The 144,179-nt window shown below is 38.0% G+C and overlaps 1 protein-coding gene across 8 annotated transcripts; it reads right to left on the bottom strand.

The window, feature by feature from the left end:
• Positions 1-35,757: 35,757 nt before the first annotated feature.
• MME (membrane metalloendopeptidase) lies at positions 35,758-141,992 on the bottom strand. Of its 8 annotated transcripts, none has more exons than XM_063661310.1 (24): positions 137,468-137,940; positions 135,864-135,910; positions 133,596-133,765; positions 132,828-132,863; positions 102,435-102,596; positions 101,038-101,118; positions 100,844-100,939; positions 100,613-100,731; positions 98,791-98,856; positions 84,972-85,106; positions 82,898-82,999; positions 80,984-81,120; positions 80,781-80,874; positions 79,542-79,670; positions 78,641-78,739; positions 75,868-75,948; positions 74,437-74,540; positions 62,657-62,715; positions 56,072-56,191; positions 54,444-54,577; positions 54,274-54,339; positions 45,075-45,170; positions 44,675-44,751; positions 35,758-36,985 (listed from the first exon to the last, which is right to left on the bottom strand). In XM_063661310.1, the coding sequence occupies exons 3-24, from the start codon at positions 133,753-133,755 to the stop codon at positions 36,886-36,888; spliced, it is 2,253 nt and encodes a 750-aa protein (XP_063517380.1). In that variant the 5' UTR covers positions 133,756-133,765; positions 135,864-135,910; positions 137,468-137,940; the 3' UTR covers positions 35,758-36,885. The 8 variants fall into 8 exon arrangements, with proteins under 8 accessions (XP_063517380.1, XP_063517381.1, XP_054336027.1 ...); XM_063661311.1 differs by having other exon boundaries at positions 137,901-137,939; XM_054480052.2 differs by having other exon boundaries at positions 137,640-137,931.
• Between the last annotated feature and the right edge of the window lie 2,187 nt (positions 141,993-144,179).

The following is a 144,179-nucleotide window of genomic DNA, read 5'->3' as shown; positions in this document are numbered from 1 at the left end:
TCTGACAATATTTTTTAACACTTGGACCTAACAATAAGAAGAAGACTTTTTACTGTATTAATTTCTGTACTGTTTCATTATGAACCAGATGACTACATTTCCTATCTAAGATATAAAAAAAATATGATAAAGCCTCTGTGAAAAAGCAAGAATGGGCAGATCTCAGATGAATAGTGTCATAAATCAAAATAACATTTTGTTCAGATGAAAGTGAAGGGAACTATAGAAAATCGCACACCAACCACAAGAGGAAAACTCCTGAAGAAGATTGTATAATGAACGAACTGCAGGGACCTTCAGATGCATTTTTCCAGGGTGAGAGCGGGACCAGCCATGCTACCTCAAGCAGTGTGTTGAAAGATTATTTTTTTTTCCCTGGTACAGAGAAATCCATCTACTGAAATGTTATTTCAAATAGGCTAAAAACCACAAAGAAAAGGTGTTACTATTCTTCAACCACGTATTTTGGCTGCAAATAAACATTTTCACAGTGCTGTAACCACGAGGAAGGAGCCTCTGGCATTGCTTAGGAGACTCAATGTCACAAAATTGCTTCCAAAGCCCCAGACAAGGGAAATGAAAAGGAGAAAATGGTCGCAACCATTGCTTTTATAAGAAAAAGATTTAAAAAAATAACTATGCCCAAATCCTAGACAACATTTTCTGTTGCCTCATTGGTCTAAACTGTGTCACTTGGCTATTCCTAAATGCAAGGTGGATGGGTCCTGAAAGTGAGTATTTAGCTTTGCTAGCCTTTGTAGTCAAAGCAGGAAGTAAGAAGAGTGTTGGAAAGGCTGGTTGGGTTAGCTAATGTCTGCCCTGACTGTAAGTAGGGGGCTACCTGGTGATGGGAACACTCTACCCATGCTCTCTTCAAGTGCCAGCGCTCAGTATAGTCCCAGGTGACTAATTAGATCCCTAGCTGAATGCTTATTTGAGGCTGATTTCCCCTCTATTAAAGGAAGATGGAATAACAAATTTCTTTGAATTTCCTAGGCCTTTAACTTTTAGGAACTGCCCAGCTGTTTTTCTTTAGCTGTCCAAGTCTAGTGCACTTTAAAATAATGCTATTCAAACCCCGTGTTTGTGTTAATTACTATTATGATATTTTCAACTTTAAGAAAAATTTTTTTAAAAAAATTTAAAGATGGGGTTTCACTGTTGCCCAGGTGAGTGCAATTGCCCAGTCATAGTTCACTGCAGCCTCAGTGTCCCAGGCTCAGGCAATCCTCCTGCCTCAACCTCCTAAGTAGCTGGAACTACAGGTGCACACCACTATGCTTGCCTAATTTTTAAATTTCTTTTTGTGGAGAGGAGGTCTCAAACTCCTGGGCTCAAGCAATCCTCCCATCTCAGCCTCCTGAGCATCTGGGACTACAGGTGAGTGCCACCAAGTCTGGCTAAGTTTTAAATTTTTTTTAGAGACTGGGTCTCACCGTATTTCCCAGGCTGGTCTTCAACTCGTGGGCTCAAGCTATTCTCCTGCCTCAGCCTCCCAAAGTGCGGGATTACAGGTGTGAGCCATTGCACCCAGCCTATTTCCAACTTTAAAATGGCTATCAGTAAGCACTTAAGTAACATTTGTGAAAGTTACTCACTGAATATTTGAATGTCCTGAATGGGACGTTCTTTAAGAAATCCCAAGATAAAAAATCTCTCTGGTTTGGGTTAGATTATTTCAGCACCTTTGGCAGCTTGAGAGGCATTTCTGATCACATGACTATTAAAGATTTGCATATAACCTTTCAGCCCAATCAAATAATTAATGTAAGCCAATTCCGGTAAAATGAGAGTGAACATTCTTAATCAGAAATTACAAATTTAAAAAGGTGTTACTTTGCCATCATGGAATACTATGCAGCCATAAAAAGATGAGTTCATGTCCTTTGCAGGGACATGGATGAAGCAGGAAACCATCATTCTCAGCAAACTAACACAGGAACAGAAAACCAAACACCACATGTTCTCACTCGTAAGTGGGAGTTGAACAATGAGAACACATGGACACAGGGAGGGGAACATCACACATTGGGTCCTGTTAGGGGGTCGGGGGCACGGGAGTGAGAGCATTAGGACAAATACCTAATGCATGCGGGGCTTAAAACCTAGATGACGGGTTAATAGGTGCAGCAAACCACCATGGCACATGTATACCTTTGTAACAAACCTGCACGTTCTGCACATGTATCCCGAAACTTAAAGTTAAATAAAAAAAAAAAAAATGGTGTTACTTTGCCGTTACTCCCAGAGCATGGCTCTCCAACAGGTTTATGTTACACTAAAGAACAATTTAAGTATTCTCTTATTAAAATTCAATGTTAACTTTTCAATGATCTTTTTTTTCAAGAATGCACTGTACTTAACATTGTACAGCCATTCCGCAAATTGATATTTACAATATTCAGGCACAGGTGGCATTTCAATGCAATGATCTCCCTGACAGAAAATTGCATTGGTGATTTTGTTCTAATGTTGTTTTCAACTCCAGCTAATATACTGTGATTTTGTGGTTGTGCATGTTTAAATATGTCATGGTTTTTTGAAAATCTACACTCGATTTTTTTTTTGCTTTTAAATTCAGGTTCGTAAAACCTGATTTTAGAGTAAGAAATGTATCCTGAAGGATTTCAGGCTTCCCCACAAATACAAATATTGACTCTACCTGCTTTCTGATGCTTGATATCCCTACAAAAGGAGACAGATTTTTCATGTTACTATTATAGAATCCTTTGAATGTAAAATCCCCTGGAAGATGTAATACCTAACCTTAATGGGAAAAGGCTTTGCTCATCCTGGTGATGAGATGAGGATGAGAATGAGGAACAGATCCTAACAACTGGGTGGAAAGAGACCTCAGTGAGGTATTTCTCACTTGGTCAAATAAACATTTCTTAAAGGAGGGACAATAATCCACCCCTAGAATTCACTATCTATTCATTTGCTCATTTAACAAACTTACTAAGCAACTACTGCATAAAAGACACTGATACAGAAAGAAAGGTCACTGTTGGAGGTGAAAATATAGAAGGCTCAAGGGCAATAGTTTCACAACATATTTAATGCTCAAGAAGCTCATAATTTTTTTTTTTTTTTTTTTTTTTTTTTTTTTTTGAGATGGAGTCTCACTCTGTCACCCAGGCTGGAGTGCAGTGGCACAATCTTGGCTCACTGCAACCTCCGCCTCCTGGGTTCAAGTGATTCTCCTGCCTCAGCCTCCTGAGTAGCTGGGATTACAGGCATGCACCACCATGTCTGGCTAATTTTTGTATTTTTAGTAGCGACAGGGTCTTGCCATGTTGGCCAGGCTTGTCTCGAAATTCTGACCTCAGGTGATCCACCTCGGCCTCCCAAAGTGCTGGGATTATAGGTGTGAGCCACCACGCCTGGCCAGAAGCTCATAATTTAAGAACATTTACACAGATATCCTATACCTAAAGCAGATTCAGACCAAGTGTGTAGCAGACACAGACCCCTAACGGTCCAACTGCTCTTTTCACTGCCTGAAGTCTCTACAGGGTGCAACTTGAACATTTTTGCTTAAGGGATTGAAATGAGCACCCACACTGAATGGTGCACCATTCTGAAGAGCTGCCACTCATAGCTCAGCTGTCGCACATCAAGACACCTACTATTCAGTTAGCGGTCTGGTCACAGACGTTGACATCCAGCCTCCAGAATTCTTGCAATGGCCCTGATGTTCCACAGGAATGAATGGGTAGGAGTAGGAGGCCACCTAGCTGGCACCAGGGCTGCAAATTGAATGTTTACAAGAGCACATAGAGGCAAAGTAGTTAAACCAAGTGACACAGTGCGGCCCAAGGTGACCGTGCTACACATGCCCCATCCAAAGAGGACAACAGCTCTTCAGCTCCAGCTCATTGCTATCCAGATCTTTACATTTTTTGAGAAAAGCTCTAAATTTATATTTTATATTAATAACTAATACAAATCTTTAACAGTTTGGGAGCCAAATGAAACATATCTGTGGGCTGCTGTCCATTTGAATTTCTGATTTAGAACTTACTAGAATATCTTACTCATTGACCAAGGTTATGTTTTCTATCTTCATCATTCCACATAACTGAGATTGGCCTTATAGATCAATATATGCAATAGAGGAGGAATTGAGAGGTAAAAAAAAAAAATCCTATAAGATGCACTAGTTATAGTACAATTAAATAATTTGCATGTTATATGAATGACAAAATCAGTCACCTCTGGTAAGTTACTTAACCTTTCTTTCAATTTTCTCATTTGTAAAATAAGGATATACTAGTGTCTACCTTTACAGGTTGTTGTGAGGATTAAATGAGATAATGCATTAAAAGGATCATACAGAATTAATGACACATGCTATTGAGGTTTTGAAAGGAGGCCCAAAATAATACCTCATTTTGTTGCCCAATTTCTGAACCAGTTAAAATAGAATTATTCCATGGAGAACTAAAATATCACCATCATCAATGATAAGGGCTAGGTTGCAAGACACAACTTAGTTTGACCAACAAAATGGGCTCGCTAACTGCTTATCCCCATTATCAGGCCTGGAACCACTTATCTGAGGGAAATTTTGCTTTAGAGGAGCACTTAACCCAGGTTACTAATTACCCTTGGTCCAGATGCAGAGGAAAGAGAAGAGGCTTTATGTCTTTTGTTGCTTCCACTTTTGATACATAACTTCTACTCTACTGAGAAACATTGGCAAATTGCTGTTCCCTAATAAAAGCTCTTCCCCAAGGGAAGGAGTCAAGGGTGGGACAAGAGGCCAGAGGTATTGAAGAGAAATCCTCCTCATGGGAAAAAAAAGGTAGGGAGTGAGGAAGAAGCATTTTCCCTAATTATTATTATCATTAATTATTATCATAATGATTATTATTATCCTTAATATGTAGAACCCTGACAGTTTTCAGCCTGACAGCTTTTCAATGAATTGCAAGGTAGGCCCTGCCCAAATGTAAACAATGTATCCCTAAATTGGAATTCTGCAAACTGTGTTTCCTAAAATGCTAAAAGATGTGCTGGGAAAAATGCATTTCATCCTCAAATAATTCCTGGATTAAGGAAACCAAAATAGACTTCTTCATTATAGACTATCTTTTCTTTTTTTTTTTTTTTTTGAGACGGAGTCTTGCTCTGTCTGCCAGGCTGAAGTGCAATGGTGCGAACTTGGCTCACTGCAACCTCTGCCTCCTGGGTTCAAGCGATTCTCCTTCCTCAGCCTCCCGAGTAGCTGGGATTATAGGCACCCGCCACCACTCCCGGCTAATTTTTGTATTTTTAGTAGAGACTGGGTTTCACCATGTTGGTCAGGCTGGTCTTTAACTCCTGACCCCGTGATCTGCATGCCTCGGCCTCCCAAAGTGCTGGGATTACAGGTGTGAGCCGCTGTACCCGGCCCCACTATAGACTATGTTAGAGTTTTTGGTGTGCTAATGTAAAACATTGGATGTACTGATAAATACACATAGTGAACACCTCTATTTTAAACTTATTTCTGCTATTATACTTTCTTCCAGCATATTTATTAATAGTTGAGGAACAATGTTCTGTGAATGACAGTTAAGGAAAAACTAATTCAGATTTAATTTAATAAAGTAGTTTATCCCAATACTCAGGAAAACCAACACAGGTTGTTGCATATGGTATATGTAAACTCACCACCAACTTTGACCAAACAAAATGAACACACAGAAAGCAAAGTACATTTTGTAAAGTACACCCACCTTAAAAATATTCCTTTTTTTAACCCTGACCCCCACTCACCCCTCCCAAAATAACAGCTGTTAAGCGAATTCTCTCTTAGGCAAAGGTTTATTGCTTTGTCCAGTTTGGGTTATCAGTGGCCTTTGTCATTTTCAGCTGGGCCCCTTACTCTGAGTGGGCTGACCTCTGTGTTGAGGCATGATATACACTGTTGGGAGGCAGGGGACATTTGAATTTTGGACTCATTAAATTTAGGTTTGTAATGAAAACAAAAGATTCTTGAAAAACTGGTTTTGACCTGGCAGTTTATTGCTTTACTTCTAAGGTTGTCGTTATAAAAATAAAAGAATTAGAAGTCATTTGCTTCCAATTCCTTTATAACTCTTGTTCCCAGATGTCGTATTAAAAATTATTTGTTTAAACATAAAGTTCTGAATATTTTTATTTAATTCAACACATTTATTTTAGCTTTGTATTTGGCAGGTATAGAAGTCTAACACATTTCTAAAACTATGGACAATTGTTCTTTCGGTTAATTTGTATGATACCCTATTTCAGCCTTGTTGCTCTCATTAATTAAAAAAATAGCAACTAATATTTGCAGAAGGTGTGCCAAGCATATTATTCTGTTTGATCTTCACAAAAATCTTCTGAAGTAGATGCACTTATTTTGTCCATTTCACTGATGGTGTCTGGGGTTTATAGAGAGGCTAAATAATTCCCAAGGCCACCCAGTTGTATGTAGCAGTAGCTAGATGGGAATCCAGGCCACCTGTACCACAGTCTGCCCTTAATCGCCATATCCAGTTTAAGAGTAGTACTTGGAGATACAGTGCTTAAAATCCATCTGGTTCTTCAGGGTCTTTCCAGAGTCATAAATTTGTGTGAATCCAAACGTACTTTGTTTACTGTTCACATGAATGAGTCTATATTTGGTAACTCCCAGGGCTTTCTCAATAATTAAAAAACCACAATGTTCAGATCATCCTGGGAGGGAAAGATTAATAGGAACAAAGAGTTAGCTCATCTTGCTTAATTGGGCCAGCATGAGTAGCTGAATAAAAAAGAAAAAGCCTAGTTCAGTAACGGATGGGAGAATGTGGATTGTGTGCTGGAGCTTTAAATGGAAATGGATGCAACGCATGGCAAAAATCCATGCTTCTTAGGAACATGAAAGATACTTTACAATTAAGGCCAAGGTGAAACAAAAGTAGCAGAAATGCTAAGGCCTCAGATACCTGAAAACTGCTTTCAAAACATTTACCACAAACTATGATTTCTTGACATAGACACCTTGGCAGATGTGCCAAGATTTATGCTTTAGCTGCTTTGAGTTCTGAAAGAGCAGATAATCACAAATGAGGAAAAACTGCCTCTTCAAATGCAGAAATATTTCTTCATTTAGATATGTTGTGGTTTTGTTTTTCCTTCTTTATGTTGTTCCAGCTTGAGAGATGTTCTATCATGTGAAACAGATTATAATCTGTGTGATCATCTGAAAGTATATTAAAGCCACAATGTCATTTGGCCGGCATGCTGCTTAATTTGGTGGAAAAACTGTAGTCCCTGATTTTAATAATCAAATACTCAACCAGTTGCATTCTAGGAAGATAATCAAATTATGCTCCCCTGTCTTTTCCTTCCTTCAACCCCTGCCCGATTGAGCATGAAGGTTTTCAAGAAACCTTTTATTGAGCATTTACCAAAGCTACTGTATGAGATAATAATATGCCTGAAAGAGTCCTTTCTCCAAAGAAGACAATATGCGTAATCTTATGGAGTGTCCCACATACACATCAAATATCTCACACAATGAGGAAGACTGGTGAGGGCTCTAATGGGGATATGAAACTTGGTGGGGCCCAGAGTAGGCAGAGCTGAACTCTGCCTGGGAGGATTAGAGAAGATGTCACAGAGGAGGAAGCATCTGGGCTTGTATTAAAGAATAAGGAAGATTTTGACTGGTAGAAAAAATGTTAGGGGTTTGGTGTGGTGGCTCATGGCTGTAATCTCAGCACTTGGGGAGGCCGAGGTGGAAGGATCGCTTGAAACCAGGAGTTTCAGACCAGCCTGGGCAACATAGTAAGGCCCTGTCTCTATAATAAAAGAAAAAAAAAAGTTAGGTAAAAATTTTAAACCTTAAATTAGTTGCAATCAAAAAGCATTTGTGGGGCTGATGGGTAGTTAAACGTAACATACTTAGTTAAAGGAATCCAAATCAACTTGAAAAAGAAAACACAAACACGTTTGTTTCAGACTCAGCCTGTGGATTGTCAGTTTTCAACCCCTTGGGTTAAAGAACAAAGGGCATGAGACCGTAGTCAATAACCCCCATCCACCAGGCAGACTGTCAAATCAGCTTTTTTAAAAAATAGCCTTACTCTTAAATATGAGCAAACAATCAGATACCTGAAGAAAACCGTTACCATGAAAGACAAAAACTAAAACAAACACATATACACGAAATAGACAACTAAGAGGAAACCAAAACTATGCAGAAACATGAAAAAATGAAGAGGAAAACTACCATAAACATCCTGGGTGAGACAAGAAAAGATACTGTATCCTTGAAACATGAGCAAGATGCTATTGCAAAAGGAACATTCGGAGAACAAAAAACCTTAAACATAAAAAATGTGAAAGTGAGTATAAGAAAAATTTAAGATTAATGTTGAGAAATCAAGTTGAGAAAAGTTCCTGAAAAGCAAACTGTATTCATTTGCTATGGCTGCAATAACAAAGTGCCACAGACTGGATTGCTTAAGTAATAGAAATTTATTTTCTCACAGATCTGGCTCGAAGTCTGAGACCACGGTGTCAAGAAGGTTGGTTCCTTTGAAGCCTTCTCCCCTTGGCTTGTAGGTGGTTATCTTCATGTTCAGATGGCATCCCCACCCCCTCCACTGTGTGTGATTGTGTCCAAATTTCCCTTCTTATAAAGACGCTAGTCATATCAAATTAAGCCCACCCTAATGAACTCCTTTTAACTTTATTACCTCTTTAAAGACACTATCTTCAAATACCACCTTCTGAGGTATTTAGGATTAGGACTTCAACATATGAATTGGGGTGGGAGGGGAGAGAGGACACAACACCCCATAATATAGACCAAAAAGACTTAGAAATGGAAACTGAGAGTCAGGCAGGTGGTGCACGTCTATCATCCAAGCTACCCAGGAGGCTGAGGTGTGTGAAAGGAAAATAAAATCTCAGGACCTCAATTCACTGTGCCAAGAGGTAAAAATTAAGCTGAAAGCTGAGTCATGCAAGAAACTGCCTTTCATTTTGTTCCTAAGCAGATAGTTACAGAAAAAAGGTTAGATATCTCCACAGGTAGCTACTCTATGTTCACCTTATGTAATGTAAACTGCCAACTTACTGAGTACCAGATGAATACACAACTGACTTTTCCCCAACTGCACCTTTTCTCCTGCAACATATGGATTCAGTAGTGTAACCATACCTCCCTCTTTCCCCTCAGCTCACTTTTCCCCTTTAAATATTGAAGTCCTCAATCATCTTTGGAGAAAGGCACAGACTACAGACTGTTTTTGTGATTCTGTGTTCCTTTCTTCCAGGTATGTCCTTAACATTGGGAAAATAAACTAAATTGACTGAGACCTGTCTCAGATACTTTTTGGTTTACAGGTGGTAGGACTGCTTGAGCCCAGAAGATCAAGGCTGCACTGAGCCACGATCATACCACTGCATTCAAGCCTGGGTGACAGATCCAGATCTTGTCTCAAAGAAGAAAAAAAGACAAGAAAGAAAAAGAAATGGAAACTAGGAGAGAAAATAACAGTACAGGAGTCAAGAAGAGTATTGATTAAGAAGATCCAGTGTCTAAAAAATGAGTCCCAGAATTAAAGAGAGAGAGAGAGAGAGAGAGAAAGAAGAAGAAGAAGAAGAAGAGGAAGAGGAAGAGGAAGAGGAGGAGGAGGAGGAGGAGGAAGAAGAAGAAGGAGGAGGAGGAGGAGGAGGAGGAGGGAGGAAGAGGAAGAGGAAGAGGAAGAAGAAGAAGAAGAAGAAGAAGAAGAAGAAGAAGAAGAAGAAGAAGAAGAAGAAGAAGAAGAAGAAGTCATTCATGGAGAAATTTATGAAAATTTCCCCGAATTAAAAGACTCAAGTTACAGGATTAGAAGGGGCTATGAATATGCAAGAAAATTGGTAAAAATAGACCCATACTATGGCAATCATTAAAACATTTTTTAGAATACTGAGGCAAGAGAAAGATCCCATAAACATCGGGAGAGAAAAACAGATTATATGCAAAAGATCAGGAATCAGAATGTCTTCCAATTTCTCAAAAGTAATGTTGAAAGCTAGAAGACAGTGGAGCAATGCCATCACAACTTTGGAGGAAAAAAAAATTTTTCAGTATGAATTCTACATTAGTTAAGTTATAAGTCAAGTGGAGAATAAAATAAAAGCATGTTCAGAAAAGCAAAGTATCTAAATTTGTTCCTATGTGTTCTTTCTCAGAGCTTCTGGAGGATGTGCTCCACCAAAATTAGAAAGTACCCAAAGAAAGATTTAGATGGACTAGTGGTTTTTATCGTTAGCTATTCATTGGAATCGACTGTAGTGCTATGATGCATCTTGTCTCAAACTGTTCTGAGTTAATCGGTCTGTGATGAAGCCTAGGCATCAGAGTTTTTTAGCTTTCCAGGTTATTTTTTTATTTCCCAGGTTAGGTGTATTCAAGGTAAACGTGGAGAAACAAGAGCCAGGAAAAGAATCTCCATGATGATAGAAAAAAGGATTTTGGGGCAAATATTCTGCACTGAGAACAAGGTGCAATCCGTCTAGAATAAACTAGGGAGGAAAACTCCATGACAAATTTCTTCCAGTAGATGAAATTGGTATAATATCTACTGCAAAGTATAGAGAGGAGCTTTAGACAATTAGTGGAGAGTTTGGGGTTGAACAAATCAGGAGTATAAAGGAAACCAAACAAATTTTAAAGCAAGAAAATTACTAACTCCATGGAAGCAAAAATATATGCAGGGAAGGAAAAGTTCTCTGAGCTGACTACATGACCCAATTGTGGGAAGAGTTTGACTATTGGAGAAGAGGGGAAAGGAAGTGTACATGTGTGTAATGGGGGGGGTGTGTGTGTGTGTGTAAGAGTTAATTCTCTTCTTCCATGGTGGGAAGTCAATAGGTAATGGTCAAAAATAAAATGTCAAAAAGTAGCAGTTCAAATATACCATTTAGAAAGCTAAAAATTTTGTAAATGGTTGCTCTGGAGTGTGGGAAATAGGCTAGAGGGCTGGGGATTGCTGTTTTTCTTAGCAAGTTTTGTGAAACTATTTGACTTTCTAAGTGATGCACAGATTTAACTTTATAAAAGTAAAAATTAAAAAATACAAAACCCAGAAGCACTAGGAAAGAAAAAAAAGGGGATGGGACAAACTGCTGAAGGATGACAGTGACAAAAATGAAGACAGAGAGAAGCTAGACCTTGCCTTGATTTAAACATTGATATCTGGGAGATCAGCCAGATCCTTTTACTGAAAATGCTTTGAGTTGAGATACCAATATGGCAGACATGTTAGGATGAAAGAGCTGTCACTTCTTTGAGGGATTAGACCTGTCCTAGATTACCTGTCCTAGATTTTCTTTAAGGTAAGAGAATATCAGAGAGTAGAGCCATCTAAAGAGACCAAAAAATATAGGATTTCATTATTCAACTATTTATTCAACAAATATTATTGACCATCTGCACTGCACTGGATGTTTGCTATAACATTGTCCTGGATGTCAAGATATATATATATATGTATGTATGTATATATGAACACCACAAAAGCTTGTGGCTAAAAAAGAAATTATTCAGAAAAGATAGATCAAATAATGCCTAATAAACTCTGGTTAGAATTATGCAGCTTATCAAAGAGAAACAAAGAGACATTAAGAGTTATATGCAGGACTGCATGTGTAGAATAGATTATAAGGGATAAGGATGGATAGCGAAAGGTGATTGCAGCAACTCATGTAATATTGGCTTAAACTAGGGAAGAGTCAGTGAAATGATGACATGCAGACATGTAGGAGATATTAAATTCCATAGAATTCAGAATTTAGTGATTGATTGAATATGGGAATTGATGACAGAAAAGGAGTAAAAAAGACAGCCAGGTACTGGGTGTAATGGCATGAATGACAGCATCATTCTCAAAGATATGAAGAGAGGCAGATTCCAAGGGAATCTGGTTCCATTTTAGACATATTGAGTTTCATATGAAAGGACAATGGCCAATTAAACATGTATGTTCAAATGTATAGAGTAGAACTCTAGAGAGATAACTGTACAGATGACATAAAGTTGAGAGTCCCAGTTGACAGTTCAAGGCATACATAGAGACAAGATTATGAAAGAAGAGCACAGAGAATAAGAAGAAAAGACACTTTTGGACAGAACTGTGAGGAGGACAAGTATTTACAAAATAGTCAAAGGATTAAGTTGCTGAAGAAGAAATTGAAAGAAGTGGCAAACTGGCAAAAAGATAACCAGAAGACAGAGATTCAATTAAGAAGAAAAAGAGTATACATGGAGGTGTGGAGATAATAAATAGAACAATGCACTTGAGGAGATGAGCAAGCTTCAGATAAAGAAGGAGGAATGCTATCTCCTCCAATTCAACAGGAGAGAAGTAGAAAAGGATAAATGCAGATACCTATAAATTTTAACTTTTTATTTGTTTTTACTTTTTATACAGATGGAGTCTACTGTGTTACCCAGGCTGGTCTCAAACTCTTAGACTCGAGCAATCCTCCTGCCTTGGGCTCCCAAAGTACTTGGGTTACAGGTGTGGGTCACCACACCCAGCAGTAATTTTTAACTTAGATGGCAGTAACTCAACTTGAGTCTAAATCCACTTGATTCTCTTTTATCTTTGAAGTAGTAATCAAGGTCGTATGCTGAGAGTAAAAGGGTATAGTCGATTTAGAGTTATGAGGAAACTGGAGAATGCATGAAATTCCTTTCATGGAAAATGAGAAATAAACCTATTAAGAAAATATAGAAAGATTCCAGATAGCTTTGAGAGCTCTTGTGATGTTGGGAACCATGCAGTCTGTATTACATAATTTTCTCTAGCAGCCTTGCAACCTGTTAAAACGACAGCCCTTAAAACCTGCTGTCTTTGGCCGGGCACAGTGGCTTACGCCTGTAATCCCAGCACTTTGGGAGGCCGAGGCCGGTGGATCATCTGAGGTCAGGAGTTCAAGACCAGCCTGGCTAACATGGCAAAACCTCGTCTCTACGAAAAATGAATCGCAAATTAGCTGGGTGTGGTGGTGGGCACTTGTAATCCCAGCTACTTGGGAAGCTGAGGCAGGAGAATCGCTTGAACCTGGGAGGCAGAGGTTGCAGTGAGGTGAGATTGTGCCATTGCACTCCAGCCTGGGCAACAAGAGCGAAACTCCATCTCAAACAAAACAAAACAAAAAAACCTGCTGTCTTTAATTTCCTTTGTGTTTTCAGTCCACACCATCACTTACAAAGCACTTATTCTTAGTCATTACCTTACTGCAAAAATTCATGTTCGCAGCCAGCAGTGGAGTAGAGGTGGGTGTGTTTACTCAGGATTTACTTGAGGGATTTTTTGTCTTAGATGAATGGGGAGGTTCTGGTAACTAGACATAGTAGCTAAGTTTCATCCTAGTTGGATGTAAACATAAAACAACATTTTTTGGAAAGTTGAGAGTGATAACTGAGACTGTCTATGACAACAAAACTATAGACAATCTAAGTCAACATGATTTTGTTGTTTGTTTCAGGAAAATTTTGTCTTGGGAAGAAATACTCTAACCAATAAATAACTTTTCTATTTGTTTCAGAGAATTCCTACATATCAACCAATTGGAGATAACAGTCTGCTCATCTGGGCAAATTCTTGCTTATCACTGTTTACATATCAAGTTTGGTTTTAAGACCCTTGCCTTGCTGGACCCACCAGTCTTAAAACTATTATGTCACAGAATTTGCTGAATCCCAATCAGTTCCTCACTTTGAAAGCCCCACCCTCACCTTAAACAACTTGAGCTTTGACCTGAAAGTCCTATAAAAATCCCAATTCTGGCAGGGCACGGTGGCTCATGCCTGTAATCCCAGCACTTTGGCAGGCCGAGGCGGGTGGATCACGAGGTCAGGAGATCGAGACCATCCTGGCTAACATGGTGAAACCCCGTCTCTACTAAAACTACAAAATATTGGGCATGGTGGCAGGCACCTGTAGTCCCAGCTACTCTGGAGGCTGAGGCAGGATAATGGTGTGAACCCAGGAGGCGGAGCTTACAGTGAGCCGAGATTGTGCCACTGCACTCCAGCCTGGGCAAGAGAGCAAGTCTCTGTCTTAAAAAAAAAAAAAAGAAACCCAACAAACAAACAAACAAACAAAAACTCCCAATTCTGATGTCCCCTTCTGAGATACTGCTAAGACTATATCAAGTTCATATTTTAGGGAGGTTCAAGGGAAAAGTTTAAAGAAAACAAATGATTGCAATTCAGAACTTCTCACCAGTTCTTGGCTATAAAATCTCTCCCCCAGGAACCAGGTTCAACCATTTTAAATTCTCCAAACTTTTCTCTACTCCTCCCTGATGGATGGCATATTGTAGAAACCCCTCCTTCTAAATACCTCTCGTGCTGAATCCATTGTCCTCTCCCTCATCCTTACCTCCCACAAGAACTCAATTAGCAACATCTATTGACTCTGCCTTATAAGTAGCTCCCAAGTCCATGTGCGCTTTACCATCACCACAGCTGCAGCCTGATTCAGCTCATCTGGACTTGTGCAATGGCATCATAATTCTCTGCCAGTGCTTCTTAACTGCATCCACAGCATGCAATGTTTGCATTGCACATTGATGTCAACGAAAAGGTGTGCTTGTGGCTGGAAACAGATATAGATTCTGGCTACTCCAGTTTCCTCCTAGTTATCCCAAAGACTGAAGAGATCAATATCTTGAAGCATTTACAGATACAGGTGTTATATCCTTCCTAGTACCCTGGGTAGGAAGTTTTGCACTAGATTCTTCCCAGTACATTAGCTTTCAGAGAATTTATCTTGTATCACCAATTCTTAACAGTGTGCCTATCACATACTAAGTATCTAACGTGTGTCATTGAATCGATACAAAGTTCTAAAGCTGATATCTTGAAACAAAGATTCTTCATTTCGTGATGAGCAAAAACTTTTGGGGATCCATAATAAAGCCTTACTTCTATGCATTCATTTATGTTTCTTTCAAGACCATTTTATAGAGCTCTCTCTCTCTCACTAGAAAGCACCTTTTCAATTTGTCCTGGAGTTCTACTTGGGAGATGCCTGGACTATCACTTAAGGCTCCTGGCCCCTGCTCTGTATTCTTACATTGCTCTATGCTTTCTTACGTGATGTGTTCCACTCAGGACACCCCTCATCCCATTTTTGAATGAGCCTGAAGAAGCTTGTTAATCCTTGAAAACCCAACTAACTGTTGCTTCCTCACTTAAACCTTCTCAACATGACAGTTGCCTTTTCATATTTTCCTAAAGTACTAGATAAATAGTCTGTAGTGGAGTAAAAAAAAAATCTCATTACCAGGTAACAATTATTCTTAGGAAAGAAATCACCTTTGTTTGGGAAAAGGTCTTCATAATCCCCAAAATAAGTAACATGTTAGCAAAAGATCTGGCAATAAAATAAATGGTCCAATGATTGTGAATGAGAAATGAACAGAAATTAGTGAGTAGAGGGGACTGGGCAAAAATAGTTGACTAACACGGCAGAGCAGCTTAAAGACTTACAACAGCGATGTCAATACTTAATTTCAGGGCATTTGTATCCTTATATTGTGCATCCCATCTGTATTTCTAAAGCTTTCAGTGAAGTATGCCACACATTCAAAAGCCTCATGAAAATGTAGTTATTTCATTTATTTTGGAGAGGCATATTTGGTTTAAAAGTAGTTGAAATAAATATACACTAAAAAGGCATAGAGTTAAAAATAAGAAGTTGACAGAGTAGAAAGTCAAGGCTGCAGGTGCTCATGAGTCAGGGAAACAAAAGGGGATTTATGTCAATCTTCTCTAGATTTCAAGGGACAGGAAAACTTGAGCTGCTTCTGAGATTCATTTCAATCTTAGCAGTTATCGGAATCCATGTTACATCAGCAATGATTGCAGGTGATGTGTATAGTCTTGGGGGCAGAGTCACATTGAAACATAGCTGCCTCTGCTTTAGTCATGGATGTCGAATGGGGAATGGGCCACTTCCTAGAAGAAGGGGGTTCCAGGCAGGAAAGCAACAGGAGTCTGTTCCAAACAATAATCTTCTTTACTTAACTAAGATATAATTATTAATGTCACTATTGGGTCATTAATCCTGTGTTGTATATTATACTGTCAATTAAGAGATCCATGTAGGGCTGGCCGTTACAATACACCATAAACTTCTTGTGGGAATATTACATTGCTAAGCACTCCCTTTGTACCAAACACATGAGCTCAAGGGTAGTTTTTATGAGGGCAGAAATCGTATCAGTTCTGTTTACCATGGTGTCCTAGGACAGTGCCTGGCCCACACTAGAAGCAAAATAAGTATTTGTTGAACAAATAAAAATTTAATAGTTGCTCAATTAATTTTTAAATAGTTTTGGAAATAATGTATTCCAATGAGCTGGGGCCAGAAAAAATGTGGTGTTTGATGACTGATGAAAAATACCTACAGAATGTGCTGATCTATATAAGCTATGATCGTGTTCTCTTTTTCTTTTCTTGGTGCCAACTAACCTCATGTGATCCACAGTGGAAGCACGGTTATCTCAACTCTCTGGCAATTTTCTGTGTAATTCACAAACGAAGTTCAATATTTGCCAACAAATTGAATTGGGTTGACTAAAACACAATTTTATTTTCCACACTGTTTGAATTCTATTCCCGTTGTGCTTTTTAAAAAAAACTAGAAATGCATATGAAAGCATGACCAGGATTGGGCTGTTGGAGGCTAGTGCTGAAGGTTCTAAGAAAAGATATCTATGAAGCCTGTCACTGTTCACTCCTTGGATCATCAGAGTCACTACCTGCCTGCACTGAGCTGAAATTTATGACTGAGTTGTATTAGTTAAACATCTTTCAGTTTCTGAGCAATATCAATTTCCTCTGTGAATTAAAAATACATTTGTCAATATCATATGCTTGAATCTTGGAAAATACAGTTCTAGGAAGAATTAAAATTACTTATCAGACTAAAAGCTTTTATATTGTAAGCAATTCATGTAATTAAAATACTTGGTTATGTCTGATGGCCTCATTTTCTAAATACAGTAGTGATCAGAGTAGAATAAATATTGATCAAATATTGTATTACTTTTGCCTTCTGAATTTTTTATTTTTCTGTATAATTTTGTGTTATGTAATTTGCAGCTATTTGTTTTTGCCCCATGTCTTAGTGTTTACTAAATGGTGGCTGTCTTAATTTCCTGGGGCTGCTGTACAACAAACATGGTGGCCTAAACAACAGAAAATTATCCCAGGTTCTGGAAGCTAGAAGTCCAAGATCAAGGTGTCAGCAAGGCTGTGAGGAAGCATCTGTTCCATGCCTCTCACCTAGCTTCTTCTGGTGGTTTGCTGACAGTCTTTGATGTTTCCTGACTTGGTTTCCCAATCTCTGCCTTCATCTTCACACGGGCATTCTCCCTGCATGTCTGTCTTGGTGTCCAAATTTCCCCTTCTATTTATTTATTTTTTGAGATGGAGTCTCGCTCTGTCTCCTAGGCTGGAGTGCAGTGGTGCAATCTCAGCTCACTGCAACCTCCACCTCCCGGGTTCAAGCGATTCTTCTGCCTCAGCCTCCCGAGTAGCTGGGAGTACAGGTGCACGCCACCACGCTCAGCTAATTTTTGTATTTTTATTACAGACGTTGTTTCACCATGTTGGTCAGGCTGGTCTCGATCTCCTGACCTCGTGATCTGCCCGCCTCGGCCTCCCAAAGTGCTGGGATTACAGGCGTGAGCCACCACACCTGGCCCCAAATTTCCCCTTCTTATGACATGAGTTATACTGGATTAGGGGCTACCTAATGACCTCGCCTTATCTGCAAAGATTCTATTTGCAAATATGGTCACATTCACAAGTACTGTGGGTTAGGACTTCAACATCTTTTGGAAGGACACAATTTAAATCATAACAGTTGCATATTATCATCAAGCAATAGTGTAAAGTAAGGTGAATAAGAAGTAGAAATTTCTTGGGAATGTTGAGTTAGGCCCTGAAGGGACAGGGTACTACAAGGTCTAGTGGAGAGAAACTGAATGCTTCATGAGCTGTGGGAATACAGATTTACTGTGATTCCTTTGATTGCTATGTTATACCTAAGTAAAGCACAAATGGAAAAGCTTTTTTGAAAGAGATAAATAGCAACAATAACAAAAGAGCTAGATTTCAGTCCTCGCTCTGCTATTTTTCCAGCTAAGTAATCGTGTTTGAGCAAACCAACTTTGGCAAACCTCGTTTTCTTTGTAAAGGGAAGATCTAATAGCTTGAGGCTTAAAGGAGACACCCTAGGTAAGTACCCAGAAGCGTATCTGTAATTTAGCAGAGCTCAAAAAAAGGACTTCCCTTTTTTTCTGCTCCTTTTTCCATTCTTCTTCATTCTGTCCGTTAAGTCTTAAAATTGCCCATACTAGTGACTTTAAATAAGTGAACATTTTATATCTTCATACTGTAATTTTTAAAGATAAGTCACTGAAGGATGAGGTTGCAGTATGGAAAATATATATTGTAAAACCTGAAGAATTCTGAATTGCTCTTCCACTTCCTATTCTGAGTCCTGGAATTTAGGGTAAAGGCATTTGGTCTCAGCAGTTCCTTTTCAAATGCTTTCCTCTGACCTAGGAGACTGTGACATGAACATATGAGCATCCAATGGCTCTTGAGGGGTGGGGCTGTTTATTAGACAAGTCAATAGTCTTGAGAAAATATGAGGTCAGAGTTGTTAGGTCCAAAATGCTTTGAGTCGTTTACTTAGTATTTATTAAGCTCCTATCCTGTGCCAGGCATTGCGATCAGCGTGGGTGTCTGCCCTTGAAAAGCTTGTCTTTTCCTCCTGTGGGAAGCCTGTGCTTCTGTATGTGGGCAACTGCCCCCACAGGTAGGTTCCTGGATGTGAGGGCTGGGGAAGCCAAAGGTAGGGAACTTGAGGAAAGGATGCTATCAAAGCTATGGGCAAAGAGGGTAAGGCTCGAAGGACGCACTTCATTAAATGGGTGATCTGCCTTAGAACTGATCCCGATGGAGAAAAAAAATAAACTTTGCTCCTTAAACCATGATTATTGTGATAAGGCAAAGGTAAATGTTTTTGTTGTGGGTATCCCATGAAAAATACACCTCAATGCAGAGCACATTGAAAAATGAGTAGGGGAGTTTGTACAATATCCTGAAGGCAGCCATGTTGTTTAGCAGGCACAAGTAACAATGCCCTGTTATGCAAATTAGGAGAGAGCATTGAATTTAGGCATGATGGACCTAATTCAATGATAAGAAATAAGGCAAGCATGTGCTCCCCTCAGGCTCTTGTTCTTATTCTTCACAGTAACGTATTGTTCCCTTTATTTAGTCATGCTGAGACTTCAAAAGTGTTTTCATGAAAAACAATGTTGGAGCTGGAACAGATTTTAGACATCATCTAGTCCAAGTCACTCAACTTAGATGAGAAATGGAAGCATGTGAAGATGAATAACTTGCTCAAGGTCATGGCTTTTTTCAGGACAGTTCTCCTTACTTCCAATTCTGTTTTCTTTCCTTTTGAAGTTGTTAGTAAAAAAAAAAAAGTAAATGATTATTTACATTTTTAATTGTCAATTTTTCCATGTATACTTACAAATGGGGCATAGATTTTCTACTTTTACCTACCTCCATCAAATTCAAGTTAAATGTTGGTTTTAAATGAGATTTTCTGTGATTTATACTTGAATTGTTTGAAATAGACTTCATTCGCTCAGGAAACTTGAATTCTTTCCCTTTTTTGCAGGGTTCCTTTTTGTCTGTAAATAGTCATCTTGACATGCTTCGACCATTCCTCTGGCTATTCTCACCATTCGATTTCAGTTTTTATTAACTTCCAGGTGTTAGGCAGCTGGTCTCCTCTTTTTGGGTTCATCTTAATTTTTGGGTTACTCTGTTATTAGCCTGGACTGTTTTGTATAGACTATCTTAATGGCTTGGCCTAACTCCAAATTACAAAAGGTTTGTAATTAGTGAGACACTTGCCAAATTCAGTTGATTTCAGAATGAGCCATGGTTTTTAAATATTTTTCACTAATTTTTAATACTGGCCTTACACGACAAGTTTATTTATGATCTTAGAATTAAAAAAAAAAAGTCATCTCAATGTTCAAAGCTGGGAATGTCAAGTAATTCTAAATTTGTTCTTCAAGGTTCATAAGTCACAGGCATTCAAACAAACAAAGGGATTATTATCTCTGTTTTATATTGCTTAATAAAGCTGGTATCTTGCAGGCATTTATTGCATAAATACCCAGTTTTATTAGTGTCAAGAAAGAAGCAGTCTCTATCTTCCTTTTGAAGACCTAAGTGATACACAAGCCTATTAGCCACCAGATTAACCAGTGGTGATACACATTTTGGAAGACTGCATGGCCACAAATGTGATCTTATTTTGACATTGCATGTCACTAAGCCTATTAACAAGAATTTCTTGGATTGTCAAAGTCTTCATCAGTTCAGATTATCTGCACTGACCCCAAGATGACTCATCAGGGAAGAGCTAGAATCCTAGGAAGGGAACAGTGTAAGTGGGTACTTGCCTGGCTAGGCTGAGGCAGCTTTACAGGCCATGATTTTCCTGCTCTCAGCTCAGAGGCAGAAGGTCCCCGGAGAGAAAGTCCTTTTGAAGAAGTGTTGCTCTTTTCACAGGCCCCTCAGCAATGTCTCCAGCTGGATTGCCCTTCTGGGTAATACAGCCAATCTACACATTAGCAACAATTGTCTCTGGGAGGGGTAGTGTGGCATATTGATTGAGCAAGCTGCCTAATCTTTGGTAGGAAGCATTCAGCCTGCTGAATTTGTTCAGGTCAGAGACTATTTAGGCTAATAACCCATGTAATTTTTAATTTTTACGGTATCTGCTCCCCATTTTCTTGCAGCTCAACTACTGTAAATAATGTTCCCACACAATATAAAATTTCCTTGCAAATCTTTAAACTGTTTTAAATACACCCAGTTTCTCCACAGCCGTGTTCTGAGAGTGTGTACAAGCCATCAGGCTGTGGGCCCACATTGCTCAAATAGCTTTGGGTCTATTTGTCACATTAGGTTGCCCTTTCTGCCAATCCTTGTTCCAGCTCTCTTGTTTTCCCAAGTGAGGGTAGTGACTTGTGTGGTCGCTGTTTCTTAGGGATAAAGTGTTTTAACATCTGTTCCATTTTGTAGGAGTTCTGTACTGTGGAACACACTGAGCTGTACTGAAACCCATTTTGTGAGAATCTGGAGAATGGTTCTTTGGAGGATCAATGTATCATTAAGCCCTCTAGGCACAGTGTTATGATCAGTAAAAAAGTTTAGACTTGAAAAGGTTATTGGCTCCAACATACGAAAACTTTTGTATAGTTATACATAAACCATATTTCATGTGGGATCTGTGTACATTTCAATGTTTAATATGAAATAGGATAGAGCATCTAAAAGTAAAAATGCACAAGGTCTAGGAAGCTCTTCAAAAGCCCTGGTTTCTAAGACATAAAATTTTAAATCTGAGATCCACTGAATATTAGGTGGGATAGACACCTCAGATATCACCTAGTTCCACTCCATCCTCTCTAGTTTCAGTGTTTTGCTTGCTTATTGGCTCCCAGATGAGGACGTGGAGTCCAGAGAGGGTGACTCTCCCAAATCTGCTCAGCCAGTTAAGGACACAGACTGAGTGAGTGCACACATCTATCTCCTGGACCATCACACAGCAGTTTATAGCTATATCTTGATAAGGCCAACTAAACTCTGGGTTGGAACTAAGAATGCAATTTCAGCATTTCACCAAGGATCTCAAATGAAATGAGAAAATAAATTTTAATCTCTTAACTCCCATAAAATTGGGACCAACATTGCAGAATGAGGACTGTTCTGGATCCTTCCTAAGTCTGGCATATGTTAGACACTACACTTAAGGGTGTACTTAACCGCAGAGAGCAGCAGTTACAGAATTGCAGTGCAGAAGTGCAGAGAGCAGCAGTTAAAAGGACAATAAATTACAACCAATGTTTAAGGATGTTGCTTTTTAGAGCAGTCAAAATAACTACTGTGGAAGAGACAGAACATATATGAATATTTATGAACTCCTTACATTTCCCAGTCTTGAACGTGACTAGTTCTGATCAATGAAGTGCATGTGAAAATTTGGGCCCTCGCTTCTAGGTCCAGGCTCAATGTGCTCTGTGTCTTCCCCAGGCTCCCTCTCTACCGCCCCCCTCCAGTGACGTGTTGGGAAGAAAATAATTTCAAGTTGGTAAGTAAAAATACTAGAAGGTGGGCAAGGTGGCTCACATCTGCAATCCCAGCATTCTGGGAGGCCAACTCAGGAGGATTGTTTGAGCTCAGGAGTTCGAGACCAGCCTAGGTAACATAGGGAAAACTGTCTCTACAAAAAATTAAAAGTTACCCAGGTGTGGTGGCACGTGCCTGGGTCCCAGCTACTTGGGGGTTAGGTGGGAGGATTGCTTGAGCCCTGGATGTCGAGGCTGCAGTGAGCCATGATCATGCCACTGCACTCCAGCCTGGGTAACACAGTGAGATCCTGTTTTAAAAACAAAAAAACTAGAAGGAGCCCAGATAGTGGAGTCACAGGTTAGAGAAGAGCCTTCCAGGAAACCTGCCTAGTTACATAGGACTTTGTGTGAGGGAGAACAAAACTTTTATTTTGTTTTTAAATTTTGGGAGTGTGTGTTTTAGTAGCCAGTATTAATTGCCCCCAACAAATCCAACAACTTTAAAAATTTAACTCATTCATTCATTTCCTGTGATTGGCTGGAAGGTCATATGAGAGAAGTGGCTACAGAGGACATCATTAAGAAATGACTTTAATAAAATTCTCTTTTGTCTTTAAACCCTGAATGGGGTAGATTTCCAGACTATCATGTAGCTTTTAGCACCTAAATCTAAAGTTTAGGCCTACAGTTTTTCTTCCCAATGGATATTATTTCCGTGTTGACTACACAGTCCCTGGCGTTCTATCATGCATTTCTCTGGTCATTCCTATACACATACTTAAACATTTGTTTATTTCTTCCAGAGACTGATAGCTGTTTGCATTTGTCAGCACACAGACTAAGTTGCTGTAACAAAGAGGCCTTCCTCCTCTACCAAAAAAACAAAAACAAAAAACTCAAAGTTAACAAGTCAAACTCATACAAGATAGGAGTTTATTTCTCTCTCAACAGTCCAGAATAGGTCAACAGTGAGAGTGACCAGTGACCTAGGTTTTTTCTATCTTGTTACTTTACCATCCCAGCTTGAGGCTCCCTCATCAGCCCCACATCTGTCAAGTCCAGATTGCACCTTGCAGTTTAAGCAACTTCATTTCTAAATGATGTGACCCAGGTAGTATATATAGCTTCATCTCATATTCTATTCTAATCACACGTCCACTCCTGGCTGGAAAATGTAGTCTCTAGCCAGGTTGGCTCTGTGCTCAGATAAAACTGGGGAATTCTGTGATGAAGAAAAAAAAAAAAGAATGGATGCTGAGACACAATTAGTAGTTTTTTACCTGACAAACCACTTTGGGACCTTTAGGTCATGCTTCAGTATCAGAAGGAATCTGTTTTGTCATATTCTGTACTACGCTGCAGTGTATTCATCTGTAAGTGAGAAGCACTGACATCTCCTCAAATAACAGTCAATACCTTTAATATGATGTAGCAATCTTATATTTTTCCCACTATTAAGAAACTAAGGCATGGAAAACATTTTCCTTTGATATTTTTTAAAGTACCATTCTGTGAGCCTCCACTGTGTTTACCCTAGGGCTGAGGTAGGCCTGGAGATAAGGGACTAGCCAGAATATTTAACACCAGTCAACCAGAATGGATGCCAGCTGTGGATGGATGGCACACTTACCTAGGCACGTACCAGCTGAGTATCAGCCATGTCTAGGGGCTGAGGCATCTCAATAGGAATTTTAGAATGAGGTGAGGAGCCTCATAGGAGATAATTTAACCTAAGGGAAGTGAGTTGAAATTCAAAAGTTTGGTTTGGGAAGGAAAAGATTCTAAGCTCACTGCATTATCTGTCACTTGGAATGTCAGCATATGTTCAAATTTGAGTCCTACGTGAAGAAGTCAGCAAACAGGCAAATAAACATGATAGACAGAGATATGTTCCCCTCCCCCCATAAAAATCCATCAGATGTAGGAACATGAGATTTCAATCATCTAGTAGTTGATGCAATGGAAAGATTCTATGCTGCAATCTTTGGCAGTAACAAGAGATAGTGCCCTTGGGTCAGATGACAATGCCATCAATGTCTGGCATCAGCATGCTCAGAGATATATTACTAGGGACAGGTAGCTGTGGCTGTCCCTTTGGTGTGGATTGGATTGGCAGCAGTAGCCCCCTTTGTGGACACTGAAGCATAGCTGCTGCATTAGAAATTGGCATTAACAGAGGAAATCTTTGCAGAAGACTGGAACTGGGGAGCAGGGAATTCTTTAGTAGTCAAGGGTCCCAAACTTGGTTTTTTATGGGACTTACGTGTGAGCCATGTAGGACTCTCAGAAATATTTGAGAGAAGCTTAAGAGGGCCTGGAATTTGTCTCTACATGATGATGCAAGTTAAGACAGATTGTTTGACATTTACTGTGACACTTTCTCTACCATCTCTGTTTATTGTTTTATAAATATGGACCTCACAGTTAGTGCTCTTGATCTGTTCCATCTAGTGCTTGAGTCCTCATCAGGTAGAGATTCAAGCCAATTATCCTTACTGCCCCACCATACTTGTCCCATCATTGATTTGCCAGGATTCCCAGAAGAGGGAAGGGTGCCAGTGTAGCACCCTTTCTATTCAGGAACAGGCAATCTTGAGGCTGAAATAAAATGGGCCTCTTCACTAAAGTATCTCATTTCATTCAACTTCAGTTTCTTTTCTGCCTTGATCTCACTTTGAGTACCATTTGCTGCTGCTGATTCACAGCTCCGTGACAAAATGAGAATCATACTATTAAGCAAGTTTCTCGTGTTCTAGCCTTTTGTCAACAATTTTTCTAATTATGTTCTTCTTATCATTAATTTTGTTTCTTAGCATTTTAATCTGGCAAGATGTTTTACCAGAGGAAAGGATACAAAAATCGTTTTATAAAATGACTCGAGATGGTTTGGGGGTTGGCTTAGTTGGATATGCTGAAGATATTTCAACAGGTGTGTTTTGTGGTAGAATAATTAAGGACAATAGCATAAACTCACCTTTTAGTTCCCAAACAGAAAAAAAGAAAGAGTGCTAAAATATGCTTGATGCTGTAACAAGCCCTGAAGTTTCAATGGTAAAAACAGACATGAAGTCTGCTTTTGTGTTGTCTACCAGGTCTCTATTTTCATGTTAGCACAATCTTCTTTTTGGCAGAAAATATGGCTTTAAAATTTCAAATGCACTTCCAAAATTAAAACTTCTTAGTTTGAATTCTAGATGCCCCCAGTTTGGCTCTGAACTACCTTGAAAAATAACTCTTTTGTCTAGTTAGTTTGAGATAACCCAACTGACTCGAAGAACTGTCCCAATTACGAATGTTGATTCAGGTTGTATTCTTCTCTTGGAATTCCCATCCTACCATTCACTCTTGGGAAAAAAAAAATCTCTCCGTCTTTAAAACCTACCTCAATGACACATTTTACTAAAGACTTTGCAAATATTCATAGGTAAATGTAATTTCTTCATTTGATTCCTCCATCACTTCCATCATTACTGAATCCTATATCATATTCTATTTATTCTGATAATCTTAAGTCAGTTCAGGCTAGTACTATAGAAAATTGTAGATTAAGTAGCTTAGAAACAACAGAAATTTCTTACAGTTCTGGAGGCTGGAAAGTCCAAGATCACAGCACCAGTAGATTCAGTGTCTGGTGAGGGCCTTCATCCTGATTCATGGATGGCTGTCTTTTAACTGTTTCTTCACATGGCAGAAAGGGCCAGGGATCCCTCTGGGGTCTCTTTTACTAGGATACTAATCTCAAACATGGAGGTTCCACTCTCTTGATGTAATCACCTCCCAAAGGTGCCACCTTATAATATTGCCTCTTTGGGAATTAGGTTTCACATGAATTTAGGGGACATAAACATTCAGTCTCTAGCACTGACTTAGGTTAACCCCTCAGGTTAGCATTAGCACACATATTGCCATTGTGTGAAGTAGAAAAAGGCACCTCTTCCTCAAGATACTTGACTTTCATCTGTTGGAAGGTTCCTTTAGGATACCAATTCTATAAGAATAAGAAAATTATAGCCATCTGTCTGAAAAGCTACAAATATGCAAGTCTACTCTAACTAAGGTAAGAAGTCCCGTAGATTGTATATGATTTAGATGATGGCCCTGGTTTTACTTCCTGGACTGTAAATTGCCTTTGTAAAGTGCAAATGCTGAACAGCTGATTCTCCAGGAAAAATAAGCCAACCTAACCTGACTTCTAGTGTTGGCTGATTTCAAGCTACCAGTATGACATCAACTAGCTCATGGGATTTCTGAAAATTTAATAATCAGCTCTCATGAACTGTTGAGGCTGGCTCCAGCACATTGTGGGCTGGGCTTTGTTCATGTACTTTGCTGTCTATAGAACTCAAAGGTTGAGGAAGCCCTGAGCAATGTAAATATAGAACTTATAGATGCTGTACACTTAAAAACCAGCAATATTCTTTATGTTGTTACCAAGGACAGCACACACTTGCCAGAGTGACCATCCTTCTTTATTCATAATGCTTAAGCATTTGGAATATATATTTTTAATGACATGCTCTTTAAAGCTGGAGTGCTGAAGTTCCTTAGAACAGAGCAATTCATCATTAGCTTGCCTAGGGTAAAAACAATACATATAAATAACTTTCAGGAAAATGCACTGTGCCAGGTGCAGTAAAATCTGAAGGCTGCCTTATGATTAGCATTTCTACGGTCCCGAGTTTCTATTTTCTCAAAGCTTTGCCTAAACAATTTATATTTTAGCTACTTTAGTGGATAAAGCCATAAATATTTTCCTGATATATTAGTGCTTATACAGGGAAGGTCCTCTCAGTGGTTAATTAGTTTGCATGCTGTGATGAAAGGTGGGTGATAGGCAAGGGTTGTTAACTGCCAAATACCTAAACTCTGTATGATGAATTATGTTTATTTTATAAAGGCCAATGTTTTAGTCTTTGCATGAGTGAATCAATTATGATCACCAATTTTAGTTTAAAATAATACCAACTCATCTCTAGTTACCTCAAATTGATGTTGTATCCCTAAAGTCACCATTTAAAAACCGGTAAGTGAAGAATAGTAAGTAGTTTGAGATGAAATTTTTATAGTTGCATATACTTTACCACTGGAATATCTAAGATTAGAATTCTTTTCAAAAGGTTTAAATAATTCTGAAGTATTATTTGCTAAATAATTACTTATACTATGTGTTTTCTATAGCTGCTATAACAAATTACCATAAACTTAGTGGTCCCCAAACAACACAAACTTATCTTACAGTTCCGTAGATCAGAAATCTGACATGGTCTCACTCAGCCAAAACAATGGTGTCAGAAGGACTGTGGTCTTTTCTGTGGGCTCCAGAAGAGAATCAATTTTCCTTGCCTTTTTCAGCCTCTAGAAGCTGCCTTTATTCCTTGCCCTGTGACCCTTCTTCTCCATCTGCAAAGTCAGCAAGTGCAGGTCAAGCCCTCCTCACATGACTTCACTCTGACTTTCTCTTTCGCTTACGTCTTTCACTTTGAAGAACCCTTATTACATTGGGTTATTATCCACCTGCGTAATCCAGCCTACTCTCATCTTCTTAATGCCAGCGGATTAGCAACCTTTATTCCATCTGCAACCTTTAGTTCCCCTTTGCAATATACTCTGACATATTCATAACTTTTGGGAATTAGCATGTGAACATCCTTCGGGGACCATTATTCTGCCTACAACATACCTAAATGGCAAAAATGTGTTTACATTTTAATAGTTCCTTTCTGAGCAAACTAAGTTTCAGAGGCGTTAAATAGCTTTCCTGAGGTCTCCGGGCCAATGACGTTTTCTGAGCAAAGTGAAGATATCTGCATAATGCTATAAACTGTTTTCCCCAAAATTATCATCTTGCACAAAACTTCAATTTTGGACCGGGCTCTTGGCTTACACCTGTAATCCCAGCACTTTGGGAGGCCGAGGCGGGCAGATCACTTGAGGTCAGGAGTTTGAGACCCAGCTTGGCCAACATAGTGAAAACCTGTCTCTACTAAAAATACAAAATTAGCCAGGCGTGATGGTGCACACCTGTAATCCCAGCTGAGGGTGAAGCAGAATTGCTTGAACCCGGGAGGCAGAGGTTGCAGTGAGTCGAGATCGCAACACTGCACTCCAGCCTGGGTGACAGAGCAAGACTCCGTCTCAAAAACAAAAACAAACAACAACAACAAAAGAAAACAAAAACCACTTCAATTTTGTTTTGAGTATGTTCCTGCTTTTGCTCTTTCAACTTTTGAAGAAATCTCTTACTATTTAAAGGATTGTACTTTTTGTGCCTTTTCTGTTTCAAGTGTCTAGTGAGAAAAATGATTCAAAAGGGGTCAAGCAAGTGATTCACTGAAAGCAACATGAAAGATAATATGTTAAAAAAACAAAAAATAAAATCCTGGTCTTTTAGCCAAAAGCCCAGATTTTTAAAGATCCATAGAGCTTAATTAATGCCAGGGAAAAGTCGGAGGTAAGAATAAAGGTCTTATATTTTAATGCAGTTGCAAATATAATTTATTGGCAATTGGTACAGTATCCTTCCCAGAGAGGTGTAAGTGATTAGGGCCATTTTGCAGAGAAGGAAATTGAGGAGCCAAATGCTTATAGACATTTGGAGGGTCTTTGCTTTGACCTTCTGTGTCCCTAGGTCTGTCTGACTCTCTCTGGATTCAGATGTTTCACAACACTGTTCTCTAGTTCCTGGGCACTCTCATATCTCTCACCATTCTCCAGAAGTGTGGTTTGCAAAATTCTGCCTGTCTGCCTTCTGATTTTCACAAGGCCTTGATCCTAACTATGATTTTAATTCTGAGACAATAGAAATGCAGAGAAGTTAGTTATTTGCTCAGTGCAATGAATTAGCAACAGGGCTGAAATAAAAGCAGAGTTCTACATTCTCGGGAATAGGATGAAATGTTATCCTATCATGCTTCTAGCAAAATGCCAAGAAATGCTTAAGGCATCTTTCACATCATGAATAAACTTTGAGAGTAGCATAAGATGTTCAAATACATAAGGAAGGCTTTTCTTGGTACAGGCATCAAAAAGGCAACTGTCAATAATGAATAACTGTGTCAACAGATTCAGAGTGTATACGTCCCACTGCTATGTTCTTTCAGATTTAGCATTGCTACAGAGTAATTGTGGGGTTCTTACTATTTTGTTGTCTAATTTTGCATGTGAGATACCTTTAGGCCAAAATATTTCCTTATGTCCTGCTTTAATTGCCAAAATCCCAGCCATATTGTCAAATGCAAATTACATTCTATCCCATCCGGGATGTCTTTACCATGATAGGAAAGGAAATTCTCCTCAATTTTCAAATTTTGTTTTCTCTATATCTCTTGGCATGTCATATGTTTAGCCGTGTAATATGTTTGTGTATATTTTTAGTGTCTCTACTATATTAAAAGGACAATTGTTTTCATTTATCTTCTAATGGATCTAGTATAGTGCACCACACATAAATAATGCTCAATGTTTCACCAATGAATAAGTGAACACATGTAGTAGAGAAGTACAGTACTGGCTAAACAATATTGCTTTATCTTGCTTTTCTTTTCTAACTTTGTGTTTCCAATATAGTATCTTGAACATATCAGATGATTAATAAATATTTATTGATAGAATTACTTAAAATAATAATATGTATTATTTCTTTTAAAATAGGAGACATATAAGTAATATACTACTTTTCATTTCATTCACTTTTCTAAAAAGATATATGTTTTGGGAATTATTAGCTATAAATAATAAGTAGATTTTTTTTTTTTTTTTTTTTTTTTTTGTGAGACAGAGTCTTGCTCTGTCACCCAGGCTGGAATGCAGTGGCACAATCTCGGCTCACTGCAAGCTCTGCCTCCTGGGTTCATGCCATTCTCCTGCCTCAGCCTGCCAAGTAGCTGGGACTACAGGTGATGGCCACCACGCACAGCTAATTTTTTGTGTTTTTAGTAGAGATGGGGTTTCACCGTGTTAGCCAGGATAGTCTTGATCTCCTGAGCTCGTGATCCTCCTGCCTCAGCCTCCCAAAGTGCTGGGATTACAAGCGTGAGCCACCTCGCCCAGCCAATGAGTTGATTTTGATAGGATTAAGTGCATTTTATAGTGAGGTACAGATTTGATAGTAAATTTACATAGACTTTGCACTTCAATATAACTTGGTTTAGTCCCTGGTCTTGTCATTTTCTGTGTGAATTTGGACAAATCAGTTAAACTCTCTGAAACTTAAATTCACCATCCATGAAATGGGGGTACTGGCTGGGCAGAGTGGCTCACGCCTGTAATCCCAGAACTTTGGGATCACGAGGTCAGGAGTTCAAGACCAGCCTGGCCAACATGGTGAAACCCTGTCTCTACTAAAAATACAAAAATTGGCCAGGCGTGATGGCAGGTGCCTGTAATCCCAGCTACTCGGGAGGCTGAGGCAGGAGAATTGCTTGAGACTGGAAGGCAGAGGTTGTAGTGAGCCGAGATCATGCCACTGCACTCCAGCCTGGGGGAAAGAGCAAAATTCCGTCTCAAAAAAAAAAAAAAAAAAAAAAAAAAAAAAAAGGAAAGAAATCGGAGTACTAACATTAACCTCACAGGTTAGCTATATTAAATGAACACTTTATGCAAACAACCTAAATTATGTGCCCGACTCACAATAAATAGTATCATCACTCTTCCTTCCCATCCTTCTTTATTAATAACTTTATTTTCTTAAATATTAAATCTAACTAAACTATATAATGTCTTCTTTTCGATCAAAATGAAAATTAAGATAACATTTATTCTAAGAGTAATATGCACAATATAATCCAACCCAAAATGTTTTGTGAAGCTTTTGAGAATCATCTGGTAATTACTGGTGTTTTGAATGTCTTTTTCTTTTCCTTCTTCTTCTAGGAATGGTGCTTTTCTTCTTTTGAGAAATTGTCCTCCTTTGGCTCCATAGGAGATGAAAGATCATAATTTCTACAACCTCCCCAATTCCTCATACATTATCCACAGGGGTTGGCATGTTCCTAAAATAAGCCAATCGGTTTTTCTCTAGGATTTGTCAAATGTGTACTGTGATAAGAAATCTATCCTTCTCTTGGAGAGGAAATGGAGAATCTCTGAGCCTGAGTGTGGCTGACCATCATGACTTGACTTTAGAGAAAGCAAGTCTGCAACAATAAAGTAGACAGGGAAAGAAGGCCCAGTTATTCACACTCACCCCATATTTGGTAAGGCAGGTCAAAAAAATCTCTACTTTTGGCTTATTTAGAGTGATTCTGGCTTTCACGTTTGCAACTAAAGTCTTACCAAATTTAAGCATACTTAAGCGGTGAGTCACCTGGGATTAGCTGTATCCTGCTCTTTCCTCCCTATTCAACCTCTAAATTTTAGCATCTGACCACCAGGTGAATTGTGGTGCCTACCAGGTGAAGCATTTAGATCTAATTACCACATAATCTACTGGTTTGTGTTTCACAGCCATACACTGTATCCTCATCTGGGTCAGGGTTTGGCAACTGCTGGGGTTTGGGGCGGGTTGGGGAGGTGCAGAGGACCAGGTGGGAGAGTGTGGCTGGATCAGTCAACCTTTTAGCATTTTCAGGAAAAAGCCCAAAACCTCCTCTAGATTACATGCCTTGTTCTCACAGAAGCACTTTAAGTACCAGAGGAAGGTCCAGCAACTTCCTCCATTCTGTATCATACAGTGTGTGTCAAAGTTACTTTATAAACAGATCTGGCCTGTCCTGGAGGCAGCAAGCTCTTGACCAAAATCAACTTCACCAGGTTCCTTGGGTCTAAGTTGCCTGAGACATCAAATTGAATAGGTCCTTAAAAGAATTAACAACCCTTTTATTTAGGGAAATCATTTTTCTTTTTGGGTCAATTTTCCCCTCATTCCCCTCCCTTTCATATTCCTTTTCTTTTTCCTTCCAAATAACATTTTAAAAATGACTTTTTAAGAGTAACATTTTCCTATTACAGAAAAAAATGTAGAAAACCAAAAAAGGAAAATAAGAACTACTTATAATACTACCACCCAGAGATAGCCCTGGTTAATTGTTGGCATATATTCTTCCAACTCTTTTTCTATGGAATAATATTTTAAAATAGTTGATATGATAATGCATACTCAAAATTGTGCCCTTTTTGTATTTTCATTTACTACGTCTAAATATTTTCTGCTCATTAGGTTTTCTGGTTTTTTGGGATTTTTTTTGAGACAGTGTTGCTCTGTTGCCTAGGCTAGAGTGCAGTGGCATAATCATGGCTCATTGCAGCTTTGACCTCCTGGGCTTAAGCGATCCTTCCACCTCAGCCTCTCGAGTAGCTGGGGTCACAGTCATGTGCCACTATGCCTGGCTAATTTTGTATTTTACTTTTTGTAGAGATGGGGTCTCTTTGTGTTACCCATGCTGGACTTGAACTCCTGGGCTCAAGCAATCTTCCTGCCTCAGACTCCCAAAGTGCTAGGATTACAGGTGTGAGGCACTGCACTCAGCCCTAGTTAGTGTTTGAATCCCTATTTCTTTGGTATTATAAAGCTGCCATACGTCTTAGCATTACATCTTTGATGCAGTATGTCAGAGGACATAGAGCATTCATAGCATGTAAGAAGGATTTACACCAAGGTAAATGATAATACAGATACTTGGCTCCATTTGTCTTCCTGGATATAGCATAAATGTCAGATTGGAGAGTCTATCAAGTGTATTTATAAGAGTGAAATGGGATGCTAATATGCCAAATACTCACAAAATTGTTAGTTTCTGGGTAGAAGGAAAATCCAGAGTATAAACATTTATCATAAACATTAGGCTTTCCAGTCTTTCAATACTTCCCAAGTTGGAAACTCATCATTATTTCTGGCAAGAGCCAATGATTATTTTCCTGCCAGACTTCCTTTGTACAACTGAGAAGATGTTTTGTCAAGCAAAATAGAAGCACAACATTTTGTCTATGAGGTTGAAAGTGAAAGTAGTGTTTCTCACTGTTTTAGAGGAAATGCAAAATACAAAGAAGCAGAAATTAAGAAAACATTGTTAGATAAAAGATTAGAATGCGATAAACATGTGCCACTTTGACACCAGTCAGATGTGACTCCTCTGTCCACTTGACCAACCAAATGGTCAACTTCTTCAGCCTAGAGACTGTGGACAAAGACACTTACTTTTGGCTTTTGCCTAAGTCATCTGATTATGCTAGTGACTCCCTATAACATTTGATGGCCATTTCACTTAACTTTTGAAAAAAAATCCAATCAGAAAGTTATGGTGATCTTTGAAAAAGGGTGGGGAAAACAAGGACATATTGGATACAAAGTTTATATCATTCATTTTCTAAAAATTCAATTTGAAGCTAGTGGGAAGTGCAAGATTACAGAGATAAAAGCTCCATTTAATCTTAATATTTTTCAAGACACAAATGGGGTACAGATTTACACAGGAGTTGGCAGTTTGGAACAGAGTTGACTAGGCATAAAAGCAATAGTATTAAAAATGTTTGTTTTGTTTTTATTTTGTATTTTTGCGACTGGAAACTGATAAAAATTTCTGATTAGGAAACTTTGAGAATAGAGTCTTTCTTCTTTCCAAAATAACAAATGTCTTTTAGTTTGAGAGCTCCATCTGTGGCAACAAGAATGATAAATGCTTTTGAGAAAATTAGCAAGATTTTGCCCCACTTAAATGGTTAATAGTAACAGCAGCACAGACCCAAACTTGATAAAACTTTGGTACTTGTATTTGGACTAAAATTTTGTCTCACTCCATTCAGATACTTAAATGGGAGTTTTCAGTTTATCCTGCCCACTGATTCATAACTGGGAGACAGATTCACGGGAAGGCAGCACTGGACACATACCCGTTCTCTTGCTGAGAATCACCAATATAATCGAATTCTCTTTTTTTAGGTGAGAGAAGCAGAGGCCCAAGAGAATATTGCAAATACCCAAGGTCACCCTGTCAGGAGTGGAAGAATAGTGCTGGAACAAGGACTCTTTTCTCCAGACAGCATCCTTTCCACCTTGCACCTACAATCCACTCGAACACTGTAGCATGGAGGCAGACTCCTTGCCAACAGGTATTGTCGAGAGCTTCTTCCTACCGTCATTTGTGAGTTTAGTTTCATCAGCTCCCAACCCTTTGTGTCTCAGCTTCTAAACTTTCTTTCTTTGACCAGAACTCAGCCATAGTAGAACTGGATTTATGGATGGGATTAGAGATATGTCTTATCTGATGTGACAACTCCAAAGAATCGGTAGTGCTTTAGAGGCATCAGAAGGCTCTATAGAACTCAACAAGAGTACCATGTAAAATTCATGATGTCTGGATGTGTGAGGGATAGGGAGGTATTGCTATTTTTGACTTTGCTCTATCCTTTAGGCCCAGAAAATCTTATATTTATAGATAGAGGGGATCCAGGCACTGGAGAATTGTTCCTCCATAGGGATGGGAGCCTCATGTTTTAAAAAGCTAACAGTGAAGAGTCTAGTGGCTTTTTATAATTTGTACTAGTCACTCTTCACTTCTGGCTCTTCACCTGCTCTGACATGATGGAAATAAAATAAGTTAGAGATAGCTGTTTTATTAGAGCTGGAAGTTCCTATTACTCCAACTACAAATGTCACTTAGGTAAGTTTTAAATGTATTTTAAGGAAATATAGATATAAGTATACTTGTAATGGTGGTTGTGATAAAGGAGGAAAGGGTAAGGGTATCCACAGTTGGCCTGAAACTATAATTTCAATGCTTATAATAATTTTTGGAAGGACTTGAAGAAATAAGTCCATTAAAGGCTCAAGTAAGATGGTAGCATGCTGTACATTCATAGTTGCACTATTTGTAATAGCGCCAAACTGGAGAGTTCTCAAGTGCCCATCAACAATAGGATGAACAAATTGTAATAAGTCCCACAATAGAACATTATTCTGCAATGAGAATGAGAGATCCACAATCAGCACAATACAGAGGAACCTCACAAATGTAAGGCTGAGAGAAAGAAGCCAGGCACAAAAGAATACATACTGATTGATTCTATCTACATAAAAGACAAAACCAGGCAAAGCTAGTGAATGATATTAGAAGTCAGGATAGTCGTTGTTCTGGGAGAAATAAAGTGACAAGGAGGTGCTTTTAGAGTGCTAGTACTGCTCTGTTTCTTACAGGTGCTGGCTACAGGGCCATTGTTCAGTTAAAGTTAAGTTTATTGAACCGTATGCTTATTCTTCATGCAATTTATGCACATATGTTATAGTATTTCTGTAACTTTTTTTTTTAAAGGCAAATGGGCGTTTTTCAAGAGACAGGGAACTAATACTCATCATTTAGATAGAAATTCCCTGTTTTCATCTTTTGTTAGGAAAAATAAAAATTTTGGAAGTGCTCCTCTTTTGTAAAATCTTAATCAGGTAATGAACTAAAATACTCAATACAACAGGAAAAGAGAGGAATAGAAGCCTCAAAAGATGAATTCCTATCAAGCAGTAAACAGTTCTTTTCCAGAACTCTTTGTGACTTAGAATTCTAGAAGGTCCATCAGAGGCCTCCCATTTCTATTCAGAAATGCACTTCTAAAGTTAGTTGTCGCAGTCTTAGGGAGCAATGAGTTCACAATTTCAATTTATTATCAAAATATTTCCATCTGATGACAAACCTGAAAAGACAGGAGACGCAGAGCTACATAGGTGCAGATTTGCCCTTTTATCAGAGACACTCTTAGGGACAGATTTAATTTTGAAAGTCCAATTTGAAAACCACAAGTATATATATCTCTAGACAACTGTCCAATGGCAATTTTTACCTTAAAGTTTGTGCTTAAATCTTTTCATCAATATGATTTATAAGTTTAAATAGTCTCAAATTTTCATCTGTATATCACTTTACAGATCTTGGTTCACAACTGTTTATTTTAAGCTGAAACTTCAATATTCATTGATTACCTATAATAATAGTTACTCATAAATGTAGTTAATAATTAAATATAAAAATTATTATTTTTACATTTATATAAATCTCTTAAAAATACCAAGTTTTGAGAGATAAAGCAAGAAATTGCTTAGAAAATTGCAGGAAGCCTTAAGAATCTCAGCATCAGTCAAAGCAGGTACAACAAAAAACAATTTTAGACATTCATTTTTTGCTTTAAGAGTGCTTAAAATAAATGATCACAGAATGAATAACTGATGAATGGCAAAAATGAGTTTAAAACTATGTAAGCTCCAAGGCCCCAATGTGTATAAGAATTCTTTGGAAGGATTTTGAAGGACTGTAAATGTTGCAAATAAAAGTAAAAACTAGTAGTTAGGCAATGTGTTTTAAACTATAGTGTCACCTACTGTTCTTCTGGTGCCTAACTGTATTCTTCAACATCTTCTTTTCCCTTTTGATTAGAAATCCTGGTCTACCTCAAAGGTTTTGCATTGTTTTCTAGGGACATCAGCAAACTGGTAGACCATATGAGAAACAGAAATAAACAGTAATAATATCTTTAGAAATTAAGCATTATGTACACAGTGAGAAGTGATTGACTTGATAGACATTAGACCCCGTTCCTCCCTGCACACCCTTTCTAGAACAACCTAATGTTATCTGTATTGTGATGGTGCCCTCTCTGTTAATCACCCCCAAGTCAGTACAGTGACCCCTAGGCCCGTTTTCTTTCAATTAGAGAATTCCCCGTTTCTGTGGTGTTGGCAAGTCTAGCCAAGGGCTGCACTGCTTCTTTTGAAGATCACCAAACCCGGCACTTCTTTTCTGGATTCATGTATGAATTCTTGCGGCAGTGAAAGGCTTCTGAAAACTCTGCAGAGTTCTGCAAAGTCCCAATAATCCTTTGAAACAAACAAAAAAAGTCACCGTCAGCATTTGATACTCATGTCCGTACCACACTGGAGCCCTGCAGCATTTCCTTCTGCAGGTCAAGTGAATGAATTTGGAATGTAAAGTTAAACTTAAGTAAAGTAAAATTTAAAATAACCTGGTACAGAGTCAGTGCCTTCTCATTAACAGAATTTTTAAATGGAGAAGTAACAAAGAACAGGAGTTAAAAGCAATTTGGGAGACAGACTACATGGCTTGAATCCTGCTTATGAAGCTTCTTTGTGCCTTGGTTTCTGCACAATAGAACATGCATCTTAAGGTTGTCATGGAGAGTTAATAATTTATAAGCATTATATGTGTTTGTAAAACATGAATAATTCACATTTGAAAATGCAGTTATTTGGAGTTGTATTATAATAAGAGTTTGGTAAAAGAATATAATCATGATTTCTCGCTATGTCTTGAAAGGGCTCACATAATGACTTAAATATAATAGACTTTAAATAGATATATTTTGTTGCTTTGATAGAAGATTATTTTCCTTTTTTCCAAAAGGGCTCCTTAAATATCAGAAGCTGGATTCAGCTTGAATAACTGGAAAGGGCTGGAAAAATGCCATTTTTCTCTTATCTCTGACCCCAGTGGGCAAAAACAACACAGTCCAACTCACTATCTGCACCTAGCAGTGTTTGAGGGGAGAGATGGGTCAGTACATTGATGCAGAGGTAATGTTTTCACACCCACCCTGAACCCTGAACCCCCTCCTTCCCTTCTCTTCCTGCTGAGGCCAGCCTACCACACTTGCTTGGGTTGGGAGGAGGGGCCCAGAGACAAGTGGACTGGAGTGGTGGAAGGACTAGGCACAAATGACAGGTGAGTCCATTTTGATTTATGGAACTCTCCCTACGTGGCAGGTGTACTACTGTGTGTACATCTTAGGACTTCTCTCTCCTCCAACCATTCTCCACACCACAGTCAGAATGATCTGTAAAATTTAAATCAGATTCCATAATCTCTGATTTCAAACCTTCCATGGACTTGAAGGAAATCTAAACTCCTGTCCATGGCCTCCAATGTCCTCCTGATGGCTCCAGTCTCCTCTCTAGCCTCCTCGTGGTACATTTCTCTTCCTGTTCCTCCTTAGGCTCAAACTATGCTGACCTACCTTCAGTTCCTCAAACCAGCCAAACCCTGTGCCTCTTCAGGGCCTCCTGCTACCTGCAGACCCTACTCCCTGGAAAGCTACTCACCAGTCAGTACATGGCTAACTCCTTAGCCTTCATGCCTAAGGTTGCTTGACTATTCCCTCCTTGGCCCCCTTCTTTGAATGCCATCTAAACTAACTCCTCTCACAGGGACTATCCCTATCAAAGCACTTACCACATTTACAATGATTTGTTCTCCTTTTTTACTTCCTGACACACCCACTAGACTAATTTCTATGAGGGCAAAATACAGCCTTTGTATCCTTGAGTTCCACATCTGTGGATTCAACCAAATGTGGCTGAACATAAGTGGGGGAAATATTTTGTCTGTACTGAACGTATGGACTTACTTTTCTTATCATTAATCCCTAAAGAATACAGTATAACAAATATTTACATAGCATTTACATTGTATTAGGTATTATAAGTAATCTAGAGGTGACAAAGTATAGGAGGGAGAAGATGTATAGGTTATACGCAAATACTACACCATTTATATCAAGGAGTTGAGCATCCACAAATTTTGATATCTGCAGGGATCCTGGAACCAAACCCCCACAGATGCTGAGAGAAGATGCTGTACTGTGTATGTCTTGCTCACTGCTGCACCCCCAAAGTCCAGCACAAGACTCAGTACATACTGAATGAATTAACCTGTGACCTGGTTGGTCACAGTGATTACCTGTAGAGAAGCAATAGGGCATTAGGAAGAAAAACACGACTTAGTGTTTCTGTTGTTTGATATTATGGACAAACTGGAAGAGAAAGAAAGCATTTTCTTTCCCTTTCCTCATTCCAGAAAAGAGAGATCCACATGGATTTTTTGTAAGTCTGACTTTCTAATATGTCACCCATCAATGCATCAACTAACTTCTCTATCCCTCTCCACCACAACTCCCCTATCTTTCATGGAGGATGTAATCTTTTCTGGTTGTTTGTTTTTTAGGACTCCTAGAGGAGTCTTAAAGATGAAAAATAATCTCCTGGTGTGGGAGGGTTGAGGTCAAGTGGAGCCAGAAGCTGGGGAATTTATATGTTAGTCCACTTGTCAGGGAGATGATTGGGCTTCCCAAGAATGGGGTAGGTTCCAGTAATGGTAGGTTGTGTGAATGACAAGAAGATGCTTCCTGCCCTGAGCAAGGCCCTGAGAGGCCCTCTGATAGTATGGTGCGTGGTTGTTGGAGAACCTGGACATGAAGAGTGGAGGCTCTGAAGCTCATGAGCATTGGAAGGAAATGGAACCACTGACTCCAGCTGGAGCATTTGGACTGTAGGGATCTCAGCAGTGACCATGGTGGGCTGAAGATGGAGGCTATTCTCTGATTTCTATGCCTGTGTGATGATTTCAGATTCCTGAATAACCCTGAAAGAGTACGTTGAAAAACCACTGAAAGTAAATGGCTCATCTCCTAGCTTGGTCTAAGAGCTCAGAGTTTGGCTTAATTTGATTTAAAAAAACAAATGTCCATTTCTTACATCTGAAATATTGAAAAACAAATTCACTATTTGGACCATGTGAGAGTACAAGGAGAAGTCTGCAGTCTGCAAACCAAAAGATGGCCCTCACCAGAACCTGATCATGCTGGCACCCTGATCTTAGACTTCCAGTCTCCAGAACTGTGAGAAACAAATTTCCATTGTTCATAAGCCAAAAAAAAATCACTTCTATAATGTAGTCAAAAGTGACTGTTTATGTTTGCATTGGTCTTTAGTCTTTCAGGTTGCAGGACTCAAGGATTCTTTATGTTAGAGAGGAGCTTTGATTCATTAATGAAACCTTCTTCCCAATTCAGGATGCCTAGCTACTGGCTAAAGACAGTCATCCTGTCATCCTGGGCATTCCTCACACTAGGGAGCAAGCTCCCTGGTTGACAGGGTAAGCCATGAGCATCACTGACTGGAAGAGCTGCACGTTTTTGTTTTTATTTTATTAATTTTTTCCAAAGGATTCTGTCTTAGATTTAATCATACGGGAACAAGTACTTTGGTAATAATGTCCAAACCCACGACTTAATTCTATATTTTTCTTAAAAAGTATTTTTAGGGTTTATATTTATAAATCTCAAAATTAAGTTAAAACAACAAACAAAAAACACCTAAAAGAAAGAAAAGTCTTCAGATAACACTGCGGAGAGTGGGCACTGCAGAAACACTCAGCCTGGTGTGCACTCAGCTGTCCATGCCCATTCTGCCCATCCTCTCTCTACTTAATTTGATCCTGAATAGGTCAACAACACACTAGGGCTTCACTTACTTTCTTAGTTAACATTTGGTGTTTATGACATCAAATTTTTGAATAGATCATCTATTTTTTCTGAGACAGGGTCTCGCTCTGTCACTCAGGCTGGAGTGTAGAGGCACGATCATGGTTCACTGAAGCCTTGACCTCCTGGGTTCAAGCAATCCTCCTGCCTCAGCCTCCCAAGTAGCTGGAACCACAGGCATGTACCAGCATGCCTGGGTAATTTTTTTGTTTTTAATAGAGACGAGGTCCCACTATGTCACCCAAGCTTGTCTCGAACTCCTGAGCTCAAGTGATCCTCCCTCCTTGGCCTCCCAAAGTGCTGGAATTAACAAGCGTGAGTGACTGTGCCAGGCCTAGATAATCTATTTTGAAAAGTGAATACATTATTAATAAAACATCTTTTTTCTAAGAGTGAGATCACATTACATGAATTATCTTCTGTTATTAGAAGATATGTACATGAATTTCATGCTTTAGAAAACTGTGTGCTTGTGTTTCTAATAACAGAAGATAATAAAGGTTTTATTAATGATTTCTTAAGGTGATTTACTTGAAATTTTTACTTTATTATGTAAAACAACTTATTGTACTGCTGATGTTTATTCCCTTGGCAAACAGTTACTTGTATTAAAAACATCTAAGAGATTTGGCATTGGGACCAAGAATGGACTTTATATCCTATCTGACTATTCCTGCCTACTACAATTGGACTTCTGAATTACTGTTTGCAATTAATGGGTCCTCAGACAACCTTTTGTTAATTCTTGTAAATGAATGACTTGGCTACAAAGTTAACTGGCTTCATTCAGGAATAAGGTATCCAATCTTCATCATTAACTAATTTTTATGATTCTTTCAAAGCAAAGTCATATTGATGAGTGTATGTTCTGCTATACAGTCATAAAGAAATAAATGCTGTAATAGATTTCTAGTTATCAGCTAAAGATTGGAGGGGCTAACAGAATTTCTACAAAATTCACTAAAATCTATACTGATATCTATAAAATATCAGGAACCAATGCTAATATTGAAGGGAAATGGAAGAAACAGAAGAATTTCAAAGAGGGCTTATTAGCATGCTAAATTACAGAGTTATGAAGGAACAAAATAGCCATAGTAGTTGAACATGTCTATATAAAACACTAGACAAAATATTCTTTCAAAATATTAGAAATTAAGCTGTGAAAAACATTTCTTGCTTTGCTAGTGGTGTCAGTTCTAAAAGTGCCCTTTCTTCCTGACTGGAAGATAATGTTGAGTAATCTAAGTACCTAGATCATTTTGTCTATTTGGACTTGCTTTACAAAATTATCAGACCCTTACATATTATACAGAAAATTACATCTAAAGAATTTTAGAAACATATTTATAGATTACATATAAATATTATAATAACCATTCCCTGAAATGACTATAGATGGCTAACCAAAAACTGGATTTCCAAAATGAAGTCAATATTTAAATTATAGATTCAATTTCTAGACTATTAAAAGAAAAATGTTTTTGGCTTAAATACCATTTAAATTTAACAAAATGTTTTCTGAGCTAATCAAAATGGAGGAATTAGGGAACTAAAGGCAGGCAATATAATAATAGGAAAGGAAACGAGGAAAGAAACAAACACACAGAAAAACCCTAATAAAAACCCAAAATAAGTCAAAAAGCATCACAATTGGTATAAGAATAAATAGCTCCACAGACTAAATTAGTAAACAGTAAAACCATAACTAATAATCATAAAGTAGTCTGTGTCATCAAAATTTTAAAAAAGGTTAGGCTTTTTTTTTTCAGGATATTGTTTTAAGGCAGGAAGGTAGAAATGTGTTTTTAATAGATAAATTTTAATCCAGTGGTTAAGATAAAAATGTTAATACTTAAAAGAGACAAACTTTACCTATCAAAACTTAATTTGCAACGTCTAATTCTCTGAGGATGGTAGATATACTAGGTATTACAATAATATTACTGAAATTCACCTAGGTTTTTATGACATATATTTTAGTTTATGGAGATATGCAGGGCAAACCCTTGACAAATTAGGTTGCATGGTGGTTTGTATGAACTTATAAATGCTAGCTGCTATCCTTAGAATTAGATTCTTATACCTTAACTTCTAAAGTTTATTTTAAAGTACATAAATAAAGCTTTAGTCAGGAAGAATAAAACAACAATAGGTTAGACATAGCAAATATGGTTTTATAGATGCAGCTTTGTATCAAGTGTATTTTGCCTTTTGTTTTAATACTATGGCTATTTAAACATAAGGTTACAAATCTCTCTCTAATTCAGAAATATTTCTATATAGCCACCAAGCACAATTCTTAAATAGCAACTCGATATCTATTAGTTTTTAAAGTTTTTAAAAAAAATATGTTTTACTTTGTACAGCCAGGAAGTGGCCTGTTTCCAAAACCAAATGTAAGCTCAACCTTTTGCCAAGAAAATCTCCTTACCTCCAGAGAAAATAATAATTTCCTTGACAAAAGGTTGGCATTCCATTTACCTATTCCATTTACCCTTCACACACACACACACATACACACACGCTTCTGTTGTTATGAAAGAAAAATAGTCGATGAGGGATCTTTGGAACCAGAACAACAATAAAAACTTAAAGATACAAATAATTTAACTTATTTATAGCAAAATATTGTTTTCAGTTTAAAATTGCAGCTAGAAAACGTTATATACTTATCTACGTTTTACTTAATCACTGATCAGTTACTAACATTCTGAAATGTGCAGAAATAAGAAATGAGCACCAAAAAACCCTTGACTGATAGGGAACTATTACAAAATACATAAGAATTCTTTTTCTGTTCATACCTCTTGTCTACAAATAATCCTAGTATGGACTTTCAAACACTCACACACAAAATAGGCTCTTCATTTTTATTAACGTTAATCCTCTAGCAACTCTCATGATAATTTAATCCTTATTTTACATATCAAGAAACTGAGGTACAGAGATTACATTAACAGCTAGTAAATGGTGAAGCCATGGTTGGAACTCAAGTGTTTCTTACCTCAAAGCTTAAGTTCACTTTAGTAAGGAAAAACACCACTTTAAAAAAATTAAAACTAAAAGTTTTTTGAATAAACCACAATGGGAATTAATCCAGTCACTTTTGTTGCTCATTACCTATAAAGCAGTTAATTTGAATATCTTAGCAGAACTAAATTTAGCTTGGATTACAGAGATAATAGGCATACCGTAAGCAGTTATTGAGCGAATGAATATTGAAAGAAATGTAAGGCAAATACTAGATGATGATGATGATGATGATGATGACAATGATGATACTAGCAAGCTGAGTAAATTCTTTAATTTTTAAATGAGCTACTTTATTGCTTCATAATTAAATGTGTTTTTCTCCATAATTGAATGTGTTTTTTCCCAGGAGTAAATGATCTGGGCAGTATGCTTACATTCATTTTATGTAGAGCTTTTGAAATTTAGCCCATTAGTTCTCTTCTGTTCTCAAATTTCATTTTCCAACTACCCTACAAAATTTTTAGGTTTGTTTTTTAAACTTTCTTGCCTGAGAGGTGTTGTTGATCAGCAAATAAGTGACTAAGTGTTCTAGTACTTGGGAAAGGGGTAGCATTAGGAATTCAGTTCTTAAACAAATACATAGGATCTACGATTTAACATTCAAATGTTGGTTGGAATGACTCTCTTCAATCATTGTTCTCTTTGATTTTCTAATTTGGGAAGAACTTTAACTTCTTCTAGCTCCGTTTTCTACTCTGTAGAGCATTTTTCTCTCACATCCTTGATGGGCTGTGCTTCAATGTACTCTCTCCTGAAGCTTTGGGAATAATGTTATTCCATATTGAAGAACCTCTAATTAGTAGAAAGTTTCCTTTATGTTGAAATTTTTCTTTGCAATTTGGAGCTCATTGGATCTGGGCCTAAATCACTCACAGCCTCTTAGAAATGTCTTTGTGCTAGCTTTAAATTGAGCCACTGTTCTGAGGCGACATCTTTGTTGGAATAGGTCAAGCCCTGAGCCTCGTAGATCCTAAGGAATTATAATTATTGTAGATTCTAAGAAAGAGAGTGGCCAAGGCTATGTAGAATGCTCTGATGTGTTCTCTTGATCCTATCTTTGACTCTCAAAAAAAAAAAAAAAAAAGCACTGAATTTCCAAATGTAAAAGAATCAGAGTTAGAAAACTCTAAATTCCAAATGTGGAAGCAATGGACCCAATATAAGAGCATCTTGATTGTTGTTCATACCCACGTACCTGAAATTGCCTGGACTGTGCACATCTGTTTTAATGGAGTTAACTGCATACTCTGGCCTATAGGTTCCACACCACACCTACAGATAGGAATAGGAAAAGCAAAGCATGTATTCAGGTTCAATCAAGGATTATTTGTTTGAGCAAGTTGAGGGGAAGGAGAAAAATTAAATTGGAATTCTGCATTCCTCAACCATTCGCTCTTCAAATAATGTTCAATGAAAGGTAACCAGGAACATAGTTATTTATTATTAATGTGATCCAACAGTCTATTATAAACAATGAAAGTGAATCAAGTCAAATGCTCTGTAAAGCAAGAGAACTCAGAATGTGACATCTAACTTACTGTGAAATTATAACTCAAAATGGTTTTCATATCTATCAATCAAGAAAGACACAATACCTGTGCAAAGTTCAAGAAAAATAGTTGTTTGTGATTTAGGTCAAGTCCAGGAAGTAATTTTTCTTCACCATTCTTTTTGATATAATTCTGATAGGCCTAGGCAGTTGATAAAATAGAAAAACAATAATAATAATTCCCAAGGTTATATATAAACCTATGTAAAAGATCATGCCACCAAGTAATTAACATTTTATGTTAAAATCAACCTAATAATACATTTAGTTATGGTAGCCTACAACTATTTTATGGATTTAGAAAGACAAATCAAATTTATTTACAAATGCTCTGAAAAGAAGAAGATACTGATTAGTAGATGACAAGAGCCTGGCACATGTCAGGTGATTAATAAATGTCAATTGAATGAATGGATGACCTAAATAAGTGATGAAAAAACTTATCTAAATGTTGTTTTATAAATTGATGAATAAGACCAGTCAGGACAAATGAATTGCCAAGGAAGCCTGCAATTGCTACATTTAGCTTAGTTACTGCTATCTTAGGAAAATAGACTCACCAGACTAAGTTCGAGTGATTCTTGCCAAGTCAAAGGATTCTCTTGAGATCCCTTAGAGGCCTAGTCTCCAATGAGTCTGAGGATAATAAAATGCAACTATTCTGGTCTTTTGAAAACAGGACAAAATGGACTGAGCCTCAGGTACATTTGAAGGAAAATATTTAGGTAATTTGAATGTCAGAAAATCCTCTTAATTCTTAAGATTTATGCGCACTACTGAAAAAAATGAGTTTTCCTCTACTAAATAAACTTTTAAAAGGAATTCATAATAAACGTTCTGAGATGTGTCATTTCCAATTTAATACAAAGGGAGGTGACCAACTAGATGAGCAGAAGATATATTTCATTTCTTCCACTTACCATCAACATAGACTTACTGAACCTCTACTATGTAAAGATGCTGGGGATATGGGAAAGGCTTGTACCTGCTCCCTCTTAGAGAGCTCGCAATCTAGCAGGGGGGCAAGGCATTACATGTTAAGAATTTACATGTTTTCAAAGTGTAAAAAAATATTTGCACAATTGTAATTTGCTTCATCATTAACAATTCTGTACTTGCTCTAGGTGAGGATCTCCATGGGAGTACTATCAATCCCAACTTTGGCTGGATTTTATAGCAGTGATTCTCAATCTGGCTGTGTATTAGAATCACCATGGGAATATTGAGTGCCAATGCCTTCCACTTCCAGCCAAGATGGAGTGATAGGGACTGGATTTAACTTCTTGCCGAAACAACTAAATGATGAACAAAATCTTTAAAACAGTGGTTTGCGTAACACTGAACATCAGGCAAAAGGAGAATGACCCCTGAGAGATGTTAAACTTCACTCTCAGTGATTCCCATGACTGCTGAGCTTATTGTCCTGGGAGTTTTCAGGCCATATCATAGGAGAAAACCAGTCAGAGCTGGGGGGACCCCGTGAGTTGAGGATAAGGAGCTGAGAGTTCAGGAACACCAAGAACAGGTTACTAAAGAGGAGAAAGCTACACAAAAAGAGAACCTCAGAGATTACAGATGGTCATCCTCAAGCATTCAGCTTAGTCTTGACATCCACACCAAAAACCCATCTGTACAACACCATCATCAAAGACCAAAAGTAGTTAAAACCACAAAGATGGGGAAAAAACAGGGCAGAAAAACTGGAAACTCTAAAAAGCAGAGCGCCTCTCCTCCTCCAAAGGAACGCAGTTCCTCACCAGCAATGGAACAAAGCTGGATGGAGAATGACTTTGAAGAGCTGAGAGAAGAAGGCTTCAGACGATCAAACTACTCCGAGCTACAGGAGGAAATTCAAACCAAAGGCAAAGAAGTTGAAAACTTTGAAAAAAATTTAGAAGAATGTATAACTAGAATAACCATTACAGAGAAGTGCTTAAAGGAGCTGATGGAGCTGAAAGCCAAGGCTCGAGAACTACGTGAAGAATGCAGAAGCCTCAGGAGCCGATGCGACCAACTGGAAGAAAGGGTATCAGTGATGGAAGATGAAATGAGTGAAATGAAGCGAGAAGGGAAGTTTAGAGAAAAAAGAATAAAAAGAAACGAACAAAGCCTCCAAGAAATATGGGACTATGTGAAAAGACCAAATCTGCGTCTGATTGGTGTACCTGAAAGTGACAGGGAGAATGGAACCAAGTTGGAAAACACTCTGCAGGATATTATCCAGGAGAACTTCCCCAATCTAGCAAGGCAGGCCAACATTCAGATTCAGGAAATACAGAGAACACCACAAAGATACTCCTCGAGAAGAGCAACTCCAAGACACATAATTGTCAGATTCACCAAAGTTGAAATGAAGGAAAAAATGTTAAGGGCAGCCAGAGAGAAAGGTCGGGTTACCCACAAAGGGAAGGCCATCAGATTAACAGCGGATCTCTCGGCAGAAACTCTACAAGCCAGAAGAGAGTGGGGGCCAATATTCAACATTCTTAAAGAAAAGAATTTTCAACCCAGAATTTCATATCCTGCCAAACTAAGCTTCATAAGTGAAGGAGAAATAAAATACTTTACAGACAAGCAAATGCTGAGAGATTTTTTCACCACCAGGCCTGCCCTAAAAGAGCTCCTGAAGGAAGCACTAAACATGGAAAGGAACAACCGGTACCAGCCACTGCAAAATCATGCCAAAATGTAAAGACCATCGAGACTAGGAAGAAACTGCATCAACTAATGAGCAAAATAACAAGCTAACATCACAATGACAGGATCAAATTCACACATAACAATATTAACTTTAAATGTAAATGGACTAAATGCTCCAATTAAAAGACACAGACTGGCAAATTGGATAAAGACTCAAGACCCATCAGTGTGCTGTATTCAGGAAACCCATCTTACGTGCAGAAACACACATAGGCTCAAAATAAAAGGATGGAGGAAGATCTACCAAGCAAAGGGAAAACAAAAAAAGGCAGGGGTTGCAATCCTAGTCTCTGATAAAACAGACTTTAAACCAACAAAGATCAAAAGAGACAAAGAAGGCCATTACATAATGGTAAAGGGATCAATTCAACAAGAAGAGTTAACTGTCCTAAATATATATGCACCCAATACAGGAGGACCTAGATTCATAAAGCAAGTCCTGAGTGACCTACAAAGAGACTTAGACTCCCACACAATAATAATGGGAGACTTTAACACCCCACTGTCAACATTAGACAGACCAATGAGACAGAAAGTTAACAAGGATACCCAGGAATTGAACTCAGCTCTGCACCAAGCGGACCTAATAGACATCTACAGAACTCTCCACCTCAAATCAACAGAATATACATTTTTTTCAGCACCACACCACACCTATTCCAAAATTGACCACATAGTTGGAAGTAAAGCTCTCCTCAGTAAACGTAAAAGAACAGAAATTATAACAAACTGTCTCTCAGACCACAGTACAATCAAACTAGAACTCAGGATGAAGAAACTCACTCAAAATCACTCAACTACATGGAAACTGAATAACCTGCTCCTGAATGACTACTGGGTACATAACGAAATGAAGGCAGAAATAAAGATGTTCTTTGAAACCAACGAGAACCAAGACACAATGTACCAGAATCTCTGGGACACATTCAAAGCAGTGGGTAGAGGGAAATTTCTAGCACTAAATGCCCACAAGAGAAAGGAGGAAAGATCCAAAATTGACACCCTAACATCACAATTCAAAGAACTAGAAAAGCAAGAGCAAACACATTCAAAAGCTAGCAGAAGGCAAGAAATAACTAAAATCAGAACAGAACTGAAGGAAATAGAGACCAAAAAAACCCTTCAAAAAATTAATGAACCAGGAGCTGGTTTTTTGAAAGGATCAACAAAATTGATAGACTGATAGCAAGACTAATAAAGAAAAAAAGAGAGAAGAATCAAATAGATGCAATAAAAAATGATAAAGGGGATATCACCACCGATCCCACAGAAATACAAACTACCATCAGAAAATACTACAAACACCTCTACGCAAATAAACTAGAAAATCTAGAAGAAATGGATAAATTCCTTGACACATACACTCTCCCAAGACTAAACCAGGAAGAAGTGGAATCTCTGAATAGACCAATAACAGGCTCTGAAATTGTGGCAATAATCAATAGCTTACCAACCAAAAAGAGTCCAGGACCAGATGGAGTCACAGCCGAATTCTACCAGAGATACAAGGAGGAACTGGTACCATTCCTTCTGAAACTATACCAATCAATAGAAAAAGAGGGAATCCTCCCTAACTTACTTTATGAGGCCAGCATCATCCTGATACCAAAGCCGGGCAGAGACACAACCAAAAAAGAGAATTTTAGACCAATATCCTTGATGAACATTGATGCAAAAATCCTCAATAAAATACTGGCAAACCGAATCCAGCAGCACATCAAAAAGCTTATCCACCATGATCAAGTGGGCTTCATCCCTGGGATGCAAGACTGGTTCAATATATGCAAATCAATAAATGTAATCCAGCATATAAACAGAACCAAAGACAAAAACCACATGATTATCTCAATAGATGCAGAAAAGGCCTTTGACAAAACTCAACAACCCTTCATGCTAAAAACTCTCAATAAATTAGGTATTGATGGGACATATCTCAAAATAATAAGAGCTACCTATGACAAACCCACAGCCAATATCATACTGAATGGGCAAAAACTGGAAGCATTCCCTTTGAAAACTGGCACAAGACAGGGATGCCCTCTCTCACCACTCCTATTCAACATGGTGTTGGAAGTTCTGGCCATGGCAATTAGGCAGGAGAAGGAAATAAAGGGTACTCAATTAGGAAAAGAGAAAATCAAATTGTCCCTGTTTGCAGATGACATGATTGTATATCTAGAAAACCCCATTGTCTCAGCCCAAAATCTCCTTAAGCTGATAAGCAACTTCAGCTTATCAATGTACAAAATCAATGTACAAAAATCACAAACATTCTTATACACCAATAACAGACAAACAGAGAGCCAAATCATGAGTGAACTCCCATTCACAATTGCTTCAAAGAGAATAAAATACTTGGGAATCCAACTTACAAGAGACATGAAGGACCTCTTCAAGGAGAACTATAAACCACTGCTCAATGAAATAAAAGAGGATACAAACAAATGGAAGAACATTCCATGCTCATGGGTAGGAAGAATCAATATTGTGAAAATGGCCATACTGCCCAAGGTAATTTACAGATTCAATGCCATCCCCATCAAGCTACCAATGACTTTCTTCACAGAATTGGAAAAAACTACTTTAAAGTTCATATGGAACCAAAAAAGAGCCCTCATTGCCAAGACAATCCTAAGCCAAAAGAACAAAGCTGGAGGCATCAGGCTACCTGACTTCAAACTATACTACAAGGCTACAGTAACCAAAACAGCATAGTACTGGTACCAAAACAGAGATATAGATCAATGGAACAGAACAGATCCCTCAGAAATAACACCGCATATCTACAACTATCTGATCTTTGACAAACCTGAGAAAAATAAGCAATGGGGAAAGGGTTCCCTATTTAATAAATGGTGCTGGGAAAACTGGCTAGCCATATGTAGAAAGCTGAAACTGGATCCCTTCCTTACACCTTATACAAAAATTAATTCAAGATGGATTAAAGACTTAAACATTAGACCTAAAACCATAAAAACCCTAGAAGAAAACCTAGGCATTACCATTCAGGACATAGGCATGGGCAAGGACTTCATGTCTAAAACACCAAAAGCAATGGCAACACAAGCCAAAATTGACAAATGGGATCTAATTAAACTCAAGAGCTTCTGCACAGCAAAAGAAACTACCATCAGAGTGAACAGGCAACCTAAAAAATGGGAGAAAATTTTCGCAACCTATTCATCTGACAAAGGGCTAATACCCAGAATCTACAATGAACTCAAACAAATTTACAAGAAAAAAACAAACAACCCCATCAAAAAGTGGGCAAAGGATATGAACAGACACTTCTCAAAAGAAGACATTTATGCAGCCAAAAGACAGATGAAAAAATGCTCATCATCACTGGCCATCAGAGAAACGCAAATCAAAACCACAATGAGATACCATCTCACACCAGTTAGAATGGCAATCATTAAAACGTCAGGAAACAACAGGTGCTGGAGAGGATGTGGAGAAATAGGAACACTTTTACACTGTTGGTGGGACTGTAAACTAGTTCAACCCTTGTGGAAGTCAGTGTGGCAATTCCTCAGGGATCTAGAACTAGAAATGCCATTTGACCCAGCCATCGTATTACTGGGTATATACCCAAAGGACTATAAATCATGCTGCTATAAAGACACATGCACATGTATGTTTATTGCGGCACTATTCACAATAGCAAAGACTTGGAACCAACCCAAATGTCCAACAATGATAGACTGGATTAAGAAAATATGGCACATATACACCATGGAATACTATGCAGCCATAAAAAATGATGAGTTCTTGTCCTTTGTAGGGACATGGATGAAACTGGAAATCATCATTCTCAGTAAACTATCGCAAGGACAAAAAACCAAACACTGCATGTTCTCACTCATAGATGGGAATTGAACAATGAGAACACATGGACACAGGAAGGGGAACATCACACTCTGGGGACTGTTGTGGGGTGGGGGGAGGGGGGAGGGATAGCATTAGGAGATATACCTAATGCTAAATCGCGAGTTAATAGGTGCAGCACACCAGCATGGCACATGTATACATATGTAACTAACCTGCGCATTGTGCACATGTACCCTAAAACTTAAAGTATAATAATAATAATAAGAAAAAAAAGAAAATGTGGAGACACCCTGGAATACTATGCAGCCATAAAAAGGAATAGGATCATGTTAACTGCAGAAACATGGATGGAGCGGGAAGCCATTATCTTTAGCAAACTAACACGGGAACAGAAAACCAAATATTACATGTTCTCGCTTATAAATGGGAGCTAAATGATGAGAACACATGGACACATAAAGGGAAACAGCAGACACTGAGCCTGTCATAGGGTGGAGGGTGGGAGGAGGGAGAGGATCAGGAAAAATAACTAATGGGTACTGGGCTTAATACCTGGATGATGAAATAACCTGTAATACAAACCTTCATGACACAAGTTTACCTATATAACAAATCCACAATTGTACCTCTGTACTTAAAGTTAAATCAAAAAACACATATTTCTTCCTTAGAAGGAAAGACTAACAAATGTTTACGTTTATAATCTATGTGTATTTGAGAGAATCTAAACCTCTATGTATGTTTATAATCTATATGTGTGTGTTCATGTATATAATCTATGTGGCATCTTGTGGTTTCCTATTTATAAATGACAAGAAATCAACAACAACAACAAAAAAAAGATGTGTGTGAGCAAAATACCCAATGCTAGGAAAACAATATCCCAAAAGGATTAGAGATAACAATTTATGGTACTTACACAGGACAAGAATGGAAACCCCCAAGATTCACAGAGTAGATTCTTATCTCAGCAGTTGAGAATAATGTCCCTAGGCTGAACACTGTCCCCATCCCAACCAATAAAGTTACAAAAGCAAGACCCAAAAGGATCAAACCATTTTCAAGGAATTTAACTGTATCCTAAAATAAAGCTCAAGAATATTTATAAGAACAAAAGAACACCCAGCACCCAAAGAGGTAAAATGTGGCCAGCCACAGTGGCTCATGCCTGTATTCCCAGCACTTTAGGAGGCCAAGGCAGGTGGATCGCTTGATGTCAGGAGTCTGAGACCAGCCTGGCCAACATGGTGAAATCCCATCTCTACTATGAATACAAAAATTAGCCAGGCATGGTGGCACATGCCTGTAATCCCAATTACTTGGGAGGCTGAGGCAGGAGAATCGCTTGAACCCAGGAGGTAGAGGTTGCAGTGAGCCGAGATCGTGCCACTGCATTCCAGCCTGGGTGACAGAATGAGACTCCATCTCAAAAAAAAAAAAAAAAAAAAAAGAGGTGAAATGCACAATGTCTGGCATCGGGTAAAAAAATTACTAAACATTCAAAGCAGCAGCAATCTACCATGCCCCTGGAACTGGTTGGTCTCATTCTTTTGGAAACCTTGTAGCTGACTTAATCTCCCAAGCTTCACATGCTGATCATCTTCGGTCACTGCCAAATTGCAGGCCCCATCAGTCACCTCTTCCTCCACTTCTCTGGTGCTTCCTCTTCCCTGACCCAACCATTGATGTTCTCCTCCTCCACTCTAATACAAACATTTCTATAATGAACAAATGACTCTACATCCTCATTCACTCCACTGATCATTCCATCCATCCTTGTCTTAGAGAAGCCTAGTTCTAGCCTAGGAACAACTTGTTCCTTGTGACCTCTCAAGTAGACGCTGCTCGTTCTCCTACATATGGGCTACTTCATAGTTGAGAAAAACACTCAAAATCATCCTCATTCCTCTTTGTTGCTTCCTAGACCATCATTCCTCCACCCTTTTATGAAATTCCCTGCTTTTTCTTATGCACATGGCATCCACCAGTCTATCTTTTAACCCTTGCTCAGATCCTCAAGTAATGACCTTTCATAAAGCATTCCTTGCTTTATCTCCAGCTCTTTGAATAGTGCCAAACCTATTAAGCCTCAGTGAATATGTACTGAATGCAAGAATGAATGGAAGGCTAAATGGGATTCTAAGGGACGCTCCACTGTTAATAGTCCTCTGTGTATAATAGTGTGGTTGACTACAAGGCCATGTGCTGGAACCATATCACTTCAGTCCCTTACTGTATCATATATGAACTATGGTTTAATATGCCTGTGGTTTACATTGATTTTTGTTCCCAAATGCTACTTCACCTGCTACAAAACTGAAGGTCCTGTTTCTTATATTGGTCAATGACCCTGAAATAATCCTTCTTATGGGATATTTCTTCTAATAAAAATTATTCCAGAGATTATTTCTTAGAAAAATGTTGTCTCCTTTGTGAACCTGCTCTCTCCTCATTTTCAGCTGATAGAATATTCCATGTTTTCTCTTCTTCTTGGCTCTTTGCAAACTTAAGTGTTCAGCTCCGTCACATCAATGTATTGACCCTTATGGTTAGCATATTCACAACTCTTTCTCCTCATATTTTTTTCCATTTTCTATTCATCATTTACTGCTTATATTATATGAGTTTCTTTTTTTGCAAAAGGTTTTAAATGAATTATTAAATATGAGAAACACTCTAAATCACTAAAATGGAAAGAAAATCTTTTTACTTACTCTGTATGCTTGACCAAGACCTCCATTATCAGCAATGTTTTCTCCCAGTGTATTAATTCCATTGAGCTGTTAAAAAAGACACTTTATTAGGATTGTTAAAAAAAAAACACCAATAATACACTTAAGATTGAACATGTCTAAAACTTTTCAAGAGAATGCTAATGACATACGTGCTGTCCACCTGCCAGGTCCCAGGAAAAGTTTCCATACTGATACACCATGCACTGGGATTGCTCCTTAAAGTTACTTGCAGACTGTTGAGTCCACCAGTCAACGAGGTCTCCATCTTTGTTAAAGTTTCTGCCTATAATGTATTTATTTAAGTAAAATGGGAATTCATTGCAACAAGAATTATAAGATATCTTTAATTCAAAGTGCAAGGACTGAAATACTGCTGTGTGATAGAACATTAAATTAGGCAGATGATGAGAGAAACTGTCATCCCTCCTCATCACGGAGTTGGCAAAGCCTGGACTGCCAGAGCTTTCTTTGCTAAAGCGTCTCAGCATTGACCCAGACATTTCTCCCATTTGGCTCTTGATATCTCAGAAGAGGCCGCCAGACAAAATATTCTTGAAGTTATGCCTTGTTCTGTTGAATGGTTTTTACCTGAACCAAGTCTGTTTAGTTTGATATTTTGAGATTTTTAAAATGGTCAGCTTTTTATTCTGGCATTTTTATATTCCTGGACCCTTCATAGGACACTGTGGGCTCATAGTTTCCCTCTACTTCAAGCACACAGAAAGTCTTTAAAAAAAAAAAAAGTCTTTTTCTCCTATAGCTTCTCTGCCAACCATAAACTACATCGATCTTTCTCCCTTATGAGCTCCAATTGCATTTATGTGTATCATGTGTTTTGACACAATATTACCATCTTTTTCATATTTGTCTATGATGTAGTGATTAAGAAAACGGCTATGTAGCCAACCTACTTGAACTCACCTCCTGGTTCTACCAGTTCCTATCTTTGTATCTTTGGGCAAAACTTTCATGTGTTTTTATTTTTTTCCACTTGGAAAACAGAAACAGTATTAGAACCTACCTGTAAAGACTGTTGCGTAGTTTGAGTTAATACACACTTAGTAAGTCTTTTTAAGAATTCTAACATTTCTGTCTCTTTTTCTTTCTCTGGCTCTCTAAAATGGGGATTAAGTATTTTCTCTCTATTGTTCTCTTTCTGCTTTCTTTCCATTTGTGAACGAAATTTGTCACAGATTTAACTATCACCTCTTTACATATTTCATGTCTTTATTCCTCTCAGGAATTCATCTTTGATTGAAACTCTAAATTGATTTTGCCATTTAGGGTGGCATTTAATTGCCTAACTGTTTGCAAGGACTTGAACTAGGTAGTAGGTACAAGACGAAAAAAAAAAAGGTCTCTTAAGCAGCTTAAGGGTCTTATGAGCACTTGGAGAGGCAATATTTTCTGATTTTACATCTGATTTTAAGACATAGACATGCAGCCTGTCCTTTAAGAGTATGACAAGATACGTCATATACAATCAGGAAACTAAGACCAAGTATTATCACTGCTGCTGACAAACGCCATAGTATTTTCCCAATGGGAATATTTACTTCATTCTGCCAGAGCGTAAAGCACACATTGCTTACCTCACTATGAGAATTTTTTGATCTCTTTAAGCAACAATTTAAAGGGAAAATTGAAAGTGTGGTGAAAATTAGAGAAATGATACATGTTTGAATAAATGTAGCTTTGTAGTAATAAATTATAATAACTCTTGATCAAATTTATGAGCATATACCTCAGCCAAAGGAAAATGTCAACTGCACTTTACCATTGTCATCGAAGCCATGGGTGATTTCGTGTCCTATGACCATGCCGATGCCCCCATAGTTCAATGAGTTGGACTGCTGGGCACTAAAGAAGGGGGGCTGCAGAATGCCGGCTGGGAAGACTACAAGGAGAGAAGATAGTTAGAGATTATTTGTGGCATAAGTTTTTAAAAATTTTTATTTTCTTAGCGACAGTCCTCCCTCCTCAGCCTCCTGAGTAGCTGGGACTACAGGCGCATGCCACCATGGCATTATTCAGTGACGGCAGGCTTGGGGTTGGCTTTGTGCTTCCTAAGCTGCTGTTCACTATGTCAGTTTCGCTTAGTTATATACAAAAACCTTCTGTAATAGAAACCAATGCAGGCATTTTATTATGGATGACAACAGAGTTCACCCTGGAGTGGTGCTATAATCTATGATTTATCATCACGATTCACTTTACAATCTAAGACTGTTTTGTGCTGTAAGGAGTTTGGAACAAAGGGAAGTTATGACCTTCATTCAGAAGGTCCTTTCCGCCTTATAAATATTTGGAAGAAATAATTACTCAATAACACCAATATTATTTTTAATGTTATTGCAGAAATTGTATCCATCTACAATAATATCTTAAATAAATACTGCCACTCAATTGAAGGTATACCTCAATCACATAACCTTACCTTATTTTCATCAAGGCACTTATGACTAACTCATATTCTATTTACTTCTTTATGATCACCGTCCTTCCTTTTCCTGTCTGCCCTAATCCTACCCCAGCTCCTCAAATATTAGCCCTTTGAGAGCAGAGATTTGTGTGTCTGTACATACATTTGTTTATTTTTTGATTTCATACATTTTTCTAGTTCATTATCTAAATGTCTAAAATTGAACAATGCCTAAAACTAGAATAGTACCTGGAACATAATCAGGGCTCAGGAAATGTGCTGAATCAATGAATAATCAATGACAAATAAATGAATGATCACCCTAACTTACTAATGTGTCCTACAGAGTTTAGTGAATAAATAAATGAATTGTAGTTTTCAGTATGTCTACTCTGACATCTGCGTTAACTTGCTAACTTTCTCCATTCAGATGTCTCACAAACGTGTTATATTTAATGCATCAAACATCAAATTCATTTTCCCCTCTAGGCCCTCACTCTTTGTATTATTTCTGCTAATGGCACTTGAAGGGTCTCTATCAGCAAAAGTAAATGTTTCTACTTATCTTAGATGCCTCCTTTCTTTTACAGTCTTTTACAAGTCTGCTTAGGCAGAGGCTGGGTGAGGTAGCTTTCAGGAGCATCTTATCTTCTCCTGTCAGTATTACTGTTCACACATACTCTCATTCCTTGTCTCAGGAATGACTTAATTTCCTAATCAGTCTCCCACTTTCTCTCTCACCCAACTACAATCTATTCTAAATCTAATCTACTCTCTGAATCTATCCTGTAGCCAGATTAAAGACAACTCTGGGCATCATCATTCTCCTGCTAAAAATCTTTGGAAGGCTTACCATTGCTCTCTAGCTAAACACATCTTTCTGGCCTATGGCTCCAGGGTCCTCTCCCACCTCTCCATCTCCATCATACCCTCCCCTTCCCTGCCCCATTCCAGTATCCTCTTATAATGTATACTCTCATGAAATATATTTCACTATTTATGAAATATACTAATAATGTGTCTTAAATACTAATAAAAGATGGAGAGTATCTTCCCTTGGAATATATTTCCCCTGTTTAATGAAATTTTGGGTCATGTTATTTAGAGGTAACTAATCTTTGACCTTAGAAAGAAATTAAAATTAAATTAATTAAATGTTCATAGTTCAGTAATTCTATCTTTAATGGCTTAAAACTCTAGCATCCACTGAATAACTGAAACATTACTTTCTGTAATTAAAAAAAAACCTTCAGTATCAACACCTATTAAGTGCAAAGCCCTGGGTCATTGCTATGCAGGACATTAAGGATATAAAACAAGGGCCCTGACCTTAAGAAATTTAAGATCTAGTTAACACAGAGTAGCACATGTTATTTCTTTGTCTTTCAGGTGGGCTGAACACAATATAACCTCGTAAGGGCTTCAGGGATAAATATTAGATATTTACAGAGAAGACTTCAAAAAGCATCTGAGCAATTTAATTGCTCTCCAGACCTCTACAAAAATTTGGAAAGTTGCCATAACATTCAAATGACACAACAACAAAAAAGTACTTTTGTCCTTAGAGAATTTTTATGAAAGTTATACCTCACGTGTAGCAGCCTGAGCTAAATGGAGCCATGAACTTATTTTTAGCTTAAAGTATAAAAATTATGTGCAGTACCTTATTAACTTAAAGTGAATACTATCTCCCACACTATGTACTTTGATTAAAATCCACCCATTATATAAAATGCTGTTATGAAATGTGCTATCAAGACTAAATATTAACTATAAAGATCCTACTGCTTTAATCATACCCTGATATGCCATTCTTCAGGCAAGTGATAAGACTTTTATGGTTCTTATTAAATATTAGTCTTCAAGTTCAACTTTGCTAATTATGACCTCCCCTTTTACTTTGTCAGCTAAATCTCTGTAAGGAGGATTTTCCCCACTAGGCTTATTGCTGTTACCTAGTAGGCGTCACATCTGTTGTGTATAACCAACTGCTTAGTTGTGCATTTTTTATGTTCACGATTGTCAACAAGTTAGTTAATTAAATAAGTCATTGGGCCATGAAACAAAAGACTGTGTCTCCTCTTCCCCCTTTTTTTGCCTCCCCAGCACAACTTCTGTGGTTTATTTTTTGAAGGCTGCTAGCAATTCAATTTTAGAATATTTCATATGAAGCCTAAGGCAGCAAGGCAGCAATTAAGTAATTTTTTTGGTGGAAAATAATTAAATTTTTTTTTTTTTTTTTTTTTTTTTTTTTTTTTTTTGAGACAGGGTCTTACTCTGTCACACAGGCTGAAGTGCAGTGGTGTGACCTTGGCTTACAGCAACCTCCACTTTTCAGGCTCAAGAAATCCTCCCACCTCAGCCTCTCAAGTAGCTGAGACCACAGGCATGCACCACCATGCCCAGTTAATTTTTTGTAGTTTTTGGTAGAGATGGGGTTTTACAATGTTGCCCAGGCTGGTATCAACTCCTGAGCTCAAGTAATCAGCCCACCTCAGCTTTCCAAACTACTGGGATTAAAGGCATGAGCCACCATGCATAGTCTAAACATTCTTTTTATATTAAATGGAGTAACAATATGTTTGGAAACAGTCTTAATTTTCAAGTCTGAAAATAAAACTCCTAAGAATAAATAAGGCAATTTAGAAAATTTAACTATCTCAAGGTATTTATATTCGACATAGACTGAACACACTAAAGAACTTATACATTCGAGAAATTTAAAAAATTGATTTAAAAGATCCTTTCTGCAATTTTAATGAAACAGTAGAATACACTAAATTATTTCCTTGACTGAGATTTTAAGGTTTAATTAGATGACGGAACAGCACCTAGAACTTACAGAGAACCATATGACAAAACATTGAAGCGCAGCTTTCCTAATGTCATGGCACGGAGGCCTTCTAGAGCTCCATGAAGTAAACATGCAAGGAAGAGGAACAGTGGATTAAGCACTTTTAGTTTGCCTTCTTTCTTGGAAATTGACTTTTTTGTTGATATGAAGAGTAGGAATGCATACAAATTGGAATGTAGCCTACATGTGTGAGTTCTAACAAAATGGTGAAAACTGAATTAAGGAGTAGAAATTATTGATATGAGTAAGTCTCTATATAACAAAACAAGTTCTTTTTTTAACATAACAACATAAAATGACCAATCCCGTGAGAAAGTGTATGCAGTCTAATTTGGAGTATTTGTATGTCTATGTGTGTGTGTGGAGGGAAGGGCTCACTTACATGGCACATGCTACTCTATACCAACCCTAATTTTATAATGGACATTATCTCAAATCCATTAAGACAGTGTTGCAGAAGACATGTATATAGGTAGGTATGTGGGTATTTATATACATACACACATTTCTCTTTCTTTCTTTTTTTTTTTTGAGACAGAGTTTTACTTTGTCACCCAGGCTGGAGTAGAGTGGCATGATCTCAGCTCATTGCAACCTCTGCCTCCTGGGTTCAAGCGATTCTCATGCCTCAGCCTTCCGAGTAGCTGGGATTACAGGCACCCACCACCACACTGGGCTAATTTTTGTATTTTTAGTAGAGATGGGGTTTCACCATGTTGGCCAGGCTGGTCTCGAACTCTTGACCTCAGGTGATCCACCCACCTTAGCCTCCCAAAGTGCTGAGATTACAGACATGAGCCACCGCACCCAGCCCACATAAACATTCCTATCAAGAAAAAAGATGGAGATTTGACTCTTCAACTATTTTTAGTTAAGACAATCCCCACTTTGAAGATTTAAATTGTGAAAGGAAAAAAGTGTACATTTCAAGGATTTCCCTTCTTCTGTTGTTCAAGAAGCAGACAAGCATATGAAAAGAGGTTAACAAGTTTTCTTATTTTATATTTCCATTGGATCCTTATTTTAAGGATCTTGGAAAAGGTCTTTTTTACATATTCAGAATTGTTATTATAGCTAATTCTCGATTTACCAGAGGATTATTGTCTATTTTGTGAAATAGACCACTATTGGGTCACTTTTACCTTCTTTTTCCTTTTTCTGTGTGCTTCTTTGGTTTCAGGACATTATACTCAAAATGAAAATATTTTCAGCTCTTCTCTGATCAGGGAATCCTTGAAGTGGGCCAATTTTGAGCCACCTCCAGGGACTTGGGGTAATTCAGAATCAAACAAGGTCCTGTCTTGGCATAAATGCCTGAGCCTACTCTAGAGAAGGGCTGAAGGACTGAACATACCAGAGTGGTCCTACTGAGGATGCACCAGCATCAGGTCCGATAGGATCCAGGGTCCTCCCTGGGCTGGACTGAAATGAAGCTGCATCCCTTATTCTGCTCTAATGCAGCACTAAGGGGTCTAAGTTGCCTTCCTTTGACTTGGGATTCCCTTGAAAGTTAATTATTACGTTTGTCTCAGTACCAAATGAACTAGACACTGACAGAACTACTGAATATTAAAAAGAGGGCTTCAAAATGAAGACTCTCTAGAGATAAAGGCATTTTAAAACAAGATCTGAATGGTTTCAAATAATATATTATAAAGGACTGACTGCAAAGGTTCTGAGGAGTTGATTATTAAGCATGTTCTGGTACGGGTTTGGGTAATCATTTCCCTAGCCAGAAAACATTAGCTTAGACTTCGAGCTAAGTAATTTTAAGCCAAGTAAACATATCTTACTTATTATTTATATGTTATACAAAACAATCTTTTCTGGTTACCTTATATAATTCAGTTTCAGGTCATGTACCAAGGTAAATTCCAGATGGATTCAGGTTTTACTCCAAAAATAGAAATCATAAAAATACTAGAAGAAAATGTAGATAACTTCTTAACCTAACTCTTTTTAGACTTGAAAACAACGGGGAAAGGTATAATCAAACTTTAACATAAAAATATACAATTTATTTTAAGGTAAGTTTTTTTTAGCCAATGATAAATATCTTGTAAGATTTTTTATAATTTCTAATCTAATTGGTAATAGAATTCAATAAAAATGAGGCTTACAACAGACTGAGATATAAGAAGAATGGTTTAGAATAATGCTGAGATTATCTTCTCTCTTAATTCTAGACCACGTTTAGAAATGAAGGGCAGGACTGAGTGCAGCTGGAGTACTAAGTGCACCTGCAGAAGCTTGTTCTACTATTTGTTTAGAATATTTCTGGCAGTACTGAATCAGTTGAGTATCTTTCTAATGCTAAAAACCCCTTGAAAAAAAATGAGCCAATGTATGTGATAAGTGATATATGTGAACCAATGTATGTTCAAAGATGTCCAGGCCTTCCCAAGAAGGGGAAAATATTTTTGTCATATTATGTCATTCAGTTATTCATCATATATGATAATTTATTCATGTGTTAATGTATGTATATGTCTGTAATAATACTATAAGTGAACTTATGAAATTTTTTTCTTTTTTGATCAATTGTGGCTAGGTGAATACAATTTCATATGATTCAATCGAATATAATTGAGATTCCAACTTTCTAAACCCCTTGGAACCTTCCTGAATGAAGATGACATAGAATAGGATCATCTCTCACAGAGCCAGCATATAGAATTTCCAGGAAGACTGGATCTGTGAAAAGTTGGCTCTTGAAACCTTTTAAGAAGCTAATGCTTAATGAGTCTTAAAGTCAATATGACTTTATGTAGATATATTCAAGGGACTTTAAAAAAGATAATTAGAAATAAAATAAAAATATTTAGAAAAAAGATAAACCATTTTAGATATAAATAAGAATATTGTAAAAGAAACAAAACTACTTAACGTGATTTGTACTAATCTGAATTTTCCCATTATAGTGAAAGAAGGTACACGGATGCATTTACTTTCAAGAAATGTATTCAATAGATGAATAACTCAGCCTCAGCTGTGCTTGTTTAGAGGTATTGTAATTGGTCATACAATGCACTACAGGTTGGGAACAATAGAGAAATATTAAATAAGTATTTAAGAATACACCTTACCTATCTGATTTCTTCCTGAAGAGTAAAATGCATTGACTACAGCTGCTCCACTTATCCACCTGTAGAAAACATAAGAATTCATTACAAATGATACTGTATTATCTGATTCAACCCACTCACACAATTAAAGCATTATTACCATTCCTAGATGAATCTTAACTTTCTGTTTGAAACATGATCAACAAATTAAAATTAGTTCACTAGGTGAGAGCTCATTTGAAAGCATTTCTATTTCTTGAAAAACATCAGAATATATTCAAGTCTGTAATCTTTTATTTTATTTGCATGGATTTTTATGGAGGCCTCTGATGTTGCAAAACCTATTAAAATGTATCACTTCAGAAATTGCAATGGGTTAAGATTGTATTGAAATTTATTTAGCTTTATGTTCCTGATACTAGGTAACTATGACAACGATTCTGGAGCAGTTGACAGAATACTGAAGTGTGGGTCATTAAAACTTCAGATCCAAGTATATTAAAAATAGTTAATTCCTGGTTTACAAAGAACCTTTTTGGGAACTAAGATATCTCAAGTAGTTGGGTTAGAGTAATATGTCTCTGATTATTGCCATTTAAAAGTGTTTTAAAAAAATACAACATTCCAGCTAATTGAGCAAAGATTTATTTTTGTATGACTTTAAAATGAAACCCGGGTCATTCTTAAGTAGATTTGTCGGTCTGTCTGTCTGTCTATACCATGTCTAAGGCTCTGTATAGAAACTAGAGATTTTATAAAATACAGTTCCTGACTTCAGGAGACACCAGTTTAGTTGAGGAGATGAGAAAAATGCATAAATAACTATAGGCTGAATGAGAAAATGGAAAAAAATGGCTCCCAGATGATAATTTGAGGGATGAGGATAGGAGCCAAAGTTCCCATGTCTCTCTGCTCAGATGTTATGAAGACTGCATATTAATAATCATGTGTTAAGAAATTTTGTGCAACAGGACTAAAGTTCTCATCTTAGTAGACTATTACATATATTGTTACTTGCTCATTGGAAAAATGGATACTGCTTGACTTCAGATAACCTCTTAAATGTCAGCACATATGCATACATTTAAGGTAGTCATAGATCATCATCCAATGGCTTCACTGCAGTTGTTCTACTTTCATGGCAACTGTTAGTATGACAATTATCCTACTCACAGAAGGGGTGTACAGTAATTAGCACAATTAGGTTACATCAGAACTGTTTCTAGACCCTGCTCTGCCAGGTGAGCTGTACAAAGTAGGCTTTAGTTACAATGTCACTTTAGTTACAATGTCAGTAACTATTTTGGGCTGTCAGAAGTGAATTTTATTTTGATCTCTTAAAAATAACTAGCACAGGGCAATATATAACAACTGACTGATAAATTCTAAGAATGGGTTTTGTCTACAACAACTTATTAAGACTTTTTATATAAAGGATTTGAGACTTAAAAAATTTAGTTAACATTTCTGTGAATTTTTCTTTAGGAAGAAAATAAGCTTGGAGAGGGGGAAGAATGATTGATCAATGTGTTTCTTCCTTAGTTTGTTACTGCTGTTGTTTTAAATCGAGAAAGCATTTTTAAACAGGATTGGGGGGACTGATAATATCAGTCCTCCTTAACTTCATCACAGCCAAGTCATCAGTATTTTACAATATTTCTTGCAGGTTGATGATTACAACAATATAATTTTATTTGTTTTAATTAAACTCTATTTGCTTCCCACGTAATTTGTGGTGACTCACAAGAAAAACATGTATGTGTAAACCCAGGGATATTAGACTAAAATTGAGAGATCAGAAACTATGTAGAACAAATAGATTGCGTTTACATGACTACGAAGTATTATAAAAGAAAATAAACAAAAATCATGATTAGGAAATATATTATGACTATGTTTATATATATTCAGACAGTTACTATAATTCAGGTTCAGATGTGATTCCAAGCTGTCTGGCAAGAAGGTCAAAATGGAAAATGTGCTCTTACTACTCCTAGGGGGAAACATTGTTCCTTGCATGATTTCTAAAAGGTAATTCTGATGTGTCCTCGACATTTTCATAGCAAACATGGCAGCAAATTTTTTAAGTAAACAGCTTATAGTTATTAAAATTTTAATTGCTATAAAAGTTAATTTAACAGGTATCTGGGTCTCAGTGGTTTTAGGGCTCAGTTTCTCAATTGTGAACTTCTGGTTTAGTGACAGTGAATTCTACATGGGCTTTTACAGGTAATTACAAATAACAGTTGCACATTTTTTTGGCTCTGGACTAGTCAAAAATCCTAATATTGAAATAGAAGAGGTGCCAATCCAAGTTGTTTTTAAATTGTTATTACAGAGGAGAGGAAGAGGATATATGAAATTAATGTTTCAGATAACAATAGATCACAAAAGTGGGACACGAATGAAGTTTATATATTATCCATCTTGTGTCTGTCGCTTTTGTAAAAATAAATGTCATACCTTTTGTTTTAGTGCTTTTCTGCTCTTCTGTTACATTACATTGAGGGCTTCAAGATTGCATTTTGATTTATGTTTGCAAATTTCCAGCAGGGAGAGTTTTGCATATTAAAATGTCCAGTGTGAATTATACCATAAAGAAAATAGGTAGCTATTTATGACCACCGAACATTCAAATAAAATTAGAATTATGGCGGTTGGGTTTACACAGCACTGGTGTGTAGTATTTGCCTTTTCTTCTTTGAGATCTTTCTTGACGTGCCCTCAAACCAGTCTGGGGAATTACCAAAAGCACAGGACATTTTGTCCCTGGTAATAATCAGAACTGGAAGTACTGTGATTAGATCATTACATCTTAAATAAGGTGATGATAACAGCTATAGACTGAATGTCTAATATTTGTGATCAATCACGAAATATCTCTCAATGTTAATATAAAAGCTAAATTAACAGGGCCAACTAAACAGTGATGTAACAAAAACTGTAAGTTCTTTTGGTTTGAATGCAATCCAAATTTGATGCTGACTGGCAGCACAGAGAAGAGAAAATTCACAAAGAGAAAGTGAAATGGTAGTGATTCTTGCCCTAAAATAATAGATAGTGTAGGTTACCTGAAGATACCTTTAAAGTGTGGAGGCCAAACACTAATAGCCTCCACAGAGCAGTATCAGACTTGAGAGATGAACCCCTGTTCTTCCATTTCTCATCCTTCCTCTGGTGGTCTGTATGCATACAAATGTGGGGATGTATGTGGTATAAAGTGAAGAGTGGGGAAGCAGGAAGGAAGACACCTTATTTTTAATTTATGAGATGTAATTTTGTCAGGTAAGCTTATTCTCATTTGCGGGCATTTGGCAGTAAAACAGAGGGGCCACTAGAAGCAGTATGGCCCTCAAAGCTGAGCTAACAATGTGGGTGGGGAATAGAACTGAAATATACTTGACAGAGGAACCAGGTGTTTCTCTTGTATCTCTTATTGCCCTGAAGAAGCTTAGTGCTGATGAAAGTGTGCAGAAATAATTTTTATAGCTAGGAAGAAAAGCAGAAGACAACAGACTGATCCTATAGCCTTTTGGGTATAATAAACCCACTAGATTGCAAAAGCACCTAGAATAAATTTTTTTTCACCCACTCTTGTGTAACTTAAAAACTGAAAACAACAAAAGTGTTAGTGAGCCTTTACTGCCAGTGTTCAATTTCTCAGCATTTAGTAGTCTCAAAGCAACTCCTTTGAAATCAGCAGTGCAATACGATAGTTTTTCTGTGTCTTCCTCCAGTCCCCTGGGTGGAAAGAATTCTTATCTTGTAATCACAATAATCACTCTAATCCTTTACATTTATCAATATTCTCTCTTCGAGACTTTGAAGTTTTCCATGTACTTTTATTCATCTTTCAAACCATCCATATATTTGCAGGTATAGAAACTGAGGCACAATATGGTTATTAAACTCTTTCCTAATACACCTACAAATTACGTTATATAACTGGGAAAATTATATTTAAACTAAGAAGAATAGGAACCTGCTCACCTTGCAATCAAATCTCCTACTCCTAAGTGTTGATCTGCACTATATACGAAATTTCATTACAGGGATTAATGCCATTTTCTTGCCATCCTCTTTAAAAATGAAGATGACCATTTCTTACTACTATGTCACACTGGTTACTATTTAATGAGCACTTAAGTTATGTTCTAGGTGCATTATACAACATACAACACAACCATGCAGGACAAAAGTGAAGTCATTATCACCAGATTATAAAGGAAAAATTCTAGGTTCAGAGCTTAGGAGGCAAAGCAGGAATTCTGACTCAGGTCTACTCCCCTCACCCCCTGACTCCATAGCACAGGCTCTTCCCAATGATCCATAAGTGTAACTTTTTACCCAAAGGCAAAAGCACAGTAGGACCAAAGAACTTCTATTGTTGCATACGGTTGTTAACATAACTGAAGCACTCCGGGTGACTTACCTGAATCTGTCTGAGGCTAGGACTTTCATTCTGACACTAAACTGAGAGAAGCCACTTCTCTTTCAACAAAAGGTAATGGAAAATTACTACTGCTTTCCTAGATGTTACCAGTTGTTTGTGTGTAGTTCTGTTTGGCAACAAGGCATAATCTTTTTAGTCTTTGCTAACCTTATATATGTGTACATGCACATATATGCGCATACACACTTGGTGTGCTTTATTTCGGAGAGATTCCCAATTTTGGAGACACTTGGGTGGGTGGATCATTTCTGTCAGAATTTTCTTTGGTGACTTTTCTCCTGATTTAAAGTAATTCTGAGAACTTCCAGGAAAGAACTGAAACCTATTCCATACTATATAACCCTCAGTACTTACATAACTTGAGATAAGACTATTGTCTACCTAGCTCATTAGAAGGTAATTCCATGAAGGCAGGAATACTCCATGTTTTGTTCTTAATTGAATCCTAAGGCTAAGACCAGTGGTTGGAGCATAGTAGGCACTCAGCTATTTGGGCCTTGGTATATCATTGGGTCCTCCAAGCTCTCGGAGTGCTGACCCATTTCATCCTGTGACTCTAGGAGGGCAGAGGGCACCATTGCTACGCACGTCGTAGAGAGTGGTGGCTATCAGAAACTGTGCACCGTTGAATGTTGTCCTTTCAAGAGATGACACTGAAATAAATGTATCAGAATTCTTTTGCAAAGTTCTTTCAGTTTAAATGGAAGTTTAGGACCTTTTAATTGTGTTGTTTGAAGAAGATATTTTTGTTTTGTTTTTAAAAAAGAACTACCTACAATTTCAACCTTTAAATTATTCAGCTTCCTTTTCTAATTCCCCTTCCCCCTCTGGAAAACAAAACAAAGCAAAACAAAACAAAACAAAACAGAATCCCTCATCAAATGCTGACTGAAAAGCAGAAATCTTTTTGCCAATAAAACACATTTTGCTCACAACTCCAAAACACAATGAAAATCTGCAAAGACTCTGTTGGCTTAATGGAAGCATAAAAAGTAAAAATCTAAAATTCTCATCTGTTACAACATGTGCAGAATATGAGGATGCCATGGCAGATACTGACTTGGGAAATTAAAGTGATTTGTTCAAGTTTAGTGTATCTCTTCTTTCTGGCTAATACTTGCTGAGTCAAATAATCCTTTTTACAAATCATCTCCGTCTACATTTATGGAGAGTCATTTGTCTCAAGTGTCCAGTGCTCCGCCTGCCCACCCTCGAGAGACTATCAACTTTCCACTGCTGGGCCATCATATTTATCCATATAAGTTCTGCATAATTATTTTTCCTTTGATACTCAAGTTGAACTATACAGAACTTAGTTAGAAAGAAGGTTGGTTCTAGAAACATTAGTGAAGTGGAAAAATCAGAAGGGATATTTTAGAAAGAAACGAGGTACTTCTCTGCCTGCCGCTTGAGAATTGTTTTCTTCTCTTGGGTCATTTGATGCGGAGAAGCCAAGGAGGAAAACTTCCTGGCTCTTATGAAAACTTCACAGTAAGGTCCACAGAATTTTAGTGGCAGAAAGAACCTCAGACACATTCTGCAGTCTAGCACAGCCTACTCATTTTATAAATAAGGAAACCGCAGGGCTTTTAAAAGGCCACAGGTAGTGAATGGCAGAACTGGAACACTAAAAGAGTATTAGGCACTCATTGCAGTGGCAAAACTACAGTGTCACTTCCCAGGGTGCCAACTGCTCTGCCATTTTTTGTGGTGCTGGCCTTTCAGGAACTTTCTATATGCACCACGGAGTCACAGATGTTGAGGTGCCAGCTTTAGGGGTTCCACTTATTTCAGAGGTGTGCCACCATCCAATTGCACCAGATTAGAAAAAAAAAACACCATGCTTGAAGCAACCAAAGGGCAGACAGAAATGAGCCAATCATTTTTGTTTTGTTTTTCATGAATCCTCTGCTCACCTCAATATTAATTTAAATGCTGACATATTGATTCCAGAGAATGTTTACTAATAAGTAAAGGTTTAATTGTGGTATGAAAAATTGTGTTTTACTAATAAGTAAAGCTTTGTGGTTTGAAAAAAGTGCTGTTCTAGCACTTTGTTTCCTGGTAATAGCACCAACCAAACCGTGCCTTTCATCAGATTTAATTTTTAATCATCTGCCCCTTAAGATCATAGCCTCCCGAGTAAAGGGCAACATCTTGTTCTCCTCTTTATCATCTATTTTGTTTATCACAGTGCTCTGCACAAGCTAGCTACTCAATAAATGTTTATTGACGTGGCTCCTGTCAATGTCAGTATGCTTTCATTTTGATGCAGAACAGCAAGAGAGACACACCAATGAGATTCCTCTTTGTACTTTATAAAAAGTTAACTCCAGGGCTCAACAGTTATGATTCACAAACACTAGCAACCCTCATCACAATTATATCACAGAAAGTTCTGTCCTGAGAAACTAACAAAATAACATCAAGTCTAAAAACAAGACTCGTTTTGTTCTTGTACATCTTTTTCTTTAGAGATTTATGTTTGCTCTATGAACTCTAGATGAAAATTCATGTTACTAGAAGTAAATATTTTAGAAATATTACTAAGTAACCAAAGGGATATTCCCGATTCAGCACTATTTTTATGTTATAATGACATGTTTAAAATTCTTTACAAACTGGCGCTAAATCCATAAAAGACATAATGTTTGAGATGATTTTGGAAACATATACTAGGCATCAGAAACCACATGAATCAAGAGCTTTTAAAATGTAAATCCCTTTAGGAGGCTGAGGCGGGTGGATCACCTGAGGTCAGGAGTTCGAGACCAGCCTGGCCAACATGGTGAAACCCCGTCTCTACTAAAACTACAAAAATTAGCTGGGCATGGTGGTGCACGCCTGTAATCCTAGCTACTCGGGAGGCTGGGGCAGGAGAATCACTTGAACCTGGGAGGTGGAGGTTGCAGTGAGCCGAGATGGTGTCACTGCACTCCAACCTGGGTGACAGAGTGAGACTCCATCTCAAAAAAAAAAAAACAAAACTAAATCCCTGTCCTTTGCAGGTGCCAACCACTCATAAGAGCAGAGGGAGGCCCTTTTAGCTAAATTATTAACTTGGGTGTCTCACGTGCAGACTTCCCGACTTCCTCAATTTCATGAATTTGTTAAAGATGATGTCATGTATCTTCACCAGCCATGATAGTGAAATGTTTGGATGTGACCATTTTTTTTTTTCTTTGAGATGGAGTGTCTCTCTGTTGCTCAGGCTGGAGTGCAGTGGCACAATCTTGGCTCACTGCAAACTCCACCTCCCGGGTTCAAGTGATTTTCTTGCCTCAGCCTCCTGAGTAGCTGGCATTACAGGTGCATGGCACCATGCCTGGCTAATTTTTGTATTTTCAGTAGAGACAGGGTTTCACCATGTTGGCCAGGCTGGTCTCAAACTCCTGACCTCAAGTGATCCGCCCACCTCGACCTCCCAAAGTGCTAGGATTATAGGCATGAGCCACTGGGCCCAGCCAGATGTGACCATTTTTATTTTAGCAGCAGAGTTAGTTTTATTATCATTATTACAAATTGGCAATTTTATCATTTATTCATCCCATAAACATTTATAAAGAGCTACATTCTGTTCATTAGTGTTTAAGCTCTGGTGACACAAATATCTGGTTTTTGCTTTCAACAGGGGCTAGTCCAACTAAACGTAGTAAAATGTACTGGTACTTTGACAAAAATGTGCAAAGTGTAGTACAGCCCAAGGTGAAGAGAAATATGCAATGGGGTGCTGTGAGGAAGGAGGTGACACTTAAAGTTTAATCAAACCATGTGTAGGTTTCTGTTAGATGAACCAGGGCATAAAGGGTGGTCCAGGGTAAGAGACAAAGATGTAAGAAAGACAGAGAAAAGATTTGGAAGTAATTCATATGGCTGGAGCTTTGGACAATGGTCAGGTGTAGGGTGAATGTGAAGGAACTCTGGAGTGCTAGCGTGGGGTATGAAGAACCTTGGTTCTCTTCAAAACGGTCACACATCATGAGACAGGCAACAGGGATACACTGAAGTGTTTTCATCACGAAATAACATGCCAATTTGTGTCTTCAAAACAATCTCTAAGGTAGTAGTGTGGAGGATAAACTGAAGATATAGAAGATGGTTGGTAATAAAAAGTAGGATAATAATTGAGATGAGTCAATGAACAGTGAGAAATGTCTGAATTACAGAAGTGACCATGGGAATGGTGAGCTGGAGATCCCCTCTCTTCCCATTCCTACGTAATATTTAAATAGCAGCTGGTGGATGCAGACTTTTTTTTTTTTAAATGGAGATTTGAATTAACTATCACTGTAGATGTCAGGAATAACAGAAAGGGATAAGTCTAGGATGATTAAAATGAGTCCTTGGTTTCTGTCTTGGTAGCAGTAAAATGGAGGTTGTTAGAAAATGGGCAGATATTAATTTTTGCCTAAATGGCAAATGCTGTGTTTTTAGGGTCAATAAGACATCTACATGGAGATGTTTCATAAGCATCTAGACATTTGGATTTGAATCTTAGTAAATGGATCTCAGTCAAATACAAATATTCAGCTGACATGATGATAGATGTCAAGAAGTAAAATGAGTTTGCCCAGTGAGAGCATGTGAATTGGGGGGAAAAAGTGTCTAGAAGTTTACTATTTGGCTAATTGAATTTATTTACATGAGTTGCTGCCTTGAAAATTGAATGCATCATCATTTCTCTAAAGTGCCCTACAATACAACCCTACAAAAGTCTCAACTCTGTCCCTTCAATTTTGGGTATGCACACATATTTCTCTTTCAAGACTTTGGGAGTGAGGATCTTGAGCATCTGAAAATGTAATTCTCTAAGATGTAACTATGGGCTATGTGAACAAGTAGAAGCAACAGAAATTATCTGTCTAAACATACACAGCAAGGACTTGAACTTGGTGCTCCACAAAAAGAGAAAAGAAAAAAGAGAAATGACTTTATTACTTTTTTTTTTTTGAGACGGATTCTTGCTCTGTCGCCCAGGCTGGACTGCAGTGGTGCGATTACAGGTCTGAGCCATGTCCAGCCAACTTTATTACTATTAAGCAGGTTCAAAATAAGTCAGTAACTTTCCCTGCAAGAAATCTTAATAAAATGAGAGGAGCTTCAATCATGTTGTATCTTATAGGGCTCAGTCTTAATGATTTGATGCAATTACTGTCAGAGGGTTTCTGATTATTTTGGAAGATAAAAATAAATTTTAAACCTAAATTGCCAAATTAAAGGCATCATCTTGTGAAAAATTCCATAAAATTGAATATGAACAGCAATGATATCATACAAAAAGGAAATAACACTAACTCAGGGGTTCTCACTTGGTGGGTGGTACTTAAAAAGAATACCAGTATCTGGGTTCCAGCTACAGAACAATTACATCACATTCTAGGGTGCTTGAGCTGGGGAATCAGTATTTTTTAAAATGTTCCCCAGGTGATTATCATGTGCAGCTAGAGTTTTGAACCTTTGTGTCTGGTATACAGGCAGACTATAGGAAAGAAAGGAAAGCTGGCTCCGTATAGCAGAGAAGACCTTAGAATTCATATTGCATTTGTGATCATCAGAAGCTCATGGGGAGGACCAAAAAGTACTACTGAAGCATGTGTGCTATTGACCAAACATTCATTAAAATATTGTATACACTTTTGGCTTTTGATTATCTATCTTGAAAAGAGAAGAATGCAGAGAAAATCAGCCCATATGATGAAAGGGAATGAACAGCGTAAATTTTATGACAAAATGATTATGAAACTGGCACTATGTTAACTTCAAAAGAAAACATCAAGCAATAATTCAACAACTATTTCTAGAATTATGAAGAAATTTCCTGATGTCCTATGGGTACTGGTTAATTTGGCCATTTCAGAAATAATATTTGACAGTGTTTGTCTATAGATATTTTATAGTGCTAACAATTATTAAACCTTAGTATGTCTATTTTTAAAGAAATACAAATATACAGACTTATAAGAAATTTCTCAGATCATAAATTCACCCAGATAATTATTTTGCATAACTTTTTGTGTGTTTCAAGAGACAGGATATGGTAACTTGATTATTCACTCTCCTTCTTTCCCAGATGGGACACTAAACATTCTGTAATATTTGCAATCCCATTTTTAGCATCAAACAACACAATATTTGTTCCAATATAAACTTAGAAGTCAGCAAAAGAGTTGCTCTCTCTTTCAGGACACGTCAGTGTTGCAAGAGTTCAACATGTTGAGTAAGGATTGAAATGTATTGGCATTTCCATTAGTGGTTTTGTCCAACCTGTACTTGGTTTACTGAGAACAGAACAGTCTTATCATCAAATAAGCCCACAGCACTTTGTACTTTGCTTGGCACGACATTTCCCTCCTGGTGGTGCAGTTTATTACATCATGTCTTGTCTACCTTCTGCTCTTGTAATGTAATCAAAGTTCACCTTTGATTCTCCCAGTACCCAGTGACACCTGGACTTCGTGTTCCAAAATGTTAATAAATGCATGAAAGGATAAATGAATGCATGAATGAAACAAGCACCTCTTTGGCATGTTACTGTGTTAGTGACCACACAAATCAAGTTAGTATATTTATTTTTCACTTGCTCACTCACTCATTAATTTTGTTTTAACTGAGATTCTTCAGTATGCTAGATGCTGAGACTTTATGGTCAAAAGGAATAGCCCCTGTTCTCTAGGGGCTAAGAGCCTAGGGAGAAAAAGTCAACATATGTGGTTCTAGGAATTTAGGTGCATAAACACACATGCTGATAAATATGTTAGTTATATCTATTTAATAGAAAAAATAAACTCTAAACTAATAGTTATCAGGAAGTACTGATGTCACTAATAAGCAGAGATTAAGAGCATAAGAAGACTGAATAAGAATAGTTCCTGGTATCTCCTATTTGACTATCACAGGGTTAGAAAAGTCTTACATTAACTATCTATGAAAGGGATGGAGTTGTGGGATTGACTGATAGAAAAAAGGTGGGGCTGCCAGCAGAAGAAAATTCTGGACACAGAGTAAGGCCTAAGAGAAGGCTTAAAGGAGCTATGAATTGGCTTACTTAAGCTAAGGTTTTTGAGAATCTTGTTCACAAATAAATTGAGCTGATAGGCAATGATATAAGGCGAAACTAAAGAAATGTAAATTTGAGGATACCTTAATGAGAAAGGTATTTTAATCTGGTTAAAGTCTTGACCCATATCTTTAGTATACCATAATTAGATGCTTTTAGAAGTTCTCAATAAAAAGAGGACTTCGTACTTTTTAATATTTTTCTAACTGAGGCTCTTTCACTTAATCCAACAAAGAAAGGAGGGAAAGACCTGCTTCTAAATGATCACATTAGAAATGAGAATATACGCACTCGTCTTTGTCCACCTTTTCTCGGAGCTTCTTCAGTTGTTTACTTTGGCTGAATTTCAAATTTTGAATTATGTTCTCGAAGTATTCATCTTCTTTGTAGTTCAACTGTATTATATAAGAGATTTGGGGAGAAATATTAAAACCGGTATCTTCAAAATTTTTGCTAAAAAACATAGGGATTTTCTTAAATTATATCAGTCAATAAAGTTAACAGAGAGCATTAAAAAACTTACCAAAAAAGGATGTAGTTCCAATTAACCTAATTCTATTAGTATATCACAGGTCAGTACTCCAGCCAAATCACAAATTCAGTCTATTATTTTATAATAATCAAATGAAACCAAGTGTCAAACAAACCTCACATTAATGACATTAATCTTCACATAACACATATGGATAATAGCACATTCTTCTTTAGTACTTACCATGTGCCAAGTACTATTCTAAGTACTTTAAATTATACATTATACTCATTTAATTCTATTATACTAATAGAATCTAACATTATGCTCATTTAATACCGATGAACTAAGGGCTCCTATCCCCATTTTAAAGTCAAGGAAACTGAGATACAATTTAGTCACTTGCCCAAGTTTAAATGAGTGGTGGAACTGGGATCTGGAATCAAGGAACTTGGTTTTGAGTCTGTGTTCATAGCCACTACGCTCCTGCTCTAAGGACCCCTGGGGCTTGCAAGCTATAACCAGCTCATTTAAAAGAAAAAGTCAAGTTTCTTCTGCAAATGGAAAGAGAGAAGAAGACAGTATGGCTTGCAAATCCCCATGCTAGACTAGTAATCAATGAATGAGGAATCATTGTCATCCCAGGACCTGGGCAAGGATCACCTCACTGTCACCAGGGTATCATGTAGTTGTGGTGGCTGCAAAGTTAGCAACAAGACTTTCAGTTGAGTTCTGAAATCAGCACTGTAGTGACTTTAAGCAACTCTTTGCTCCTTTAACTGTTACATTACCAGGGCAGAACAAAATAGTTTTCAGTTCTCAAATATCAGGGTTTGTTTTGTTTTGTTTTTAAAATACAGTAGGCATGAATTGGTTTATCCAGTAGAGGAAAACTTAGAAGGTGGAGGGAAACTCGAAGCCTGTGTAAAACGAGATAAGAAGACTGCCTGTTGTTCAACACCTTGATGTCTATCCCTTCCTTGATACTCTTTAAAGGACACCAGATTTTACTTACTGTTCTTAAAATGGAATATATGGAAACCAAATGAACAATAACCAAATATAGTCCTAGCTAATGAAAACAAAAAGGCTAAAACAAATATCATTCTGGCACCAGCATTGAAGGCTTTATATAATACAACCTGTGGTTTCAGGCTACTTCACATAATTTCGGGCACCCCATAGCTAAAAATAACACTACTACCAGCCCTACGTATCAGTAGTCCAGAGTCTATTTTATAAAGACTTACCTCAAGGTACTCATTATTCAGTTTGTTATCATTTGAAACAATGTCATCAGGATAGCCGATCCTTTCTTTAATTGCTAAGGCCTATGAAAATTATAATATTGAATGTGAAGATGATTATATAACTTTCAGATACAAATTTATAATCTGCCCATGACTAGCAATTGAATAACTTAATCCATACTGTTCATAAAATGAGTGTCTGACATACTTAAACAGAGATCTTTGCAATGGCTTTTTCCTGGGAGGTTCAAGAATAAATGAAAATCGGGTCTGAAATTGAGTTTCTAATGCCTTATCCTTATGGGCTGCAGCTTTCTCAAGAAAACCAACATAAAAACTGACTAAACTCATTGTTCCACACATTTTGTACTTTTATGAACTTTTTTTCTCAAAGGTTTTTTTTCAATTTTTTGGAAGGAGTAATATTTAGAGCTTCCGTTCTAGCAGGTTATAATTATCTTTCTGCCTCATTGATTTGACTGAGAAAACAGATATGGGCTTATAGGTTTACTGCTAATACTATTCCTAAATATTGGTTCCTGGAGTTTTTATGTTCTCCTTCATTCTCCAAAGTCAGTGTACCTATCTTCTCAAGTTCAATAAATGACATTAATTAGTTAAGTGGAAAACAGGGTTTTCCTTGTTATTCCAGCTCATATTTATCATGTATTTACTACTATCTTTTTCTTTTCCTTTTTTTTTTTTCTTTTGAGACAAGGTCTTGCTCTGTTGCCCAGGCTGAAGTGCAGTGGCACAATCAGGGCTCACTGCAACCTCCACCTCCTGGGCTCAAGTGATCTTCCCATTTCAGCCTCCCAAATAGCTGGGACTACAGGCATGCACCACCACACCCAGATAATTTTTGTATTTTTTGTAGAGACAGCATTTCGCCATGTTGCCCAGGCTAGTCTCAAACTCCTGGGCTCAAGCAATCTGCCTGCCTCAGCCTCCCAAAGTGCTGGGATTACACCAGTGAGCCACTGCACCTGGCCTATTTATCACTATTTCTAAAGTTCATTTTTAATTATTTTAAAATGGTTTATTTTACTTATTTTATTATTTCATTATCACTTGTTTACTACTTGCTATTTCTATTTTTATTTTATTTCTCTCTTGATTTTCTCAATGATACTTGACTTTTGATTTTACCACTTCATATCACTCTTAAATAATTTAATTAATTTAAATTTTTCATGGGGGGTTTACCCTGTATCTCTGAGTTACATGGTTTCCCATCAAATGGATGCAGTTTTGTTGCAATCTGTTACATGAGCCCAGGGTTTCCCCAGTCAGTGGATCAGGCCTCATATGTATCACTGAAGTCACTGAGGCCCAACCCATTTTCTTGTAGGTTTGCCATCAGTCATGATAAACCAGCCCCAACTCAATGATACTTTATTTACTGTAAGACATTTCCTTAAAGAGTGTTCTAAAGCATACAAACTCTACAGAAAGTATAAGGTAGTAAACACACAAAAAAATTATTGTCAATTACTTTGGGTAAATACTGTAGCAAAAACATTAAGCAAGTTTCTTTATTGCAGGACTTCTTACAAGTAAAAATGGGTTAGATTATAAGGTTAGAATCACAAGTTATTATAAATGTCCAGGATGGGAAATTAATTTATCAATTTATTCACTCAATATATTTCAAGGGTCTACCAAGGGCTAGGTATGTTGTAAAGGGCTGAGGATATAATGCTAGGCAGTATTTTCTGCCCCCCTGCCCCCACCCATAAACAGCTTATTGTAAACAGCAATGATAAGCAGTGAAATAAATATTAACTCCCAAGTATGATAATAAAATCACACCCTAGGAGCATGTAACCCAGCCTAGGGTGAGATGAGGGAAGCCTTCCTATAAGAAGTGTTCACCAAACTCTTTTGACCATGAGCCTCTTGTGGAACAACGTGCATGTCCAGTATTTTGTGACACCACTTTGGAAATGCTGATCCAGAACAATCCATCTGGATTTACCAAGCAGAGCCATGTCATGCACAGCTGTGACATGAAAGGAGCAAATCCAACCTGAATGTCTGAAGAGCTGGCCAGAGTGATGGAAAGATAGCAATACTGGGGGCTGAGGTTCCAGGCCTAACCCACTCAGGGCTCTTTGAGAGCTGAAAAAAGATAGCCCTTCCATGTGATTTAATTCTAAAAGAAAACTAGACCAGAGGTGGATTATCTTATTAAAATACATTTATTATGGTCTCCTCTATCAATCCAAATCGTCTGCTTTTTCTGCCACCCTAACTACAGAGATTAGTCAGGATGCATGTGCATGTTGCTCATAAAGCATGTTCACAGTTTTCACAGGACATGTTCCCCCTAGTTATTATATAATTATAAAGACAAGTGATCACAGTAAATTTAAACCTAAGATTTCCTGAGAAATCTTAGACTTATTCTTATGCAAGACAGTAAAAGTCTCAATAAAAGCTGCACAATATGGATGGGCAGGAATAGTTATAAAAAAGCTTCTTCAACATCTCTTTAATTATAGATCTGATAATGCACCAATAATGCACCACCTTACATTTGCTTGAACAGAAACTTAATATTTTCACCTTGCTAGAGTATTGGTTGCAGAGATAAAATATTAAAATTGTAGAAATATATCTTTATCCACAAAAACTCTTTCTAGAAACACTACATATTGAAGGAGCTTACAAGTTTTTATGCAATCTTTGATTATATTTTTTTCCTAAATGTTTTTAAAGTTAATTTCTCCTATACAGATTTTTCTTTGCTAGTTAGCTGCCTGCTCTTTACCTTTTCTTCAGCTCTCTTTTTTGTCTCGGCATCCATCCAAGTGAGGTCATCTAAAGTCTGAATAAAAACTTCTCGGATCTGTGCAATCAAATCCTCGACCTCAAATCAGAACAGAAGACAAATATAGGTCATTAATTCATTCTTTGTAACACAGATTTTTAAAAATAGAGCTACATGCTATCTTTGTATGACTTAATATGTTAATAAACATAAATTTATAGACAAACTGTGACTGAAGCTAACAGATATATGGGACCATTATATTTTAAAAGCAATATTGCTATTATCAACACTCTTGATTAAATAGGTCTTAATATATGCATTAAAGTAAAAATCATTTTCAGAATGTAATGGTTTCACTATCATACTGGAAGAATGATAACTGGGGGCCCTAACATAAAATATTAGGGCTGTCATTACCATTAGTGGTTTAGCTAAGCATAAAGTAGCATTTCAATAAATTCTTTCACCATACCATTAAGTTCCACTGTCTTCATTTTCCTAACAATGAAAAATAAAGCACATTTCTTATACTCCAAATAAATCCTGTTTTACTTTCTATGTTTTTAAGAAAATACTAATTTTGGGGCAATTTTGATAATAGAAGAGTTTATAAATGACTGTATCAATAGAACATGTTACTGGGTACTCCAAATACACTGCTTCTGGAAAATGGTGAGTTGGTTTTGGACTAGACAGTATTAGGAGCAGAAACATAACTAGACTCTTGGGGAAGGCAAGGGAAGATTTATTGGGAAACAATGGGATATTATGATTCAGAGGTTCTCTGCCTAAATTAATAAAATTTTAGCCAAATGATGGAGAACTGTAATTGCTCATCAGTGTGAACAAACTGTTAGTGTCCTGTATAACTGACAGTGTATTATTCTGAAAACATTACCACGTGTTTACTCTCTCCAGCAAATGCTGCTTCCACATAAAGCCTCCCCACAGCATTTTCCATATTCCCATTGACATAGTTTGCACAACGTCTCCAAGTTGCTGTTTCTGAGGTTGTACCATAAAGGGCCTACGGAAGAGAAAAAGGAAATGGCATTTGACCAGAAGGAAAGGTCTGGAGCATGTTAAGAGCACACATTTCACAAATGTCTCATCTAGGTTCTTGAAATATTCATCACATCTCCTCACAAGGCACATGTTCCTAGCCTATGATGAAATGTAATCCAAATGGATTGTTTACTTATATATGATCTGAAAACCAGGCATATTTTCAGTAGATGCCCCAGTAGAACTTTTTGCTATTACAAGTTAATATCATTGTAGAAAGCATTTGAAAAAAATACAACATTGTAACCACTGCACAAACATAAATGTGAAGTCATAGTCAATAAATGTAATGGGGGAAATATGGTATATGAGAAAACACATTACTGCTTTTCAAGGTTTTAGCTGAACTCTGAGTACTTACAGAACCTGTATGTGTATAAATTTAAGAATAACAGGATAACGTAAGGAAGGGAGATTTAGCACAACACATTTTTGCATTCTTTAATTTTAAAAAGATGTCTACATTTTCTTTTTAAGGATAAAAACTAGAAATTTTAATTAATCAACGTTATTTTCTTTCCAAGACTCCAACTAACATGTTTGCTGGAGTCTCTCCTTCCTCAACCCCTACCGCCTACTCCCCTCACCATAGTACCAAAATGGTGATTGTTTAAATAACATAGATATAGGCTAAGAAAAGGTCTTATTTAACTCCAGGTAGGGGTACTTTCAATAGACTGCCCACATCAATATTGTCCATCTGTGTATATGTCCAGTGTGCAGTGAGCACCTGAAAATCAAGTTAATTAAAATAGATAACCCCGAAATTACTTTTAACACAATAACAAAAAAAAATCAAGACAGTATTCTTTCATGAACTGGTTAAATAACCAAATGTAACTCCTTCCAGGACAATGCAATCATGGTGCCACATAGACCATCATTAAGATGGCAAAGCCCATGAAGATTTATCTTCCTTGGCAACATGTCCTAAATATGTGCAAGATAACCAACTTTGGCATTTTGTCCCTTCGCAAAGTTCACTATGTCCTAGCAGTGTACATGGTAAGCCTTCATAACCATATATCACTTTATGCTTTAAGTCTTAAGAAAAGAGAGATTTTTTCTTCACCTTGCGGAAAGCATTTCTGGACTCCTTGTAGGTTCGGCTGAGGCTGCTTACAAGATCCATTATGAATCTCCAGGACATTAAATTTTGAAGATCTCTGTATAAAAGAAACCACCACCCAGCAACAGAAAAGATGAGGCTGCAAAGATTCTGAAGAGTGATATGAAATGCAAACTTTGAGGACATGGGGACTGTGACATACCTACCTGGCAGAATATTTGGTAAGAATGGGCTTAAGTTTGGTTAAATATTCTGGAGCATAAACAACCACATCTTCCTCATTTGTAATACTAATATTCACAGTTGACATGATTTCATTTGTGAAATTCAACCAGCTGAATGGCTGGAAAAAAGCAGGCATGAAACATTCAGAAATTGTGGATTTCTCTTCTTGGTTCCAAGATTCAGTATAGTTAGAGGGTTGGACATTAAAGTGTGTCAGTTGCATCACATAATTATCACATTGATCAGTTTGATATTCACTTGGGATTCTTCCTCAATTGTTTCAATCAGTTTTTAAATAAAAACTAGTTCTGCAACATGATTATTTACATAGCATAATTAAACCAACCATTTAAGAGCGAAAACAAAGCCTTTAAGCTTAAGGAACATATACCTAGAAATTAGGCTTAATGTCATCTTCTTTGTCTAACCAATACAGAAAATAAAAATATAATTTAAATTTAAATCTAAAAATAAAGCTTTTTTGGTTTATGCAAAAATGGAAATGTGTATAAAGTGTTTAGCTTTTTAAAAGTGGATATTAATAAACAATTCATTCAAACACAGGAACACATCTCAGTGGAAATCCTATTACAGATGAAAACATACTGTTATAGCAGTGGCACAGTGATGTTATAAAGTCAAAGAAAATAGCATCTTTTCAATTGTCAATATTGGGTCTACAGGCATGCCATGTTTATACTTCAGAAGCTAAGTTTGGAGTTGTCAAAAGATGAAATCTTGTCTTTCTAAATGGGAATTGATAATGTTTAAGACTATCAATATCTTAGGGTGTATTTTACACACACAAACACAAGCACACATCACTAACTGAGTATGGGGTGCTATGCTATACACTTTTCTTCATTTCCTTTGGTGGTTTAGGTCGTTCTTTCAAAACACATTTTATTAAACACTTATTATATTAAAAAACTCTATGTAAGATGTCTAACTCAATAATGTATGCCTTTGGAAAAGTCCTTGTTAACTAGAATTAGTGCCAAAGAGAATGTCATCACTGAATGTGGTAGTCTGTAGATTTTCCCATGGATGTTGCTTCATTTCTTGGCTGTGGGCATCAACTAATACATAAGAATAAATGCATAGCCACAAAAAGAGATTATTGGATACTAGGTAAGGAAACAGAAGTCAATTGCTGTTTATAAATGGAATCTATGAGAGAGATTTTCTTTTTATTTGTGTCCTATTTCTGAATTATTGTTCTGAACACCTCTGTAGATGGCCTTGATGAGAACATGGGAAGTTCTATGAATGAATTATCCTTTTTTGGAGTTAAAAGGAAATCTAGTGCTTTTATTGTGTGACTATCCAAGTCTGATGACTATATAATGGCCTCTCAGAAAGATTTTCAGTTTAGTATTTTCCAAACCCTTTCCTATGGGAGTTTCTAGTATTATTGTATAGCTGCCTTAAAAGGAATTTTACCAGCTGAGAGTGGTGGCTCACACCTGTAATCCTAACACTTTGGGAGGCTGTGGCTGGCGGATCACTTGAGCTCAGGAGTTCAAGACCAGATTGGCCAAACCTCATCTCTACTAAAAATACAAGAATTAGCCAGGTGTGGTGGTGCATGCCTGTAGTCCCAGCTACTTGGGAGGCTGAGGCAGGAGAATCGCTTGAGCCTGGGAGGTGGACGTTACAGTGAGCCAAGATTGTGTCACTGTACTCCAGCCTGGGCAACAGAGTGAGACCCTGTCTCAAAAAAAAAAAAAAGGAATTGAAGTCCCATTTATTAAAGTTTAATAAATAAAAACTTTATGAATTTTTAATATCATCAAGTTTAATAAATAAAAACTTGATGAATTTTAGAAAGAGTATTTCAATGTTATAATTTAGAAAATGGCACAATAAGAGAGCACAAAAAACTTACCACTTACCTTCCCATTGATCTCTAGTGAAAAGTTATTTTGGATCTGGGCCAGTGTCATCTTTTTATAAAGAAGCATTGGATCATTTCGATCTTCAGGTTTAGCCGTAGCCTATGGATTTAATTTTCAATCATTATTTTAGAATTAAGAATTCTTTAGAAAAATATAACTACATATGAGGGTAAAAATATAGGATAGGTACAACATAATTTAAGTCCTATTCCGTACTTTTTTTGTAATTTGTTTTGTCATTTCAAAAAAAGTGAAATGTAAGAGATTTTTGGAGTATATTTAGTAAGAATTATTGAGATTTGGCTGTGGTGTCAAGTTTAAAATTTTTAAAAAATCTGTCTACATTTTGACAACTGCCAAGCCATATAAGCAATATTTATGAGCTATGGCTAATGGCCAGTTCAGTTGTGTCTGTGAATGTTTCATATTTTAACTTTCTTTGATATAGTCATCTCCAATTTCTCTCTTAAATACTCTCTCTCCCATCTTCACCATTACCATTCAGTGTCCTAGTTAAAATTCAGCAAGGAAAAAAAAGGTGCAAGAGTTTCTACAAGAATTTATGGCAAGTAACAGAGAAAATTCCTAGTACGGAGCACAATTTGGTTGCAAGTTATCTGAGAATGGCAACATCATGGACCTTTGCGACTGTTCTCCCATCCTGCCAGACCAGTTTAGTGCTCTACATGCAGCAGCATCCAATTTTATTTCTTTCACTGAATTAAAAAGAAAAATTGCAATAACAACTCCCCAACTAGTGGCTGAAATGAGTAAAAGCAATTTTAAGTGAGAAGAGACAAAAGGTAAAGGTTTAAAATTGGAATTATTTCTCAGTGACAATGGCTCCAGTTTCCCCTTTAGGTCACTTACCTATTCATTCACTGAAAACAATTATTTATTGAGCATGTCCTTTGTGCAATACTATGCTGGATTTTGTTAGAGATGCATAAATGATTCAAAGACGTCTAAGGCCTCATGCCAATCTAATACAAGAATCTAATACAAGACTGAAAATATAGACACATAATGCTGAGGTAAGACACAACACTACAGAGCTGACGCTGGTCAAAGGAGAGCACGGTCTGGGAAGGTGCAAGTGGCAAAAACCCAGAGCAGGAAACATTTCTCCTCTAGCAAGTCTGTTTCCAACACAGAACCACATGTAACCCATTCAAATGCTATTCACTCAGTGGCAGCTCCAAGAACACCCTGGTTCTGATAGGAGATTTTTGTTTTCACGTAGCCCCAGGAAAGCTAAAATTGCCCTCCATGATCTTGACTCTTCAAGATTCTGATGAGCTTAGATGGCAGGGGCAAGCAGATAGGGAGTCAGGGATGCAGGTTGTCGTTTGCAATGACAAAGAGAACTCTGTGGGTCCTAGACTGACTCTGACCATGGGTTTAATCAATAACCTGGATGCTGCTTAGACTCAGAGTTCACTCACTTGAGACTGCAGTGCTCTATCAAAGAATCCTCAGGGAAGAAAGTGCCAACTCAGACTCCAAGGGTTGATCTAGAGCCAGAAGAAATTCAGGAATACACTCCTTGGGCTTTGTTGCGAAATTATTGTCTTACCCTCCGTCAGCTCAGCAGCCTGACAATTTGAACTCAGTGGTATCACATTGCCACATGGCTATGTTCAGGGGTTAATACTTCTTAGCAAAGAAATAGAGACAATCTCTGTGATCACTTTAAACTTTAAAATAAAGTAACATTCTATATATATCAAAACTAAAACAGCTTTGCATTTGCTCTGAGTCTGAAGGGCATCTAACAACAGTTTCACTGTAAACGGTAGAATTCTGATGGAATCCACTTATAAAAGGCAATTAAGTGTTTCTAGTTTAATATTTGTCCAATTTAGTGTGTCTTTTAAATGTCAGGAACCCAGTTTACTATAAAATTCTTTAGTTTCAAAGGTCCTTTTGAAGTCAATGATCTATTACCAAGCCATGCATTTTTACTAGTTGGTTAAAGTGCTGTACCTTTTACTCTTAAAGTATGATAGAGAGGGGAAAGAAAAAAAGCGGTTGACATTATTCAGTGTATCAGAAAAAAAATGTGTTTTACATTGGCAATTTCTTTTTCCAATTCCATAACTTTATTCATTTCCAAAGCAAGCTGGTTTTCATCGATGGGCAATCTTTCTTCCTGACGAATCAATCTGGCCACAGAAATCATAAAATCCACATACGCTGTACAAGCCTGCAAGAAAAAAATAGCACTAAACTGTTGGAGAAGCTCTAAATATTCATCATGGTACTTAAAATTTATTTTCATTTCAATATTAATTTTTGGTAATAGATAATCTTAGTAAAATAAAAATCCTTTTCTAAATATTTAAAGAAATGACCTGCACAGATTCTTAGACAGTTAATATATCTTTGAATTAAAGCTTAAAGGAGAGCAATGAGGTATCACTTTGAAAGTACTAAGTAATGTATAACCACCTGGTTATGGAGACTGTAATTTTCAATTTTCAATAAAGTTATTTTGCCTTGATCGGAATGAGTTGCAAAACACTTGATAAGCAATAACATATACTAACGTTTTCCATGAATAATAATACATTTCTTTTTTTATTTTATTTTACTTTTTATTGAGATGGAGTCTCACACTGTCGCCTGGGCTGGAGTGCAGTGGCGCTATCTTAGCTCACTGCAACCTACATTGCTAGGGTTCAAGCAATTCTCACGCCTCAGCCTCCCAAGTAGCTGGGAGTACAGGCACCCACCACCACACTCAGCTAATTTTTTGTATTTTCAGTAGAGACAGGATTTCACTATGTTGGCCAGGCTGGTCTGAAACTCCTGACATTGTGATCCGCCTGCCTTGGCCTCCCAAAGTGCTGGGATTACAGGCGTGAGCCACTGTGCCCAGCCATAATAATACATTTCTTTACCAAATCTCTTTTTCATAGTCATTTTCTCAACTATTCATGGAAAAATGACCACAAACTCATATAATATAATCAGACTTCTTTTTATCTGTCTCCTTGAGTCAAGCTGTTTCTTTTTTATGAAGCTGTGTTGTCAGGAGCTCCACCAACACACACCTGTAGGTTTTAGTTAATTCCATAAATAGCTCCTGTTACTGTAAAATTTCACTATATGATACCATAGATTTAGATATTAGTTTTCTTCTAATAACTCAAATTATTTATATTTTATCTTCACATACATCTTAATTTGCAAAAGTAAACTATAGAATAGTTGTATTACTAACCTTTTACAGAATATATAAATGCCTCATTCAAGTTCACAGTGGCAAGAACACTAGGAAATAGAGTCCCACTTTTGTTAGGTTTGAACCAATTGCTATTTATTAGCCATTATTACCTATTAGCAATTAAAATACATTACGATTCCACCTCATTTTAAAATTTAGTAAAGCAGTCAATTGTGATTATGGATAGGTGAGATTTCTATGCTTCAAAGACTTGTTTGCAGGGTAAATACAAAGAAAGGCTATAAAGTGTGCTATAATGTGCTTTAACATTTTCACAGTTTTAAGAATATTTTACATCCTTACTGAACAATTAGAAGTGAAAGGGACATCCATATATTCACTGTGAGTGCAAAGGTGCATCTGAATTTACACTGATCCATTAATCAAACCTAAAACTAATAGGAAAATAGAAATATTCGATCAAGCAAGAACTTAAGAAAAATGTACAAAATTATTATCAATTTGTAAGTCCAGAGGTTTATATACTGGTATTCTATGACTTTTACTAAATGCTAAGTAAACAGTTCTTTTCATGGATACTTTGTAATGCTGTGACTATCTAGCTGTGATTGCTATCCATGGATTTGCTACTCAATATAACAATTTTTCATCTGTGAATCTGCATTAAGATCCTAATGAATTTCACCACATCAACAGAATTAAAAACAAATACCATTGGATTATCTCAATAGATGTGGGAAAAATCTCAATAAAACCTAATGTCCTTTCATAATAAAAACCCTTAGTAAACTAGGCATTGCAGAAACATACCTCAAAATAATAACAACTATCCATAACAAACCCACAGCCAACATCATACTGGATAGGCAAAATGTGGAAGCATTCCCCTTGAGAACTGAAACATGACAAAGATGTCCATTCTCCCCACTCCTATTCAACACAGTACTGGAAGTCCTACCTAAATCAATCAATCAGGCAAAAGAATGAAAGAGAAGGCATCCAAATAGTTCAGAAGTCAAACTTTCTCTTTTCACTAATGATATGATTCTATACCTAGAAAATCCTGAAGACTCTGCCAAAGGGCTCCTGGAACTCATAAACAACTTCACAAAAATTTCAGGGTACAAAATCCATGTATAAAAATTGGTGGCATATCTATTTACCAATAATGTTCAGGCTGAGAGCCAAATCAAGAACATAATCTCATTTGCAATAGGCACACACACATACACATTACAAAAATACCTAAGAGTATATCTGACTAAGGAGATGAAATATTTCTACAAGGAGAACTACAAAACATTGCTGAAAGAAATCATAGAGGAAGCAAACAAATAAAAATATTTCATGCTCATGGATTGGAAGAATCAATATCATCAAATGGCCATACTGCCCAAAGTAATATACAGATTCAACACTCTTTTTATCAAACTACCAACGTCATTTTTCACAGAATTAGAAAAAACAATTCTAAAATCATATAAAACCAAAAAAGGGCCCAAATGGCCAAAGTTATCCTAAGCAACAAGAACAAGACTGGAGGCATCACATTACCTGACTTCAAACTATACCATAATGCTGCAGTAGTCAAAACAGCATGGTCTGGGTACACAAATAGACACACAGACCAATAGAACAGGATAGAGAACACAGAAGTAAAGCAGCACAACTACAGCCATCTGATCTGTGACAAAGTTGACAAAAATAAGCAACAGGGAAAGGACTCCCTATTCAAAAATGGTGCTAGGGTAACTGGCTAGTCATATGCAGAAGAATAAAATGGGACCCCTATCTTTCACCATACACAAAAATTACCTCAAGATGGATTAAAGATTTAAATATAAGACTTCAAACTCTAAGTGTCCTAGAACAAAATAGGAAATACCTTTCTGGATGTCAGCCTTGGGAAAGAGTTTATCACTAAGTCCTCAAAAGGAATTGCAACAAAAACAAATATTGACAAGTGGGACCTAATTAAACTAAATAGCTTCTGCCACAGCAAAAGAAACTATGAACATAGTAAACAGACAACCTACAGAATGGGAGAAAATATTCCCAAACTAGGCATCCAAGAAAAGTCTAATATCCAGAATCTATAAGAAACTTAAACAATTCCACAAGCAAAAAACAAGTAGCCCCATTAAAAAGTAGGAAAAGACATGAACAGACACTTCTTAAAAGAAAACATACAAGTGGTCAACAAATGTATGAGAAAACATTAAACATAGCTAATCATCAGAGAAATATAAATCTAAACCATGATGAAATACCATCTCACACCAGTCGGAATGGCTATTATCAAAAGTCGAAAATGAACAGATGCTGGCGAGACTACAGAGAAAAGGGAACACTTATACACTGTTGGTGAAAATGCAAACTAGTTTAGCCACTACAGAAAGCAGTTTGGAGATTTCTCAAAGAACTTAAAATAAAACTACCATTTGACCCAGAAATCTCTTTATTGGATATATACCCAAAAGAAAATAAGTCATTCTATCAAAGACATATGCACTCATTTGTTAATCACAGCACTACTCACAATAGCAAAAACGTAGAATCAACCTAGAGAATCATCAGTGGTAGACTGGATAAAGAAAATGTGGTACATATACACCCTGGAATACTATGCAACCATAAAAAAGAATGAAATCATGTCCTTTGCAGCAACATGGATGCAGCTGGAGGTCATTATCCTAAGTGAATTAATGCAGGAAGAGAAAACCAAATACCATATGTTCTCATTTATAAGTAGGAGCTAAATGTTGGGTACTTATGGACATACAGACGGCCTATGCTCACTACCTCAGTGATGGGGTCACTCATATTCTAAACCTCAGTACCATGCAATATATCCATGTAACAAAACTACACATGTACCCACTGAATCTAAAATAAAACTTGAAATTATATTTTTAAAAAACTCTAATCACTAAGGTAACAGAAATGAAAAGACAATTTTATGTATATTCTCAGCAACTCAATTTTTTTCTATTTAAAGGTAATCAGAATTTTTGTTTCACTTTGAAGTAAACGAGCATGTCTGAGTTCATACCTCATGGGACCAACTATTCCAAACTACAAGCATGCAGTGTTTTGAATTAACTGTATTCCCAAAGCATATAAATCAATCGACTTTTAGCAGGGTACTACTACTGACTATAAACAAAATGGTAGTTTGAATTTTCCAATATCAATCTACTGAGATTTATAAATATATATATATATAAGATTGAGATATATATATATATATGTAGATCTATAGATATATACCAATCTCAGTAGATTGATATTGGAAAATTGATATTGGAAAATTGATATTGGAAAATACATATATATACCATATATATACACACCATATATATACACATATATATACACCATATATATATACACACACCATATATATATACACACACACCATATATATATATCCCATATATATGTATGTATACCATATATATCCCATATATATGTATGTATACCATATATATCCCATATATATGTATGTATACCATATATACACCATTATATGTATGTATACCATATATACACCATATATATGTATGTATACCATATATATATGTATACCATACATATGTATATGGTGTATATACATATATATATGGTGTGTGTGTGTGTATATATATACACACACCATATATATGTATATACATGTATATATGTATATATGTATATACATGTATATATGGTGTGTGTATATATATATACACACACACACACACACCATATATATGGTGTATATGGTGTATATATATATATGGTGTGTGTGTATATGTATATGGTATGTATATATATATATGGTGTATATACATATATATATGGGATGCTTTTTGTTGATGAAGTGAGAAAACAATAACAGTAATCATCCTGGGCACTTTGTTGACTCAGCAAACTGGATCTGCTCCAGTCTCTTTATCCTTACCGATGTATTTAAAGACTATAGAACTTTGATATAAGGCAATCACAAGAACTTTGGATGATGCTTCTAGTCTGCTAAACTGGTCAAGTTTCTCAGAAAACTGGAAGCATATAGTATCACTAGCTTCTGGGATGCTCGAGTATTTAATATAGCTACATGGAATACACCACTTCTTTTAATGAATTCCATTACCTGGTAACTACTCCAATGTAACTGATTAAAACATATGTCTTAGTATCATGACTATCTTTCCTGACTTCCAAATTTATCTGGTGTCAGAACTTAAGGTTACTGCCATGCTAAATCCCTTGTACGAGATGTGATTCTACCTTAAGGTTTTAATTTTCTTTATTATGATACTTCCAGATATGGAAAATGTGAAATGATCATAATTGTCATGATTTTGGAAGAAAGTTATATATATATATACTTTTTTTTTTTTTGAGATGGAGTTCGCTCTTGTTGCCCAGGCTGGAGCGCGATCTCGGCTCACTGCAACCTCCGTGTCCTGGGTTCAAGTGATTCTCCTGCCTTAGCTGGGATTATAGGCATATGCCAACATGCCCAACTAATTTTTTGTATTTAGTAGAGATGGGGTTTCACTATGTTGGTCAGGCTGGTCTTGAACTCCTGACCCCAGGTGATCCACCACCTCGGCCTCCCAAAGTGCTGGGACTACAGGCGTGAGCCACCACGTCCGGCAAATCAACATGTATTTTAACACTTAAAAAGTAGATTGGCCACGATACTTTTTAAACCCAAATTTAATTTTGTGTGTGTGTGACTGAGAGAGCAATTAGTTATTACAACAGAGGCCAGAGTCAACTCTCATTTTTGACAGTCATAAGGTAGATTTCTTGAAGCTTTGAGATAGCAAATCAATGATTCTTTAAGTGAAGAAGAATCCACCAAAACATTTATGTAGCCCTTTCTTTAAAAAAAAATTGTAAATCCTAGTATTCATAACAGTAGTTTCAAAGGCGATCATCAGTTTTAAACAGTTAGATAAAATCCATATAATAGCAGTTTTGTGGGTTTTAAAATCACACACTACCAATGAGATGATATTTACTAACACCCAACACCATGGATAGTTACTCTAATTAGGACTATCTTCATTTTGCAGAATCAGGTAATGATATTTGTAAATTGGCTCTTTAGAAATGAGGCTCTTCCTGCCTGGAAAAAGCCTGATGTTTGTTAGATTTGCCAAAGAGGAAGAGAGCAAATGAATGCCATTTGACTACTGTCCTTCAAACTTTAATATCATTCCTAACGAATGACAATCAAGACCCAGGGAGGAACAGAAAACTCTCCTGTCAGATTGATATCTGGGTAACCTAGTGAGCCAACTACCTATGGATCAGGGATTTTATTTCCAAAGATTCTGAGACACCTAGCTCTTACCAATGTTCTGTCTTCCCCATTCTAGGAAGAAACTCCACTTAATGTGGAGCATGAAGTGACTGAGGAGTCACAGAACTGTGTCATTCTTGGCCACTGATGTTGGGGAATATTTAATAGTGCTACACCAGAAGTTTGCTGGGGAACACACAGGGAAGCTAAGCAGGAAAGATATTATTTCCTATCAAAAAAGCTTAGAAACATTTCTCAATTTAAGCAGCATGTCAGCTAGTGTGCAGTTGTTAGCAGAGAGACCTGCTTCCCTCCAACAGACTGCAAACATATAGTCACACAGCCATTTCTGGGCACTGGAAATAAAAAATAGCCCCCAGTCAAGCAGGACACTAGGGCAGGAGGAACATGGGACCTAAGAGGATCCAAACTTGGACCAGCATAGGGACTGTTTGGGGCTTTCATCAGGTTATCAATAAGAACCTGAAGATTTGTACAACTTCTTGCATAACTTCTAAGGTTTATTCCATGCTTGGGGGGCTGAATCTAGCTTTTTTTACAAACTGAGTTCAGTTGATCTAAAAAACTCTCTGTCATATTCACTAAATCTCATGTTTGAAAGCCTCCTTTTGTTTTCTTAAACACAGATCACTGGACTGAGTGAAACCTTCTGACTATTAGTCACCTGGTACCCAGAAAGGACAAAGTGAGGTCAGCAGTTTCCTTTGCAGGGTCTGTCTTATCATGTCATAGCTGTGTTATGCAGTGAGACGAGCTCCGCCACGTATCACTGAGGCACACATTGGCCGAGCAGTTTAAAAGTACACAAATTGTTTCCCTATAATGATAGAGCCACCTACACAAGATTATCTTAGATCTGCTCAGATTTCTCTATCTGACTTGCTGCCATCTGAGTCCATCATTATCTTTCACATGAATTACCATGTGGCCTTCTCTGATCTCTCTGCTTCCATTAAAACACATTCTGCAAACAACAGCCAGAGATGGTTTAAGCAAGCCAAACTGAATCACCCATGCCTTACCTCAGTCACTTGTTATTCTATCACCTTGATTTATTTTCTTTATAACACAATTTGTCTCATTTCCTTAAATTATTTGCTTGGTTATTTATTGTCTATGTCTTCCCATCAGAACATGAGTTCCATGAGAACAAGGACCTTGTTTCCTTGGAATGTCTACTGCCTAGAAAAGTATCTGTCACATAGCATAAGCTCAAGGAAGATCTGTTGAATTAAAAAAAAATGAAGTCAAATTGTAAACATATTAAGTTTCTCTCACTTCCTGTTTCCTTGGAACTTCTATTCTTAGCTCAAGTCCTGAACAGTTTCTCTCAGCTTGTACATTGGGTAGGTGGACAAAGAAAATCCCCTCTTGTTTAATCCCAGTTCCAGCTTGCACCTGCTCATCTACAGGATAGCCAATCTCAGCTTGTGCTCTTTCCCAGGTACATATAATTTGGAGACTTCTCCTGGCTTTTCTGATCTAGGAGCACAGACTCTGGCTCCTAGGAGCATTGCTTTCTGGCTTCAGTCCGTTGTGCCCATGTTCCAAGTCCTCTATCCTCATCCCTAAAATGTCTCTATTTTTATGAACCTCCAGATTTTGTGAAGGCTCTACACTTCTTTATAACTCTGGCTTCTTCTCCCTAGCCATGCCCTGCAGCAGTATACCCTGTAGCTTCTACTCTCCTGTTCCTTCCCCGCCTCCTTATGCTCTCAAACTCTAGCCCGAGTGGTTTTCTTACTTTTCTTGTAGTCTTGAAATGCTCTACTCAAAGAAATATTTTGTTGACGTATAAATGCACAAGTAAAAATAAATCATAGTGGCTTTTGAAGTGTGTGTATATGTGAGGTGTTTCTGCACAGAGCCCTGTAATTGGCACACACAAAGTAGTCCTTAGGGTTGGAAACCACTAACCTTGCTTATTCCTCCTTCTCAGACAAACATCAGTACAGAGCATAAACATATCTATTATCTAATTATGCTCAAATATTTTGGATTCCTAATCTTCAGATTTCCTTATGAAGGAAAACAAAGTAAGATAACAATTGCTCTTGAAAAGCTAAGAAGGTAGAGAAAGGGAAGCTTTGAGACCAATTCCAATTCACCCCCAACATAGAGTTCAGACTCTTCTGAAGGTGGGTGATTTCTTAAGAAAATTAAGGTCCTCACTTCTCTCAGTGAATCAATATAGAAGAACTTTCTCACATGAGGTTGCTGGTTGGTTTCATTTAAAAATTTTGTGAATGGGAATGGTTATGTTTATGGGTCATGTGTATCTTTCGTATTGTTTTCCTAGCATAGAAATTTGTACCTCTGTAAGGAATAGAATTGTCTTGAATCTCCGTGTTTCTGTTCTTTGAGATAGCAGTGTGTCATTAAGTAATCTCTTCAGATAATCAGAATACCTCAGAACTCAGGCTCCATCTCTTTAACAAAGATATAGCACAAGAAGCTCCTTGATGAGAACATTTTGAGAACAGTTTGTTAGGAAGAGCAGACAAGGTGAATGTGGGCCCCTTTCTGAGATGATGCAACTGTTCTATATCACTTTCCCTTTCTAGATTATAATAATAATCAAATATTACAATAAAAAATTCCATTATGAGGGTATCCAAAGCAAAAAAAAAAAAGGACTTCTATAAAGTGAAATGATCTTTCTTAGTAATTGTAGGGGCTATTTTCATAGTCGATAAGAAGTTTGGTTTTAAGATTATGGAAGATGATACCTCTGGATGACCTGGATATCCTGGAAGGAAGGATCAAAGAAGACCTGGGGAAATGGGCTGAGTTAATAATCTGATAAAGGAGACCTATGATTAGAGTACTTTTGACTGAAGAGGGAGTGTGGCCCTCCCTGATCCTCAGCCTCTGAGGCATATCTGCAGAAGGTAGACCCCACACTAAAGTTTTAAAGTTATAGGCTAAAGCGACGGCCAAGGAAGCCAGCCTTCTCTGGTCTAAGACCATCTTTCTTTGACAAAAAAAGTTGGTGACCCTATGCCAATTCTCAAAACTTCTCTTGGTTATTTTCAATAAAATAATGTAAACTGCAAATGTATGATACCCATTGATTGTATAAATATACCTCAGGCAAACTGAGTTTAGCAAAGAAGTAACTGGGGATTGAAAAGAGAAAAGAGAACACAGAGTTTGTAAAATGCTCAAGAAATGTATGCTATTAGCTGTTGATGCCCTAGAGCTCATGTTTCCCAGAATCAAGAAAGAAGTAACTGGGGATTGAAAAGAGAAAAGAGAACACAGAGTTTGTAAAATGCTCAAGAAAAGTATGCTATTAGCTGTTGATGCCCTAGAGTTCATGTTTCCCAGAATCAAGGGAAGGAAACAAGAAGGGCTTCCAAAAGATTGGGTTCTTCTTTCTTTTGTTTCCTCTCTTCCCTGCCATCTTCCCCCTCAATCATTCATTTGCTGATTCTGCAGTATTTAAGGGCCAGAAACTGAGGTAGGTATTAGAAAAAGAGCAAAGGGCAATGAGACACAGCATTGCTTCCACTTCATTTACAGTTTTATGGAAAAAAAAGACATTAAATAAAAAGTATAGAGAAACCTGGGTGCTAGGAAAACTAAATTAGAGGAAAGAGTGTAGGCAGGTGGTGTGTGTGGGGGGCAAGTTCTAAGCAAAGGAAAAGCATATATAAAAGCCTATAAGGGAGAAAATCATTGAAGGCCAATGATACACTGACATTAACATTCCTTCCAGATTTATAACTCCTCTACTGAAGGTAAACTTGTTATTCTACACTTTGCACCATTTTTTGTTCACGAAGCAATGACACAAGACAGAAATACTTAAGGTGGTTGACATCTTTCAAAGATAGCAGCGTAGTGGAAAAACTAGAATTAACTTTTATTTGATAGCTTGCTAGAAATGCAGGGGAAACTGAGGGATTGCAGGTGGTAGGGATTAGGAGAGAGTAGAAAATGTCATGGGAAAAATAAGGATAACATTGGAATTCTTACTGTAACTACACACACTCTCACCCCCCTGCCCAAAAGAATGGATTTAAAAAGAGGGAGAGGGTGCAGAAATATTCAGATAATTACCCATTTCTGGGATGACATGTAGCTTTTATTTTATATGCAACTCCCTTCCACTGAAAGGAGATTGCTTACAGCTAGAAGCACTGCCTTAAGAAGAATTCTGAGATCTCAGGTTAGCAGGAAAGAAGGATGTCACCAAAAGTACATAGTTATGGAAGAGGAGCAAGGCAGCAAGCATGCTGCGTGTTTGCTAGTCTGATTCAGATGGTTGAAGAGCACCTAAATTAAGCTGAGAATAACTTCTGGGCTGTAAGTGCCAGTGCAGGTTAGTTTCCTCTATCATTTGCTCATTCAAAGAACTCTACTAGTATGAAGTACCAACTCTTAAGAAATTGTAATAATGTAGTAGAATGAAGAAGAGAAAAGGACCAAAGTTTGCCACTATACTACTGTTCTGCTGAGTGTTGAGGGCAAACTTCTGAGCCTCAGATTTCTCACTCATAAACTCTATAAACATATTACTGATTCTAGATTTGATCACCACTGTGTTATTTGATCACAAATACAGTATTCCCTAGATCAGTGGATGTAAACTGTGGTAGAGTCTGCTAAATGACGTTGGTATATGTACTCCTCATCTTTTAAATGATATGACCTTCCTCTCTGCCAACCAAGTTTTAACAAGGCACAGACATGGCCACTCTGCTCAAGACTACATTTTCCTGCCTCCTTTATATTTAGTTGTGGTCACATGACAATGTTTTAAGCAACGGAATGTAAGCAGGTTCTGCGCCATTTACATAAAAGTTAACTATTTGTCTACCACTTTCCCTCTTTTCTTCTTCCTGTGGCCTGACATGTGAACAGGGCACTGGTGAACCAATTTTGACCAAATAGACTAAGAAAAACACCAGAGGAGGTTGACGTTAGAGCAAAAATATCAAAGAAAGCTGGCTCCCAGACATTCCCATGGAGCAGAGCTTCCTGCCTCATCTGGACGGCCTGCCTACTTCCAGACTGGCATGACAGACAGAAGTAAACTTTTTGTTGTTTGAGCTACTGTATTTGTGTTTTTACTGCTGTGGCTTAGCCAAGACCAGACTAATATGCAAAATCAAGTGCCTGCAGGAACCGAGAAGTCAATATAAATCAATGAATCATGTTGATGAGGACTGTTCAAACCTGGAGAACAAATGCCCTTTTTTTTTTTTTGAGATGGAGTTTCGCTCTTGTTGCCCAGGCTGGAGTCTAATGGCGCGATCTTGGCTCACTGCAACCTTTATCTCCTGGGTTCAAGCGATTCTCCTGCCTCAGCCTCCCAAGTTCCCAAGTAGCTGGGATTACAGGCATGCGCCACCATGCCCGGCTAATTTTGTATTTTTAGTAGAGATGGGGTTTCTCCATGGTGGTCAGGCTGGTCTCGATCTCCCGACCTCAGGTGATCCACCCGCCTTGGCCTCCCAAAGTGCAGAGATTACAGGCATGAGCCACCGCACCCGGCCAATAAATGCCCTTTCTAAAAGGAGCAACCACAACACCACTCCGGCCAATTGCTGCCATATAAGAATGCAAGCTAGGGGCTCAAATTCTACTGATTTACTAAGAAATCTGGATTCTCAAATGAAATCTTTCAATTCTGAAAAATATTGGCAACTAATTCAAAATTTAAAAAAAAAAACCACTATAGGTTAAACAAAAATGCTTCTATATCAGATTCAAGCCAAAGACTGCCAGTTTGTGACCTGTTTGAGATTATGGGATAGCATTGAGTATAAAATGCAAAAATACAACATCTTAACAATTAAAAAAAAAAAACTTTTACTGCCTTAAATATATACATCGACTGCCAGGTATACCTTGATATCAGAATTAAAATGTAAAAATAATATGTATCATAGGATTTGAAAAATTTGATATAAGAACGCAATCCTAAATATGAAAAGCATCCCAGTTCATGGTGACACAAATGTACGATAGTGAACCAAAATTCCTCAATCACTTTCAAATCTGTAACAGAAAGCAGCTGCATTGCTCTTAAAGCCAGTAGCTGTACCCCACACAGCAACTAGATTGTACTGAACTCAAATTTTATCCCACATCCATGTATTTATCTGTGCTATTAATTGTGGCCTTTGATGATGTATCTTTTTCTTCATTTCAGTGTTGTGCAGTCATTCAAAAATATACCTTACAGTGAATTCATTCCATGTTATTTGAACTTCATAATTCGGCAAAATAAATGCCAATCATAAACATATTTAGGTAGTAATTTTAATTAAAATGTAATTTTAGTCACATCACTATACTGTGAGCCATTAGGATCATCACAGATAACTTACTTTTGAGCTACAAAATAATTATAAGACAAACCTTTGTAGAACCAACACCTTTCCCCAATATCTAATAATGTGTAAGATTATTAGTTTTGTCTCCTGTTGTTCCTTACTTCTGTAAGAAGAGCACGTGGGCCAGGTGCGGTGGCTCACACCTGTAATCCCAGCACTTTGGAGGGCCGAGGCAGGTGGATCACAAGGTCAGGAGTTCGAGACCACACTGGCCAAGATGGTGAAACCCCATCTTTTGTATCTACTAAAAATACAAAAATTAGCTGGGTGCGGTGGTGAGCACCTGTAACCCCAGGTACTCAGAAGGCTGAGGCTGAGAGAATTGCTTGAACCAGGGAGGTGGAGGTTGCAGTGAGCCAAGATCGTGCCATTGCACTCTAGCCTGGGTGACAGGACAGAGCAAGACTCCATCTCAAAAAAAAAAAAAAAAAAGAAGAGCACATGAACATCAGCCCAAGGGAGGCAAGGTTGTGAGACAATAAGAAAGTACTCCAGGACATCCAAATGTCCACCATGGGATATGATGCCCACTGGCTACCTGGCCAATGTTAGGGTCACAAGGTAGCTGCAAAAGTTTGTCTGAGCCCAATGTCACTACCTGCATAGTTCTCTGACAGTCAAATCAGATGGTTCCAGAAGGATGCTGCAGAATGTATCTCTCACTGACCCTCTGGTCCTCACCAGCACCACCCTAGACCATGATAAATCTGTTCATTTTTTAAATAATGCAGTTTACAGGTGGATTAAAATATTTTAAATTAACTTTTCAAAATCGATCATATGTTTTAAATACTAAAAACCAAGATACAAATAAGGAATTTCAAGTTTCCTAGTTTTGTAAAATACCTTCATTCATTCTATTAAGAACGTTCATTCCATCAAAGACAGCTCACTATTATGTGTGATTTTAAGTCCCTGTCATGAATGAAAAACATCAGAGGGCTAAATTTAATTTGGCTTTATCTTTTTCATTACTTATAGGTTTACACCAGATCATTCTGTAGTTTGGTTTTGGTTATTTTCTTTTTCTTTTTACCTCTTTATAGATTCCAGTGCATTCATAGTAATCTCTAGAAGGGAGGCCAAGTCTAGGTTGGTCAATCTATAAAAAACATACATAAAAGAAAATAAATCATTCAGTGAATATAGAAAAGTTAGAAAAATACAAGCATGCCTACATGTATGTGAAAGATCCTACTCTTGCTGTTTATGGGGTAACCATCAGACACTGAGTAAATACCTAGTTAGGAAATGGTTTCTACACTACTTGTAAGTGTTATACTAACGGGCAGTTAGATAATCTGGAGGACTGTGCTGCAGATATTTAAGGAAAACAAAAGAAAGTGAACAAAAGATTTACTAGGAGGGATTTTTAATGCAGATCAGAAGGTGCAAGTGGACAAAACATGTTAGATTCTAGGACGTGGAAATTTCTAAATTACATATTCACAGATTTCCCAGCTTGCTGAGATTCTAATGTGCTCCCCTGGGAACATTCTCATCTGCTTCCACCCTTAGTTGGGATCCCCTTTCATTGGTGGGAGTGGGTTAATATTCTTCAAGTTGATTTGGATGGATGGGGAGAAGGGGAGAAGTGGAAAACCTCTAAGGTAACTCCAGAATCTTTTAGCTAATGTAACTTGTGCCAGAAAATGTTTTTTAAGATTCTCTACCCTAAGGGAATGGAGGCGACTTCTCCTTGGTTCTCCCCAAAGCTGCTCTGCTCAGAAGAACCTCAGTAGACCCAGATAGCAGTTAAGGGTGTGAAAGAGGAAACTCAGTTCTGCGCTAATGTGTCTGGTCCATCTTTAATAACCAAGTGAGAGCTACCTGGGCATACTTGCAGCTTTGCAAGATTGTTTCCTACTCACTGCATGGCAACATGAGTAAGGAGGCCAAACAGAGCATTTCTGGGTTAAAGAGAGAATCCTAGCAGCTGTGGAGAGCCTAGGCCAATACAAAAGAAAACATAACCCAAAGAACTGGTATAGAAAGAGCCAGAAGATATCTCCACATGAAGGGCCCTGATCCTTCCCCACCCCCTGGTCCTCAAGGTGATCCTGCAAGGAGAAAGTTTCAGAAGAGAGAGAGTCCACTGCAGGAGATTTGGGTTCAATTCCTTTCATGATTTTAACAAAAATGACCATAAAGATTTATGCAATAGTGACACAGATATGATTAGGTGATTCAGTAGCCCGCAATTTTTTGTATAATTTCTTATACAGGAAACCAAAAAAAAAAAAACAAAAAAAAAGGAAGAAAGAAAAACTCTTTAAATTTTTCAGTACATTCCAAACATATTCATTAATCTAGTCTTAGGTGACACCTAAATCAAATTGTTTACATTTGTAAAAATACAATAAATCCATTTTAAAAGAAAGGCATTTTATTTACCTTTAGTTGAGAAAAAAGTACAGATACTCTTTAGTGAGGAAAAAAAATGATGTTTAAAATCCCTTTTCTGTGTTCTTTTTGAAAGCAATTATTATTTTTTGGTTTCTAGACCTGCATTACTTCTATAAACCAAAGCATGCTCCTTTCAAGTGCTATACAAAGAAATTAGGAACTTTTTGTGAATAGGAGGGGCCTAGAGCCCTTCTTATCATTTGTTTTGTGAAGGGAGAGGTATCTAAAACAGAGGTAGCAGAAGCAAGGGGTGAGTGTCTAAAACACGACATTAAGAAAATACTTTCAAAATTGGAACTCCAGGTATTAGGGACAAAGCATGAATATACTACCTCGTTGCTTATTCAATTCAATTGAAAATAGCATTATTTCTAAATATCAATAACAACAATGTGTGTGGAAGTTTTATTACCATTTAAAGGTAACTTTAGTAATTTGACACACAAACTTACATGAATTACATGATTCACAGAATTCTTATCATCAGTGCCAACAAACAAATTAATGAGGACTTTTTTCCCATATTTAGAATTCAGTTGTGCAATAGCTTTTTCAGCTGTCCAAGAAGCACCTAAAGCAATAAAAGATAAAATATATCTTTAGACGCTTTAGTTCACTAATGATATTATAATAACATAGATTTTATGTGGAAATTATTTTTTTTAGTAGGAAAATTGCCTTACCATATTTTTGCTCCCAGTTTTCTGTTGCTACTGGCCACCCATATACGTCTGGTAACAGTTTGAGTAGAGGTTCTCCACCTCTGCTATCAATAGCAGCTTTTGGAAACAACAAACATAAATTCAATTAGAAATCTAGGCATAGTTTGGCACCAATATATGTATACTCCTAATGAAATCAAATGAAGAGCACTTACATTCATTTATACAAGACCTGTACAATGTTTTTGCTTTCTGCACTGCTACTATATCTTCAGTTTTGGGTTCTTGAAGGACATCTGAAATAGGACATTTAATAAAATGCATCAACATAATTGCTCATTTGCACTATGCAAACATAATTGCTCATTTGCAGTAATTAACATTTGCAAGGTGGGTTCAGTTAAAAAAAACCTCACTTTTCTGGAGGTACATTCATTTCCTCCCCCCAGTTCCAAAACATTATAGGAAACACCAAACCCCTTACCAGATTATCATTCCTAGCACAGAACTCGGAGTCAGTTTACTCAGCCAATTTAGATGAAAGTCCTTTTGACTAGATTATCTTTTTTTTTATGAACAGTGATGCATACGGCTCTGCCATAGGTAACAGCTACTTTTCTTGAAATTGAGATTAAAAAGAAAACAATAACACAGAGGAATTTGGAATTTAGTATGAATAGTCTTTTTGATGGCTGGAAAATAATTATCTTTGTGTGACTGTACTGTTCATGCTCCAAATGAATGAACTGAATTGTCCTACTTGTTTCAATGTTAAAAAGTAGAAAAATTGTTCTTCTACAAAATAACTTCTAGAAGAGGGGAGAACAGAGAACAGAGGATAGGAGGGACTTGGCTAGATTTCTTAACTTCCCAGGGAGACAGCCTTAGCCAGGTTAGAATATACCTATGCTGGGAAGGCAAATCTTAGTAACATCTTACAGTGACTTTAACACAGGGTTTGGGTAGGGAGACTACAGAAGTAGGTTTCTGTGCCAAACATTTAATTTTTTTTCTTCTGTAAAATGGCATAAAACTACCATCTTGGCTGGGCATAGTGGCTCACACCTGTAATCCCAGCACATTGGGAGGCCAAGGCTGGTGGATCACCTGAGGTCAGGAGTTCGAGACCAGCTTGGCCAACATGGTGAAACCCCGTCTCTACTAAAAATACAAAAATTATCTGGGCGTAATGGCAGGTGCCTACAATCCCAGCTACCTGGGAGGCTGAGGCAGGAGAATTGCTTAAACCTGGGAGGCAGAGGTTGCAGTGAGCCGAGATAGCACCATTGCACTCCGGCCTGGGTGGCAAGAGCAAAACTCCATCTCAAAAAACAAACAAACAAACAAAAAACCAAACCTGCCATCTCTAGGGATGATACAGCTTTATCATTTGCATACCTACAAATGAAAGCAGGAATGCTAAGTGATGTCAACACATTAATTTCAGTGTCTGCCACTATCAGAGTGACTTGGTGGTGGTACACAAATCCTGGAAGGATTATTAACTTTTTAGTCTTCTGTGACATTCCTTGTAACAGCTAACAATTGTATATTTAAAAAATGAACATATTAAGAGGGAAATCTTTGATGCACAGACACAGTCTCTACTAACCTTTCAAAACGACTTCTAGTTCATCTCTTAAAATGTCAAAGTTGCCATAACGGGAGCTGGTCTCGGGAATGACATTGCGTTTCAACCAGCCTCCGCAGGCATATTTGAAAAAGTCTGTACAAGGCTCAGCGGTGGCATCCATGTTTTGGATCAGTCGAGCAGCTGCAAGAGCAGAGAAAACACTAGATAAAATGATGGGTTTATTTCTTAAGAGTCTTAAAAGGAGAAAAAGGCTTATTGCTTCCTTTTGATTGCATCAATTTGTCAGATGCTCTGTTTTCTTTTTTATATAAGTCAATTCAGGGGGATGAGGAATACTATCTGTGTATAGTTCTCTTTTCCTTCACTATAGTTGGTTCGTTTTATTTTGAACTGTGTGGGTCCTTCCACCCTGGGTCCCACAGCCTTCCCACCCCACCCCCGAATAACTAAGTTTCTGGCTAGTTCCTATCTCAGAAGAACAAAAAATAGAGGTCTACTCTGAGTTGGCCATCCTGCGCCTGAGGTTAGCATGCCATTCTTCACTCTGATAACTTTAGTTGCCAACTCCGCTCTTCAAAGTGCTGTGACTTTTGAATGTCTCTGAGACTCCAAGCCATGGAAGACTGTTTATGGATTTTTATCATTTTAGAAAGGATCTGAAGCCACTGTTATTACTTCCTGGACCTTGCTCAAATAAATTTTGTAATTCAAATTTGACATCCAATTTGCATTTATTTATATAGAGTCTGTCATTATAAAACTGGCTGTAAGCTTATTAGTTTTTCTTAGGTCCACTTTTATCTTTCAGGACTATGATGAAGATGCAAATCAACCAACACTGAGTATTTACAATCAAGATGCTGACTCTGCTAGGAGCTGCAATTGATAGAAAGATGTATAAAATAGGAATTATTACCAATGAAGAGGAGAATATGGCCCAGTACCCATAATGTCTACACCCGGAACAGAGAAAATTCTGCTCCTGCCCTCCCCACTTTCAGTCTCATACAAGTGGAACTGTTTTGCAATGAAAACAAAAGAGCAATTGAGAATTCATCTGTATCAAGAGAATATAAGCTCTCAGATGAGCTTTTGAAAATACTTCACTTTCTGAATTAATTAATTAATTAAAAACTTCAAACAATTGCTGAGCTGTGTGGATTTTTTAAACTTGGTATGGTAAACATGGTTTCCAGCTGAGCCTCAAGCACCCACCTTGAACCACCTTTTCGGCACGTTTGCTTGTCTGGAACCTCAGGACCCAGCTCTTTAAAACAAAACGCTCAGGACTGTTACCAAACCAGTCCTCTCATGATTTTTATGCCTTAGTATACAGCACAGTTGCTATCATAGCCTCCTGGATTTGAAACTTTGAGTAAAACTGTATTTTTATTTCCCCTTGGTTTACTGGTAATTCCTTTGCCCCTCTTCCATACCTCTCATTCTGATTGGTACCTGGTTTATATCATCATTCCTTTTTGACTAGAAGTCACCCAGTTCTTCATCTTGATATATTCTACACATCTTTCACAAACCAAACTTCCCAAAAGACTCTTTGACACTGGCCACAACCTTGCTGAAAAATGTCAGTGGCTTGACATTTCCCAGGTTAAATTATAAAAGCTTGGCAGGGCACGGTGGCTCACGCCTGTAATTCCAGCACTTTGCCTGGCCAACATGATGAAACACCAACTCTACTAAAAATACAAAAATTAGCTGCCCATGGTGGCAGGCACCTGTAGTCCCAGCTACTCAGGAGGCTAAAGCAGGAGAATCGCTTGAACTCGGGAGGTGGAGTTTGCAGTGAACCAAGACAGCGCCACTGCACTCCAGCCTGGGTGACAGAGAGAGACTATCTCAGAAATAAAAATAAAATATTTAACTTGGTTTCTAAACCTTTACCAGATTAAATGTATCACCCTACCTTCCCCTTTTCCTCTTTTGGTGGTTTATGCAAACTCTGTTCCAACCAGATGGACCTCGTCAATGTGTCACAAACACTCTTTGTGTTTTCCTAGTCCTGTGCCTTTGCTTTAACCTCCTCATCCCACAGCTTTGATTGCCTCTGTCATTCTTTCCAAATTCTACCCATCATTCAACATTCAGCTCATGTTCCATCTCTTCCCTGATGCTTATGTGACTCCAAACTTCAAGGAATATTTCTCTTGACTCCTGAGAGCTCATTGCCTCACTCTGTCTTCAATGTGAGACTACTTTGAGTTTTTCATTGTAAATACCTACTCTGTCTATCTAACCATTTTGTTGATGTGATTAATCTCTTTGTATCACCTAGCACCTAGGTAACAGGGGTGCAATTATGTTTATGTGTGACTGAATCATCTATGAGTCTTCTTACCACCTTCTCTTACAGCCCATCACTCACCTCCTCTCCCCTTGCCACAGAGGTCAGATCAGTTCTCAGTTCATTGCCTCCAGAGTCCATTCCATTTTTCCCATTGTTTCCATTCTGTCTCAAGCCCTCTTTCTCTCAGACTCTATTTGTGCCCTTTTGACAAAGTTGTGGCTCCAGGCCTCTTCTTACCCATGTCCATTCTGTGCTCCACAGGCAGATTCATATTCTCATAACACTTCAGAATGTCATTTTCCACTCCAAAGTTTTCAATACCATCCTTTTGCGATCATAATAAAATCCAGATTCCATAGCGCATTCTAACACTAATAGAACTAATGAAGCTTCTCCTTTGCTCCTTTCTTACATGAGCCATCTGTCACAGTTAAATGAGTATATTCAGTTTCTGTGAGACATCTTATGGTTTTCTGCCTCTGTAACTTTGACCATGTTACCCAGCCCCTACACGTACTAATAAATATTATTTCATATTATTTCATTTTAGAATTTCAGGCATTTTCAAAGCCCATTCCAAATACTTCTTTATGAAAGACTGGCCTGACAAAAATCTGTATCAGCTCACAACATATTCATTTTTTGCATGCAAATTCATTATCTCCTCACCTGGACTGTGGCTCTGTGAAAATAGAAAATGCATATTCTCTCTCACAGAGCCTAACACTGTGCTCAGTCAAGACTTGCCAGTAAAAACTCCAACTTTAACACCTCAGTTAAAGACTAGGAAACTGATCTAAAAAAAAGTAGAGAGAAAAAGCAATTCCCTTGAATTTTGAAGGAAATAAAAATATGGTAACGGGAAAGGTGAAAAATAAAGATCCTAAATACATGGAGGATTATTATGTAAAGTGAAAAACCAGAAAACTAGAGCCTGAAAGAAGTGCTAACTACAGACATTCTAAGAACACACTAAGCAATATATAACTCTTCTCTTTTAAGATACTTAAAAACATTTAAACTGAATGTTGTGAAGGCTATGCCATTTGGAGGGGGCACTTCTGTTTTCTTCCTCTTTCTGGGGAAATGAAAGCTTCTGTCACGACACCACAGAGCAATAAACTCTACTCAGAAAAGTAGTGAACAAGTAATGAACAAGCAGAATGAACAAGGAGAGCATGAACAAGCCCTACTGCCTATTTGGAAATACCACCGGTCCTTAAACACTCTGAATAAAAAGGATGGCTGGAGGTTTCAGTTCTCTGATCATGAGTGCAAATTCTCCATCCTGTAAAAGCAACTGTACTTCCCACATCTCCCAGGAGGCAAAAAATACAGTTAAATTACTTGCATCTGCACAACAAACCAAAGAAATAACATTCGGTTTGTGAGGGATGTGCAGAGCAGAGAGAGGAAGAGGCAACTTTGCTAACTCCTTCCAGGGCCACTCTTTAAAATTTCCCTTTGACCAGAGAGCTTGTCTGAGCATGGATGCATCCAATCACTTCAAAGAGCGCTCTCTGTTCTGCTGAATATTTTGGGGCCATGGGCCAAGGCAAGTCACAGGCTACCACTTTTATGCTGGGTCTTTGATCAACCTTCCTTTAATCTCTTATCGTGAGTTTGATTCTCGTTTTGCACCTTATCCTCTGGACCTCCTCTGTGCTGATTTTTCTTTGAAGTCAGTGGTAGACTTGTGGGTAGAAGGCCGTAGGAAACAGACGTACAACTGTCAAACTGGTTGTAATTGTTTTCATGTTTTGTACTTTGTTTTGAATTACTCAACCTCTCCACATAGCCACACCTGGGCTCTTCAGATGTTTCCTTATCTGTGGGTCTCTGACATCTGGGTAAACAAATGTGGTTTAAAATCAGACTAAATTGTTCATCTTAATAAGCAGATATAAAAAAATAATGTAATAAAGGCAAATGTATTGACATGGAATGTTGTTGACCAGATATTGTAAAGTGAAAGAGCATATACTATGATTTTTTTAAATCTGTATAAAAGCACAGAAAATCTAGAAGGATATATACTAACATATTTACAGTAGTTAGATTTGGGTGGAGGGATTATGAATGTGTTTAATTTTGTATTATTTGCTTACCTTTATTTTCCAATTTGTATTAGATGAACATGCATTACTTTTGCAATAAGGGAAAAAAGTTTATTTTTAATTTAAGAAAATGGTCACATAAAGACAAGAGAAGTATTCTTCTATTAATAATGAGCTTATTTCTTACAAATGACAATTCTGAATGTTTCGAGCTGATAATAAATGACACCATTTTCTTTCTAGCTAATCTTCTTGTAACATTCTCCCAACTTATTTGACTATAGGAATTTAAAAACAAGTTCAACTACCATCTGGGAAGTTATTAATTACTGTATTCCTCACTGAAAAGTCTATTGTGTGTGTATGGATTGGGAGATGTCGTATATGCTGGGAAAAACGTTTGGGCTCTTTTAAGCCAGACAGACCAGTTCTGAATCCCAGAGCTCCATCACTTTTTAGTTGTACAAGATTAAGTAATTTTTCTAAGATTAAGCAGCTAGTAAATTATGGGGCCCCAAGGCTTGCACTTAAGCATGTATGGCTCTGAGCCCACACTCTTCCCTTCCTGCTTTGAATGCAGAAGGCTAGTGGGGAGCATGTGAGAAGCAGCACCTTGCACAGCCCTCCTTTCCACTCCTTTTCAAGTACCCTTTTACTCTTCCTTTGCCCTGCCTTCTCCTTTACTCATTCTCTTTCCTGCCACTCTGCAGCCACAGCCTCCCCACTGTCGGACTTATCACCAACATTTCTTGTTGGGACAAAGGCAGGACAATGTACAGCATGAGGACTTGGAGAGTCCGCAGATGAATTTTTCACAGTGGAGTAACCAGACAGGAAAGTGGCATGGAGGCCACGCTAGGTGGACGCACTCAAAGGCCCATCCAGGGGTGCATCTTTTTGAAGTGGCCATGTAGCAGGGTTCCTGCCTAAGCTATCTTTGGAGCACATTGGAAAATGGAGTGTGAAAAATCTCAGCAATATGTTTTAGGGCAGTACTTGTCAACCCTGGCTAAACATGTGAATCATCTGAGAAGGCTTTTAGACACACGGATGCCCAGAATCTACTCCTGATCAATTCAATCAGAATCTTTGGAGGGGGTCCAGACATTTTTTTAAGGTTTTCTAGAGTGGGTCTAATGTGCAGTCAGGGGGAACCATCACATTAGACAATTGAGAAACATGGAAATGAGGACCAACAGATCCAATATCAAAAAAGTATAGTCCCATACTTACTTGAATTAGGAATATTTCCTTTTGCCTTTTCAGTCTGCAAATGCAAATGGGCTTACATCATGGCAACCTATGTTTTGCAGTGACTTCAGTCTCTTATAATTGGCTGGCAAAGTGTTGCAGGGAACCTCAAATGTGTCTCATGCATAAGCCCACGACCCCAAGGCTTCCACTCTGCTCCACTGACTTTAGCCTCCACAGCCTCCTACCCAGACACCACCCATGATCCAGTTCCCGCTTGGTGCTGAAGCTGGATGATGCAGGGAAAATACCTCCCTTCCTCATCTTTCATTGTCTCAAGTCTTGAGGAGGGCTCTTAAGATAAACAGGTCTCTTGAATTTTACCCCCATGGCCTCCTCTCTCAAGAACCACAAGCACCAACAGGCCTGGTTTTGGAGTGATTATAATAGCAAAAACTGTACTATATTCAAAATCACTTCTCTCTTCTGCTGGCCAAGGAATATTTTTGTTGATATCTCATGAGGCTCATAGGCCTCTCAGAAGAAACTTGAGGCACAGCATTCCATCGGTCTGCTAGACACGATTAGACATGGTGAAATTCCAGTTACATGGGACCCCACTACATGTCTCCCTTAAGAAGACGCAACCTTAAGTCTGCCTTTGAAAGGCCTCCAAGCCACAAGATCTCCCCTTTCTTATCTGCATGCCTGACTTTCCAACATTACCAATAGTTTGCTAACTGAAAATAGGATTTTGGGCACTATACACAACAACTATTTTAATATTTATATATGTACATTCCCTGGAGGCTTGTTTTCTGGTGGAGAGGGGAGGGTTTAAAGAAATTTCTACATTTTCAAGTGCTCCTGGGGAAATTGTCAATAAAATGGGAAAGTTGACATAAATATGATAGTCACAAACAGCAAATGAACAAAATAGATAGCATAAAGTTTTGTGCTGTAGTACTATTATATGGGTTTAATTTTTTTTTTTTTTTTGAGATGAAGTCTCGCTCTTGTCCCCCAGGCTGGAGTGCAATGGTGCAATCTCTGCTCACTGCAACCTCTGCCTCCTGGGTTCAAGCGATTCTCCTGCCTCAGCCTCCCAAGTAGCTGGGATTACAGGCGCCCGCCACCATGCTTGGCTAATTTTTGTATTTTTAGTAGAGACGGGGTTTCCCCATGTTGGCCAGGCTGATTTCGAACTCCTGACCTCAGGTAATCCACCTGCCTCGGCCTCCCAAAGTGCTGGGATTACAGGCATGAGCCACGGCGCCCGGCCGGGTTTAATTTTTTTAATGTTCATCATTACTTAGCAGGTCTTTGATGATTTCCCATATGAATTATTTCACAGGAATTAAAAAACAAGTGTGGTTTATTCTAGTTATTTATATGAGTTTTGTTCTATATAAAGTCACTACTACACTGAATTAGTGAATACTGAATCATTGACCCTAGGGGAAATACAAGGTTAGGTTCCTGTGAGCTTCTGGTCACACAGATGATTAATACACAGCCTTGTGTTATGTGTGTTTCTGTTTAAAGACACCTTATTTAATATATTTTGTTGATGCACTAACATTTAACTCACACCAACAGCACTATAACTGATGCCTGAATGATGTTTATCCATTGCACATATTTTCTCTGTAAGGCATATCACAGCCTTCTTGTGCTTCAAAACACTAGATAGCACTTCCACACTATGGTTGTGGACCATTTTAACAGTGAAATAGTCATCAAAAAGCAAAAAAATGCAAAAAATGTTGACTAAATGGACTACAAAAAGGATCCTTGTCTATAGTTCCCTTGTTCAATCTCAGCTCAGTACATGTGTGTAGAAAGACTCAAAGTTTTTTCACCAGTCTGTGCATGTCTGTAAATGACTGTGAGAGAGCTGCAAGTAGTGATTTGGGGGTAATAAATACATTTTAGGGAGTAGGTGAATTGGCAAACACAGAATCCACAAATAATGAGTAATGACTGTGCTTATATTCCTTTTTTCTTTGGGTCTTTTTGAAGCATCTAGAAAAAGTGTACAAAACAGGAAAGAAAATTAAGTGGGAAAAAGATACAAATCATTTCTTTCTCAGTTACTACTCTATTTTAAAAACTCTTGGTCACTATAAATTAGCCACATTTTAAATAGGTTAGGCATCTATTTACAACATACATACCACATATATACCCCCGGTGCCATGACAAAATTCCTCCACTGACTATTCCTTTTTTTTTTTTTCTTTTTTTGAGACAGAGTCTCATTCTGTTGCCTAGGCTGGAGTGCAATGGCATGATCTCGGCTCACTGCAACCTCAACCTCCCAGGTTCAAGCAATTCTCCTGCCTCAGCCTCCAGAGTAGCTGGGATTACAGGTGCCCGCTGCCACGCCAGGCTAATTTTTGTATTTTAGTAGAGACGCGGTTTCCCATGTTGGCCAGGCTGGTCTCAAACTCCTGACCTCGTGATCCACCCGCCTCAGCCTCCCAAAGTGCTGGGATTATAGGCATGAGCCACTGCACCCGGTCCCTCCATTGACTATTCTTAATCTGCACTGAATTAAGGTTTAGGGATTGGTATATGAACAAAGCTGTTTTCAGCTTGTTGTCTTCAAACTGCCTAAGCTCTCAGCTTCCTAACCCCAAACACACAACACCAGTATCCTAACATCATTATAATTAGCCTGATTTATAACTGTTCTAGAAGTGTCCAACAGAGGTCAGAGAAATGTTGGGGAACCCAGGAGCAAATGCTCTTTTGTAAAGACCTTAGGACACCCATTTCTGACCGAAACTTCTGTTGTAAATGCTTGCTTTATTAGCAGACACTAAGCTTGATATTACTTCTAGGCAATTTTTGACAATTTAAAAATCTCTTTTGACAACATTCTGAAAGTACAAGTGACCCTATTCCCTTGCTGCCACCCTCCTCCCACCATCCCTCCAACCAAAATTCAGAGAAAGTCAGAACTTTTTAAAAGAACCCAAGGAAAATGCAATGTAATCACAACGGGTCACAAAGGATTCAATTCAAAAGGCAGCAATGTGAAAACTGGAATCTGGGGAACCATTCTTGAAGAGAAAATGACTGAAAACTAGCAAGCACGTAGACTCTAATGCTAATAAAAACCAAATGGCTTTCATTACAAACACTCAGGATGCTTCCACAATCCACTCTCCATTTTTAAATGAAAATCCCTGCCCCCAAATTGCTTTTGTGATGCCTTGGTTGAAGAAAGATGGAGAGTGGGGGATACCAGATGCTGAGTGTAAACTGGACTGCTAGTTTTCATTTAACTCAAACACTCCCTGTCAACCACTGGTTACGTTCCAAGAAAGCCAAGGTCATGACTTATACTTGTCTAATTGGTGAGTACCAAGAAACCATCACTATACAACTGTTCAGAAACTAGCTGCCGACTTAACAAATAGATATGAAATAAGTTTCCAAGCATAGTGAATTTACTCTGTACAGCTGTACTCTTAAGTAAGGAGACCTATTTTTGCTGTTGTAGTTTGAGGAGTAATTAGTTTATAACTATATTTCATATATACATGTGACTAATTTATCCTAAATGCATAGGTCTTATACATACAACAAATATGCATACACACATAGGTACAAGCATATGAATAATCAACCTAGAATCCATTTGCTATCAGATAAATTCACTATCAGGTTTAAATATACAATGTAAATTACAGGATTTTCATTAAGGTTTAGCCAAAGACGCTTAAATGTAATAATAATAATAATAATAGAAGCCAACACTTGACATATGTCAAACGCCAAGTGCCAACTTCATGCTGGCTGTTTTTTAAATGCTTTCTTTAATGTTTGTTTTCTTTTAACCTTGTAGGGTAACTATATTTGTGTCCCCATTTTCCAAATATAGAAATTGAGGGTAAGTAATTTGTGCCCAAGTTCACATAGTTGGCAAAGGATAATGCTGTGGTTTGAACTCAAGAAGCCTGGTGGCCAACGTCTGGGATCTTATACTATGTGAAACTGCCTTGGGTTTTAATCATTTTTCTTCCTTAGAACTGCTTTATAAAGTAGGACATATCACTCCTATTTTAAGAAAATCTAGGTATGGAGTGGTTACAAACTCAAGGTCACCAATGTAAATTTAAGGAATTCATCTAAAGCTGAGCCTAGGTCTAATTTTAAGCTGATGCTTTTTCCACAGTATCATTCTGCCTTAACTCCAAATAACATTTAAAAATTTTCAGAAACTCTGCAGAGAGGCAGAGGAACCCAAATTAAGTTATAGAGCAACCACTGTTTTTCTTGACACCCAATTAAAATATTAATTGCTCTATAACATGTATACAGTCATACAAATTTTTTTCACCTCATTTGGCCCTGGATTTTAGAACTCATTGAGATAATCACAGAAATCTCATGTCTAATGGATTCACAATAATAATTTTCAGTTGGCACTCCCGAAATTAGTGATATTCTTCAGTCTTATCTCATAGTCCACTTCAATGAATGGCTCAGAGCCAAGGGAGGACTGGCAATTATTTTCCAATAGGGATTCCTCCAGAATTTGCAACCGAAACATATTCTATTAATAATAATAATAAAAAGTACTCTAACTGTGTTACAGTTAAGTTAAAGTGCTATAAGTCTAAAAATAATTTTTCTTTTTCAGGTGCAATTTGCATTTTGAATCCTGAAAGACTCTGCTGGCGAAAAGCTATTAGGAATTATACTGTAATTTAAATACAATATATCACTTAAAATGAGTTATCAGACCTGCTGTTGATTATAATGTTAGCAAATGATGATAATGTTCCTTTTTTAAACTAAAGCTATAGAAGGTCATGAAAAGGCTACATTGTTCCCTTAGTAACCCTCTTCAGGTAGATCCCAAGTTCCCTGGACCCTGGCAGACATCTCTGAAGAGGGAGCAATGGGGCTCCACACCCATGTTCCTTCTGTTTAAACATTGTGTTATTTTGGATCATATTGTCGGTCAAGAATAACCAGCCAACTTCAATAATATGTAATTACTGAGAGTAACTCAAAGCATCCTGCCTTTGCATCAATTTTGGTTAGGGAGTGGTACAAAAAGACAACAGCCAGAGGAAAGCTGAGTCGACGGTGCCTCTCGAATGCTGCCTAAAATGAAATCAAATTCTAAACAGCCTCTTCTCTAGAGAGCACTAATAAATTTAGTAACTATTAATAAACCAAACATTTGATTGGCACAAGGCAGTATATGGCTCCATATGTTTATATTTTTTACTGAGTAAATAGCTATTTTCTATCATAGAAGATCCAGAAGATTATGTTAAATCATTGGCTTTCTCCAAAAGATTTTCTTCTTGTGAAGCACGAAAAGACTGAAACTTTTCATTTAATTTCAACAAATATTGATGGCCTCTATATACCCGACACTATTAGGAACTGAACATACCATGGTGTGATAAACAGACATAATCCCTGCCCTCACAGAGCTTGCAGGGTTTCATCTTAAACAAGACCATTTCTTTTATAATGCACGTGAACTCCTAGATGGTAACTATATCTAGATATGAAAGGTTGTTTTGTGATGCTCAGGTCTCATCTTCAATTCTCAAACTTACTCAGTGTTCAGTTGACAAGTAAAGCTCCTACTTTATTCAGTTGATAAGTAAAGCTCCTCCTAACCTAGAGGTAAGGAGTCTCTTGTAATGTCCTTCCATAAGTGAGTTTATGCATGTATGCGTGAGCTGGCTAGGAATTTGAATTTGTGTGTTATGAATGAAGTGAGCAGGGACAGAGGAGTTTTAGAGGATGGTGGTTGTTGAAGAACAGCAACACTTAGCTCAACAATGGTGTTCAAGAGAAGAAGAATACAGAGTGTTAAAAGAGAGAAGAAATAAATTATTGAGAAGGGAGGAATTCAGAACAAACCACAGTTGGAAAAGAAAAACCAGACTGATAGAGACTTTGCTCCTAGAGAGCTGGAAATGCTTACACCCAAGTAGAAAATTAGTTGAAATTTTCCCTTAAACAGAAAAATAGTGGGAAAGAAACACATCCAGAAACTGTTTCCTCATTAACCTCGTTCTAGCTTAGGAGGGTAGAATTAGCAAGGTGAATTAGACAACTGAGAAGAGAGTAATTGACTTTATTGCTAGCAAAGAAGATGGATCAGACAGAAAGGGGCTAAACCTAGGAGGCTTGATACAGAAATACTGAACTGAGAAATCTGACTTACATAAGCAGGACCTAGCTAGACTGAAAACATTTCCTTGCGGCAGCTATATTTGTGTATTAGGTATGCTTACAAGTCACCTTGCATAGGCATCAATAGTTTTGTGACTTCAAGATAAGGAACCTGAGAGTATATTTATTCAATCAATATTTATTGGTAACTTACACATTGCTGGGTGCTAGAAATAGAATAATGAATAAAATAGAAACAGTCAAAACTTACATTTTAGTGGACAAAAACCAGACATTGAACAACTAATAACAAGTGGGATATGAGTTATAGGTAGTGTATAGGGTGCTCTGGGAATGAAGGAGGAGCTACCAGTCGAAGGTAGAGGAGAGAGGGCAATTCATTCATTCCTCTGGCCATTCAACAAATATTTGAGTCAGGTTCTGAGCTGTGTCCCAGACAGAGAAAGTAGGTGACGTTTTTGACAAAAGAGGCAACCGAAAGAGGACTGGCATGCAGAGTGACTCTCTGCCGGTGTGGACAGGTAGGCTACCCTCTGAAGAAGGGATAAAGGAGGAAGAGGTAGGTCTCAAGGTTTTGGCATGCTGGGCGCCCTGCCTGTTATTCACTGGTGGGAGCAGAGGCCTGGTCTTTGTCACCCTGCCCAGTGAAGGGGAGGGAAATGATCATGGGAAAGAGACCTCATTCTTGCTGAGGTTGCAAGAAACGGCAGCCTTGCCCTAGAAGCCCTCATCATGGGCATCTCATGAGAACAGCTTTACTTTCATTACAAGCTGTCTTTATGGTTCTGGCTGGTTGCAAAGTTCTAAATCATCTTGTTAACACATGCCCTGCCAAGTTGACTTATGCTTTCTCAAGCCTAAGTGCGAGCAAGTTCTTTCCATGAATCCAGGAAGGGCTCTTGTGGACTGCAAAATGGATGACCATGTGGTTAGGTGAGGGGATGAAGCCTCAGATCAACAGTGCAATGAGTTATCAGATTGGTATGGTATGCACAATTTTTGAGAAATGACTCAAGGTATATTTCAAGGTAATCCACAGAATACAAAAGCAATAATTTTAAGTATACCCCCACCCAGGGAAAGGATTCTGATTCCTATCCCTAGCACAATGACTAGCCCATAATGGACACTTGAAAAGGATCCTTCATTCTCAATTAATTATATGTACTTATAGTAAATCATCACCATCTGCTATTTGTAAACTAAAACCTGCACATGCACTGTATCAGAATCTTAAAACATTCTGATACTAGCTTCTTTTTCCTGTTACTATCCCTGAATAAAAAATGACTTTTATTGCTCATTTTAAAGTCATATAGGCAGGATCTAAAATTTTTTTAACTTTTAACACATAATTAGATTTCCTTTTACTAAATAAACAAAACAAAAGACCAATTCCCCCCTCCTAGGTTTTGAAAATTAATAGGTGTGATGGCTGATAGGTGAAGGATAAGCAGGATGCTTGGCTGTCTGTGTTGGCATACAAAATCAGTGAAGCTGTTCCTTCCTCAGTAAATGAAGAAACATTTTTTTTCCATGTAAAACATTCATCATTCACATAAACTGGGCTCTGGTAGAAGTGGTTTGACTAACCCAGTGAGACTGAATCCCGGTTTAGTTAAACTATAAAGGACCATCAGCAGAAGAAGTTTCCAGCTACAAGCAACAGAAAGAAGTCACACAGGGAGGGCACCCATGGCAGCTGTGAGGAGGGAGCTATAACCAGCAGATGGTGTGTGTTGATCCAAGGAAACTTCAGTTCTTCGTGGTCTGGCAAAAGGTCATGAGGTAAATTAAGAGCTAAGCTAGATTTCAGTCCCAGAAGACAGAAAAGAAAAAAAGAAACTCATTTTCCAGAAGTGGGGAATGAGCCAGGAGTGAGATCCCCACGGGAGAAGGCAGAAACCCACTTACTAGAGCTGGGGTCAGAGGCAGATCACCAGGAGTAGGGCTGACTGGACGTGGAACATTTGAGCTACTGACCTTGGCCCCAGTGAGTACCTGGGCCTGGAATGGGACTGATCCTACAGCTGGAGTTCCATATGGAACTCAATTTGTCAACTTTTCAAAGCTTCCCACTTCTTTGTTTTCACTTTATTACCATAGTTGATATGCACCATGCAAAATGTATTAGGCTGTTCTTGCAACGCCATAAAGAAATGCCTGAGACTGAGTAATTTATAAAGAAAAGAGGTTTAATTGGCTCATGGCTCTGCAGGCTGTACAGGAAGCATAACACCAGCATCTGCTTTTTGGGAGGCCTCAGGGAGCTTTTACTTATGAGAGAACGTGAAGGAGGAGCAGGCATCTCACATGGCAAGAACGGGAGGAAGAGAGTGGGTGGGGAGGTGCCACACACTTATAAGCAACCAGATCTCATGAAAACTCATTCACTATTGCAAAGACAGGGCCAAGTCATTAGGGATCTGCCCCCATGATCCAAATACCTCCCACCAGGCCCCACCTCCAACACTGAGGATTAATTCAACATGAGATTTGGGCGAGGACAAATATCCAAGCTACATCAAAAAGTTTCATAGCACCCATTGCTACTAACTTATTTATTTATTTATTGGAGATGGGGTCTTGCTACGTTGCCCAGGCTAATCTCCAACTCCTGGGCTCAAGTGATCCTGCTGCCTCAGCCTCCTGAGTAGCTGGACTACAGGTGTGTGCCACAGCACTCAGCTCTACTATTTTATAGTAGCTATTAAAAGATTCATATTTGCATGATATGAGTTTCTTTAAGGCGATTTTCAAGGTTTCATGTGCATCATTTCTTCTCAACATATTGTCAGATCCTTGCTAGACTATTATCTACAGTGCTTTGAGTAATTCATAGTTGAGTTAATGATTGTGGGTATACTGCATCACAATACTATTTGTATATTTGATTCACTCAAACATTATTAAAATTATTCTCTGAGGAATCGCCACACTGTCTTCCACAATGGCTGAACTAGTTTACACTCCCACCAACAGTGTAAAAGTGTTCCTATTTCTCCACATCCTCTCCAGCACCTGTTGTTTCCTGACTTTTTAATGATCGCCATTCTAACTGGTGTGAGATGATATCTCATTGTGGTTTTGATTTGCATTTCTCTGATGGCCAGCGATAATGAGCATTTTTTCATGTGACTGTTGGCTACATAAATGTCTTCTTCTGAGAAGTGTCTGTTCATATACTTTGCCCACTTTTTGATGGGGTTGTTTGTTTCTTTCTTGTAAATTTGTCTGAGTTCTTTGTAGATTCTGGATATTAGCCCTTTGTCAGATGAGTAAATTGCAAAACTTTTCTCCCATTCTGTAGATTGTCTGTTCACTCTGATGGTAGTTTCTTTTGCTGTGCAGAAGCTCTTTAGTTTAATTAGATACCATTTGTCAATTTTGGCTTTTGTGGCCATTGCTTTTGGTGTTTTAGACATGAAGTCCTTGCCCATGCCTATGTCCTGAATGGTATTGCCTAGGTTTTCTTGAACTGTAAATACCATTTGACCCAGCCATCCCATTACTCAGTATATACCCAAAGGAATATAAATCATGCTGCTATAAAGACACATGCACAAGTGTTTATTGCAGCACTACTCACAATAGCAAAGACTTGGAACCAACCCAAATGTCCAACAATGATAGACTGGATTAAGAAAATGTGGCACATATACACCATGGAATACTATGCAGTCATAAAAAAGGATGAGTTCATGTCCTTTGCAGGGACATGGATGAAGCTGGAAACCATCATTCTCAGTAAACTATGGTAAGGACAAAAAACAAAACACCACATGTTCTCACTCATAGGTGGGAACTGAACAATGAGAACACTTGGACACAGGAAATGGAACATCACACACCGGGGCCTGTTGTGGGGTGGGGGGATGGGGGAGGGATTGCATTAGGAGATATACCTAATGTAAATGACGAGTTAATGGGTGCAGCACACCAACATGGCACATGTATACATAGGTAACAAACCTGCACGTTGTGCACATGTACCCTAGAACTTAAAGTATAATAAAAAAATATATATAGAGAAAAAGAAAAAAATTATTTCTGTCACTAACACAATTACTACTATTTTGCTTTTTGGCCTCTAAGTTAGTAATATTGCTACATACATGTGTTTTGGAAATAATTCATTTAGTGTCAAACTGGCAGAAGTATCAGAAACATCCTAATTTCATTCAGCTAATTTCGTTATTCCAGAAAATTAGGCCAAAGAATGTAACAAAAGCTTTTTTTCTGGGAGTATTTTTAAGTAACTACTGGATCCTCAAGTATATCTTATTAGAAGTCTTTAATGATTTGGAGTTCTTTAAATAAGAATTTCTTTGAAGTTCAGGGAAGCCTTGATTAACAACAACAAAAAAAATTCCTTAGAAGATATGGCCTGGGCCATATCCACCATTTTATACTTGGCTTGCTTGTTTTTACTTAAGCATCAAGAACAGAGAAACAAATCCACTGCTGGCTATTGGGTACCTGCTCAGTGACTTCAATTTAACTTCGCAATCATCTAGTCTAGTCTATGCAGTGGACCAACTCCCTTTTCATTAGCTTCACGGTGAAGGCACTGTAGTTGGACTCCTCTGGATTGAAGAAATGTAAGATTAAAGGAAGATTATACCGCTGAGAAATGTTTAAACAAAACATATTGTTTTAAGATAAGAACTCATTGATTCATTTTGAGTTTTTATCTAGGATAGTGAAAAGATAAACTGAGTAAACATGAATTCATTTGTACTTCTATCAAATGGAATCCCACACTATATGCCAGACAGGTGGCCTTCCAGCACCTCTTCTTATTAGTTGCTGCTTACCCTTTTGAGTGATAATTACATATGACAACACGTGTACTGAAAATACTAACCCATATGAACTAATCTCATCAGGTGGCATATTCCTCCACCTTGCCCCAACATGGAAAAGCAAAACTAGTTTTCTGTTATCACTTTGTGCAATAGCCAAATCCTTACTGTCCACTCTGCTTATTTAAGCTTCTGCCAGTCAACCATCCCTGCCTCACCTACTTTATCTCTGTCTTCTACTGACTCCAGAGGCATTCATCTCTGCTTGTTTAAGACTCTGTCACCTTGTGCAGTCTGCCCTTCCACATAAGTTCTACCATCTTGATATGTAACATCAGAGACCCTGTGGACAACCTCTGCTACACTCTAGCTTAAGAATTTCTTGACCATCTGAACTCTCCTTTCACCTTCACTTCACATTAGTCCACACATTTTCATGACGACATCTTAATGTTTTCATCACCCAGAACAGCTGTACCTCTGAAATCTTCATCTTGAGTAACCTCCTTCTCCAAAAAGAATCTTTTGATTCTTAGAAGTGTTTTTTTTTGTTTGTTTTTTTCATTTCTTTATTCCCTCTACACCTGTTCTTCGACTTCACTGAAAACCACTCTTTTTTTTTTGAGACAGAGTCTCACTCTGCCGCCCAGGCTGGAGTGCAGTGGCGCAATCTTGGCTTATTGCAACCTCTGCCTCCTGGGTTCAAGTGATTCTCCTGCCTCAGCCTCCCAAGTAGCTGGGACTACAGGCGGGCACCACCATGCCCAGCTAATTTTTTTGTATTTTTGGTAGAGATGGGTTTTCACCATGTTGGCCAGGATGGTCTTGATCTCCTGACCTGGTGATCTGCCCGCCTTGGCCTCCCAAAGTGCTGGGATTACAGCCGTGAGCCACTGTGCCCGGCCAGTCACTCTATTCTTACTTTACCTTTCTTTTATATCTTCTATCCAGCATACATCCTGCGGTGCCATCCCTGAAACCATCATCTCACCAAAGTATTTCATTCCCTTGCCCCCTGCAAATGAGCCTACCCTGAATTGATCCAGCTGCCTTCCTTTTCCCTTCCAACTCTAGTCTATCTAATAATGTTTTTTATATGTGTGTATGTTTATTTACTGTCTCCTTTACTGTTGTAAGCTGTGAGCAGGGACATTGTGTTGCTCACTCTGCGTTTAGGTGCTAGGTATCCTTAGCATCTAAAACAGTGCTGACAATATCTGTTGAAGCTATTATCGGTGATGCTGGAGAAACCCCACAACTGCCTGGTTTAATGCCATTTCAAGTTATAGCCTTCTACTTCAACAGAGCCATCAATTCTGTGTGCATGGCCCACTCCTCACATGGACCCTTTCCAGTCTTCATACTCTCCTTACTTACTTTCTCTACCAGCTCACTCCCAGGGGGAGATTTTTGCTTGTTACTTCACAGAGGCAACTGGATGATGACCCATTCAGCTTCCTGTCCCTCCCAGCTTCCAAACATATTTGCATTTCAGCCATCTTGGCTTCTTTCTCCCTAGTATTAAATAAAAGGGGGAGGAGGAGGCCATCCTTTATCTCGGAATCATCCTATATTCTTTTCTCTGGATATACATCCTCGTTTACTTCCCCTGGACAAAATCCATCAATTTTCCAGCTGATCTTCACCTGAACCTTCAATGTCTTCCTTTCTGCTTTCAACATTTAGCCTACTCAATCTCTCAGCTGTGCTTAATTCCAATGATCACTCTAATTTTGGACATCTGCTCTTCCATTTGCTTTGGTGATTTTACACTTCGCTCATTTTCCTTCTACCTCTCTGATTACTTCTTCTCGGTTTCTTTTGGAGTTTCTTCCTCTTCTCGTTTTTAAATGTTGCTTTATGTGATGCAATTCGGGGTTCTCTTCTCCATTTCCTCCCTAGGAAATCTCAACCATATCATCCACCTTCCCTGGACTCTACCACATCGAATATGTACCAGTATCTCAAATTTAAACTATCTCAAAGTGAACTCTTCACTGCATTGGTCCCAGCCTATCACCCAATAAGCTCTGCTTCAGTGCTCCCTAGCTTGATGAACGGCTGACTTATCACCCAATTTACCAAGCCAGAAACTTGAGTTACCTTTTCCTCACTTCCTTTTCACAACCTCACCTATTTACAGAAACATTGTGCCTTATGAATTCTACTTCCCAGTAAATATTTCTCAAATCTGTCCATTTCTCAGCCTGGGCAACATGGTGAAACTCCATCTCTACAGAAAATTACAAAACGGGGTGTGGTGGTGCATGCCTGTAATCCCAGCTACTCAGGAGGCTGAGGTGGGAGGATCGCCTGAGTGTGGGGAAGATGAGGCTACAGTGAGCTGTGATTGTGCCATTGAACTCCAGCCTTGGTGACAGAGTGAGACCCTGTCTCAAAACAAACAAACAAACAACAGCAACAACAACAAAAACTGTTGCCATTCAAATCCAGGCAACTATACTACTCATCCAAACAAGTGCAGTAGCCCAATTTCCTGCCCACAGCCATTCTTTATTTCTAGTCAGTGATCTTTCTCAATAATTCTGATAAAGTCATGAGCCATTTAAAACCCTTCCTTCTGTGACTTCCCACCGCTACTAGAAGGAAGTGCATTCACTTTAATACAGACCACAAAATCCAACTCCTACTTATTTCTTTTGCCAACAGTGAACACTTCTCCTTCTTGCCTCCACTCTCATATCTTCATACACACCCTCTATGACAGCCTTACAGATATTCTTTCAGTTTCTCAGTCTTGCCAAGCTCTCTCACACACCAGGAGCACTGAAATGTTACTCCTTTGTTTGGGTAAATCTTTGCCTCCACTTTACCAGGCTTGAGCTAGACAGCAGCCAATCTTGACAATGTCACACACCCGTATTTAAAATCCCTTAGATGTCCCCTGCAACATTTTAATTTTATTCATTTTCTATAGACGTCAGGAGATAATGACGTCTTGCCTCCATCTTGCATACAAACTATGCACGTGCTCTCCTCTGCTACCATTGGTTGGGCAATCCAACTATTCTTCAGAACGTAGCGGATGATGTGGGACTGCTTTCCCGGCCTCATTGCTATCACTTTAGCTGCTCACTCCCAGACCCTCTCTGGTTTAGGTGCTCCTCTCTCAGGGCACCTGTAGCACACAAATCTTCTTATCACCATCATAGCACTTATCAAACCATATGGTAATTTTGTTTATGTCTGTCACACTGACCAGATTTTCATTTTCCTGAGGGCAGGGGGTATTTTAGTTCGTATTTCCAATGTCTAGTTTTCAATGTTTAGAAGGTGCTTGATTAATGCTTTTGTGGAAAAAAAAAAATGAATGCCAGGTATGGTGGCATGTGCCTGTAGTCCCAGCTGCTTGGGAGGCTGAGATGTGTGGATTGCTTGAGTCCAAGAGCTTGAGGTCAGCCTGGGCAACATAAGGAGACCCTGCCTCCAAAAAAAATAAAAAATAAGATTAAAAAAATTAATTAACTAATGAATAGATAAATGAATAAATGAATGAATGGAAGAGGGAAAAAGTTGTTCTAATGTCTCTACAGAAATATCATGCCTGCATTACACTGGGGAAATTTAGGAAGACATTCCAGGTTCAGCTTGTCCACGATAAGCAGAAAATCAGGCTCAGTGTCTCTCCTCTCTAACTTAAAGTCTTCACTGAGCACACAGTCTGAAATTGAACCTGTTAAAGCAATCAGTTGGTCAATATGTACCTTCTTTTAAAAATGCAAATATCTAGGCAATTCCTATATCCCTTAACATCTATTCATTTACTTAAATTGCTTTTCCTCCTAACACATAACAGAAACTACTCCACTGAAGAAATGGAAACTTTGTGTGCCCAGGAAGAATAGAAGGTTCAGTAGTACGGATACATTTCAAAAGCTTCCCAAATCATTGTAATAAGCAGCCATATTTGAAAATCACTATTCTTCAGTGCTTCTCAACCTAATTTTCAGATCACCTGAAGAGGCTACTGAAAGTGCAGCCGCAGATTCAGTAGGTCTGAGGCGGGGCCTAAGACTCTGCATTTTTGCACATTCTCAGCGGCTGCTGCTGTTGTTGGTCCATGGACCACGCATTGAATACCAAGGATCTAGTCATTCTCCTGATGCAGACCTCTGACTTACTTACTTTTAGGGATTAATCAGAGGTGAGAAAAGGGGTACTGGCAAGGGTGAGTGCAGATTAGCTAGGTTTGCAAACTAAGGTGTCCCTGTTGGCAGGTTTTTCTTTACAGAAAACACAGATTCAAGTGTTCATTTCTGATTGTGCTCATTCTAATTGATTCAAAGCCTGAACTGTCACCCCCATGCTAAGACAGAGCACAGCAATCATATAAAATGTTGTTAATAAAGGAGGACACATTTTTATTTGAGAATATGTAAAATGTACCACATTCTCTCTTTTCTTTCTCTTTCTGGCTACAACTTCCTCTTTAAAAATATACTGTTCACCTTTTGATTTGATTTTTATTTGAATCTCAATAAAAAAATTTTTAATAGTACATTTGTAATTTTCATGAAATAAGCTGTTATATGAATCATATCTATGCATTACACCTATGGTGCATCTCCCTGAAGCACATGTAACATGAAATAGGCTGTCGTTAGTCTTTGCTGTTTCCCTGTAAAATGAGACACTTTTAATTCCAATTTTGTAGATAACGAAAATGAAATGCAGAAAGCTGAACTGACTTAATTAGGATCACATATCAATAACACAGGATGTGGCCAAAACTTACATCCCAGATCTCCCATGCTAAAAGTTGGCTTAGTGGAAAAAGAAGCAGTAAGCTTCCAAAAATTGTGCCTCCGTTACTGATAACACTTGCATCTCTTTGAAATAAAGTTTATAATTTAACAGCCCTTCTCCTGCACATATCAGTTGTTGGAATTTATATTCTATTCATCTGATTATTAACCTACCTTCTTCCTAAAATAATTCAAAGTGGCCTTAGAGGGATACATAAAATAAACTAATATACATTGTATGAGAAAGAAAAGAGGAACAGGAATAAAGCTGATGCAGCAAGTTTATACAAAGAAGTCCTATAATTTCAAGTTAAATTCAAATTTGGCTCTTGACTTTCTTTTTTCATTTTTTCAATTTTTTTTTTTTTAGACAGAGTCTCACTCTGTCGCCCAGGCTGAAGTGCAATGGCAAGATCTCAGCTCACTGCAAACTCCACCTCCCGGGTTCAAGCAATTCTTGTGCCTCAGCCTCCCGAGTAGCTGGAATTACCGGCGTCCACCACCACGCCCAGCTAATTTTTGTATTTTTAGTAGAGGCAGGGTTTCACCATCTTGGCCAGGCTGGTCTTGAACTCCTGACTTTGTGAGCCACCTGCCTTGGCCTCCTAAAGTGCTGGGATTATAGACGTGAGCCAAAGCGCCCGTCCTGGCTCTTGACTTTCTATCAGTTACGGTGAAAACGGAAACATCTCACAGCACCCGTGTGAAAAACCAACACATTTTTCCAGAAGCAGGAACTGCTAACTGCTCTGTGGTAGACCAAGTGGTCTGGCTTTGATCCAGATGGCTGATACACCTGGATACATATGTCTTTGACTTCCTCTGTAAGTGAAACCCCAGGGGGTAAAAACAGGGCTTCCAACACCTAATCCTGAAATAATTTTAACTTCCCAGTTGATTTACTATTTCCAGAGACTTTTCATCAATATATTGCTAATATAATTAAATAATAGAGGCTCACTCAAACTAAAAAGCTTGAGTTTATTTACGGAAGATTTGAAAACTACATTGAAAACTACATATAATCATTTAAACTGCAAAAATGGAACTCAATGGACTCAACATACAATAGCACACATAAGATCAAAACATGAGATAACTATGTAAAAATGGACATTGGAGAGATGGGGGAAAGAATGAAGGTGAATTTTTGTTTGCTTTTTTTTTAACGGCTTTGGGTTATTAATTTGTATACCATAAAATTCACCTGATTAATTTTTGGTAAATTTATACAGTTGTGCAACCATCACCACAATCCAATTTACACTTGATCTTTAGCCAAAAGGCTGAGAATCTGTCACAGTCCAATTTTAGAACACTTCCATTACCCCAAGAAGTCCCCTTATGCCCATTTGCAGCCAATCCCTGCTTCATCTCCAGCCTCAGGCAATCAATATTTGTCTTCTGCCCCTATAGTTTTGCCTCTTCTAGAAATTTCATATAAATTGAATTTTACAATATGCAGTTTGTGTCTGGCTTATTTCACTTAGCATAATGTTTCTGATGTTTATCTACACCACTGCACATAACAGTAGTTTGCTCCTTTTTATTGCTGTGTGGTATCGTAGTTTATAGCTATATGGCATTTTGTTTATTCACCTGTTAATATATATTTCGGATATTTCCATATTTTGGCTTTTATAAATTATTTATAAAAACAGCTTTATGCTGTAATGAACAATCACAAAGAAATCCTTGTGACGATATGTGTTTTCATTTATTTTAAGTAATACCTAGGAGTAGAATTGCTGGGTTGTATGGAAAGTGTATATTTAACATTTTGTAAAAACTGTCAAACTGTTTTCCAAAATGTTTCTATCATGTTGATCCAGATGTACTAAAATTTACATTCCCACCATTAATGTATGATGATTCAGTTTCTCTGCATCCTCACTCACAGTTGGAACTATCTTTTTCACTGTAGCCTGTGGTGGTTAATTTTAGGTATCAGCTTGACCAGGTTAAGAGATACCCAGATAGCTGATAAAGCATTATTTCTAAAGCATTATTTCTGGGTGCATCCGTGAGGGTATTTATGGAAGAGAGTGGCATTTGAATCAGTGGACTGAGTAGAGAAGATCCACACTCAACCACCATTGTGGCTGAGCATCATCCAATCTGTTGAGGGCCCAGATAAAACAAGAGGCAGAGGGCGGGGAAATTCTCTGTTTCTTCTGGAACTGGGACATCCACCTTCTGCTGTTCTCAGACATCAGAACTCCAGGTTCCTGGGCCTTTGGATACTGAGACTTTATATACATATACCATTGGTTCTGTTCTCTGGAGAAGGCCTCACTAATATGTGGCCCGTCTAGGATGTTTTGAACAGAAAGAATGTATTCTAGTTTTCAGTCAGTTCAGAAATAGGATCAAAACAAGCCACCACTGGCCCCCGACAAAATCTCCTTTTCTGAATGGTCTTAAAGATGAAAATTTACAGGATTCAAAAGCTTGTGCAACATTCTCCTTACGGTTTTTTAAATTGCGTATTTTTCAATTTCCTTCAATTAATCTATTTTATCAACTTGAGCTTCATATCACATCAAAGGCTTACCAGAAAGCACCTTGCTACCCCATGGATTTGCTTATGAGTAGGACAAAACAGGATCCTTCAACTACAGAGGAATCTTTCTGTATCTCTTATTCTAAAATGTTAAATGTCAAACCAGGATTCTCACCCCAGCCTAAGCTAGTTTGTATCCACCCCCTCTACATGTAGATAATTTCTGTAGCTGTAAAATAAACCTTTGGAGTACCACTTAGCTTACCAGGCATTGCTAATTTTCTTTCCCTTTAACTGCTTAGTTCAACTTATGTATGTTTTCAATTTCTTGACCATTTGTTAAAAAATGATGGTGTACTACTTGCTTAAAGTTTCCCTGGAGGGTAAAAAACACATGTTATATATTTGTGTATTTATCATATAATTGATTCCCTTTCTTGGAAAGGATTTGATTGACAGATGCTAATTTTGACTGGATAAATGTAAGGTAATATCCCTACACAATTTTCACGAGAATTGTGCCAGGGAAGCCACCCAAAGCAAATTGCCACATGCCACATTTAAACTAACAAAGGTGTGCTTCAGTGGTCTTCCTACTAAGATATCTACTGCTTTCTTATTCCATGAAGGATTTTTTCCAAACTTAATTACATAATGAAATAGCCTCATTTCCTACACTAAAAGGCTGCTACAGGGCCAGTAGCCCCCATGAGTTAGCCATCAGTCCTTCCTGTATTTACCTAATTGTGCTGTTTTTCTTCATGGAGGTTTCAAGGTGTTAACAGGCAAGAAGGCAGAGATGCCTTGTTGCAGCCAGGAAAAGGCTAGCTGTTGCCAAGATACATCACCTAGGGCATCACCATGATCTGGCCCTTGCAGACATTTGCAAGCTTCATTTCAGTTCAAGGGTCATAGCTCAAAGCACACAAATCTTATTATTAAATCAGCATGTGCATACAGTAGTCTCCCCCATATCTGTGGTTTCACTTTCCATGGTTTGTTACCCATGGTCAACTACAGTCCAATATATTAAATAGAAAATTCCAGAAACAGTCAACTCATATGTCTTAAATCATGCACCATTCTGAATAGCGTGATGAAAGTCACGAAGGAGCCTTCTCCATTATTATCATATCAACTGTTGCAGGATGACAGTGTTTGTGTTCAAGTAACCCTATTTTACGTAATAATGGCCCCAAACCATAAGAATAGTGATGCTGGAATAATGTTACAATCGTTCTATTTTTTATTAATTATTGTTATTAATCTCTATGTCTAATTTATAAATTAAACTTTATCATAGGTATGTATATGGAAAAAATATAGCATATATAGGGTTCACTACTGGTTCAGTCCAGTGTCAGGCATCCACTGAGGTCTTGGGGGATCCTCAGAGGATAAGAAGGGGACTGCTGTGCATTATCTCACCATGCTGAAAATATCTTTCAAGTAACAGAATGCCACCTCTCCTGGTATTAATAATTAAGTAATCATCAAAAGTTTTCTTGGTATGTGCAGAATTAGAATAAAAGGAGTGGACAGTTCTGAGAGGTGTTTCATCCAGGTCTTGACGTTCTACAAGCCTGTCTGTCAAGGCTGCCATCAACAAATATGCAGTGTACAACCTGCATGACTATACAGGTGGAGGTGGTCCCACTTTCTCTTGTAAACTGTATTGATCACGTCTTAGCTTGGCTTCTCTGGCCTCTGGATAATTTAGGACCACACATCTAACATATGCTTCTGCAGAACCCTCAATTCTCTGTTGTATTTTTTTTTTTGGAGATAGAATCTTGCGCTGTCTTCCAGGCTGGAGTGCAGTGGTGCAATCTTGGCTCGCTTCAGCCTCTGCCTCCTGGGTTCAAGCAATTCTCCTCCCTCTGGGATTATAGGCGCGTGCCACCATGCCTGGATTTTTGTATTTTTAGTAGAGATGGGGTTTCACCATGTAGGCCACGCTAGTCTTGAACTCCTGACCTCAAGTGATCCACCCGCCTTGGCCTCCCAAAGCGCTGGGATTACAGGCATGTTACCATATAAGGCAACATATTCAGAGGCTCTGGGAATTGGGTGTGAATATCTTTGAAAGGCCATTATCCTGCCTACCGTTAAGAGGGAAGCATTGATAACATTTTGAGACCATTTAAACCAGTAGTACCCAGTCATAAGTGACTGTGCTGCCTGCAGGGGACATTTAGTAATGGCTAGAGGCATTTTTTGGTTGTCACAACTAGGAGAGGACTGCTACTGGACATCTAATTGGTAGAGGCCAGGGATGCTGCTAAATATCCTATAATACACAGAATAGCACCCACAACAAAGAAAAATCTAGCACAAAAATATCAATAGTGATTGAGTTGAGAAACCCTGATTTAAAGCACAAGATTCCTTGAAATCTAAGTTAGGGAGGTTACAATGCAATGGAAATCAGTTTCAGGATTTAGACTTACATGGAAAAGTCTGCAAAATCACATACAAGTTCTATAACTCTAAGTTTTTGACAACCTTATAGGGTAAATAAGTGATGAATAATACTTTGAAGCATTTTGATCCCTGCCTTAAGTTGTTATTTCTTAAGTGGTATTTGTTTTACTTTAGGTCTGGTGTAATCTTTCATACTGATGCATTACACATATAGGCAAGTTAATTTGAAGTATATATAAACATCATTTTATGTACATCATAAATATTTAAATCCTAGATGCTCAGATTTAAAATATGTAACACCAAACAGATTTGAAACAGCCTTCTGCAATATTTTACTTCTGTCTTGGTATGGCTTGACTTCTATTCCTTGACTTCGAAGAATCAAAGAGAAAAGTACATTTGCTGTGACATTCCCTTCCACTGGAAGAAAGGTTCAAGTTGGGGCCATCACCTTCCACATAATGTAAGCACCCTGAGTGTCAATACTTGCTTTTCCCATTCTCAAGAATTTCTGAGCTCAGGTTTCAACCTACCCACTCTCTTAAAGTGACCTATAGACTTGCTGGTAAGATATTTTATATTTTTTTCAACACTTCTCTTTTCATATTTCTTTCTTTTCTTTTTTTTTTCTTTTTTTTTTTTTTTGAGATGGAGTTGCACTCTCTTTGCCCAGGCTGTAGTGCAATGGCGCAATCTCGGCTCACCGCAACCTCTGCCTCCTGGGTTCAAGCGATACTCCTGCCTCATCCTCCTGAGTAGCTGGGATTACAGGCATGCGCCACCACACCTGGCTAATTTTGTATTTTTAGTAGAGATGGAGTTTCTCCATGTTGGTCAGGCTGGTCTTGAACTCTCGACCTCAGGTGATCTGCTCGCCTCAGCCTCCCAAAGTGCTGGGATTTCAGGTGTGAGGCACCATGCCCAGCCTTCTCTTTTCATATTTCTTTTTCTTTCCATCTACTCTACTCTTGCCACTCTTCTTTAATACTTGCTTTTGTCCAAGATTTCCTCTAGGGTTTTCCTAATTTGCAACAACTTCTAAAAGCAATAGTTGTATTTTTCTGTGGCAGAAAAGATTTCCTAACCAGCAGAAGACTGCGTGTGTGTGTGTGTGTGTGTGTGCGAGTGTGTGTGTTTATGAGTATGAAGAGTATCCATGAGGGTGTGTGTCATCTTATTTATTCTCCTAGGAAGAATAGTAACTACCAATGTGAACAAGTATTCTAATGGCTTGTGAACTAACAGAGCAGAATGAAGAAAAATATACAGCTATACAGCAACCTTGTTTACCACTGAAGTTATTTCTATTGTATACATTTTTCTGCCAAGATACATCCTGCAAGGTGTTTTACATTTGGTTTGATTTCTAAGCTACAATTAAAGGATACAGGTTAAATACATTTTAGTGAGTTGAGACTTGCCAAACACTATTTAAAAATCATATCTCTAAATATTAAGTCACATTTAAGATTCCAGATTCTGAATGTCACATTGCTCCTTGCGAGGAAAAACCTGCCTGGATCTCTGAGGCAAAATCACTTGTCGTTTATAGAAATACGCCTACCTAGTCAAAAAATCCAGTTTCTTCGAAAATAAAATTCAAGGAAAAGAAGAGAAAAAGGAAAAATAGTGAGAGAAGAGATAATCTATAGATTAAGATACCAAAGAGACATGTCAAGTGTATTAAAGACAGAGGAATTAACCCTTAGTAGTCAATATGTAAGTGGAAGTTTGCCAAAACAGGACAGCCTGAGCATATAACAGGGTGGCTGGTAGACAGAGGAAGCATAGGAGGATCTGGGGAGGAAGTAAATGTTAACTTTGACCACTTGGGCACATGCTGACTTTTGCACATGACCACGGAGATCCCCCCAGCCAAGGTACCTGTGCAGCCATTTCCCTGAGGAATAAAGAAACTTTGTTTTTGAGAAAAACTTACTATGTTGAGCAGCAAATGGCTAACATATAAATCAAGTCTCCCTCACGCTCCCCACATCACATCTCAGGGTGTCTAGCCATTGCACTTGTGACCCAGAGCAAAAAAACCCATCAAAAAACAATACAAAAAAAAAATCAAAGGGCACACATTCGGGACATTAGATTATAACCTAGAATTGCCAGATATTTTCCTGTCATTTTTTGGCAAAGTTCAGTGAATAACAAAAATCCAAGTAAAGAATATCCAAGGCTGGGTGCAGTGGCTCATGCCTATAATCCTAGCACTTTGGGAAGACAAGTAGGAGGATCACTTGATCTCAGGAGTTCAAGACCAAGCCTGGGCAACATAGTGAGACCCTGTCTCTACAAAAAAAGTAAAATAAAAAAAAACCTAGCCAGGAATGGTGGCAGGTGCCTATAGTCCCAGCTACTCAGGAGGCTCAGGTGGGAGGGTGCCTTGAGCCCAGGAGATCAAGGCTGCAATAAGCTGTGATCACACCACTGCACTCCAGCCTGGATGACAGAGCAAGATCCTGCCTCAAATAAATAAATAAATAAATAAAATTAAAAATAGCCAGCAGAAAATGGTTAAAATTATTTGGAGCAGTTTATTTATTTCTTATAAGACACATAGATGTTAAAAGGAGGTTTAGAATCTCTTGTTAAAGGGCACAAACATTGTGTTTATATCCCAAGGTGCTGCCCTCAGCTACCACCTTCCTTCTCTTCTTGAAGAAAGAAGAAATACTCCCATTTTCACCACACTCTAATTGATGGGATTTATATAGCTTCATACCCTTCTCTGTTTTCTGCTCTTATTTTTCTTCTCTTCTAATCATTGATGTTGTCTTAAGTTTAGCCCTTGAACCTCTTCTCTTCTTTTGAGAACTCAAATACTCCCAAGGCTTCCACTATCACTCCTAAACTGAGAGATCCCAAATCCAAATTCCAGCATCTTAAACCTCATCTCTACCTTCCTGCTGTCTTTTCTCATGTGGCTGTTACCCATGGCTTAGAACAAACACATCCACATCTGCCTCATAACCTCTCCATTTCTGTGTGGGCTGCCTCCTTCTCTTTAGTCCCTTGGGTTTTAAAACTTGGCATCATTCTCAACTCATTCATTTATTTAGCAAGTCAGTTCTATTGAGTCACCCAATTCTCCCTCCCCATTATCTCAATAGCACTCTTATCTCACCACAGGCCAACCTCTTTAGCTTACGCTTGGAGTACAGAAGCAGCCCCCACCTGCCTGCCCTCCTTTTCACTCAATCCATCCAATCTCACATTCCCGGAATCATCTTTCACCTTTGGCCTGATCACTCCTTTGTTCAAAAATATCTGTTTCTCCTGTATTACAATATCAAGGCTAAACATGGATTTTCAGGGTTCTCCATAATGTGCCCTTCTATCAAGCGTACACTTTTACTACTTCTTAATAACATAGTTTATTTCTGTTGTGTTTGGAATTCCCTCTTCTGCACCGCCACATCTAAATTCTAGCCCTACTTCAAGGTTCTTCCCAAATTTAAGGCTCATGCCTGTAATCCCAGCACTTTGTGAGGCCGAGGTGGGCAGATCACCTGAGGTCAGGAGTTTGAAACCAGCCTGACCAATATGGTGAAACCCCGTCTCTACCAAAAATACAAAAGTAGCCAGGCGTGGTGGTGGGCACCTGTAGTCCCAGCTACTTGGGAGGCTGAGGCAGGAGAATCGCTTGAACTCAAGAGGCAGAGGTTGCAGTGAGCCGAGATCATGCCACCGCACTCCACTCCAGCCTGGGTGACAGAGCGAGACTCCATCTCAAAAAAAAAAAAAAAAGAAGAAGTTTCTTCCCAAATTTTAACTTCTCCATCTAGATTTACATGCCTACATCTCACTCCCTTCTTCTCACCTACCTAGTGAGCTGCACTGAGAAATTTAACACAATGATACGAATCTTAACATTTCATATGTGTTCATTCTCTTTCAACTACATGGCAAGCTCCATACATAGCGATATAGTTTTCTATTGCCCTGCTATACAGCCCAGGGCTGAAAATAGTAATATATTTTTCAGAGTAGACAAGCTAATTAATCTACTACTTAAATATATTTTTATTTCCATTGATTACAGAGCCAGACACATAAATAATTGATCTACAATGAATAAAAGTGTAAACAAAGCAAATTAAGATTAGCATTTAATTTTAAATATTATACATCAGTTGTACAACTATTACACATAAAAACCATTTCTTACCTGATTTTATGCAGTCTGATGACTTGCAAATACCATCTAGAAAAAGGAGAGAATATGCATAAATATTGGCAACACATATTTTAAAATTTCTATTTTTCTTCTGTTCTTTTAAAAACTGCCAATTAAATAAGCAATTTCTTAAAGCAAGAACTAAAAACTGAACATTATATATCATTGTCAGTGGTTAGAAAAAATATAAGAAAATAAAATAGGTAAAATCTAAATTTAAAATTTTGATTATGAAGAAAAATGTGTTATTATATCTTCTCTACCAACTAAGCCCTAGGCCTATTAAATTGAAATAATCAGTTGTTTTTGCTTGGTAATCATTTTTTTTAACCATTAAACAATCAATCTTTTTCAATCCTTATTGTAAAAAACTTCCAAGACTCAAATTAAATTTGTTTAATTCCTGTGAAGCCCTTTAGAATTTCAATGACACAACAAAAGTTGACTAATGACTATTACTAAAGCTGGCCATAAAATTGTGTATATTTTAATCAAATAAAACCATACTTTAGATTCCTCATAAGTAAGCATGAGCGCACTAAATATACTTGCAATGAATAACTTAGCTCAAACATAAAAGGCACTGTACTTCAAAGTTAATTGTTTTGACATACTGATGTTACATTTTATAAACGAATCTCTTTGTCAGTCTTTAAGTACCTCTATCCTTAACACATTTGTTGGATAGATGGTAAAAGCATGGAGGAAGATTTCCTTCTCTTTTGCATTTACGGATGCACAGGTGTGGGAGTAGCTCACCATCGTAGGTTGCATAGAGTGCGATCATTGTCACAGCTATGATGGTGAGGAGCAGGACAAGGACCGAGAGGCTGATCTCCAGCGGGGTCCATCGCTGTTTCTTCTTTGGCTTTGGAGTGTTGATATCAGTTATATCCATCTGACTTTCTGATTTGCCCATCACCTAAAATCTGCAAAAAATGAAAACACTAATAATGAAAAACAAATAGATAAAAAAGAAAATGTCCAAATGCTTAAAGTGGCTGGATAAAAGTAAAAGGCTCAGTTATTTTAAAATAGAAATACATTTTTGCTGTTGAGAAGTCAAAATTTTGTTGCTGAATGCAAAGAATATAGAGCCAAACGAATTTGACAAGTCTCAGTCACAACCTTTTGTTTTTTGTTGCTGTTGTTTTGTTTTGTTTTGCTTTGATATATCACTGAAAATCTCAGCAAAATTAGACAGTAAGACTTGGTTAAATACTCAAGTAGGATTAATTCAGCAGTTTATAAGCAAATAATTGCTGTACCATCATTAAGAAAGTTTTAAACTCACCCTTTTGAACTCTGGACTAACATCAAAGGTTAATTTTATATCTTGCTCCAGTGGCTTCCTTTATAAGCTCAAAAACCAATGACTAATACCTTGAGGTTTTGACTAAGCAATAATTTGAAATATTAATATAGATAAACAGCAAAAGGAATGAACACATGAAGTAGTTTATTTTAGTCATAAAAACAACTTTTATTTTTACAGTTCAAAATTACTACTACTACTGATACCAGTATCTATTAACTGGTTAGACAACATTCTGAAAATGGTCACTCACTGTACCAAAAGATACCTGAATATCCAACTTAACCACACCCAATCCCATTTAAGAGGGGAGTAAGGGAGACAAGTAAACAAAATAGTACAAAAAGTTACCAAGTTGATACTTGTAGTCCTGTATAAAGCAGGGTATGCAAAAACATACCTGTATTCTTAAAATCTTTCACCTCAACTGGAGATGTGTTAGAAACTTTAAACCAAAAAGTGGACACTGCCACAGAATAGAATAAAGAATTAGGAAACTGAGGCACAGAGAAGTCAGGCAACGTGTTCAAGACTACACAACTCGTCAATATTCTTTGTAAAGAACACATTTGGTCACTGTTCAAAATAAAGCTGTATCATCATGCAGTAAAAGCTAATTTAGATCTCACTGTAGAAATGTAGGGGGAAAATTAAGGGGATATAAGCCTAAATATTAAATTTCATCAGGGGCCTAGTGACACTTTATCAGTCAGTCTCCAAGGATTAGAACACACAATTTCCATTTTTCTGCATGACTGTATAAAAGAACATCTTAAACTAGCAGATTCGCTGTTTATAGCTCAATACAAATTGCTCTTAGAATTTGGTCCCTGGATGAAGTGGCGACTCAGCAATGCTCTTATAGTTAAAGATCTTTGTTGAACACACACAATTCTCTAAGGGTGTGTTTTGTGGAAACTGAGGCATAGGAGAAAGAAGAAACATATTCTACATTTGAAGTATGGTCTGGGAGACCCAGCAAAAAACTAGAAATTAACCTTCCCAGTGAATTATTAATAAGCGAACCACAGCTAGACCTTGAAGTTCTGGATACAAAGTCTTAAACATGCTGTCCCCTTGATTACATGAGGCTATAAGCAAGGACAGACTATCAAATAAAAATATTTTATTAGACAATGAAAACCGTGTCTGCTCAATAAAAGTGGAATGTAATGTACCTGAATGTTAAAATGTCTTACTTAATGGTTATGTAAGGCATGCTGGCTTAGTCTCACCACCCCTGGGGTTATGATATGGAATTGCATTGATTGTAGTCCTATTTTAATAGTGTATTGGTTGGGCAAAGAAAAGAGGGGAACAAATTTAATAATACTTTGGACACCTTACAGAGAGGTAAACAATAATGATTCTCGCAGTCTCCCCATGTTTCATGACTGTCCTAAAGAACATTTGAATGTTAAGCACATTTGCTAAAGTATTTCCCTTTCCTGAATATTGTTCCCCCTGCATATTTCAGAAGACAAGGTAGAGAAATGTTTTACTGGTACAAAATGACTTTTTTTTTTCTTAGTTCTTCCTTAGAAATGACAGTCCGTGTCCCTGTAAAGTAAAGCGATGGGGTGAACCAGTGCAGCCTCAGGGTTAAATTACAGGTGCTCTGTGGAAACTCCATGCCTTGTGGTGTAGTAAAGCTAGTGGATAAGCATTTCTCTCTCCCTGTAAGTTACTTTCCCTTGGCTTCTCCTCCTTACCCTTGAGACTGGGTACTGAAGCAGCTGGGCTCTTAACGGGTCAGCACCTAAGTTTGCAGAAACAGTTACAGAGAAATGAAGATAGTGACAGAAGCTGCATCAAAACAATATAATCTTTGAATCACCCACAAAGTCTTCCTCCATCTCCCCCTCTTGTAAATGCTCTGTAAATTCTTAAAGGAAGTCTTTTGCTCTTAGTAGCCTTTTATCAAAAGCATTGAGCAAAAGCAGAAATGATGCAAGTTTAATCTCCTAATTAACTTTGTCATTCGTTTCCAGTTAATTCTGGAAGGTTCACTATTTTTCTTTAAGAAATCAGGGGACAGTATCTGGAATCTCACTGTGGAACATATGACTAAACCCCAAATACCTGAATATCCAACTTAACCACACCCAATCCCATAGAGAAGAGTTAAGGGGGACAAGTAAACAAAAGAAAACAAACAAACAAAAATACCAAGTTGATGCTTGTAGTCCCATATAAAGCAGGGTATGCAAAAACATACCTGTATTCTTAAAATGTTTCACTTCAACTGAAGACGTGTTAAATAAAAAGTTTAAACGGAAAAATGGACACTGCCACAGATGAGAATAGAGAATTAGGAGGTCTAAGATAACAAGAACCTGCAAACTTCAGCTCGACAATATTACCAACAGAATAAATTACTATTTTAAGTGTAAGCTGCATTTCAAAGCAATATAAAGCAGCAATTCTTATACCAGTTGAGCATAAGCATAACTATATCAGATAGTCAAAGCAGGAAATCTGGATAACTGATTTGTTAAAAAGGAAATCTCATAGACTTACAGACTTAGACTTAGCTAAGCAATTTTCATCTTCATAGCACATTATAACATTAACTTATATCTGCAGGTTCCTGAAGCTGTGCTTTGCAATCACAGTTTGTATTATGGAAACTGAGGCACAGGAAGAAGGAGAAACAGTTTCCATATTTAGACTGTGTCTGCCGAAGCTGAGGACAGAGGTACTCAGGATAAATCATCTTCTTGTTTCCCAGATATTAATTAGGTGTTTCCCAGCCTGAAATACGGAGTTCTGGACACAAAGTGCCAACCATATTACTCCCCTGGTTAGTGCTGCTCTACAACCAAAGACACAGCGTTAAGTCCAAGAAATTACCAGACAATTTTTTAAAGTGCTAAAACCCACAAAAATGGCAGGGAATGAAGCTACACGCCTTCATACAGTCGATTTGCCGATAAGCACTTTCCAAATGCTGACGCTGCAAGTCAGGTACTAGTTTTCAGTTTAATAAAATTGCCATTTGAATCATATATGGGGGAGGAATCGACTTGATCAAGAGGCTAAAGAGGGATATTTGGTTGCAATTACCCTTATTTTGAAACAATACAAATAGATTGAAACCAGTTAAGAAGTCTTAAACTTTCATCTACAAAAGGACACCCCAGCCCCGCACCGACCAACCCTTGTGAGATTTAAGCATTAATTATATAATAGGAAATCAGGTTAAAAGCAAGATGAAGAGGTGGGATAATGAAAAGATCTTCCGGTTAAGAAAAGTAAAAATAGAAAAGTGAGTTACAAATGAGAAAATCCGACAGAAACCAAAATGAAAACAAACCTTGATTTTTAAAAAGAAGAAAAAAAAAATCAGTGTCTGTACAGCAGAATGGCAAATTCCCAGCCCCCAAATCAGCCCCGGTGCAATCTGGTAGCGCGGATCTCGGTAACAAAACATAACTCCCCGAGGCAGAGGCCGCAGGGAACTATGGAAATGAACCTGAAGAGCCAACCTGACGTGACTTCCAGAGCCCTCCTCCAGGTCACCCTCCGGGGCCCTCTCCCTCCCCTCACTCTTCAGGTCCCAGTAGCGGCTCCTTCCCAGGGCACGCCTCCTCCACGGCCGCAGGGTCCTGGGCGCTCGGATCGCGCTGGACCTTAGCTGCGGACACTGCTCAGCGCACCTCCCGGCAGCCGCTCCCCTCGGCTGGCTCTGCCCTCCCCGTGCCCGTCCCACGGGCTCCCAGCGCCCTGGGCGCTCGCGCCCTTTGGACCTTTCTCCCTCAGCTCGCTCTCCTGGGACTCACCAGTGGGATTCGGGAGAAGTTGGAGGTTGCTGAGCCGACACATCCCGACCAATGAGCGCACGGGGCCGGGTGGCAGTGGCGGGCTGGGAGCCCCGCCGAGCGCCGCTCAGTCGGTGCATCAGCCCAAGGCGCGCGGGCTCCAGGCTGAGGCCGGACTTGGGGGAGGTTCCGGACCCGCCTCCGCCCGGGCCGGGGGGCGACGAGGCACCTGGGCATCCCTCCGACCCGCATCCGCAGAGACTCACCGTGACCCCTCAGCAGATCCCGCACCAGGAGTTGGGCGGCTGCTCCAGCCTGCGCTCGGTCAAGCTTCGCCACTTGCACATCTCCGCGCCCCGCGCGTCTCGGCGCTCTCAAGGCCCCTCCACCCCCCCACCCCGCCTCGCCGCTGCAGGACCAGCGAGAGGAGCAGTTCCCTGGGTGACCTGAAGGTTTCCGCTAGGTCTCCCAAATCCAGTCACTTCGTGTGAGGGGGCCGGGGAGACGGGGGGCGGGCGGTGGCAATGAGAATGTCCTATCCTCCCCACCCCCCATCTCACCATTCCCAAAAGGGCTTTGGTAAACATTTCTGGAATTGCTTAGCTTCGGGGCTTTCAAGAAAACAATACACTGGCTCTTCGGAATTCTCTTGTGCTGATGAAGGCTCCATCTCTCCCCTGTGGACCGGAGACTGTAATGCTTGCCTCTTCTCACGCTCTTCTTTCGCTCTCTGTCTCGCTCCCTTTCCTCCCTGAATCCAAGCTTCCTTCCTTCTTCATTTAAATTTCCTCTCTCCCTCCCTCCTTCGTTTTCTTTTTTCTTACTCTCCCTCCTCGTTTCCTTCTTTCCTTCCTTGCTCCTGCTTTCTCCACCCCGCTTCCCTCTTTCTTTCCTTTCTTTTTCTTGGTCGGAGTACTCTGATGTCAAGATCTGTACTGAAACTCTCCGCTCCCACCTCCTGACTTCAGGGAATCTTAAAACGTGTGTACATCGGAGGTTGAGGGTGGGGAGTGAGAAAGAGAAAAATAAGAGAAAATAAAGAGAGTGTGTCTGCTCTACCTACTGAAATCAGCCGTAATGCGCCTGGACCCTCACAGTTTAATGCAGGCAAGCAGCGCACCTCTTTCACTCAAGACACAGCGATTCCTCCTCAAAGGGGTAAATACAAACAAGGAAATAAATACTTTTGGCACAAAGGCAGTTTCTTTGTAAAAGCAACCTTTAGCAGCTATAATTGCCAAGGAGCTCAGAGGAACTAAACTTCCTTTTTTCTTTTTGCTTCCAGTATACAAGTACCTTTAATACTGATCCCTTTCCTCTTTTGAATCACACGTAATCACACACACACACACACATACACACACATATTCACACTCCACTGCGGAATTCATACTGAAATAAAACTGGGTTTGCAATTATCTGTTTTTAATATCAAAATGATTTACTGCTTGAGAGGAGTCCCCTTGTACTAAAAAATTTTCCATCTTTTTCATAGCAGAGAAAGCCGAAAGGCAAGGAGAAAAGGTAGTTCATCCTAATAAGTGGAATACAATGGAGAGACATTTCCCCAAAAAGCTAACCAATCTTTAAATAATTAGATTAATATAGAGGAAAAATGGAGTGTGTAGACCTAACAAGTGCTATTCACGTCTATTTATGCTTTCTCTGTGCATCTTACAGACACTATTTAGTCCTCACAACAATCCCGAAATACTGGCGTTTTCACTCCCACAAATAAGCATACGGGGCTTGACTAGCGCCCTGGAAAGCATCTCAACTGGAATTTTTTTTTTCCTACGGAGTCTTACGCTGTCGCCCAGGCTGGAGTGCAGTGGTGTGATCTCTGCCTCCTGGGTTCAAGCGATTCTCCTGCCTCAGCCTCCTGAGCAACTGGAAATACAGGCGCGCACCACCACACCCAGCTAATTTTGTATGTGTATGTGTGTGTGTGTGTGTGTGTACTTTTAGTTTCAGGGGTTTCTCCATGTTGGCCAGGCTGGTCTCGAACTCCTGGCCTCAAGTGATCCACACACCTCGGTCTCCCAAGTGCTGGAATTACAGGTGTTAGCCACCATGCCTGGCGGTGAGGACATTTTAAAGGAAAAAAAAGGATTTACTTAGAAAGTATGACAAAAGAAAAAAGAATGCCTACTTAGAGTTATTTTTAGACTCTGACTTTCAGCTGATAGTCGACAGTATGGATTGGTAACTGGTTTCCCAGAACAAATATTTTTTTCTTTTTCTCTTTTCTTTCTGTTTTTTGTTGTTGTTGTTGTTTGTTTGTTTTTTTGTTTAGATGAGGGTCTGACTGTGTTGCCCAGGCTGGTCTCTGACTCTGGGCTCAAGCGATCCTTCAGCCTCAGCCTCTTGAGTAGCTTGGACTACTCACACCTGCCTTACAATATCTTGATTTCATTAAAGTTCGTTAGAAACTTAGGATTTTTGTTGTTGTTGTTTGTTTTTAAATCAAGAATGCTAAATCTCCTCCCAGAAGTTTATGCAAGTTTGAGATAATTTTTTTAAGGGATCTTAAAGAGTCCCCAACTATTTACAGTAAGTAAATTTAGACAACTGAGGCTTACTGAGGTGGTCCAAGATCACTCAGTTTGGCTACTTATAGGAATGGAGGAGAAAGTAGTCCTCCTGGTGGCCATACATAAGTTATTAAGAATGGAATGCATTGGTTCTAGCAGTTTGCAGAATAGATCCTTAAAAACCACTGTGTGTGACACAAATGCTTGATGAATTTTTTTTAAGTCCTTTAAAAATGCTATAGTGCGTTTTTATATGCACCATAGAGCCAGCAGGCAAGTAAAGGAAAACCTTAGAAGCCAAAAACAAAGAGAGCTGTCAGAGGCATTTGGACCAGAGCAACTCCATCTTGAATAGGGGCTGGGTAAAATAAGGCTGAGACCTGCTGGGCTGAATTCCCAGGAGGTGAGACCTTCTTAGTCATACGATGAGGTAGGAGGTCGGTTGGCACAAGATATAGGTCACAAAGACTGTGCTGATAAAACAGGATACTGTAAAGAAGCCAGCCAAAACCTACCAAAACCAAGATGGCCATGAAAGTGACCACTGGTGGTCCTCACTGCTCATTATTTGTAAATTTTAATGTATTAGCATGCTAAAAGACACTACCACCAGTGCCATGACAGTTTACAAATGCCGTAGCAACATCCAGAAGTTAACCTATATAGTCTAAAAAGGGGAGGGACACTCAGTTCCAGGAAATCTCTGCCCCTTTCCCTGAAAACTCATGAATAATCTACCCTTGTTTGGCATATAATGGAGAAATAACTGTAAGTATACTCAGTCAAGCCGCCTATGCTGCTGCTCTGCCTATAGAGTAGCCATTCTTTATTCCTTTACTTTCCTAATAAACTTGATTTCACTTTATGGATTCATCCTGAATTCTTTCTTGCAAGAGGTCCAAGAACCCTCTTTTGGGGTCTGGATCAAGATGTCTTTCCTGTAACACAGACAAAAAAATCAAGAAGGATATGTGAGTGCTGAAAACAGTAGCTGTCCTGGTGGTATCTATCCATTTCAAGAGGCCTCACCGGACTTAAGCGACCTAGAGCTTTCACTTTAACAGGACTTGCAAGTGCCAAGGGACTTCATAGAAAGTGTAGTCCAGGGCAAAGTGAAAAGGTGGGCTAACACAAAATGAAACTCAGCCCCAACTCCCACTCCTCACCCCTACTCTTCCACAAGAAACATAAATATATTTGCCTTTTTCAGTCCTGACTCAGGCTGGTAAACTTACAACAAAAACTTTCTGTAAGAATTCATGATTCGGCCAGACTTCAGATGGATGTAGGACTAGAATTTATACTAATTGTGTAGCCTGAGTATTTCCAGGTTAAAGATTTATGGTAAAGTAGTCCAAGCTAGACTGTTCAAAATAAAAATTGAAAAACTTCCCACCACTGACTGTAACCAAAGGAACTTCTTGAGAATGAATTTATGAAGCAAAATAATAGTTTATGGAAGATCTGATATGTGACAAAGAATGATAAACAAAGAATACAGTAACAACGTAAATAAATCTAAGCAAACATTAACAAAAATAAAAGAATGGTGATAAAAAAGATCAACTAAAAACCAGACAACAGGGGTGTGTAAGTTGGGAGAGTTTAATTAGAATTAAAGCACTCTGAAGTCTTTACTCAATCAGGCCTGGTGGTGTGCACCTGTAGTCCCAGCTACTCAGGAGGCTGAGGCAGGAAAATCACTTGAGCCCAAGTTTGAGACCAGCCTGAGCAACATAGTGAGACCCTGGCTAAATAAATAAAATGAGGTCCTTACTTATGTTGTTGGAAAGAAGGATAATGATATTGATTAATTGTATACTTTAGACTTTATTAGGTTAATTATGTAGGTAAAAAGTACTAATAAAACCACTAAAAAGATAAAAATAGAGTGCATAAGGTCAAGTTTTGCAGAAAGAAAAAACAAAAGTAAACATAAGTCAATCTAAAGGATGACAGAAAAAGAAAAAGTATTAGAGAAGAACATATAGGAAGTATAACATAAAATGCTAGAAATAAATCAAAATATATTAATTGCAATAAATATAATTGGACCAAATTCTCCAGTTAGAAGACACAGATTGGCATAAAACAAACCAATAAATAAAATCCAGCTGTCTTCTGTTTAAAAGAGACACACCTAAAACATAAGGCTATAGTATAGTTGAAAGTAAAATAATGCAAAAAATATATCAAACAAATATAAGTGAAGGATTGCTGGTATAGTAAGGTTGTAATAAAACTAAAATTTTACCAGAAAAAGAGAGTAATCAATTCAGCAGGCTGATAACATTGATAAAATTCTAAGCTTGATTACATCTAGTAGCATAAATTTTAAGTAAATACTACAAAAAAATATAAGAATTAAAAGAGTAAAATCACCCATATTAATGGGTGATTTTAATACACCGTTCTCAATATTTGATATATCAAGTGCACAAATCAGTAAGGATATAGAAGATCTGGATAACAATATTAAAAGATAATCCAATAGAAATATATAGAACATTTCACCCAAGAATTGGAGACTATACATTTTTTAAGCACCTATGGAATATTTATAAACATTGATTATATGCCAAACTATTAAATAAGCTTCAGTGAATCGCAAAGACTTTTCATAACACATTTTTGGACCTTAACATGATTAAATAAAAATGAAACCACATATACATCTAGAAATTCTTAAACAATGCACACAAACACCTTAAAATAACACATAAATTGGCCAGGTGTGGTAGCTCCTGCCTGTAATCTCAGCACTTTGAGAAGCTGAGGCGGAAGGATCACTTGAGGTCAGGAGTTCGAGACCAGCCTGGCCAACATGGAGAAACCTCCCCTCTACTAAAAATACAAAAATTTGATGGGTGTGGTGGCATGTGCCTGTAATCCCAGCTACTCAGGAGGCTGAGGCAGGAGAATCGCTTGAATGCAGGAAGCGGAGATTGCAATGAGCCGAGGTCATGCCACTGCACTCCAGCCTGGGTGACAGAGTGAGACTGTCTCAAAAAAAAAAAAAAAAAAAGAAAGAAAGAAAAGAAACACACACACACATAAATCAAAGAGCAAGAGCAAATCATAACAGAAGTGAAGAAACCTATAACTGAATGCAATAAAAATATTTCTTATCAATATATGTCAATTGAGGTATCTATCAATAGCAGAAAATTTGTAGCCTTAAATAATTTTATTTTAGAGTGAAAAAGCTAAAATTTAATGAGGTGAGCATATAACTTAGAAAGTTAGAAAAAGAAAACAACAAATCCTAAGAAAGTAAACTGAATGCAGTATTACATAAAAATGACCAGAGATAGTTTTCTTTTACCTTCAATATTAAAATTAAATATGAGTTCAATAGTAAGTATTGTGTTAGAAGGCCTGGATGGTGTAGTTGGAAAAGAGAGAGAGAGAGGAAAAGGAAGGAGAGATGAAGAGAAGTGAACAGAAAAGAAATAACTAATTAAATAATGGTAAATTATGTAGTATGATCATCAATACTGAAAAACCAAAGTAATCTACAAAATATTACTCATATTTAGAGAGTAATATGATTGTTGGATAAAAGATCAATATTAAAAAATTAATTGCATTTTTACAAGAGAAAAACATGAGAAAACATAACCTTAAAAGACCCATCTACAGTCCTATAGATAGATAGACAGATAGGTATTGGTATAAATATATAGATATATCCTTAAAAAAGCATTGTAAAAAAAGGCAAGAAAAGAATATG

The sequence above is a fragment of the Pongo pygmaeus genome, chromosome 2 (genome assembly GCF_028885625.2).
Source record: "Pongo pygmaeus isolate AG05252 chromosome 2, NHGRI_mPonPyg2-v2.0_pri, whole genome shotgun sequence".
Classification (NCBI taxonomy): domain Eukaryota; kingdom Metazoa; phylum Chordata; class Mammalia; order Primates; family Hominidae; genus Pongo; species Pongo pygmaeus.
Note: the sequence above shows the minus strand (reverse complement) of the source record. Positions and strands in the feature narration are given on the sequence as shown.

Excerpts from the sequence above, each read along its gene's own strand:
- MME (XM_054480049.2), bottom strand. The coding sequence starts at position 133,755 with ATGGGCAAATCAGAAAGTCAGATGGATATAACTGATATCAACACTCCA. Across the intron at positions 132,864-133,595 it reads ACTCTATGCAACCTACGATG|ATGGTATTTGCAAGTCATCA; the intron begins GTGAGCTACTCC and ends TCCTTTTTCTAG. Across the intron at positions 78,740-79,541 it reads CTGGAGAGAGTAAACACGTG|GTCGAGGATTTGATTGCACA; the intron begins GTAATGTTTTCA and ends TTCTGATTTGAG.